Source organism: Emys orbicularis, chromosome 6, assembly GCF_028017835.1.
Source record: "Emys orbicularis isolate rEmyOrb1 chromosome 6, rEmyOrb1.hap1, whole genome shotgun sequence".
NCBI classification, from domain to species: Eukaryota; Metazoa; Chordata; order Testudines; family Emydidae; genus Emys; species Emys orbicularis.
In genome coordinates this window covers 34,093,158-34,237,336 of record NC_088688.1, presented here as the reverse complement: position 1 = coordinate 34,237,336, position 144,179 = coordinate 34,093,158, and the positions used below count along the sequence as shown (strand labels likewise).

The 144,179-nt window shown below is 41.5% G+C and overlaps 1 protein-coding gene across 1 annotated transcript; it reads left to right on the top strand.

The window, feature by feature from the left end:
• The first annotated feature begins 52,725 nt into the window (after positions 1-52,725).
• LOC135880390 (chondroitin sulfate proteoglycan 4-like) lies at positions 52,726-109,255 on the top strand. Its single transcript, XM_065406669.1, has 10 exons — positions 52,726-52,810; positions 72,313-72,476; positions 74,600-78,169; positions 79,216-79,686; positions 81,248-81,424; positions 87,494-87,692; positions 96,359-96,490; positions 102,215-102,387; positions 106,213-106,396; positions 107,202-109,255. The coding sequence occupies exons 1-10, from the start codon at positions 52,726-52,728 to the stop codon at positions 109,253-109,255; spliced, it is 7,209 nt and encodes a 2,402-aa protein (XP_065262741.1).
• The last annotated feature ends 34,924 nt before the right edge of the window (positions 109,256-144,179 follow it).

Here is a 144,179-nt window from a genome sequence, read left to right as displayed (position 1 = left end):
GAGCAATGGACTACATTGAAACACACAATTTTGGGCGGTCAAATTATCAGTCATGGTTCAGAGGCTTGCAGATTCTCTTTGCTCCTGCCATACTCAAGTGACGTAGTCATTCTCATTCATGACAACTTGTGCATTTTTCTCCCAAGAAGTAATCCCTGTTTTGCAGTTACGTGGAATGAGAGGGGTGCCCAGATTTTGCCCAGGTGTGTGTGTGTGTGTGGGGGGGGGAAGCACTGGGAACTTGCCAGGTAAGTTCTCTCAGCAGCGCTCAGCCTTAATGTGAAGTTACAGCAAAGAACTGTTTCAATACAATTGCTCAGTTCAGTGAAGAGCACCCGTGCCAGGACCTGTAAGTAGTGTCAATAATAAAAAGGGAAATGGCCACATTATAAAATTTAGAGGCCACATTTAGTTTACTGGCAACACTTTGGTGGGAAAAAATAGAGAAGGTCAAAAAGATCCATGCAAACCAAAGTTTTACCATCTTCACATTTCCCCATTTTCTATTCCATTTGTGTTTTTAGTTAATTAAGAGGATAGCCTCAATCCTGCTCCCAACAAAGCAAATATCCCATGATTTTGATTGGATCAGCAACAGGCCCTCTACAACAACTGACAATAATAACAATAATGTCAATGGAAGCATGAGGGCTGGGTGAGTGTGAAGTTGTTCAGGAATTTAAATTATGTTTAGAAGTAGTTGGTGCAGGAATTCAGAAATAAGACTGGGTTAGTCAGACTCACAAAAGGTAAATGCCCTTTATTCAGACACTTCTTAGATGTAAGATCTATTTTATGATATGTATCTGGATATTTTTATTATGAATGTTTTTCAGCCATCCTCTTTCTTTGGAATTACGCACCCTTGTTGTGCTGGGAAAAGACTGTTTTTTATTGATTGAAAACGTGTTCTGTATTTAGAAAGAGCACAATATATCCGCATTCTGCGTAAACAATATGACCTTCAGGTGGAACACAGCCAAAGATCTATAAATAGCATCCTTAATGAAGAAGGAGACAGAAGCATTTAGAGTTCAACAGGCTATAGCAAACTAGGCAAAAAGAAAATTAGCTACCTGTAATCCTTGTACTCAAAAAATAATGTTTTTTCCTTATGTAGCACTTTTCATCTTAAAGAAATTATAGGGAGATCTATCTAAGGCACATATATATGGCCCTATCACCATTCTGTGAACACCTCACAATCTTTATCCTCATAACACCCTTGGAAAGTATATTTTACAGATGGAGAATTGAGGGACAGAGAGGCCACGTAACTTGCCCAATGTCACACAGGAAGTCTGTGGAAAAGCAAGGACTTGAACCTGAATCCCGAGTCCTAAGCTAGTACCCTAACCACTGGACAAGCCTTGCTCTCTAAAAGTGCTTTCAGAATTTCTTGACTTACTGCAAAGCCCAACTTTCCCCGCTCCCCATGTGTTTGGTGGGCTTGACAGAGGAAGAGATTATGATGGGAAGACAAGCCCCACACTGGCAAGGAGAGTGTTAATGAGAGTCTGTGGGCCCAATTGGCCCTGCCCCCATACACTTGCAGCAGATGTCAGGCAGGAAGTTGGAGTTTAAAGGAGGAGACCTAGCCTACCTCAGGCCTGACCAGGAAGGAGAGCTGAGGTGAGACAGGCCTGGTTGCACCCCAGAGACTGAGGTAGCTTACTGGTCTGATGAGCCTACTGGTAGAATGGCTGACAAAGACATGCGAGACCAGATGAAATACTTCGTTATTTGAAGACCAGATCTGAACAGAAGGGTGGGATCATGCTGAAGATCCATTGGATGACCCTGTTTTGAATTGTAGTTTTTCCTGATTTCTTTTGGAGCTTAACACTCCAGAAGGGATAGGACTGAAGTATGCCTTGACTGGAAGGCTAAAATGCCATATATTGGACCTTGCATGAGGCAGCATCCTACCAATGGAGACCTCTAGCTGGGTCTTCATGGTCCACATGGGTGCTGCAGAGGCAAATCCCTCACAAGGTGTTATTATTATGGCTGTTATGATTTGATATTTAAGTGGTGTGGCACTTGACTATAATGGAGGATGTGCCCCTATATTGTGAATGTTAATTATATGTAACAAAGCCTGGAGTGTGGGATGGGTGCCTACTGTAGTGTTATATATCAACAATAAATCAAACAATATTCATGAACATTTCCTCTAATTCTGAATGGATGTTCGGTTCCGCCAGATTTCTGCCATTTTTTTTTTTTTTGCTTCTCCATGAACATGCATGTAAACAAATGTTTTAGGAATAATTATTCTTCATGCAAACACATTTATATGTAGGTGAGAATGGGTATTTGAAGGTGAATACAGGAATTTGCTGGATGTGTTTGCCAACTACTGATAAAATTTCCGTCATCCATTAGAGAACAAACACAAAAATCATGGGAGGAATTCTTCAGTCTGTTAGGGTCCCTGTACACCACTGCACCAATAGAGAATTTACAACCAGAAAAGCCTGGCAACACAAGGTAATGATTCCACTGGCGGGTAACATGGGCCTCCTCTGACATGTTTTAATTCAGTTCACAAAGAACCCAGTGCTTGTATAATTCACCAAATGACACCACTGTAGCATTCACAGCAGCCTTCTGGTCTTCTCTTCTCAATAGCTCCTATTTCCCCCCTCAAAACCAAGGTTCTCTCTCTATTTATAAAATAACCAATATAAAATAAAAACAAAAACAAATCCACCAATGGGCTTTATCAAAGTTGTGCATGCAAAAGTTAGGCAAAAATACCAGAAGTGCGGATGTAGATCAGAACATCAAATATTTATTAAAAGAAACTTTCAGATTATTTGTTTCCATTGTGTTGTAGGTATAGCTTACCTATATAATCACATGATCATATTGTCTTCACTCTCATCCTCCTTCTCCACTTCCCTTCAACTGTTTATCATTTTGTCTTGTTTCTAATTAAACAGTCAATACTCTGAGATAAAGGCCACGTCTTCCTGTGTGTTTGTAGAGTGTCAAGCACTGTGAGCCCTGATCATGATGGGGCCATTGCGTACTATTGTTACACATATAATACAAATGCTAAGGTATCTGTAAACAGATGGGCAGTTAAGCATGCAAATATGCACATGACTAAATTTCAAATTTAGTGTATGTATAACTAAGTATATTAATATACTACAGCTGTAGCTCACGTGTAGCATTCTATATTCCGTATTTTGCTGGTATATGCATAGTATGTGCATCTTATGTGTGTTACAGGAAACAAACTTAAATATTGCACCCTTCCGATCTTGGGTTGCTCCAGAGCAACCCCTATTTAACTTAGACAGCCTTGGCAGTCCCGTCTGCTAAGCTATGACAGCCTCCCAGTGCTATAGTACTACCTGAATTCTCTGCAGTGGTGTATGCTGCACCCCTGCGCCCACATGCCCCTTCAGCCCTATCCCTGGGATATTCCTTATGCCAGGGTTTAAAAGCCAATCTTTGGAAGATAGACTTATGGCTGTCTTGCAGGACATCTGCACTGGAGGCCTCAATTCAACCAGGCACTTAAACACGTGGCTTATTTTAAGTAGGAGAATTATCTCATTGATTTCAATGGGCACATTCTGGACTGGGATCCTTGCTGGTTCAGGGCCCTAGTTCTTTATATTTAATTTCCTTGGGAGATTTTTTTTAAAAGCAAAGAAAAACAGTGAGTGACTGTGTGTTGCAAGATTCAGATGAGTGCACATTGATATAATTGTGCCTGGTATAACTCAAGTAAACAGAGGGAAAGAGCTCCCCACAAAAAGAATCAAATTAGTTTACAATGTATCTTTATGGATGGCATGTTATAGTTATAAAGCCCAGAGGCCTTATTTAGTTTCCTCTGCTTGCCTTTCTCTTATTTAAAGATAAATACAGTCTCTCTACCACTAATTTGGTTCTTCCTCCCTGCATTTTTTCTAATTCTTTTTATAAAAAGATCTTCTCATCTCTCCTCTCATCAAAACAGTTTTTTCAAGATGTGGCTGAAATTACTTAAGAAGCCGAAGGCATATCTTATTTGACTGAGTTTATGTAAGCTGGATCCATATATTGTTCTTTACCTTGTTACATTTTACATCCCCTCTCTCTCAGTCACACTCCCAGCAAGGTTTAATTTTCTTAATTACATTTAATTTTTTAACTAATATTACAGTTTTACATTTCCTGTTAAGGGTCCATTTCCTTGTATTATTCAAAACATGAAATAATGCAAAAAGAAAAGGAAACTAGAGATTCTAAAGTAGTGTTTGAAATTGCCCTGCATTTAACCAGTGGTGAAATGACTGTAGCCCCTCCACCAGTGGTAAAAGATTACAACAACTAGCTCTTATATACTGCTTTCATCCATAGATCTCAAGGCATATTACATTATCCCCAATTTAAATGGGGGTGGGGGGAAACTGAGGCACAGGGAGGTGACATGACTAGTTCAAAGTCACCGAGCAGGCCAGTGGTAAAGTAGGGAATCAAATCAGGACTCCTAAATCATGGTCCAATACTCTATCTACTAGGCAACACTGCCTACCTTAATTATAATGAATTATTTGTTAATGAAAGAAACTCAGACACGCATATTTTGCCACAGGGAGGAGGTGGAGGCACCGTCCTCTTGGTAATTTAATATGACTGAACAAAGCATTGCAGAATAGGATTCAGGGAACAATTCCTCATTGATAGAGGCATAGACTAGATGTCTCGATCCAGTAATGTGAACTCAGACATGATCCTGGCGCAGTCATTCATTCGCGACCTGGTTTTAATTGTCATGCTCACTCTTTCCTACAGCTATTCCACTGGTATGTTTCAGTTGTTTACCTTCGTTAAATATCACAGTCCACATTTTCAAAAGTGACTTTGGGTATCCAACTTGAGAGTCCTTAAAGGGGTCTAATTTTCCAAGGACAAGGGTTCAGCATTCTAAAAATCAGACTCCTTTAAGGTACCTCAGGGTGGGCACCTCAAAATGGCACCCAAAATTAGTCATTCAGTCTTGAAAATTTAGGCCTATATATTGATATATTCAGTATTATTCTTCTCAAGGCAAAGTGGGCCTGTACAATGCTTGGCCAATTACATTTCCATGGAAGCCAGTGGGATGTTTGTCCAAGGACTGCAAAACTAGGCCCTCAGGAAGGTTTTGGTGCCAGGTTTCCAAGGAGTAGCTGAAAAGGTCTCCTCATCTTTCTCCACCATCATGCCTTCATGAAAGGTAAATATTTTTCTTTCTGACTTACATACTGTAGGGCTTTGAAATGTTTTCATCAGTCACACACAGGGCCGACCAGAGGATTCAGGGGGCCTGGGGTCTTCAGTGGCAGGGGGCCCCCACCACCAAATTGCTGCCGAAGACCCGGCACTTTGGCGGCGGGTCCCGGGGCGGAAGGACCCCCCGCCGCAGGTCTTCAGGGCACTTTGGCGGCGGGTCTCGGAGCAGAAGGACCCCCCGCCGTGGGTCTTCGGGGCACTTCGGCGGCGGGTCCCAGAGCGGAAGGACCCCCCGCCGTGGGTCTTCAGGGCACTTTGGCGGCGGGTCCCAGAGTGGAAGGACCCCCCGCCGCCGAATTGCCGCTGAAGACCCGGATCAGAAGACGCTCCAGGGGCCCGGGCCCCGCGAGAGTTTTCCGGGGCCCCCGGAGCGAGTGAAGGCCCCGCTCCAGGGGCCCCGAAAAACTCTCGTGGGGCCCCCTGTGGGGCCCGGGCCCTGGGGCAAATTGCCGCACTTGCCCCCCCCCGGGCAGCCCTGGTCACACAGATCTGTCCTCAGGATTGAAATGAGTTACTCAGTTTAAGATTCTATTTGAATAACAGTCTATTAATAATAAAGTACATTTAAAAAACCCTTTTTAAAAACAAAATCAACCAGTGTAAAGCTAACAGTAAACCCGTTCATGTTCACAACCTTTACTTACTGTTGAGTTTATTAAGACAATACATAATTTTCTAAAAAGAACCTTCCTTCTGTCTCACAAGATTTGGCATTAGAAATATAGGTGTTAGGCTGTGGAATATTTTTAGGGTTATTCTCCTCAAGACAAAATGGGCCTGTTCCTACATTTACAAATTATGGAGAGGAGTCTGAGCCATAGAATTCACATTCACGTCCCCACAAGATTTAGGGGGGGAAAGCTAGACCAGCTAATCCCAGCAAACATTTCATTCCTGCCCCTGTCTTGTTTATCAAGGTGAAACTCTGCCTTTCTGGACCTACCTTTGCTCAGCCCTCTCTCTGACTTTTGCACTTACCTGACACCTTCATTCCACAAAGTGCGCCTGCCTGGGTGTCCTTTGTTCCCTTCTTCCACTCCTGACTCCACACTCAGGCAGTAGCAGGTATAGTTCTCCCTAAGCCTATGCCTTAAGCTTGCTCTCTCATTGCTTCCAAAACTCTCCTGAAAACTCACTTCTGGTATCCCATCTTGTGAAAGGTGTGTGTGTGTGTGTATACATTTAAACACGGGGCCAAATTAGGCAGGCTTGTGGGGACTTGGAAACTCACAATTATTTCTTAAATCTGCCATCTTTTGTCTGATGTGAAATGCCAGAACAGACATTTTAATTTAAACAAAAGGACTCCAGCCTTTACAGATGTGAAAATAATCTTCCAAACGTGAATTAGACACAAATCAATACAACAATGTCTGCCTGAGACTGCAGACAGCTGGAAACAAGGAATCGGTGAAGTGTAAACTTCCCCATGTTGATCAAAGTGGGGTGTAAACTCCTAAATCTAGTTACCATAATTTAAATGTCAACATTAACTCAGCGGCGGATTAAGGTCTCCTGGGGCCCTAGGCTGGAGCAAGTATGTGTGGGGGAGGGGGAGCTGGTGCCAGAATTGTGGCCCTGCCCCACCTCTTCCACCTGCAGCCCTACCCTGGTTCTGCCCCTTCCCCCATAGCCCTGCCTCCAGTCTGCCCCTTCCCTCTGTGGCCCTACCCCCATTCCGTACATGGCCTTGCCCCATTCCGCCCCTTCCCCCATGGCCCTGCTTGCTACGTTCTGCCTCTCCCCTCTGCCCCCCGCTGCGGCCCCGAGACTGGAGAAGCTCTGTGTCCCCCCTTCAGCAGGGAGCAAGAGCTTCTCCAGCCCTGGGGCTGCAGCAGGGGGAGATTTTTCTGGGGGCCCCAAATTGGCTGGGACCCCTGGGCACGGGCCCTGTCGGCCCATGCGGTAATCCACCACTGCATTGACTATTTCACTGCTGATCAAAGCAGGCAAGAAAGAAGAGGGCAATCATATTATGAAGATCTACGCTATCTGCTGTGAATGGCATGGGCTGAGTGTAGGGAAATTACTTTCCCCCCCTCTAATATAACTCTGGTTAAACAAAAACAAAAACAAAAGGGGGGGGGGAATAAAGGAATCCTGAATATGTGTATATGCCTGAGTATCACTGTTACCCATGTTCTTCCTCTTTCCTCCTTCTTTTCTGTGCCCCCCCCTCTAGTTATGATGCTCAGTTTGTGTCATGTCCCATTTAGAAGGTACGCTCTGCAGGGCAAGCATTACAGACATGATTTTTCATTCAATTTACCAGTTTTACTCCAGTGTGTTTTGTGAGGTGCTTAGCACATTTTGGGGTGCACCAATCCCAAAGCATCAATAAAGGCAATTGGATACTTGCCTGGTGGAACTCTCAGGTCTGAAACTGCCAGGTGCTGAGCACTTCCTAAGTGCAACTGAACATCTACCAGGAGGTGCTCGGCAACTTGCAGGACTGGGCTCTCAGTGGTGACTGTAATACAAGGAGCCATGTAAATAGATGAAAAAAGCCAAATGCAAAATCCCTCCTCCTGCTAGGAAAATATATTCTTACCTTGGCAGCCATACTATACATACCCAGGCCACCGCTCTAGGCTCAGCTATAGGAGGAGGAACAGCAACAGTGCAGGAACCCTAGGCTACATCCTCAGATTGCTGATGACACAGCATCAGGCAACCAAACACCTGCCTTAAAGAGGTAGCCACATATCCCTACAGATGCAAGGGGTTTAGAATGGTATAGACCTGGCTTTATGCCACCTGCTCTCCCTCGCCTTGCTGTCCCATTTAAGAGGCATGTTGGACGATAGGGAGAAATCTGTTGGAGATAAGAGTGCACGCAGTCTGTCTGATCCTTAGCTGGCACAGCTTTGTAGGGGAGCTGAAAGGTGTCTCCAAGCCACTGTTCTCCACCCCCTCCCAACTGTGTGGAACATAGGATTGACTCAGCTCATTCTTACCAAATATTCAAGGGACAGATGTTTGAACTCTAATAATGACTTTTGTTATCTTGTTGTTTTAAGTACTGGTTGTTATAGTTTGCTATGAAGACAAACTTGTCTGTGTCTGTCGTATGCATCTATGTTAAGAATGATGATGTGTCCCCCGCCAGGGTGTATTTGAAACCCTCCTCCTGGGACTAACAATTTTCATTTATTGGCTTTTATTGGATGAAACCTCAGGAGTCCAGCATGAAAGCAAAGTCAAATAACCCAACAGGGATTGTATGAGAAAGCAACAAACAATGTAGCCTGGCTCCCCACTTTGAACAGCCATAAGGCTATTTTGTGTTAAACACAGTATCCAAGCACCATGGGCCCATTGAAAGTTTGGACTTGGTAGTACGTCCTTCTGAAGATGGCATGCTGGATTCACTCCCCTACATGGAATCCAAAGAGTAACTCATGAAACATTTCTCCCATATGTTTTAGATTAGTTTTAGGTTAACTAGCAACTTTCCACATTAAAATCAAGTTCTGTCAATAAAATCAAGTACTTAGTTAACTTCTAACTACATGCATTAAATATTTTAAAACTTAAACCCATGTAGTGGCATCCGTATAGTTCTCCACTTTCCCCAGAATGTTACACTTGTAACATTCATGAGTGATTTGTGGTTACAATTGGTAACTATTTACTTTTGACAAAATAATAATCAACAGATAAAGGGTTTTCTGTTTCTCTTTTTATTTGTTTGCTTTGTGAGGAGAGGAAAAGTTTAACACATCATACTCTGAGCCAAAATTATTGTAAAATGACATTGGCACCAATGTCTGCAAAATGCTGCAGAAAAACAAAACTCAGAAGAGAGAATAAATATTTGTAGGAGCAACACTAGTGAGTTTTTGCAATGTAAATGATGTTCTATTTATGAGAGACCTAAAAGAGAGACTCACTCCTACCGTAGCTGAGCACCCTAGCCTGATCTAGTGAAGCGCCTAAGCATGTACTTAACTTTAAGCGCATGACTAGTCCTTGAAGTCAATAAGATTTCTCATAGGCTTAAAGTTAAGCACATGAGTACAGCGCTTTACTGGGTCAGATCAGAGTGCTCAGCACCTCGCAGGTTAGAGCCCCAAATCTGCAAGTAATTAATCTCTTCAAACAAATAGCCTTTAAAAAACAACTGAGAACAAGCAAAGAATGTGTTTTCACATGACCACTGTCAGTTAAGTCCCAATCTCCTGTTTGCTATGACTTCTCATTAGCTAAATAGAACAGCCCATGGGTGACACCGCAATGACTGAAGATCCTCCTGCATTTCCATTATAATAGACCTGCATGAACCTTTTACAACTAAAGCTAAAACTATGTGAAATTCAGCTCATTAGGTTCAAATATGGAAATAAAACAGATACCTGCCATGGAAACATTTGTTGGGCCCTGAAACTCCAAGTAAAACAGTTAGCTGTCTCCAGACATGATCCTGTGAAGTGCTGAGTACCTATGACTCCCAGGGACTTCATTTGGAGGGGAAGGTGCTCAGTGTGTTCCAGAATCAGAATCTAAGTTTGGTTGGTTTCAGTTATTTATTTTCCTTTTACAAAGCCCCAAAAGCTTGAAGGCTGGTCAAATGGCAAGTTGACCCTTGAGAATCCACGTGCAGTGCATAGAACCTAAACAAAATGGGCCAATTTTATATTGACGTTCATTTCTGTTGTGTTTGGGTCCAAACAGGTCTGAAGTGAAAAGTCCTGGGAAACCAAGTGAACCAAAAGTGTCCATAATGTTTGCCAATAACCCTGTGAACCAAAACCAGCAAGCTCTGCGCAGCTGTAATTTGGGTGCTTACCCATTGCTTTCAGCTTAAACTTGGCATGCAAGTACTGAAGCCTCCACTTATTTTTAAATCACTTCAGTTTTCATATTAAGTTACTTTTTTTCTATTTGTCTGGAGTGTAAAGAGAGCAGTTGTTTGGAGATAGGGGCATGGCATATATATGTGCGTGCAGGTGTAGTTCCCTGCAGTATGGTATGTTTAATAGGCCCTTCAATAAGATGTTCTTCTCAGGAGTGGCGCCAGGGTTTTTGCCGCCCTAGGTGGCAGCACTCCTCCTCTGAGCATTCAGGGGGCCTGGGGTCTTCGGCAGCGGGGGTCCTTCCGCTCCGGGTCTTTGGGGCACTTCGGCGGCGGGTCCCGGAGCGAGTGAAGGACCCGCCGCCGAATTTCCGCTGAAGTCCTTGAGCGGAAGGACCCCCTGCCGCCGAATTTCTGCCGAGGACGGCAAAATGCCGCCCCCCCAAATCCTGCCGCCCTAGGCGACTGCCTAGGGTCGCCTAGTGGAAGCGCCGGTCCTGGTTCTACTTGTTTGTTCTTTGTTCATGGCAAATCTGGGTTGTATTTGAAAATCTTAAAACAGGCCAAAGTGCGTCTGGACCTGACTCCTTGCTTGTGGTATGAATGCTAATGTATAATAGATCACATTTTTTGGGAATGGACCTTATAACATTGTTCTACAACCTGGTGAAAATCTTTGTGGAAAGATGCATTAAACTACATTGTGTGTATATCAGAACACTCGAGTTCAATGTAAAATACTGTTTTATCAGTATGACAATGCCCAAACCCCAGCAATAAATAAACTGTCAGATCGAAAAGAAGCCAGAAAATCAAATTAAAGCCAGCACTCTGTCTTTACCTGAACCTGCTGTAGCTAAATACTACAGCATTACTCTGGAAGCTTGATTTTAAAAATGCCATCTCTTTGAAGCTAACAGAGGTTTGGAATGTTAGCATAAGCCCCTGAGAGATGATTCAGTGGGCAGAGGGCAGGTGAAATGGTCAAAGGGGCATGATAAATTGCAGCTGTTAATCTAATGAACAAAGAACACAGGAACAAAATAAGAACAAAAAAATTGTAAAATGACTCAAACCATGGAACCTTTCCATTCCTAAATCCAGATGACTGACAACAACATAACCTAAGAATGTCCATACCAGGTCAGACCAATGGTCCATCTAGCCCAGTATCCTGTCTTCCAACAGCCGCCAGTGCCAGATGCTTTAGAGGGAAAGAACAGAACAGGGCAATTATTGAGTGATCCACCCCCTATAGTCCAGTCCCAGCTTCTGGCAGTCAGAGGTTTAGGGACACTCAGAGCATGGGGTTGCATCCCTGACCATCTTGGCTAATAACCATTAATGGACCTATCCTCCATTATTTAATTCTTTTTTGAACTCAGTTATAATTTTGGCTTCACAACATCCCCTGGCAACAAATTCCACAGATTGACTGTGTGATGGGTGAAGAAGTAATTCCTTACGTTTGTTTTAAATGTACTGTCTATTAATTTCATTGGGTGACCCCTGGTTCTTGTGTTATGTGAAGGACCCAATAACACTTCCCTATTCATTTTCTCCACACCATTCATGATTTTATAGGCCTCTATCATATCCCCCATTAGTCGTTTCTTTTCTAAGATGAACAGTCCCAATCTTTTTAATCGCTCCTCATATGGAAGCTGTTGCATACCCATGATCATTTTTGTTGTCATTTTCTGTACTTTTTCCAATTCTAATGTATCTTTCTGGTGATCGTCGACCAGAACTGCACACAGTATTCAAGGTGTGGGCATACCATGGATTTATATAGTGGCAGTATGATATTTTGTCTTATCTACCCCTTTCCTAATGGTTCCTAACATTCTATTAGCTTTTTTGACTGCTACTGCATACTGAAATATGTTTTCAGAGAATTATCCATGATGGATGCAAGATCTTTCTTGACTGGTAACAGCTAATTTAGACCCCATCATTTTGTATGTATAGTTGGGATTATGTTTTCCAATGTGCATTACTTTGCATGTATCAATACTGAATTTTATCTGCCATCTTGTTGTCCAGTCACCCAGTTTTATGAGGCCCCTTTGTAACTCTTTGCAATTAGCTTTGAACTTAACATTCTTGAGTAATTTAGTATCATCTGCAACCGTTGCCACCTCACTGTTCACTCCTTTTTCCAGATAATTTATGAACATGTTGAACAGCACAGGTAACAGTACAGATCCTTGGGGAACCATACTATTTAGCTATCTCCATTGTGACAACTGGTGGGCATGGATCAGCGTTCACATCACACTCCCAGTTAGTACCTAGCCCGGGCCGGGGAAGCTAATGATCTGACCAGCAGACCAAATTCGGTGATGAATCCTGGTCACATGCCACCTGAGGCATGTTGCACAAACGCTAAGAAGAAGATCGTGAAAACTCACCATTTATTTCTACCTTTTGTTTCCTATCTTTTAACCAGTTATTGATCCATGAGAAGACCTTCACTCTTATCTCATGACTGCTTACTTTGCTTAAGAGCCTTTGGTGAAGGACCTTGTCAAAAACTTTCTGAAAGTCCAAGTACAATATATCAACTGGATCACCCTTGTCCACATGCTTGTTGACACCCTGAGAGAATTCTAATAGATTGGTGAGGCATGATTTCCCCTTCCCCAACATATCATATTCATCTATGTGTCTGATAATTCTGTTTTTTATTATAGTTGCAAACAATTTGTCTGGTACTGAAGTTAGGCTTGTAATTGCCAGGATCATCACTGGAGCTTTTTAAAAATAATCGGTGTTACATTATCTGTGGTACGGAGGCTCCTTTAAACAATAGGTTACATTCCACAGTTAGTAGTTCTGCAATTTCATACTTGAGTTAGTTCAGAACTCAGAAGTCCTGGTGACTTATTGCTGTTTAATTTACCAATTTGTTACAAAACCTCCTCTACTGACACCTCAATCTGGGACAGTTCCTCAGATTTGTCACCTAAAAGGAATGGCTCAGGTGTGGCATTCTCCCTCACATACTCTGCAGTGAAGACCAGTGCAAACAATTCATTTAGCTTCTCAGCAATTACCTTGTCTTCTTTGAGTGCTCCTTTAGCACTTTGATTGAATAGTGGTGCCACTGATTGTTTGGCTGTCTTCCTGCTTCTGATGTACTTATAAAAATGTTTGCTGTTAATTTTTGGGTCTTTTGCTAGTTGCTCTTCAAATTATTTTTTGGCCTGCCTCATTATACTTTTACACTTGATATGCCAGAGTTCATGCTCCCTTCTATTTTCCTCAGTAAGATTTGATTTCCAATTTTTAAAGAATGCCTTTTTGACTCTGACTGCTGCTTTTATTCTGCGCTTTAGTCATGGTGGCATTTGGTCCTATTACAATTGTTTTTTTTAATTTGGGGTATACATTTAGTTAGAGCCTCTATTATAGTGTTTTTAAATAGCTTCCTTGCAGCTTGTAGGCATTTAACTCCTGTGACTGTTCCTTTTGATTTCCACTTAACTAGCTTCCTCATTTTTGTGTAGTTTGTCTTTTTGAAGTTCAATGTTACTGTGGTGGATTTCTTTGGTATTTTCCTCCCTAAAAGAATGTTAAATTTAACTACATTATGGTCTCTTTTACTGAGTGGTTCAACTATATTTACCTCCTGGACAAGATCCTGTGCTTCACCTAGGAGTAAATCAAGAATTGCCTCTCCCCTTCTAGGTTCCAGGACTAGCTGTTCCAAGAAGCGATCATTAATGGTGCCTAGAAGTGTTATCTCTGCATCCTGTCCTGAGGTGACATGTACACGGTCAATATGGAGATAGTTGAAATCCCCCATTATTATTGAGTTTTCTATATTTTGTGGCCTCTCTAATCTCCCTGAGCATTTCACAGTCACCATCACCTGGTGAGGTGGTCAGTAGTATATTCCTACTGCTAGGCTCTTATTATTCAAGTATGGAATTTCTATCCACAGAGATTCTATGGTACCGTTTGATTCATTTAAGATTTTTATGATATTTGACTCTGTTTTCTTTCACATATAGTGTCACTCCCCCTACTCAGTCATTCCTATATATTTTGTATTCAATATTACCATGTCCCATTGACTATCATCGTTCCACCAAGTTTCTGTGATGCCTATTATATCAATATTCTCATTTAATACCAGGCAGCAGACGGCAGCAGAACAGATGTGCCTGCCTCATTTTCCCTCCTTAAGAGCCCCTGGTAACACTGTTCAAACTTTCTGGCCTCAATAATACCTCTCCTTGGGGCCAGATGATTACAAAAACATCGTGCAAGCAGTTCATACCAAAAGTCCAAAAATTTACACCATTTATTATCCTAGTGCATGTAGTTCTTAAAAATCACATGACACTTAGTGCCTCAACACCCCATATACCACACTCCAGCATCTTCCACCTCACCTGGGCTTTTTAATGGTCCTCACCTGTCCCTCTGCCAGGACAGCCATCCCAGCCCTTCCAGCTGGAGTGCAACCCCACTCTTCCCAACAGGACCCCCCCCCCCACAGCCTCTCTCTTGGGAGGGGAGCATCCCTCACTCCCCTGGATCCAGCTCTCCAGCATGGAGACATCAGCGGGTAAGCCAACCCATTGCTTTGCTGCCTTTAGCCCTCTCTGGCCCTTGGCTTTGGCCCTGTGGATTAGAAGTCGCAGGTAACTCCTGCTGCTGCTGCTCTCTGGTCTTCAGCCCTGGCTGTCTGGCTTGAAGAGGTGAGCTGTCAACTGCCTTCAGCTTTTCCTCAGGGACCTCCTACAATCTCCTGGCCTCAGGCAGCTCTCCCCTGCCCCTTTTCCTGACTGATCTCCTGTCAGGCAACTCTCACTTGCCCCACCTCCCTCTAGGGTCCAGGTATTTTCTTATAAGCCTAATTGGGGGGTCAGCTGACCAGCCACAGGTGCATTGGCCTCTTCTCTCTTAAAGGGTCAGGTCACCCTGTGACTAAGACAATCAGTTAATTTTGTGTGTGTTTCATTTAATAAAATATCCATGCCCTCCCCCACCCCCCTACCCCCATCCCCACAGGGGGTTTCTCAGGAAAACAAGGCCATTTTTGTTTGTTTTTATTTTTTGTTTATTTAGGCTGTAAAAAATCACAACAATCCTGTTGGGAAAGGGAGATTCCCAGTTTACCAATGGGGCCCAGCCCTTTTTTCTACTCCTGGAAGGCCCCAAGATAAAAAGTCACAACTTTTTAGTCTTTTTTCCTCAGAGATCTCCCATCCAGCAATTAGCCAGACCTCCGCTAGCTAAGCTTACAAATTATGATCAACAAGTATTCACTGGGAACAGCATCAGGCTCTTTATGTGTATGAATATAAAAGTACATTTACATGAACATTTTAATACAACTTGTTATGAAGTTCATATTTTATTAAATTAAAAAAAAAATTACCACTTACCAAGCAATGAACTCCCTCTAACAGATGAAAGAACATAATTAAAACCATATACATCAAGCAACTTTGCACTGAATTTTCCTTACATGATGCCAGATGTGCCTTTTTCATACCTGATATGCCTAGCAACTCTATGTTCACACATTATTAAAAGGGCTACATTTCCAGAGCATAGCAATAAGGACTGAATATACACCAATCTCTAAAAATTAACAGGATGTGGATATGTAGCTTTCATGTTTAGCATTTGGAGAAATTAACTAAGTGTTTTACTTAGATAAGATTACTTAGGGTAGGTCTATACTAGAAACACTACAGCCACACAGCTGCAGCTGTGCCACTGTAGAGCTAAAGTGTAGACACCTCCTACAAAGACGGAAGAGGTTCTTCTGTCACTCTAGTAAATCTACCTCTTTGAGAGGTGGTAGCTAGGTCAATGGAAGAATTCTCAGTCAACCTTGTGGTGTCTACAGAAGGGACAGGTCAGCTTAATTACATTGCATGGGACATGAAATTTTTCACGGCCCTGAGAGATGTAGTTAAGCCAACTTAACTTTGTAGTGTAGACCAGCCCTTAGGTAAAATACTATCTACAGTATAGGAACCAAAACCATTGACCATGGAGATTGTAGTGTTAAGGGTCTGAAACACTACTGTATTACTCTTTTTTACACTAGTGCAACTCCATTAATTTATATGGTGTTTGTGAGGGACATTTTATCCAGGAAATCCAGCAGTCTAGGTTCTTACCACTGTGGTATCTGAGCAAGGGTTGGAAGTCATTTTCCCACATTATTTCTACAGTGACTCATAACAACAATGCCACATCCTCAAACAAAGGTTTGACATTTATAGGTGTCAGGTGCCTCAGAGCAGCTGCTGTTTGCAAAGAAGAGGTGTTATCAAAAGGCAGCTATCTAGGACTGAATCTTGAATCTGTAGTGGCAGAGACAAAAGATGGATAGCCAAACATAGTTTAAAAATTTCTGTGCCATAATTACAGACAGATTTTCTGTCCTGAATTTAATACCACGAAAAAGCCTCATACAACCCAAATGCGTATGTCTGCTTCTACATAACAGGTTTATTATTATCTATCTATTTGATCCATGCACTGTGGAATGATTTGTCTTTAAAGGAAGCTGAGAGTAGTTGTACAACGGTCAATGCATATGAAAAAAGTTCAAGGTTGTCTTGATAAACTTTTGAACTCTTCTTGCTTCCAGAAAGGAACCCAATCACAAAAGAATTTTTAAAATTATTTGAATCATTTTGGGGGGGTGAGAGTGTAAATAATAATAAACAATAACCTGTCATGGTAGTTTGTGAAACATCCAGTCCTAGGCTAGCACTCCACATTTAAAGTATTTGTAAGACTCCCAATATGATAGTCTAGGACTGTGATTAATGTCATGTGCCTGTTTATTTTTCCCCTGAGAACCTGAAAGGGTAAAAAAAAGATCACAACTAAACAAAAGCATATCAATAACAGGAAACTGTTGGTGAGAAATACCCCGATCTTCCTGTATATTCACGTCACCACATTCCCTAGGGACAAAGGTGCATGAACAACATGGTAAATAATTATGATTTAATATGAGGCCTTGCAGTGCTGTTTACAGTTTAACAACAAAAAAGAATTGTTTCTTAAGGCGCAAAATAAGCAAATAATAGAAACACATATCAATCTAATCAGGAAGTGATGATGTTATGTCTGAGTCAGTTGCTGAAAACAGATTTTAATCTATCAGAGTATCAACTCGATATCTACACGCAGACCAAAGAGAGACATCAGTGAGAAGATAATTAACTCTGTTTTGAATGCTAATGGTTTGTATTTGATCAATTTACAAAAGGGTAGGAGACAGAATTGTCCTAGAAGAATCACCATAGCTATTTGTGCTCACTAATGTTTAGGGAAACCGACACCTGTATTTGTAGAAAACATCTGGGAGTGTTTCTTGGGGCATTTCATTTTCCACAACTAAAAATAAGATAGTGGGGAGCAAGTAGTAGCAACAGCTGGATCTTTTCCAGAAGATTATATTGTTGAATCCAGCCATCAAATCAGAAGCAAAAATTAATTGGTGCTACATGCACAAAGATGTACATATATTGTATATTTCAGCGAAGGGTAGTGAAAACTCTTAATATTGTATTAAATATATTTAATAAGAAACAGAAAAGGGATGATGTCACTTTTGTAGCCACAGAATATATATTGTTTCTATTGAGTGTGACACCCACATTTTATTGAACTACCAAAAAGAGAAAAGAAAAAGATAATTAGGTAAAAGCCACCCAGAACAATGCATTCTTTGTGAAGACTACCATTTATAATAGAAGGCTTAAAGTTTTAAATGTGTTTTCAGTCCTTATATACAGAAAATAATTCCAGACTATGGCCTGTCAGATCTTAAAACTAAGCAAGATCAGGTTAGTGCTTGAATGAGAGAACTTTTAAGAAATTGCTAGGTGTGTCTGGAAATAGAGCCAATAATTTAGTAGGTGGCACTTTTCTCTCTCACTCAATAGCGAACCAATGAATTAACACCTTGATTCTATAAAGTACGAGCTTTTGGATGACCTACAAACCTTCATTAAAGCTCATATGAATGAATATTTATAGAACATTGTTTGCATTTACCTAGTTCTGCTATACGATTGTCAAACATAGGAAATACACAGCAAGCAACTGCACTTCAGAAACTTTTCATGCCTCTCCCTGAATTACAGGCTGCAGTTTGTGCTTTTTCTAAATCACACCTCCATCCAATTAGAGTGAACATTCATGTTGTTTGGGGTTAACTTTGGATTGTGTCTGCTTACCACCGCATGAATCAATCCATCTTCAAACTGTAGTCAGTGCAATGCCAAGCATCTTAACAGATGCTAGTGCTTTTATCTGTGCTCTGCATCACATTCCTCAAAGAGAAGGTTGCCAGAAATGAGAACATACAGGTTTCCCAAAACTACTGGTGGGAACAATACACAATAGGAGTTGTTTTTTTAATCTTTGGGGATTTTGCCAAGAACAAAATCCAATTCCAGTTAAATGGAACACATAGGGTTTATCAAGATGTAGGTCAATGGTTTGTAAACTGTGAACGACATCCTGGAGCAGATGCAGCACACACATCTAATTTACAAATACCCTAGGACTGACCAGTTCTTAAACTGATTTCAGTGCTTCCAGAAAAAAAAGCACAAATAAATAATTTAAATTATACTGGGCCAAATACTACTCTCAGCTGCAGAGTTCATTCTAAGCTATAAAAACAACAACACTTTGATAACACCTTTCGTAAGAATGTCTTCAAAATCCTAAGCTAGGACTATAACAGGGTTTAAAGAGAACTAGATAAATTCATGGAGGTTAAGCCCATTAATGGCTATTAGCCAGGATGGGTAAGGAATGGTGTCCCTAGCCTCTGTTTGTCAGAGGGTGGAGATGGATGGCAGGAGAGATATCACTTGATCATTACCTGTTAGGTTCACTCCCTCTGGGACACATGGCATTGATCACTGTCAGTAGACATAACAGGAGTACTTGTGGCACCTTAGAGACTAACAAATTTGTTAGTCTCTAAGGTGCCACAAGTACTCCTGTTATTTTTGCGGATACAGACTAACACGGCTGCTACTCTGAAACCTGTCAGTAGACAGGATACTGGGCTGGATGGACTTTTGGTCTGACCCAGTATGGCCATTCTTATGTTATGTTCTTATGATCCCTTGTGAATTTTAACTAAGTCTGAGAACAACTCTGTGAGTTAGACCAGAATTGTATACAATTGCCATTTTGCATATGGAGAAACCAAGACAAAGAGAGATGACAACAAGCCATTAGAAGAAACGGGAATAAATCACATATGCTCCAATATGGGCTCAGATACTGCAGACATGAACAGCAGTATAAATCCCTAAGATTCCCAGTCCCTTGCCATGACAATTAGGTAACATTCCCTGCTATCTTTAACTTGTTGAAAGCAGCGGCGGCTCCAGGCACCAGCGCTCCAAGCGCATGCCTGGGGCAGCAAGCCGTGGGGGGGCGCCCTGCCGGTCCCTGCGAGGGCGGCAGTCAGGCAACCTTTGGCGGCTTGCCTGCGGGAGGTCCGCCGGTACCACGGATTCGGCGGCAATTTGGCGGCGGGTATGCCGAAGCTGCGGGACCGGCGGACCTCCTGCAGGTACGCCGCTGAAGGCAGCCTGCCTGCCGTGCTTGGGGCGGCAAAAAAGCTAGAGCTGCCCATGGTTGAAAGTGTTATATGCAAATGAATATGACGCAGCTTATCAAGTTGCAAAATTCATATTTCCTCATCGCAACAAAATGCAAATTTGTAAAGGTTAGACACATAATTGAATTGCTTAGGGTTCAGCGAGCTATCACTTATAATATTAACATTAATGAAAAGTGTTAAACTTCTCTGGACAGGGATTATATCTTTTCTCTATGAAAAGTGTCCACTGTGGGTAGTGATTTGGAACTACAAGAAAAAAACATAGTATTACAGCATGTTGTGTCATCTAGAAAGCATATAATTCACTGATGTCTTTCTCCAATTACACTGTGATAACATTAAAATACCAGGCCAAGTCCTTAGCTGGAGTCACAAGTTAGACATTAGGCTTTGTGTTTATAGTGTTTTAACTAATGGAAAATTACTCTCAAGTCTCAAGAAAGTTTTCTCAAACATTATTCTCCACAGTGCAAAGGTTCTCTTAGCCAGTCATTGTTATAGTGGTTGCCATTACAAGGCCAACATTTGCCAATGGTGACTGTGTAGTTTCACGAATGTAGAATGATAATCACTGTATTGAAGGGATTAATGTAGGAAGGAAGAATTTAGTAGTCCAACTACTGTATCTGCTTAATTTGGCCATCCAATATACACACACAATTTGGGTGTACTAACATATGAGGTGCATATGGGATGAAAAACACACTGGCCAAGTGTTACCGTGCCTTCGTGGGTCACAACTGAGAATTCCCAATTCAGGACAAACTGCTGAGAAATAGGGCAGACACACCCCAAAATTGGTGGTTATTCTCCCATAATATATACCAGACCAGCAACAAAAGGAAACTTCTGTTTCACCACACTGGCTAATAAGAAGTTAGAAAAGCAGTCTCGTTAGGCATTCCAGTCCTGGATTAAACACCCAGACACTAGACTTAAAGATGAGTGGTTATTTAAAACCAATTTCATCAAACAAAAGGGTTCTTCTGATCCCAAAGGACCAGCCACATACCCAGGTCAATATATAACTCAGATCTTACCCAATAATCATGCTTTTGCCAATCCTTTAGTATCTAAAAATCTAAAGATGTATTTATAAAAAAGAAAGAAAGAAAGAGAGTTAAAATTGGTTAAAGGAATCAAATACATACAGTAATTGCAAAGTTCTTGGTTCAGGCTTGTAGCAGTGATGGAATAAACTGATGGCTTGTTAAGACTCTGGTTGCTTCCAAATCATTGGAAGGTCCTCAGCCCCTTGGTTAGAATGCTTCCATTAGTATAAATTCGTAGTCCAGAAGTTTGAGCAGGAACGAGGCAAAATGGAGATGTTTCCAGGGCCTTTTATAGCTTCTGCCATGTGGAGGGAAATCCATTGTTTCAAACAAAGCCCTCAGTACAGCTAGTGGAAAATCACAGGGAAAAAGAGGGTGTTTGGAGTCACATGGGCAAGTCACATGTCCATGCGTGATTTCGCTTAGTCATAGCAGAGGCCATTACCTATACTTCAGATGGAACAGGAAAGTCCATTCAGTGTAGATGGGCATTTTCCAAGTGTTCTTTTGATGGGCCACTTAACTTGAATGGTCCCTTCTAGATGTGCAGGCTAAATACCTTGTGGGCATTACCACAGGAGCTAACATATTTGAAATACAGGTATAGAGCCAATGCTTATAACTTCAAATACAAAAATGATACATGCCTACAAATAGCATAATTATATTCAGCAAATCATAACCTTTCCATAGACACCTTACTTGACAACCTATGTACAAGATATGTTGCAATTATATAACAGTGGTAGCAACAATGATCTACATGGTCATATTTTAATCAGATAACGTCACACCAAGATTTCAAAAATAGGTGCCTAAAGCTGGCTCTTAACTTCATACTTAGGCTCCTGTCATGGGAGCTGGCCCTTTCAGGGGAGTCAAGGATCAGACTACCTGTGACAGGCTCCTGTAAGGCAGAATGAGCCAACTGAGGCCCACCTGGAAGTAATTAAATCCCTAGGTGGCTGGTTAGCAGCTAATGAGCCTGATAAAGTGTTACTAGGGGTCAGCTGAGGTGGTTTCTAGAGATAGGAAGCTGCGGAGGAGAATCATAGAATCATAGGAGTGGCACTCAGGTGCAAGGAGAGCTCCCCAGAGCAAGATGCCTAGAAATGTTCCTAGGGACTAGGAACTCCCAAATAATGGCTGGAAGCCCAGCCTATCAGGAACTACATGCTGCCCCAGAGAAAGCTGCAGCTGACAGATCTCGGCAGACCCTGGCTCTGGGGAAGGATTCTTTCCAGGTTGTGGCAAGATGCCTGACTCCAGGGAAGGGACTTGGGGTGAAAGTACCCTACTGGAGGGGAGTGGTGGACCAGGATGGGAATTGATAAACTAAAGCTCGCTCTGTCTCCCATCTATTAGGCCATGTCTACACTATCACTTATAGTCGGCAAAACTTATGTCACTCGGGTGTGGAAAAAAATACCCTCAAATGACATAAGTTTTGCCAGCCTAAGTGGTGGTGGACATAGCTACTGCCGTTCATGAAGGTGGTTTTATTATGTCGACAGGGAGAGCTCTCGCCTGTTGGTATAGAGCGGCTACACAAGCGATCTTACAGTGGCGCAGCTGCATTGGTACAGCTGTGCCGCTGTAAGCTGGATAGTGTAGACATAACCTCCACCCAAGCAAAGGCCTTCTTGTATTTTCATTGGGCCTTTGGTTAATAAAGTAGATTTCTCTGAAGGGGCATTGTTCTGTATGTAAAGCCTCACTTAACTTATTGATAACATTAGGGGAACTGAGGAAGGGAGCACCTACAATGCCACAATTGGCCAGTGGGGGTGCTATAGGTCAGGTCCACCCAGTGAAAACTCCTGATTAACTGCTCTGATTTTCAAAAGTAGAATGTAACCAGAAGCCTCCATCGAAGTTAGTGGGAGCTGCTGGCAGAAGCCTCCATTGAAGTTAGTGGGAGCTGCTGGGTGTTCAACACTCCTGAGAAAAATTTAAGCAGTAGGGAAGTTCTGTCTTACACTGGAAACTTGAGACCCTCAGGAGTGGGTATCCTGTGAGATAATACCTTCAAAGGAGTAAAATTACAGGGTAAGTCACTTTCCCTTTTGTTTCATTTCCCTTTGAGCACTGTTACAGCATTGAGAAGGGGATTATATATAAAGCGAAGGAGTAGCCCAAATATGTCTGTCCCTGAAATCATGCTGCAATTCAACAGTTATGAATGGGTCCAAAGAAAGGCCTGATCCTGCTCACATTGGCAAAACTCACATTGACTACAACAAGTGAAGGATTGGGCCCTAAAAGCCATAATTTATCACCCCAAACATCAGACCCCATCCATTATAAGGGGGTTCTTAAAATATTAGAGAGATGTCCATAATGGTGTGTATCTGTGAAGTCAAATGGCCTTGGGTTACTAGGACCCACCAGGTAGTCCCTTTCTAGTTTTAGTTATTATCATTGGACTATGTGTCTGAAAGCTGCAGTCTATTTTTTTTTAAACTGACACATTTTAATGGAAAAATCGCTATCTGCAACATAACACTATTCAAATGTCAGCTATCAAATGACTAATTTTTCCATAAAACCTCATCCCCACAAATGCTTTTTATAAACACTGTCCTCTTTAAGAATTGCAAAAATATCTTGCTTGGTCTATCAAATGTCACACATCATGAGCATCTGTTTTGCAGTTCACAAGCACAGTCAGGAACGAGTTGGAAAGAATTACATATGCCTGCAAAACACACTATGCAGCCTAGAACTTCAAACACAATGGGATCAGGTCTTCCCTCTGTGCCATCCTTTTCCAGCGGCATACCTCCATTGACTTCAGTGGCTTTATATGAGTGTGACTGAGAGGAGAATCAGGCTCTCCAAGAGCAATCTATCTTTTCTTCTCCTTCAGGGAAAACATACGCAAGCAGTTAGGCATGAGGTCATTTCTAAGGAGCAGACTCAGAACTGGCACTAGCTTCTACCACCAATCATGAAGAAAACAGAACTGCAGAAACTATTTCTAGTTTTAAGTTGTTTGGATAATATCCACCTACAATAGATTCCTCAGGCAGCAAACAAATCAACAGCAAAGAGAAAAGAACCCAAGAATATTGCCAGGTGAAGGTATATACAGGATTCAATTGCCATTCAGTTCTACGTCCTGTGAATATAGAATTTAGCAATGCTCATTGAAAATGCAAACCTATTTTTCCTTCTATTCAGTTAGCTCTATTTATTAGAGCTAAAGAGAGTGACAAGGCCAAAAATAGCCAGATATCAATAAACTAGTCTCAGGAAAAACTCTTTCCTACCGAATCTTATTGCAATACAAAAAAAGAAAAAAGAATTATTTTTTAATGGGTGCAGTCATTAGGTCCCAAGGGACAGCTACATAACCGTCGGCTATCTAGGAGGAGGTGTAGGTAATAATTGTATTACTATAACTTGCCCGGTGACCAATAGAAAGTTCACTGGGTTTTCAATCAGGTTAAATAATTTTCTTTTCTTTTTTTACTCAAAAAAATTATTTTAATCAGGGTTTTAAAGTTCTGCCTGTAAAATAAATATAATCCCTCTAGCTCACACAGGCCTTAGTGAAAATGCTTGTAAGTGTGTGACAGTGTGAAAAGCCTATGGCTGACTCTCCACTCTGTGCACTTTGGAACTGTCCCCACATGGGGTAAACTGACAAGGTAATAGTTTCAGTACTATGGGATTAACTAATTAGCTGGGTGACTCAGCTTGTCAACTGGAAACAGTTAAAAGAGAGGCAGGAAGAGTCAGCCGGGCAGGGAAAGGCTGGAAAGAAGGGCCAGAGATACCCAAGGTCTCAGAGCTTCCTATGCCTTGGTCGTAGGTAAAGACTTGGGGAAAAACCTTATGCTATTGGGAACGAACATATAGAAAGCACGTGGAAAATAAAGCACTGGGTGTTGAAATTGCCACAAGTGTGTGAGGGCTGTTTGCAACAAGGAATTCAGGATGAGGGAACCCTGCTCTGTGACAAGGTGCTAAAATAAATGATTAGGGGACCCATTAGGGGTCTATTGGCTAGTTACCCTTTTCTGATACATATCAAAGTCATGTGTAAATCAATGACAGGTTTCAGAGTAGCAGCCGTGTTAGTCTGTATCCGCACAAAGAACAGGCGTACTTGTGGCACCTTAGAGACTAACAAATTTATTAGAGCATAAGCTTTCGTGGGCTACAGCCCACTTCTTCGGATGCATATACAGTGGAACATATATGTGTGTATATATATCTCCTCAATATATGTTCCACTCTATATGCATCCGAAGAAGTGGGCTGTAGCCCACGAAAGCTTATGCTCTAATAAATTTGTTAGTCTCTAAGGTGCCACAAGTACTCCTGTTCTTTTTGTGTAAATCAATGCCTACCTGAAATGCAAGCATGACACTACATGTAAATGCAATGAACAAACTATTTTCCTTCTCTCTATTCAGTCTTTGTGTTTCCCTTGGACTTGTCTCCCCTAGTTTGTTTTCCTTGCCTCCCCACCTTCTTTTTCTCCTTGCTCTGTATGTCTTCTCTTCCCATAATCCCCTCTTTTCCTTCTTGGTCCCTTGTAAAAGTCAGACCTAACCATTGCTTAGCATCCAGGTTCTCTCTGCCTCAATTAATCTTCTTGAGTTTGGCTCAAGTGATGCTGCAGTGAAGAGCTTTCCACTTTGAAACTGCTTCACAGAGTGGGCCCATCTTCAAAGGATACAGAGCAGCTTGGATACAGTTCAGCAAGCAGTCTTGGAACACAGCATGATTGGCCCTGTCTCCACTTGCTATTAATACTAGATCAGTTACACTGGTGTTATGCTAGGATTCACAGAGGAGAGGGTCTCTAACTGCAACCATTATTTTTAACACAGTATGAGAATTGCTCTGGGCAGGGTACAGAACATGGTGTTCTGAATGCTATTGATAGCTGGACAGCTGTCAACATGTGGAGTATCAATGGTGCGAGCATTGGTAGAGCTGAACCTGTGGGCAACAGTGGAAAAGTGTTAGACACTATCCCTGGTATCAGCAAGACTAAAATCTGCCTATATCCAGGATGTGTTCTTCCAGTAGCGCATGGTGGAGGGAGAGAAAGGCAGAATGTGGCCAGCTGAAGAACAGAAGCATTACAGTGATTTTGAGACCACCACACAAAGAAGGAAGGGAAAGATGTCTCCAATAGTATTTAGATACATATTGTATCGTAAGCATGAGAGACAGTTGCTGTAGAGCAACTATCTTCTGCGACCAGTCATTATCTGGACTCCTATTCCTCTTGTCAATAGCAATCCTCTAGTGAATGTGAGTAGGCTGATGAGGCTATGGCAATGGTCAGGAGAGACACTGGGTGACCATCTAATCCCACAAGACCTACGAACTATGTTATATAGCACAGGGCCAGACAGTAGAATTGGGTGTAATTTACAATTAACTAAATTGCGGAGATCCAGTGATCTTTCACCAGTAATGTCAACATACAAATACTACACAAAACCCTGCTGAAAAAGAAGCCAACAAAAGATATATTCACACATTGATCAACTTCTGATGCAAGTCCACACATAGGTTATGTCTATACTGCAACTAGAGGTGTGATTGCAGCTGGCGTAGGCATCCTCCCCTAGCATTAATCTAGCTAGTGTGGCTATAAATAGCAGTGAAGAGGTGGTGACATACCCCACTGTGGGCAAGGAATGGGAGTATGAACCCAGGGTTCTGGGGAGGGACTTGGACAGCACACACTGAAGCATGTGCCACTAGCTGCACTGCTATTTTTATCCAAGCTAGCTAGATTAAAACCTGCATGAGCTGTAATCACCCTTTTGACTGCACTGTAAACATATCCTCAAACATCCATATTTTTTCATAAGCTGACTTTTTCTAGCAATTATAAGAATTGTATCAAGCTAATTAACAAATATATTTCTACTTAGCTCTTATATAATATTTTTTTCAGCCATAGAACTCAAAATAGTCTACAAATGGAAAGTAAGTACTGTAGAACCTCAGAGTTATGAACACCAGCGTTATGAACTGACCAGTCAACCACAAACCTCATTTGGAACTGGAAGTATGCAATCAGGCAGCAGCAGAGAGGGGAAAAGGGGGAAAAAAGCAAATACAGTACAGTACTGTGTTACACATAAACTACTAAAAAAATAAAGGGAAAGCAGCATTTTTCTTCGGCATAAAGTGTCAAAGCTGTATTAAGTCAATGTTCAGCTGTAAACTTTTGAAAGAACAACCATAATGTTTTGTTCAGAGTTATGAACAACCTCCATTCCCGAGATGTTCATAACTCTGAGGTGCTACTGTATCATTACACCCATTTTATAGATGGGAAAACTGAGGCAAAGCCTTGCCCCAGGTCACATAACAGGTCAGCAGTAGAGCTTGGAATAGAACCCAAATCTCCTCACTCCCACTGCAATGCTCAGCTCTCTGGATCACCATCCCACTTCATGGGGGCAACAGAAACGGAACTGTCTGAAACTCAATAAGTCTGGAGTGTGGTTTGGGATGAAACAACCATGCTGCTACAAAAATGTACTCACAGTGTCAAAATGCAACAGCCCAGAATGGAGTGTTCACACCGGGTGGTAGGACAGTGAAAGCTCTGCCAGATTGTATGAGTCAAGTTCGTGCCTGAAATGTCAAGAGGAAACTCTTAAAATTGATGCCAGGCCTCTCAAGAAAATTAAAGGAATCAAAAGATTAAAAATTATGTTGCTCTTCCATAAATAAATATGCTGGCAGGAAAATTTTGAACCTCAGGAGATGGCAAATTAGCCATGGCCAATAGAGAATAAGAAAGTAAAGTCAGGAAAATCGATTCTCACTAGCCCCTGCCATCTAGCAACAGTATGGCTGCTAAAAATCATTTCCTGCTCACTGCTATGTCCATGTTACCCCGAAGACCTCCACGGCCTTCCCATTTTTCAGTGTATTAAATTCAGACTTCTTGTATTAAAACCTGTCCCCACTCAAGCCAATGGTAAGACTCCCGTTGACTTCAGTGGGGCCAGGATTCTACTCTTGGCTTTGCATTCAAGACCATACGTCACTCAGCTCCAATGGAGTGTCCTCTTACATTCCCTCATCCCCTCTATTTGACTAATGACCCCAGTTTTAATAATCCCTTTGACTCCTCCTCACACAAAATGTCTCAGTGCATTTTTCCTGCCACTCTATGTGCCTGCAATGATCCTTCAGAACCTATTTTCCAAGTCACCATCCCAGCCTCATTCAAATGCCTCCTCAAGATCCGTTTATAGAAAAAGTTAATTAAAAATATTTGAACGTCTCTCTATGGACTCTGTTCTGTAATCCAGACCATCCAACCTCCTCTCTTGATTGTGCTCCCCTCCTTGGTAATGTCATCATGTCTACATTCTAGATGATTAATGCTTTGGGTAGAGGCCTTGTCTAATGATCTATTCAGTGAGGTGCCCAGCATATCCTTGGCACAGCTGGGGAACCAGCAGAGAGTCATCATTAAAAGTATAGCATAGGGTGTCTATGGGAAAAGGTGAAACTGTGTTTAAATTAGCACAGGATAAATGAAGACATCAAAATCTTAACTGCAATACAGAGCACAGCCCTAACAAGAACAGCTGTGCCTTTCCCCAGTCTTGTGGATCCCTGAGTGATGTAAGGCCAACACACTTCCTACTCTGCTGTCCCCCTGCCACAGGAGACATGCAGGGCATGGGGGAGTGTGGCCACAGCGTACTCTACTGCAGCAATCACCAAAAATGTAAACTGCCTTCAGGAGCCCCCAACATGCCAGCACTAGCTAGAGAGAGCCTCAGGACTGGGGGACAGTCACTTTTTCTCACCCCTCCATCACCAGGTCCTGCTGTGGTGAGCAGAGCTCACCTACACTTGAGAATTTGGGCCCCTGAGTAACACACATACAAATACTTCCTCTGAAGTTAACGTGAGAAAGGATGACAGAATCTGTTCTGCAAAGGGCTAAAGAAGGGAAAAAATAGAGGGTGATTGCTCATTGGTGTTAATCTAACCATTTTAATAAATCCAAAGCAGTTAATGTCAGGAAGGCATATAACGACCCACGAAGACGCTCAGAAAGTGCCACAGACACGTCTAGGAACATCTGCCCAAGATCAGCACAGGATAAGAGTGCAAAGCAGTCATCAACGTGCTCAATAACAGTTGCTAGCGATAGCAAGGCTGAATTTACAATAGGAGACGGTTTCTATACAGCAATGGTGAGAAATGATTGCAGCTGCAACTTGATAAGAAACCTCAATTGCAGAGCAGAAAGCAGCTGCCGATTTAATGCTAATGGCAGGAGCCACATGACTTGCAGAAGAACAGTTTCAGAAGCTTCGTTCACTTCTGGAATAATGTTAGAAGCAGGATGTGAAAAAGCAGCATAGGTTCAACCAGAACAGAAGCAATAATAATAAAGGCAATTCTTATAGTCCAAAAGGGCATTTAATTACAGGAAAAGGGTCTGTAACCAGACTCAAAAGGATTTGGATTGTCTGATGGCTGGTCAGCAGATGAGAAATGCAGTTCAATGCAGGGGTGCTGGAACAATTTGTATAGTGCGGGTGCTGAGAGCCATTAAACCAAACTGTTAACCCTGTATATGATGGAAGCCACTTCAAGCCAGGGGGTATGGTAGCACCCCCAACACCCCTAGTTCTAGCATCTATGTTTCAATGTGGACAAATGTACATTAATTAGTTTGAATGTAAGACTCTAAGCCAGGGATTGGCAACCTTTGGCACGCGGCCCGTCAGGGAAATCTGCTGACGGGCCGGGATGGTTTGTTTACCTGCAGCGTCCGCAGGTTCGGCCAATCACAGCTCCCACTGGCCACGGTTTGCCATTCCAGGCCATTGGGGGCTGCGGGAAGTGGCAGCCAGTACATCCCTCGGCCCACACTGCTTCCTGCAGCCTCCATTGGCCTGGAACGGTGAACCGCGGCCAGTGGGAGCTGCGATCGGCCGAACTTGCGGACGCTGCAGGTAAACAAACCATCCCAGCCCATCAGTGGATTTCCCGGACAGGCCACATGCCAAAGGTTCTGATCCCTGCTCTAAGCTAAAAAAGATGAGCTACAAACAGCAATCATCAAACTTCTCCTTCATGACATTGCCCCTACAGATCCCAGGGCCGGCTCTACCATTTTTGCCGCCCCAACTGCCGAAGCAAAAAAAAAAAAAAAAAGCCGCCCGAACTGCCGAAGCAAAAAAAAAAAAGCTGCTTGGACTGTGCCACCCCAAGAATGGACGGAATGCCACCCCTTAGCATGTGTCGCCCCAGGCACGTGCTTCCTCCGCTGGTGCCTGGAGCCAGCCCTGACATCCCCACTCTAAGACCACGTGCCCTGTGACGGAACCCAGTTGACAATAGTTACCAACTGGGCAATGTGCAATTCTCTTCTGCTCCACCACTCTAGAACAAAGGGTCCTTTCAGGGACCCTGCTCCTTTTGGCCTGAGCAGAGATGCAGTTCAAATCCTCTGCCTATAGTTTTAGTTTAAAGTATGTGTCTAGTAACAAGCCAATAGCTTCTTACTTCTGTTGGCCTTTGGCTGCCTGCCAGGTTCTCTCTGCCTTGGCAGATGAGGAAGAAGCCAGGGTCAGGCGTCCTTGCCCTACCAAATTATCTCTAAAAATAGGGGGAATCCTTAGGGACTCAGGCACTGTAGAAGTGCTCTCCTGCAAAAGGTGACCTGGGACTGGGATGTGGTGCTGAGGGGACTTAAGCACATGCTGAACTTGAAGCATGTGAGAGTGCTTTTGAAATCAATGGGACTAATATGAGCTTATGTTAGGTACCTGCTTAAGTACCGTAGAGAAGTGATGCCTGAATAAACAAACTAGAACCAAACAAGCCAACAGTAACAATCCAAGTCTGCTGCATCACAAAATGTAGTTTGCTCATTTATTTTCGTAAGTGTCGTTTCACTTTAATAATACTCCATACCGTACAAGCTCATGTACTTGGTAGTAAAAGCTGTAAAAATAAGGAAGACTTACTAGTATCAGAATACACTTTGCTATTATACTCTTGCTAAGAAATGCGGAGAGGTTGGTGTCAAGATTTTCCAAAATTGGAGCCTAAAGGTAGGCTCATGTTCACATGCCTAAATAATAAGTGGCCTGATTTTCAAAAGTGTGCTGTACCCAACAGCTGTCATAAACTTTCCTTTGATATAGATGCCAGAATATGGATTTAGAAACCTAATTTAGCCATCCATTTTTGAAAACATTGGCCTATAGTTTTATAAGTGTGCTTTAATAATGTTCTACGGCACTAAAATTGATTTCCATGTGAATCACTATGACTAAATTGTGGCTTTGTCACAAGCCCTGAGCAAGGGTCAATGCATAGTTGCATTGCCCCAGGAGCTGCCCAATAACCAAATTTTGACCACAGAGTCACAATCTGGACTCTGGTTCCCTTTTGCTCTAGGTGTGTGGGGAGGAGAAATAATCTGTGCCATGCTGACTCTGCTGGGCTCGTCAGCGCGTTGCAGTGGGGTGAAGAAAAGGCTCTGCTCACAAGCGTGGGATGGGAAATAGCCATCTTGCAGGGACAAAAAAACAAGGAGTCTGAAGAAGTGAGGTTTTTACCCACAAAAGCTTATGCCCAAATAAATCTGTTAGTCTTTAAGGTGCCACCAGACTCCTTGTTGTTTTTGTAGCTACAGACTAACACGGCTACCCCCTGCATCTTGCAGGGGTTGTTCTTCCCACTTTGGGAAGCAGGTGGAGGGGAGCATGGGAGCTATATACACCCCTGTAGCTCCCAGTGTGGGTGTCAGTTCAGGCAACTGCACCTATATTCTCCTATACTGTATACCAAAGGCACCCACTCTCAGGCTGTCAGCTATCGTGGGAGGAGACACATGTCTCATTCCCTCCTGACCAGGGTATTTCCAGGTTGCACAGCTCCCTGCCTTTGCTGTGTTGTTCCCAACAAAAGACAGTCTGCCTAAACAGGCCTGCTTGCTTTCTCTTCAGACTAATAGCAGAGTAATTACCAGCAACTAAGTTACCACACAGCATTTCCTATGCAGGCCTATTTTATTCTTAAAAATACACAGAAAACCTATTACAACAATAGAAGAATCTATACACATGCTAATAAGCTGTAGCAAAGGTTGCAATCTGACCCTAAGGCAGTTAAACTCTTGTCAAAGAATTCCTATTAGCTATAAAACGTTATGAGACAAATCCAGGGGTGGATGTAACCTCCCAGTTCAATGTGTGAACTACACTAAACTCCCCTTGGACATGATTTTGAGCTGTAGTCAAGGGGGGGAACTGACCACCTGCAGCAGCACCCTCCGCCCCAGCACTGCAATCCTAATTCCATCCCAGTGGAGAGCAAGCCCACCCCACACTCAGCCTGCGGTGGTGGCGGCTCCTGTCTTGTGGGGCTTGGCCTGGCTCCGTGCTCTGGATGTTGTGACATGGTGCGTGGAGTTGCAGGGCCACTCACGTTTGACACCCTTGGTTTCATGATTTCTGTGGGTGCAGTTGAACCCAGGAACCCATGTTAGAGCCACCCCTGGATGAAACAAAAGTTTGTGTTTTAAGATACATTAGACTGTAATTATCTACACACTGTGCATTTTTCTCTAATGAAAAGATTAATTAACTAGGACTGAAACATCCTTTTTCACCTGTTCAGGGACCAGCAGCTTCGTTATTCCTGATAAAAATTGGACATGAAATTATACCTAGAAATCAATGTTATGAAAACTTGCAGAATCCACATAATATGATTTCTTAGGCAGCTGCACTGCATTTATGTGCATTTCTGTGAAAAATGTGATTTATTTTGACAGCAAGTACATGAAATAGGATCAAATAAAATATGTCTGTTATAATGTTATAGAATAATTTGAATTAGAGGCAGGAAACAGCGGCTATTGGCTTTGATTTTTTCCCGCCCCCTTAAGACATAAATGAAACAAAAATATCCACTATAGTTTACATTTAAGAGCCCACAAAGTAGAAAGCAGCAACAGATGTAGAAAAAATGATGATCATGGTTACCACATGATTTGGGAATATTAGCTCAGAGAAAGCATGGTATAATATTTACTCTTTTGAAATAAATTACAGTAAAATTCTCCTTAACAGCACAATGAAAAGCTTCTTGAAAGTAATGATTTGAACATGTGAACTATAGATTTTTAGCCCACATTTTCAAATCTAGCTGTCTAAAACCAGGCTGCCAAATCATATTTAGTCACTGCAGCAAGAGGACTGATTTTCAAAGGTACTGACTTCATGGGAGCTATGGTGGCTTAACACCATTGAAACTCAGCCATTTTAATATAGGCACCTAACTCTAAAATGTTAGAATAAAAGTGCTCTGGGCTATCTGCTTCGGCACCAAAAGTGTTGTTCCTAAATGGGCCACTAATAGATTAACCTAATACTTTCCCTTTCCGTTCTTCCTCCTCCCACTCACAGTTGCACATTGTTGCACTTGCACATGAAGTGAAAGGAGGAGAGGTTTGTTATGGTCTTTACTTCCTGTGTGCGTTCATTCCACAGTCTTGGACCAGCCTCTGAGAAAGCGCGGTCTCCTGAGATTTACCCTAATGGTAGACTGATCCATTGTACTAGATGGACTGGAGTTGTCAACCACAGTCTTCGTTCCAGCGCTGTAGATGATCTTTTACATGTGCTGAGCTCAGGCCATTGAGCACCTTGAAGATAAGACTGAGATCTTGAACTTGACTCAATACTCTCTAGGGAGCCGGTGTAGTTTCATTTGAAAGGCGTCACACAGTAGACTGCATGGCACTCAATTATCTGCTTCAACAGGATAATGCATGCTGGGTGGAACCTGTCCCTGTGTTGCTAGGGAGTCCATGGGTGTTCTGCTTCTATCATGCTTTAAACACAAAGTATGTTGAAGAGTTTGTCAAAAATGTGAAAAGCCAGATTGTGTCAGGCCCCTACATCTGTGGGCAAAGAGGTGGGGGCAGAATGCCTTTCCCCCTTCTTATGCCCCTATAGGACCAATTGCTCAGCTGATCACAAAGACACTGTGAAGTTAATACGGTTAATACTACTAGCCACTTAAAAATGTGCAGGGAAAGTGAGAGGGAGACATGGCAATGCACCTACTCCTTGCTCTACACCAGGCAGCAGAGTCGAGTGCATCCTTTGTTAATTAAAAACAGGCCCTGTGCTCCACAAAGCTCTTGGAGAAATTGTATATCCTAAGGTACAATGTGGCTTGGCAGTGCCCTCACGGTCACCCCTATGCAAGGCTGTGTTTAAAAGGCACAGTAGAATCCCAAGATATTTAGGTCAATTGTCAAACTTGGGTGCCTAATGTCAGGCACCTAAATCTATATTTAGGCACCTAGGGTGGGATTTTCAGAAGTGCCTGATTTAGGAGCATAAATTCCATGGACTTTCCATGGAACTTGTGCTCCTAAGTCACTTAGATACTTCTAAAATCCCATGTCAATAAGTAGCCTAATTGTTAGAGCTGCTGAGCACCCACAGCCACCTCTGACTTCAACATGAATTTAGTTGTCCAAGTCTGAAAATTTTTGATGGAATGCATTAGCTTTTAATTTGTTTTAATGGGAGTTGAGGATGCTAAATCTTTGCAGGAGATGCACAGAATTTGCAGGATCGGGCCCTTAGCAGTATTCTAGTTTAACTCAACAAAAGATTTTCTCTACTTCATTCCTGAATGCTGGCTTTAAACAACTGACTTTACTGTAAAAATAGACAAGGCTTCCGTTAACACAGTGTATCCTTTTTCATTTTCTTTGGCTTGTTCATGGAATCTTTGTTAAACTGGGACTTTAGAACTTGTGAATAAAATATTGGTTGATCCCACTTGAACTGAACAATACTACTTTACTGTTTCCTTCAATTTTCTCAGAAGCTGGACATAAGCATGATTTTATTGATAAGAAATTGTTTACTTAAGAAAATGTTACATGATTGTTTCTATTCAGCAACCTAATGGCTCCATCTAGTGGTCTTGGGGCCCAATTTTTTTTTTAAGGATTGGTTTGGGCCCATACAGTTTTTACATTTGTTTTGGTGAGAATATAGATTGTATATGAAAAACTGCCTGTTGCTGGTACCAGAGGTTTCCAGAATTATTGACTCAGTCATAGGTGAGTTACTTTATCTGTCACTTCATTCACAAAATATGAGTACCTTTCCCAGACCTGAAGAAGAGCTCTGTACAGCTCAAAAGCTTGTCTCTCTCACCAACAGAAGTTGGTCCAATAAAAGATATTACCTCATCTACCTTGTCTCTAAAACATAAATAGGACCACTTGCCATCTGATAGCAGAAACAGATAACATGGTATCGAAGCTGTCAAAGGACAAGAAAAACAGAAGCCACATGAAGGGAGGAAGATTAAAAAAGAGCAGTAAGAAATTAATTCCATGCAGTAGTAAGTAGTAAAGATGAAAAACTCATTTAAATGTAATAGGTGCAGTTGCTCTTACATCCCCTATTTCGTAGTGGAGCTGTTAATTTCCTCTTGCCAGTGTAGGAATTTGCATTTATTAGCATAGAATGTTTCCTGATTGCTTGCAGCCATCACTACTTTAATCTTTCCTGGTCAGTTGGTAGTAGTTGGGTCTGTCCCCCTGTATGTTTGCTACATTTCCAGTGCTGGTGTTGCCTGCAGATTTAATCACCATTTATTCTGAACCAAATAAAATCTGACATGAAGCAGATGAACAAGGTGCAGAGAGGTTTTTGGACTTTGGGGTGATCTATAAGCTACAATCCTGGTCCAAGAAGCAATTGCCAGGAAGTCTCACTGCTTGGAAACAGATAGAGAGCATCATCACTGAAGCAGCTCACTGGATCAACAGGAAACACTCCACAGTTCATGGTTTGAGCCTTTGGCAAAATTGGCACATAGTATACGATGTTGCACATGGATCAGTCATAGCACACATTCAACTCTACAAAAACAACAAGGAGTCTGGTGTCACCTTAAAGACTAACAGATTTATTTGGGCATAAGCTTTCGTGGGTAAAAACCTCACTTCTTCGGATGCAACCGAAGAAGTGAGGTTTTTACCCACGAAAGCTTATGCCCAAATAAATCTGTTAGTCTTTAAGGTGACACCAGACTCCTTGTTGTTTTTGTAGATACAGACTAACACGGCTACCCCCTGATACTATTCAACTCTAAATAGTCTTTAAGTGTCTGATGTTATATTTGGTAGCTACCCACAAGCAGATCTCCTACGGTTATGGAAAAGAGTCCACTAATTCCTCTCCCATGGGATCAATGCTTGATCCAGCATAATCACTTTCCCCACACTCTATACCAATATCAGATTCTCGAACATGGGCTGCTAGTGAATGGGAGATATGTAACTGAATGGGGACCAGCACTGTATCAATCAGTGACTTTATTCACATGAGAGCTGCTGTAAATTCTTAAAACCTTTATATCTTTGCATAAGTTTGTTTAGTGCATTGGAGAGGGAATTTAATTTTTTAATAGTATCATCACTGATCACCTTATGTAACACCCAGCAATTCTTAAATAGATGGCGTATTGCTGGGTAGTGCTATAGTAGCTCCTGAGGTAGCAAAAAACAGTCACAGAGAGACAGTAGCAGTGACAGCGTTAATTAAGCTTTGATTTGCCAAATAAGCAGGAGTAGGAACCACAGGAGTTTTCACTATGTTTAAGACAGTTTTTGCCTAAACTACTCATCTATGGTAGTAGGCTCAGACAATGAAATGTCAGTTTTATGTACAACTGCACAAAATGTGTGACAAATTGCAGTGATAAGACTGTTGGTAGCTAGTGATGTATTGGAGTGAATTAAATCCTTGATCAGAAAACACAGAGTATTACATGGTCCTACATCTATCATGATCCCCATAGCTCCCCATAGCTCCTGTGTTGGTCAAGGTGAAATCAAAATTATAATTCTTAATTTTACTTACCTCACAGCTCAGTATTCTCCCCCACCCCCTCAGGACTCTAAGGACTTTGGGCCAGCTTTGTAAAAGTATTTAGGTGCCTAATTCCTATTAAAATCAGACCCTTCCTGCTTTGATGCTCTTCTAACTATCTCTGGGTACGTCTATACTTACCTCCGGGTCCGGCGGTAAGCAATCGATCTTGTGGGATCGATCCCGGAAGTGCTCGCCGTCGATGCCGGTACTCCTGCTCCGCGAGAGGAGTACACGGAGTCGACGGGGGAGCCTGCCTGCCGCGTCTGGACCCGTGGTAAGTTCGAACTAAGATAGTTCGACTTCAGCTAAAGTTGCGTATCTTAGTTCGAAGTGGGGGGTTAGTGTGGACCAGGCCTCTGCTATTCCTCTGCTATTCTGGCCCCTGACATCTTCTCTTCTGCTTCCCATGCCTCTCTTATTGGCCTCATCCTGCAAGTTACTGAGTACCAATGAGAGTTGAAGGCACTCAGGTGCAGATCTTCAAAAGTATCTAGGAGCCTAACTCCCATTAATTTCAGTGGGAGTTTGAGGATCTGGGACTCAGTACCTCTTAGAGTCTTCACCACCTTACAGGAATGCTTCCATCTGCTCTAGCCTCTTCAGTGAATTAATCCAATAAAAATACTAATAAAAATAAATGAAACAGTCAAGATTTATTTTTGCATTTCCTTCTGTCCTAATTTCCTGCGGGGATTTTGTTCCAAAGTCAATGAAAAACAGCCTTTACCATCATCTAAACAGCTTCCCTGCAGTAGCACAGGAGACAAAGTGACACAGACAGTTTGAAGTCTGTATTTGAACCTGTGTTGGAAATATGGATATACTATATTCCTTTTTTGAATTCCCTTTTTATCACTTGTCTTTGCACACCCTTGGACACTAAGAGGTAGGGTTAAAGCATAGATCTAATTTGGATTGTCATTTATGTGATATTTGCATGGTTTTTTCCCCTTTAAAATAAAGACTAGCAATTATGTTCCTCGTAATTTTGAGTGTCTGCTGAATAAACATGGCAGCATGGCAAGATTATGATAAATGTGATATGAGCTTGATCATTAGGTCATTCCTTATTTCATTAAGCAAGTCAATGCTACCTTTGGAATCTGCAGCATTCTGAATACTGCAAGAAGAAATCAGATGTTCATAATTTCCAGATATCTATTCCAGAATGCATAGACTTAACAGGACTCAGAAACAGTCTATTTCATATGTTTTCTTCATATTTGTATCAGTCTCTTTCTATCTGCATTGCTATATTTCTTTTAAGATTATCAGTGCACTAAAAGACTCTGTTTTTAAACATATTAGTCTATTTTGTAATTGCAGTAATGAAACATAGTATCTTGGCTCTAAAGTATTTCTCTCTGAGTTTGTTTATTTTATACATTTAATAGCACTTAGAGAACAGTCATTTTCACTGTTCCCCCTACACTCTCAGTCTGATTATCAGACAGAAAAAGTTTGAATTAATAGTAATATGGTGTTGTAAACCCACTAACCTGTCAGAGGGACTCAGGGCAATGTAGCATCTGACATCACTTGTAACTCATTTTTGTCATTAATTAGATGGGTAATTTATTAGTGCTCACAGAGGTAGTGTGTTGAGAGCAGACTGCTGAGCAAAAGATGGTCTCTGAGCCCATCATATGGCAATATGCCTAAAAGGGCGAGCAAGAACAAAAACCAGAATTTTTTATACTCTGGATTTCTGCCTCACAGACCACACAACAGGAATCTTTGAAGAAACAAGTCCTGCCACCAGTTCAAACCATGAGGGATACTTGGGCACTAAATATGAAAAGAGACCAATTATAAATAGACCTGTCAATTAATTGCAGTTAACTCAAGCGATTAACTCAAAAAAATTGATCGCAATTCAAAAAATTGAATCGCGATTAATAAAATTGAATTGCGATTAATCACAGTTTTAATTGCACTGTTAAATAATAAAATACCATTTGAAATTTATTAAATATTTTTGGATGTTTTTCTACATTTTCAAATATATTGATTTCAATTACAACGCAGACTACAAAGTGTACAGTGATCACTTTATATTATTATTTTTTATTACAAATACACCTCTACCCCGATATAACGCGACCCGATATAACACGAATTCGGATATAATGCGGTAAAGCAGCACTCCGGGGGGGCGGGGCTGCGCGCTCCGGCAGATCAAAGCAAGTTTGATATAACGCGGTTTAACCTATAACGTGGTAAGATTTTTTGGCTCCTGAGGACAGCGTTATATCGGGGTAGAGGTGTATTTGCACTGTAAAAATAACAAACAAAAGAAATAATATTTTTCAATTCACCTTATGCAAGTACTGTAGCGCAATCTCTTTATCATGAAAGTGCAACTTACAAATGTAGATTTTTTTTGTTACATAACTGCACTCAAAAACAAAACAATGTAAACCTTTAGAGCCTACAAGTCTACTCAGTCCTACTTCTTGTTCAGCCAATCACTAAGAGAAACAAGTTTGTTTACATTTACAAGAGATAATGCTGCCCACTTCTTATATACAATGTCACCTGAAAGTGAGAACAGGCGTTTGCATGGCATTGTTGTAGTCAGCATTACAAGGTATTTATGTGCCAGATACGCTAAACATTTGTATGCCCCTTCATGCTTCAGCCACCATTCCAGAGGACATGCTTCCATGTGGATGATGTTTGTTAAAAAAATAATGCATTAATTAAATTTGTGACTGAACTACTTGGGGGAGAATTGTATGTCACTGGCTCTGTTTTACCCGCGTTCTGACATATATTTAGTGTAATGGCAGTCTCGGATCATGACCAAGCACATGTTGTTCAGTGTGGAGCATGCTTTCATAAGTCTGATGTGGAAACTACAGAACCCGAACCACAAAAAAGAAAATCAACCTTCTGTTGATGGCATCTGATTCAGATGATGAAAATGAATGTGCATCAGTCCTTACCGCTTTGGATCACTATCGAGCAGAATCCATCATCAGCATGGACGCATGTCCTCTGGAATGGTGGGCGAAGCATGAAGGGACATATAAATCTTTACCACATTTACATAAACATTTTGTGACACCGGCTACAACAGTGCCATGTGAATGCCTGTTCTCACTTTCAGGTGACATAAACATGAAGAAGGAAGCATTATCTCCCATATATGTAAACAAACTTGTTTGTCTGAGCAATTGGCTGAACAAGTAGGACTGAATGGACTTGCATGCTCTAAAGTTTTATATTGTTTTATTTTTGAATGCAGTTATTTTTTGTACATAATTCTACATTTGTAAGTTCAACTTTCATGATAAAGAGATTGCAGTACAGTACTTATATGAGGTGAATTGAAAAATACTGTTTCTTTTGTTTCTTTTTTACAGTGCAACTATTTGTAATCAAAAATAAATATAAAGTGAGCACTGTACACTTTGTATTCTGTGTTGTAACTGAAATCAATATATTTGAAAATATAGAAAACATCCAAAAATATTTAAATAAATGGTATTCTATTATTGTTTAACTGCCCGATTAATTGTGGTTAATTTTTTTAATCGCTTGACAGCCCTAATTATAAACCTTCAGAGCTGCAGAGACCAGGCTGAAGAGCATGGCAGCTCAGTTACTGAATTTGGATCACTGGGTGACTTTAACTACACAGTGCAGTCCTCAGCTTCTCAAAAATCACAAAATGGTGGCCACAAACCTTATTGCCACAGAAACACAGGCAGAGATGCCCGGAAAATTGGATGCACTCCCAAAAATATTTATGTGATTCTGGAGTGCCACCAGGAGAGAAAGGACAATGAGGATTCTTTAATGGATAAGCTTATTTTGAGTTCTAAGGCCTGTCCCTACATGGATTAAGAAAGACTTAAAAATACCATTGAATCTCTGTGTTGAATCTGATAAAATAGGCACTTTCAGTTTCTAGATTATTGGATGTTCAGAATTCTTGGAACCTTTTGAGGTTTTAAAGTGACCCCCACTCATTAACCCTATATCACGCAGACAAGAGGAGACAGCCGGAGTAACAGACATTTCAGGAGAAAGCCACACTAGCAATCATATTATATTCCATAAAGTATTTAATTCCACAGATGATTAATATTTGTTCTAGGATACAACAGCAGAAATTAAAGATGTAAGCGACCTGCTAGGTTGTGTTATTCCCGGACGTGCTCCCATTCTCTTTTATGGGCTGGACTCCCTGGTTGGGCTACATTCCCACAATGCACTGCTGTCTCCCCCCTCCTTGGTGCATCATGATTTCAGTAGGAGTTAGATACCTAGGTGCTTATGAAAATTCTACTACATGCCTATCTGCCTCTTTAGGTGCCTAAATACCTTTTCAATACTGGCCCTCAAGAACTTAGGAGCCCAAAGTAACATATTTTTAAGTGTCTAAGGCTATGTCTACACTACAGCCTATGTCGGCATAACTTATGTAGCTCAGGGGTATGAATAAATCACCCCCTGAGTGACATAAGTGACACCGGCATAAGCGCTCGCAGAGGTGGGTTTTTTATGCCAATGGGAGAGATCTCTCCAGTTGGCATAGAGCGCCTTCACCAGATGTGCTGCAGCAGCGCAGCTGCATCTGTACAGCTGTGCCACTGCAGTGCTGTATGTGTAGCTATGGCCCCAAGTACAGATATTCAGAGATATTTATGTGCCTAAAGTAAATAGGAGTTAGGCACCTACCTTCGGGACTTTGAAAATCCCACAAACTGCCTATCTGTATCTCTAGGCACCTAAATACCTTTTGTAAATCTGACCCTAGGAGTCTTAGGAGTCCATTTTCAAAAGTTACTTAGGAGCCTAAGTCACACTGAAAATTAATAGGATTTAGGGTCTGAAGTGCCTAAGCCATTTTTGAAAATGAGAAGAAGTAGTGATGTGGAGGATGAACTTGTAGAACTCCCACTTTGCGATGGAGGGATGCACTTCCCCAAGGCACAGTTTTCCCTATGATTCTCCTGAACTGTACAGATCTGCTTTGCCACTTCCTGTGCCTTTCCACCACGTACTAGCCTCGGATGCATTACCCTGCATTATTCCAGGTTAAATTTCATTGTGGTATTTCCTGTCCACATTTGAGATCCCTTTGTGTCATTTCTCTGTCCATGCTGTCTTTCACAAAACCTCCCACTTTAGTGTCACCAGCAAATATAATTAACATGCTGTTTACCTGGTCCGCGCCTTCCAGATCTTTAATTAAGATGTTAAGTAATATCAGGGTGGTTTCCCACCGGATACTCTCTGCCCAAGTCAATACACTGCTATTAAAAACATATAAAAAGGACAAAATCTGCTAAAAAGTTGCTGAAGAAAATCCAGTCTGAATGATGATTTGAAATCTCATAGGGAGAAAAGGAACCAGACAGATGATCTAGAAAACAGATTTACGGTATTGCAACTTTATTTCTACAGTTTTGGATCCTTATTGAGGCTACTTGCTCTACTTAGTCAGTGTCTGATTTCAGTACCCAAGCTCCAGTTCTACCTGTAAGAAAAATAACAAGCAACAAAGCTGCTTGGGACATGTTAAAATACACTTTGCCAGATGATAATATCAGTTAATGTTGTATGACTTCAAATCTACTCTTAGCACAATTGTCGTATGCAACTTTGCAGTGTAGGCCTGAGACCTGATGAACCCCGCACCCCCATATTAAACCTGCCTTGGGTGAAACTCAGGGAGTTCACCACTAAAATTAAAAAAAAAAAAAAAAAAGAATGTTCTGCTGCTCATAAAGCACCCCCAGCTCAGGAATGTCCCTAACGAGAGTTATATCCACCAAGGTTGTAAAGACGCTGGGAAATTAGGGAGGATACAAAAAGAGACTCAATAAATGGTAAGATAAGCTCTGACCAGCGTTCTAATGCTGACCAGCTGCATAAACAAAGAAGGTCACAACTAAATTACAATTTAGGCATGAAAAATAAAATGTAAAAACTTGGGCAGGAAGGAGGACACATAGGTGCCAATGAGTAATTGGTTAAATTTTTGTTATTTAGGAGTGGTATAATGTGATAGGTTTAATAAATTTGAAGGAGGGAGCTAGTTTTACCTATATAATGTAAATGAAAAACAATGTTCTTGACCACTCTGCCTAACCGTGATGTGCGGAGGCATCGCCAGGAATCCCCAGATGAGAAGATCCTGACTGGCCATCGGGTGAAATTTGTCTGTATATTGGGAGTGGTGAGCATAAGGGATTTGCTTGGTATATGTATCTGTGTGTGTTGCTAATAAATAGATGTTTAGAGCACAACTGTTTAAGGCTCTTTCACTGGGAAAAGGTTCCGCAGACCCGTAGAGCCCTGAGCCCCGAGGGAAAGGGCAGGTACTTAAATTGACTAGGTTTCTTCCTGAGTCGTGTGGGTAAGGATAGGTGTCTTACACCCTGAGCCCTTGGAAGGGAAAGGGTGGCGGTGCCCTAAATTGACCAGATCACGCCTTGAGCCCTCAGCAGGGTGTAGGCGGGTGCCTTAGATTTTGCAGGTAAAAGTAGCATATGTTTGCACCTTTGAAAAGACTATGTTGGGCCCTGTGGCCAACTTGTTCCAATGGGTTCTGTTTAACATTTGAATCTTGTTTAGTGCTTTGAAACAATGGACACAAGGGATGAGCAATCACAAGTATGGAACTTCCTCTGGATCTGGCTTGGAGCCTGTGCCAACCATACTCATCTCACTGTTACCTTGTGCATCCTGTCTGTTTTATCCACCTGTCATCATGTATATACGATGCAAACTTCATTATCTTTTCGTTATGTGTATGTAGAGTATCTAGCATATATCGGGGTAGCCGTGTTAGTCTGTATCTACAAAAACAACAAGGAGTCTGGTGGCACCTTAAAGACTAACAGATTTATTTGGGCATAAGCTTTCGTGGGTAAAAACCTCACTTCTTCGGATGCATCCGAAGAAGTGAGGTTTTTACCCACGAAAGCTTATGCCCAAATAAATCTAGCATATAGTTTACTAGTAATAGCAATAATAATGTGATAACGCATGTGGATCCAATTTTTCTTATTTTCAGCTGTTTATGACTATTCCATTGGTTACTATTATTTCCCCTAGTTTTTATACACCTCTTTCCCACCAATCAAGACAAATTTAAGCCTTTATTTTAGTGTCAGACTGATGTTTCCCACCCTAGAGAAAACACAGGCACTAAGTTTAAGATGCCCTTTTTTGCTATGTTCTCCTTAACTGAATACAGGTTAAGCTAGAGTTTACAAAAGTCTCAGAGAACACCCACAACTTTAAAAAAATCAGAGGGCTATGCTGTGTCCTGCACAATAGCCTACTAAATAAGGCTAAGAGACAAAAGGGCCTTTTTGGATTAAAGAGAGTTTAATAAATTACGACTTTATATGTATCTATAAATACTGCTGCAGTCCCTATACAGTCATGCCAAAAAAAAATTATTGTATAGATTTGTCTAATATGTTTTACTGGTAGTTTTCTTTTATAGGACACAGAGTGAATCTAAACATTGATTTAAAAAATGAAATCAAATGTAATTATTAAAATGGAAAGGAATTGTTTGAACTTCAGCCAGAATTTCATACTGTATATTATTGCCATATTTTACTTTAGTATTTATCTACAAAGTTGTCTTTTTGGTTCTTCTTGGTGACTCTTTGGTTAGACTTCCTTAAGAAATATTTTTGGATGAAATAAAATAAACTTACTTTTGTAAAATGCAAGAACACATGACCATTACTAAGTTGATCCATAGCAATGCTTGATAAATCCCGGTTTAGTACACACTGCCCTCAAAACTGCTCCAAATATCAGACACATAGGTTATGTCTACACTGCAAGAAGGGGTATGATTGAAGCAAATGTACACATACCTGATCTAGCTAAATCAAAGCCAGCTTGAGTAACAATAGCAGTGAAGCAGCAGCAGTACAGGTGGCTGCATGGCTAGTCCAGCACACCCAGGACCCTAGGAATGTGCTCCAGTTGCCACTGCCCATGCTGCTGCAGCTTCCTCCTATTGTTACTTGAGCTTGTTTTGATCTACTAGATGAAAGCTAGCTTGGGTATGTCACACTTCCTGATTGCAGATAAGATATACTCATGTTATCAGATATCATGGTTATCAGTCACATACCAGTCACCATATACTTCAGAGTAAGGTGTAAAACCTCACAGAAGTCAGGTGTGGGATAATTTGCCCCTCACATTAGGTCTCCTCCTATCCCAACCCCTAAAAGTTAGAGATTAGTTCAAACCCCAAAATATGAGGTTTTATATCCCTTCCTTAACTTTTTTATTAATAGTATTAGTATTAACGGCACTAACTTTGGATAAGGACCAAATAAACCTAAAACCATCCCTGACCGGTGTTTGTTCAAGCAGTTCTTTAAAACCTCCAATGACAGGGATTCCACAACCTTCCATGGAAGTCTATTCCAGAGCTTAAGTGCCTTTATAGTCAGAAAGTTTTTCCTAATATCTAATGCAAATCTCCCTTGTTGCAGATTAAGCCCATTACTTATTGGCCTACCTCTAGTAGACATGGAGAACAACTGATCACAGTTCTCTCTATAACAGCCCTTAATATATTAGGTCCCTCCTCAGTCTTCTTTTCTCAAGACTAAAGATGCCCATGTTATTTTAACCATTCCTCATAGCTCAGGTTTTCTAAACCTTTTATAATTTTTCTTGCTCTCCTCTAGACTCTCTCTCCAATTTGTCCACACCTTTCCTAAAGTGTGGTGACCAGAGCTGGACACAGTACTCCAACTGAGGCCTCCCCAGTGCCAAGTAGAGTGGGACAATAACATATGACACTCCTATTAATACACCCATCAATGAAATTAGCCTTTTTTTTCAACTACATCACACTGTTGACTCATATTCAATTTGTGATCCACTATAACTCCTAGAACCTTTCCAGCAGTACACCACCTAGCCAGGTATTCCCCATTTTATAGTTGTGCATTTGATCTTTCCTTCCTAAGTGAAATACTTTGTCTTGTGTTTATTGAATTTCATCTTGTTGATTTCAGACCAATTTTCCAATTTGTCGAGGTTATTTTGAATTCTAATCCTGTTGTTCAAAGTACTTGCAACCTTGCCCAGGTTGGTGTCATCCACAAATTTTATAAGCATATTGTCTGCTCTGTTATCAAAGACAATGAAAATATTGAATAGTGCCAGAACACAGGACTAACCCCTGTGGGTCCCCACTGGATAATCCTTCCAGTTTGACAGCACACCATAAATAACCACTACTTTTTGAGTAGTGTCTTTCAACCAGTTGTGCACTCACCTTATAGTCCAATGTCCAAACCTTTTTTGAGTCTTGCTAAATTATTGGGTCCAACAACAACCTGAAACTATAAATTCCACATTTTGCATTGTGTGAAAAAGTGTTTCCCTGTATCAACTTTGAATTTGCCACCTTTTAATTGCACTGAATGTCCCCTTGTTCTTGAGTTATGAGACAGGAAAAACAATTACCTGATATACTTTCTCTGTACCACTTATTATTTTATATATTGTTATCATGCCTCTTCTTATTTGTTTCCTTTCTAAGATAAACAGTCCTGATCTTTTCAATCTCTCTTTTTTTTCTTGCCCCCAATCATTCTCATCACTCTTCTCTGAACCCTCTTTAATTCTGCAATATCCTTTTTGAGATGGAGTGACTAGTACTGCACACAGTATTCCAGATGAGGCTGCACCATTGGTTTATATAATGGCATTATAATATTTTCTGTATTATTCTCTAACCCATTCCTTATGCATCCTAAAATCTTATAGAATCATAGAAATGTAGGGCTGAAATGGAACTCAAGAGGTCCTCTAGTCCATCCCTGAACACTGAGGCAGGTGTTCTAACCTGTTCTTGGAAACCTCTAATGGTGGAGATTCCACAATGTCCCTAGGTAACCTATTCCAGTGCTTAACTCTCCTTAGTAATGTGGAAGTAGCGCAAGAACCGACAGGGATTTGAAGGGGATTTCAATGCATATGACCTATGTATAAACAAAATGCAGCTGTTGCTCATTATTGTATGTAACAAGTACCTCCCCTCCCCCCCCAAATATCTAACCTAAACCTCCCTTGCTGCAAACTAAGCCAATTAATTCTTGTCCGCCCTGAGGTGGACATGGAAAACAATTGATCTCTGTCATCTTTATAACGACACTGTTTTGCAATCTTGTTTGCTTTTTTGACTACAACAGCACATTGAGCAGAGTTTCTCATTGAGCTGTCCACAATGACACCCAGATCCCTTTCCTCAACTGATATAGTTGATTCAGAACCCGGGGTAGTGTGAGAATAATTAAAATGTTCCTCTCTAAAGTACATTGCTTTGCATTTATCAGCATTGACCAATGTCTGCCATCATGTAGCCCTTTCACCTAGCTTGGTCAGGGCCTGCTGAAGCACCTCACAGCCTTCTCTGGCACTGAGTAACTTAAATAATGTGGTTCCATCTGCAAATGTTGCCACCTCATTGCTCATCCTCTTTTCCAGACCATTAATAGATACATTAGGCACACTGGACCCAATACAGAACCTTGAGGCACCCTGCTGTTAAACTTTTGCCATGATGAAACTTGACCATTTCCTACACTTCTCTTTATTTTCTCATAATTTGCTCCATGGCAGAAATAAGGCTTTTTGATCTGTAATTCCCTGTTTCAACCCAGAGCCTTTTAACAACATTCAGCTAAGTGGACCCCTCCACTCCTTCAGAGCCTCTCTGAATTCAGTGGTAGTCCACATGGGCCACAGGAGTCAGCTCACATGGTTGCAGTTACAGTATCAGAGCCTAAGGGGTTTTTGAAGTGACACTAGGTTGCTTAAGGTGAATCCAGCCTGGATAGCCTGTGTGAATTCAGCCCAGTGTGGTAATGACCACAAATTACTTATTAATTGGCCTAGGATTGGCACAGGTATCACTGAGAGCATGATATGAAGGCAATGAAGTGGTACAGCTTAATTGATGGCATGGTATAACCTGCAGAACCATTTTTTACCGGTGAAGATACCCAACTAGAAAAATACCAAACTTGACTATCAGATCCCAGGCTGACATGGCAGGGCTGGCAGTCAGAAAACATTTGTAAAGCATGGGCTGAAAGAAAGGATGTTCCTATGGCTAAAGTACTAGCCTATATAGCTGTGTTCGATTCCTGTTCCATCCCAGACATCCTCTGTGATCTTGGGCAAATCACTTAGGTGCGTTTGAAAAGTTTGCTTTTGAAAATGGAATTTAGGTTTCTAAATCACATAGGCATTTTTGAAAATGTTACACTTATTCTCTGTCTCAGTTCTCCAACTGTAAAATGGGTATAATTACTTCCCTACCTCACAGGGGTATTGTGGGGATAAATATATTAAACATTGTGCATTGCTCAGATGGGGCCATATAAGTACATTAGACAGATTTGATATAGAAATCATTGACATATTTTAGACTGTTTTTGAGTTTTCATACATGTGTAGAATTGCAGCTATAAACTATTAAATAGTATTGGCCACAGTATAATTGCAAAGTAAAAGAAAAACAGTTTTTTCCCTTTACTGTTTCTTTATGATATAGACCAGTGGCTCTCAACCTTTCCAGATTATTGTACCCCTTTCAAGAGTCTGATTTGTCTTATGTACCCCCAAATTTCACCTCACTTAAAAACTTACAAAATCAAACATAAAAATACAAAAGTTTCACAGCACACTATTACTGAAAAATTGCTTACTTTCTCATTTTTACCATATAATTATAAAATAAATCTATGGAATATAAATATTGTACTTACATTTCAATGTATAGTATACAGAGCAGTATAAACAAATCATTGTCTATGAAATTTTAGTTTGTACTGACTTCACTAGTGCTTTTTATGTAGCCTGTTGTAAAACTAGGCAAATATCTAGATGAGTTGATGTATCCCCTGGAAGACCTCTGAGTACACCCCAAGGGTACACATACCCCTGGTTGAAAACTACTGATATAGACAACTTGTTGCTACTGTTTTATTTTTTCAAAAATATTTTTCTACCTTTTTTTTTAATGTTAGCAACATCACTCCATTTCCGTAGTCTTTGCTAAAGGACCTTGGCAAGATTTCATATACCTAAATAGTGATCTCCCGAATCTAGGGCTAGGTCTACACTACCCGCCTGAACCGGCGGGTAGAAATCGACCTCTCGGGGATCGATTTATCGCGTCCCGTCGGGACGCGACAATCGATCCCCGAATCGACGCTCTTACTCCACCAGCGAAGGTGGGAGTAGGCGCCGTCGACAGGAAGCCACAGAGGTCGATTTTGCCACCGTCCATATAGCGGGGTAAGTCGGCTGCGATACGTCGAATTCAGCTACGCTATTCGCGTAGCTGAATTTGCGTATCTTAAATCGACCCCCCCCCTGTAGTGAAGACGTAGCCTAAGACTATCTGCAATGTGGAGTAACATCACAAAGGCAGAAGTGTTTACTGAAAACCTTAGCAGACCCTGGCAAAATGCCGAGATGTGATTTTTTACTTATAACTTTCTTTTTAAAATCCCCCCTCCTGCCTGGAAATATGTTTCCCAGTTACTTGGGCTGAACCATTCCACATTCAAAACAGGATTAAAATTGGTCATATTAAAGCAAGAGAAGTGCTCTCCTAGGGTGGGGGGGGGGGGGTTCAGAGTGGTTAACACGATCCCAAGTTTCCTGACCTTCTAAGACCCATGTAAACTCAGATGATCACTGGTTTACTGGCTTATGTATATTTGGTCAGGGAGGGAGTGACAAGAAGGGGAGCGGTTTGTGCTGGTTATTGTGGACATTTTAACTTAATGGGATACTCCATTTAATCCATGGAATTTTCTTAGGACCAGAACTTAGATAGACATGTGCACATTGAGTAGTCCCATGCAAGTTCTTTTAACATTATTTGTGAGAAGTCCCATTGACTTCAATTGTGCTCTGTATGGGTCTAAGGGCCTGCCCACACAGAGCAGCCTGCAAAATCAGAGATTTAGATCGTGAGCTCTTTCTTAGGGAAGGTTTACACTATGGGGTTAAATTGACCTAAGTTACGCAACTCCAGCTACGTGAATAATGTAGCTGGAGTTGATGTAGCTTCGGTTGACATATTGCGGTGTCTACACTGCGCGGGGTTCTCCTGTTGACTTACCTTTCGCTTCCAGTTCCTGTGGAGTACCAGAGTCAACGGGAAAGCTATTTGCGGTCAATTTAGCGGGTCTTCACTAGACCCGCTAAATCGACCCCCAGTGGATCAATCGCCGCAGCATCGATCCATGGTAAGTGTAGACATACCCTTAGATTACCATCTCTTCTAGGGCAGAGACCATGGGTGAGATCCTGGCCCCACTGAAGTCATTGGAAGTTTTATCGTTGACTTCAATAGGACCAGGATTTCAACTGCTGTTTTCCTGAATGTGCCTAGCACATTATGGGAGCTGCTGGGATATGAATAATTATGTAATCTGCCTGAAAGACGCAGCTATGGATTCATACATAAAATGACCAGTTAATCACAATAATTTCTGAAGGTGTTGTTGAGTTTTTCCTGCAGATGGTACCATAGGTACAGGAGCATTAGTCAGGAATTCTGAGCAGGCCTAGGATTTTGGTAGAGCAACACGCAGGAGAGGAAATTGCTCAGTACTTTTTTGTACCTATCTCTGCTTCTGATCCACAGCTGGCTCCCTCAGGGCCTTAGGTTGGAGATAGGCATGTCCAGAAGCAGAAACTTAGGCATCTCATCGACTTTAAGGTGAGAAGGGACCATCATGATAATCTAGTCTAACCTCCTGCACATTACAGGCCACAGAACCTCACCCATCCATTCCTATATGTGATGCTGTACGGAATATGGGAGAAACTTTATGATACTGTTGATACCAATATTACAAAATTGCAAGGAATCTGACCAGATAGGCCATGTAAGGTATCTATACAAATGTTATAATTTGCCAAGTATGATAATCTTGTTTGTATCACCTTTGTATTGTGGGGTATATCTGTATTTCCAAACTTGTGCTGTGATTCTGGGTGACACCCCCAGACAGATTGACATCAGCACTGCCGCCCTAGCCTGTTTGATGGCCCATAAAGGGTCATCAGCTGTAGAATGAGCCCATTGAAAAGCCAGGGACAACACCTTAATGAGTCAGCAAGACATATAGGGGCATGCTTATGGACAGAACTCTAAGGGTTTTCCATCCATGTACTGTGAAGTTTGTGTTTGGGACAAAGGAAGTACCAACCAGATGGAAAGAAAAGAATATAAAAGGCAGCTGCATCATCTCCATTTTGTCTTCGCTCCTGCTTCTTACCTATGGAGTAACTTTTCTACAAACTGAAGCTCTGAACAAAGGACTGAATGACCCATCCAAGCTGTGGATGTGTTCCAGAGGGACTTTCAAACCAGCAAACTCCCCAATACTGCTAAGAACCTGATATATGGACTTTAAAGTCTCTGTATTGAAGTGCTTTACGATTTAACAACTCTCTTCTTGTTCTTTCTTTCTTTTAAAATAAACCTTTAGTTGTAGGGTACGTCTATACTTACCTCCGGGTCCCGCGGTAAGCAATTGATCTTCTGGGATCGATCCCAGAAGTGCTTGCCGTCGACGCCGGTACTCCTGCTCCGCGAGAGGAGTACGCGGAGTCGACGGGGGAGCCTGCCTGCCGCGTCTGGACCTGCGGTAAGTTCGAACTAAGGTACTTCGACTTCAGCTACATAACGTAGCTGAAGTTGCATATCTTAGTTCGAAGTGGGGGGTTAGTGTGGACCAGGCCTTAGATACTAAAGGATTTGCTGGCAGCATGATATTTTGGGCAAGATTCAAACTAATATTGACCTGGTAACGTGGCTGACCCTTTGGGGTCAGAAGAACATTTTGTGTATACTGAGCAGTTTTTTAGAATAACTTCTCACTGTATAGGACCTAAGTGCTGATTGGGAGCCGGAGAGCTGGAATGCAATAAAGAGGGCTGTGTGATTTCTTTTTTTTCTTCTTGATAACCAGATCAGAAGCACAGTTTGTGATTGGTTGGTGAGTTTAACTTCAGTGTTAACCACCAGTCTTTGGGAGAATTTGTTCTCCCTTTTGCATTGCATGACCTTGGCATTTTCAGTGAGGGCTACTCCAGGCACCCCGAGTCACACTATAATACACCCCTAATTTCTGGTTGAGTTACTGAAGTCCTCAAATCATGGTTTAACAAGTTACAGAGAATCTACCATTCACACATTTAAACTGCAAGTTACCCATGCCCCATAGGAAGGCCACAATCTCTGCCAATCTGATCTGGGGGAAAATTCCTTCCCAGCCCCAAATATGGCACTCAGTTAGACCCTGAGCATGTGGGCAAGACCCACCAGCCAGACACCTGGGAAAGAATTCTTTGTAGTAACTCAGAGCCCTTCCCATCTAGTGTCCCATCTCCAGCCATTGGATCGATTTGCTGCTAGCAGTCGCAGATCAGTTACATGCCATTGTAAGCAGTCTCTGGTCATACCATCCTCTCTATAAATTTATCAAGCTCAGTCTTGAAGCCAATTAGATCCAGTGGATCTGGGCTTAAATGTCCAAGAGACTTAAGCACTTTTAAAAATCCCATCTAAAATGATCCAAACAACTGTTTTTAAATGGGGTTGGGTGATAATGGGGAGAAGCTGGGAAGGCAAGGGGGAATGAATCAGACAGGGCCGAGGGGGCTAGTGGGTGAGAATGGGGTCATAGGGGCTGGTGCAGCGGCTAGGGGGGCCAGCAAGGGGCGCAGGTAGTAGGGAATGGGGGCTGGGAGCTGCCGTGTAGTCTCTTCTCCCCAGGGCCAGGCACCCCGGAGCCCCGCCCCGGGAGCAGCCTGCGCCCCCCCAAGTGTAACTCGACCGGAGCCAGCGCGACAGCTGCTGCTCCGGAGGGGCTGCGCTGCGGCCGGCCGTGCGCCCCGGGGCCGCTGCTGCCTCCTTCGCCGGACCTGGAGCGGGCGGCCCGCGGAGCCGGTGAAGCTGGGAGCGCAGGCGGCATGGCCCCGGGGTGGAGCAGTCCCGGCGGCGGCCTCCCCCGCGCCCTGCTCCTGCTGCTCGCCCTTAGCCTACGGGCTCTCGCAGGTAGGGCTGGAGAGACCCCGGGCCGGGCCTCCCGGAAACTTCTCGTCAGGTTGGGCTGGGCTTCTGCCAGGCGCCGGAGAAACGCTGCCCCGCTCCGGGCGCGCGAGGCCCCCCGGCTGCTCCGCAGTGGGCTCGGCGGGGCCTGGCACCCCCTGCGCGGCCGCCGCGGCTGCGAACACCTGCCCGGCCTGGCCAGCGCTCTACTCCGCCGGGCGTGCGGGACCCTCTGGCTCCGGCCGCCGCGCGGGGCTGGTGCCACTCGCAGCCCGACAGCTGGAGCCGACACATGCGTGGCGGGTTTGGGCTCCGGCGGTCGCTGCACTGTAGCAGAAGGGAAAAGGCCCCGAGCACCAGGCACGTCAGGCCACAACTCCCTGCCGGAGCAAGCGCTTTCCGCTGCTACCAGCTACAGTGATTGCTGGGGCTCAATTCCCTGGGCGCGCTGTACTGCCTACGGGCCTGGGTGTTTGTGTGCAGACCTGCAATCGAAGTCAGACTCATTTGACAGGCACTTCCCTCACTTCGTATCCGTTTTAAGCCAGAGCTAGCCCACCAGGAAGGGTTTTGTGGTCTTGTTCGTAATTAGTGGCCCAATCCTCTGTTCTTTGGAAGGAGAAATGCAGGATCAGGGGTCTGAATTGGGATTTCAGAAATGTCAGGCCTTAAAATAAGTGCTGAACTTTTAGACCTTTTCTTTGTTTATTATTTGCTTACAGTGGATTGAAGATTTATCAGCACATTAAAGTTGTATAGCAGACGACATTGTTTGTTCTATTTCTTTATGGTGCATAACAAAAACCTTAAAAGCTTTTTTCTTTAAGGATTTTTTTTCCTGCTCGTTTTTTTATTTTTATTTTTTTTGGTCACCTGAAATATTAGGCATTGATTTCTGGTTTTGTTTTTATTTTGTTGGTTGGAGGACTGTCTGGAGAGCTAGTGGGACAGTGATACCACAAGAGAGACCCTTTGCATATTCACATAACTTTATTCATGAGAGTAGTGCCAAGAGTGAGGAATTAGGCACATACCTAAGGGCTTGCAGGAGCAAAGCTGAAAATATGAGCTGCAGCTGCCCTGTCCTTCAGTAGAAGGGGAGTTGGTGTTCAGTCCATTTTTTTTTACTACTTTTTGTTAAGACTGGTTTAACTTAAGCTCCTGACAAACAGGATAAAAGCTTTTTGTGAAAGAGTCAACATCTCTTCCCTTTCAAACGCGGGCAAAGAAACGTCCGGCTCAGGTTTTAGTCTATTGTGATGTCTCTATTCCACTGAGGTCTGCAGTCCTCAGGAGGACCCTCCTGGAAAACTTGGCATGTCCCATCTCTGTAATAAAAAAAAATTAAAAAAAAGGCTTCCCTCTCCTTTTAAAAACTGTAAGGGGTCATCCTAAATTACAGAAGATAAATAAAAGACACAAGCAAGACTTCCCCCCCCCCCCTTTTTAGTTCACTTGTAAAATAGTGATCGAAATGTTCAGAAGTAGCCGTTAAATTTGAGACCTCTCATGCCTGAGCACCTGCAACTCTTCTAGACAAAGAACTTTATTATCCAGGCCCTTATGCAATCATTAAAAGTAAGTAGGGTGACCAGATGTCCCGATTTTATAGGGACAGTCCCGATTTTGGGGTCTTTTTCTTATATAGGCTCCTATTACCCCCTACCCCGTCCCGATTTTTTAACATTTGCTGTCTGGTCAGCCTAAGTAACAGTGTAACTAAAATCTCAAATCTTTTACGTCTCCTTATAATAAATAACAGCATCAACGGCTGTAGTTTTTCTTACTACCTATATTCTAACAGTGGATGTAATTTGGCAGTTTGAAATAGCCATTTAGAGAGTGATACATTAAGTAGCTGTAGAAGTGTGCATTGTAGCAGAGCCACAACTTTCTGGAACCCCATAGCCCGTGAGTGAATTGCAGTGGAATTCTCCTTGGAAGTTGAGGGTGCTCATCATTTCAGAAGCCCCATAAGTGTAATATAGATGTCTTAATCATCTGGGATTAAGAGTTAAGAGTTAGTGGGTCTTTGTAAAGACAATACAATTTTCTTTTAAAATAATGTGCAGTACTTCAGATATTTGGTAGTGTTCCCACGAGAACTATTTTCGTGCATTCTGCATTAAATATATGGGGCTCGTATTGCAACATGGTATCTTGACCTGTGGCATGCAGTCCCAGATGGTGTTCTCACAGGTTTTCGTGACAAGAAATCCCAGTTACAGTTGGGGAGTGGTTGTTACTTTTAGGTATAGTTCTATGGTGTGATTTTCAGAAGTGCTCACTTTGGCCCAACTCCTATGGAAGTTTATGGGAGTTTTGCCATTTACTGCAATAGTGGTGGAGTTGGGCCCATACTGAGCACACTTGAAAATCCCTTGAGTCTTGAAGCCTCTCTGTGAAAGTGTGTTCTTTAGAGAAAGCACTGATGTGAAACACATATTTTATACTAAGGCCTTGGCTACACTGGCAATTCACAGCGCTGCACTTGCTGCGCTCAGGGGTGTGAAAAAACACCCCCCCTGAGCGCAGCGAGTGCAGCGCTGTAAAGCGCCAGTGTAATCAGCGCCTGCAGCGCTGCACGCTCCCTCGCAGCGCTGCAAGCTACTCCTCTCGGAGAGGTGGAGTACTTGCAGCGCTGCGAGAGAGCTCTCGCAGCGCTGGCGGCGCGACTACACTCGCGCTTCACGGCAGCGCTGTGAATCCGCGAGTGTAGCCAAGGCCTTAGACACACAGTATAGATGTAAGAAGTCTATAAAGAGCATTGAAACTATATTTAAAAGTTAAGAAGTTTTCAGACTTCTGTGTTAGGAAATTCTTTGATAGTTTTTAAAAAAAAATATGTATTAGCTGCAAAGGATTAGATCTTATATTAGTAAGATCCCAGCAGAAATTGATTTATATTGTATTTTCATCATCATATTAATGACTAAAAATGAAGCACACAAAATGGACTTATCTTCAAAAGATATTTTTGCAATGGGACTGTCTTTATGAGCTAGGTCCTGCAAACCTCTGACATTGACCGGAATTCAACATATTTTGAGGTTGCAGGATTGGGACTCGGGTTTGTCACCGTTTTTTCTTTCTGAATAACATTTTATATTAATGAAGTGTAGTGTATGTATATAGGTTTTAATATGATTTTGGACCCAATCTAAACACGCACACGTGGAATTACACTCACAAGTAGTTTCAGTGACTTCCATGGACCACTTTACGTGAGTAAAGATATACATGTACGGATCTTTCTTCTAAACTGTCATAATAGATGAGTGTTTTAATTGTTTTACTTCCTGGAAAACAAATATACAGTCCAGTAAGTTGCATTTTTAATTAGCTAGATTTTTGTCTATTGACTTATATTTATGAAATATACACGGCAGAAGATCTCACTTCTTTAATGTAGATCCATACGTTCCCACATCATTGTAAACATCATTAAGGAGTTTTGACCTTTTTGGTATCAGCAGTTACTAGTGATAAAATACCAGATTTCCTTTCTTCACCCTCTACCTTTAGGGCAAGTGTGTTGCCCTAACGCATGTTGATGTTAAGAGTATTTAATCTTTAATGGATCATTTGTTCTCATCTGTGGGTACGTCTACACTTACCGGAGGGTCCGGCGGCAGGCAATCGATGTTCTGGGATCGATTTATCGCGTCTGGTTTAGACGCGATAAATCGATCCCGGATCGATCCCGGAAGTGCTCGCCGTCGACGCCGGTACTCCAGCTCGGCGAGAGGAGTACGCGGCATCGACGGGGGAGCCTGCCTGCCGCGTCTGGACCCGCGGTAAGTTCGGACTAAGGTACTTCGAATTCAGCTACGTTATTAACGTAGCTGAATTTGCGTACCTTAGTCCGAAGTGGGGGGGTAGTGGGGACCAGGCCTCAGTGTGCAAGAATTACACGTGAAACTCTCCATTCACCAAGATGATACAAGATCAATTAATTTTAATCTCAGCTCAATAGTTTGAATAAATAGCCTTCTGTATGATTAAAATGCATAGTCACTGTCCCCAAATCCCTTCAGGATTGAATAGGAGTTGAAATTCTGTTTCAAATGAGTCCAGCACTTCTATTTCCCGTATCAAATGCTTTTGCTGTTAAATAGCCTGCTTAATTTAAATGACTCTTAGAGAGTCTCTAAACATAATGGTTATTAAAGATGGCATTGTCTTTCCTTTTACCAGTCCTTAGAGAGGCGACTCTTGTCTTTCGGAGTCTGATAAAGAGCTGCTTATGATTATAACAAGCAAAAATTTTAATAAATATTGTAGTAACTATTTTTACATCAATATTGAGGTCTACTCCCTACAGCTCCATTGTGCTAGGCAGTTTACAAACAACACAATAAGAGACAAGGCCAGGTCAGTGTTAGAAACTTTTGCCAGCAATGTCACTTAGGGGTGTGATTTATTTGTTTATTTTATAACATTTCTATATTGGCAAAAGCCATAGTATAGACACAGTTATACAAGCAAAAAAATGCTTTTGCCGGTATAGCTTATTCACTTGAGGAGCTGGTATAAGCTATACCGACTAAAGCACTCTTGTTCTGGTATAAGCTGTGTCTACACTTGGACAGTTTGCCAGTATAGCTATACTAGAAAAGTTTTTCTAGTGTCATCTAGGCTTGAGAGACAGTTCCTGCCTCCAAAAGCTTAACTGAGATTCAGAGTGGTTAAATGACTTGCCCACATTCTCACAAAGAATATGTAGTAGATCCAGGATTTGAACTGGGCCCTACTAAATGGTAGTCAAGTACCTTAATCACAAGGCCACCTTTCTTCTTGATTTGTAGTAGGCAAAGGATTTACAGATAAAGCATATTTCGTGTATGCTGCACACTCTGCTGGTGAGGGTTATTTGCTTGCAAACTCATTTAATATTTGCTTTTCATTGTACACAAAATAACTAAGTGTTATAGTGGGGAAAGATTGGATAAACAGAAGATTTACTTTGGATTAAAGGTTAGATGTGCTTTAAAATGTCAAAGGCTAATGTAGCAAAACTCCTTCCCACCTTTTGCGCTGGCAGTGTCATTTAGCATCAGTTTGGCACGTAATATTGTTTCTACCATCTCTTTTTCTCCTCCTCCTTCTCCCCTAGTTCCTGCCTCCAAAAGCTTATCTTCTCCCCTAGACTCATGTGCTCCCTCATTTTGGGGCTCTGCTCCTAATTTAGCATTGTATTGCTCTCCTTTTGCTCTTTGTACTAGCAGTCAAGAATAATTTACTAACACTCTGTTGTGAAAAGCCCACACTTCAAAGAGCTTCAAAGAGCCGTAGTTTAGACCCTTACTCTTGACTTGTGTGCACATAGTCAAAGCACAGTAGTGTTGATGGAGAAAGCAGTGCAAGGAGGAATTTGGAATTGTAAAGTGCCACAAAGGACCTGACCTTCTAAAACAGAGACCTAACAACTCAACATCCCACCCTATTAGCTTTTCAACCTTGCCAGTGCTTTTTGAAACTTCTTGTACTCTTTAAAAAAATTTTTTTTTATATAAAATTGCATTTAGGAAAAACAGCTGCTGAAGATGAGTAAAGAAATATCTAGGTACTTACGGCTCCCATCATTGTAAGAACATAAGAACAGCCATACGAGGTCAGACCAATGGTCCATCTAGCCCAGTATCCTGTCTCTGACAGTGGCCAATGCCAGATGCTTCTGAATGAATAAGCAGAACAGGGCAATTTCAAGTGATACATCCTGTCGTTCTATCACAGCTTCTGGCTGTCTAGGGACAATTGGAGCCTGGAATTGCATCCCTGGCCATCTTGGCTAATAACCACTTATGGACCTATCCTCCAGGAACTTATCTAATTTTTTTTGAACAGTTATACTTTTGGCGTTCCCAACATCCCCTGGCAGTGAGTTCCACAGGTTGATGGTGCATTGTGTGGAGAAGTACTTCTTTTTGTTTGTTTTAAACCTGCTGCCTATTAATTTAATCAGGTGACCCCTACTTCTTGCCTTATATAAAGGGGTAGCTAATATTTCCTTATTCATTTTCCCCATACCATTCATGATTTTATAGACCTCTATCATATCGCTGTCTCTTTTTTTAAACTGAACAGTCCCAGTCTTTTTAATCTCTCCTCATATGGAAGCTGTTCCATACCGCTTATTATTTTTGTTCCCCTTCTCTGCACCTTTTCCACTTCTAATATATCTTTTTGTGAAATGAGGCAACCAGAACTGCACACAGTATTTAAGGTGTTGACATACCATGGAATTATGTGATGACATTATTTTCTGTTGTATATATCTATCCCTTTCCTAATGGTTCCTAACATTCTGTTAGTTTTTTGTTTTTGTTTTTTTTAAACTGTAGTTTTGGAGCATCTCACAAATGTTAATGAATTTATCCTCACAACACCTTTGTGATGTAGAGAAGCATTATCCTTGGTTTAGAGATTGAGGACAGTGGAATCTCCATCTTTGGAGATTTTTAAGAGCAGGATAGACGAACACCTGTCAGGGATGATCTAGATAATATTTAGTTCTGCCATGAGTGCAAGGGACTGGACAAGATGACCTCTTGAGATCCCTTCCAGTCCTTTGATTCTGTGACTTGGAGTCAGAGAGATTTCTATGATAGCTGGGAAAGTAGTCTCAATTTTGAGTCCTCATCTAGTGCCTAAACCAAAAATCCAAAATTCCTCCCAGAAAAAAAGTATACAACTGAAAGGAAGGCTTGGTCACTGTTTATGAAAACTGGAAATATCACTGTTAATTATCATACTATATTACTTTTAGTACGTCTACTATAGCAACCAGATATGTGTCTATGCAAAAGAAATTCAATAGGTGTCCTCTGTATTTTTGTTGCATTAATGTGAACTCCGCTATTAAAGTTTTATATCATGTAAGTCAATCATTTCATAGATACCAAGGCCAGAAGGGACCATTGTGATAATCTAGTCTGACCTCCTGTATAACATAGGCCACAAAAATTCCCCAAAATTTACTTTCCCTGTAATTTTTTTAACATGAATTTGGAGTAGTCTTACTTCTCATTGTAAATATCATATCTGAGTCTTCTCTCAGCAACTCCATTGGCTGTTGATTTACACCAGTGTGAGAACAAAATTAGGTTCATTACCTATGCAGTAGATGGAGACCCTGGATCCTATTAATGAGTCCCAGAAACCAAGTTTTTGTTTGTTTGTTTGTTTGGTTATTTGTTTATTAAATAAAAGGAAGCATGGGGATCTCTACAGGAGCACACTTGGGCCCAAATCCTGCTCACCGTACATAGATCTAGCTTTGAATTCAGTGTCAGACCTGATCATACCACATTAAAATCATTTAAAATATGGGGGAAATCTTGGGTTTTTGCTGTTTTCTCTTTTTTAATAAAGAAGAACAAGAAGTTGTTTTGTCTGGATGTAGATCTGGATTTGAATGGAAGCTTATTTTGTTTAATGTAATGGTACATAAAATATTGTTAATGACTTTTCCCCTTGAGGCATTTGTTATTTTCAGGGAATATAGCTCTTGTAGCTTATTCAGTGACTATGACAAGCAAAAACAGAATCTTTTCCTTGCAGTATGTTAAAATGTTTGGCCTAGAGAGCACTCTCCTAGAAAAGAACCTGAAGAAGGGGGCGAAGGAGGAGAAATCTATGAAAAGCCCTCGTGAAATTATCCATAAATAATTCTCATGAGCACCAAAGCCTGCAGGGGCATGTGCTGCTCCCTGGCAGTATGGCTCTATTGTAGCCATGCTGTCAGAGCCTTCCCTGGGTGCAGCTGCCCCAGGCACCTCTTCATCTGGGATACCCCTGCACAGAGGAGGGCTCAGGACAAGATAATGCCGTCCTAGGTTGTGCTATCTTTTTCTGAGGAATCTCTATGAAGGGATGATGATTTCATGGCCCATCCAGCTTTCACCCCTCTTCCCTGCGGAGCCTTCCATAGGATTCCAGGAAGTGGGGGACAATGTTATTAGCCCACTAGCTCCCTCACTCCTATTTCTGCTCAGGACATGGGAGGACTGTCCATGAATCTTATGGGAGGCAGGGAGTGGAAGCCATCTGGGCCTTTATTTCAATTGGTATCACTGCTGATTATGTTTGTCTTACAGAAACTAAACGTGAGAGCTACCAAAACATTTCCCATGTAAAAAAGGTGAAGTCAGGTTAGAAAATAAACAGTTCAGTTATATAAATGTGTGGTATTGGGTGTGCATGTGTATATATAAGTATAAAAGAATAGCACAGGCTAATGACCGGCACATGATGGCCTATATTACATTGGTGGACGTGCAGGTGAATGAACCGGTGATGTTGTGGCTGGTTCATTCACCTGCACGTCCATCAATGTAATATACGCCAGCAATGCCCCTCTGCTATGTACATCAGCCAAACTGGACAATCCCTACGTAAAGGGATAAATGGACACAAGTCAGATATTAGGAATGGCAATATACAAAAACCTGTAGGAGAACACTTCAACCTCCCTGGACACACAATAGCAGATTTAAAGGTAGCCATCCTGCAGCAAAAAAACTTCAGGACCAGACTTCAAAGAGAAACTGCTGAACTTCAGTTCATTTGCAAATTTGACACCATCAGCTCAGGATTAAACAAAGACTGTGAATGGCTAGCTAACTACAAAAGCAGTTTCTGCTCCCTTGGTGTTCACACCTCAACTGCTAGAAGAGGGCCTCATCTTCCCTGATTGAACTAACCTCGTTATCTCTAGACTGATTCTTGCCTGCATATTTATACCTGCCTCTGGAAATTTCCACTACATGCGTCTGACGAAGTGGGTATTCATCCACGAAAGCTTATGCTCCAATACGTCTATAAGGTGCCACAGGACTCTGTCGCTTTTTACATTTGTCAATGTGTACATGTATTTCCCTAAACTTGGAGGAAACAGTTATGTTTCAGATACCACTGTGATAATTTAGTATGTTGACTTTATAACAGCAATTACCTGATTAATGTATATGTAGATAACCACAATATTGAAGTCATAGCAAAGACTTGCTTTAATTCCAGTATCTGTTTCATAGTGTAAAACACTTTCATGTCTCACACTACTGCATCAGGATCAAAGGAACGTCAGGATTTTCCTCTATAAAAAAGATATGGTATTAAGTTTAACCATACAGTAACTGTTGTCATCAAATATCTAGGTATTCCCATCTTCTAATGGAAAATTAATTGCTTTGTTTTAGGAATCTGACACATGCATAGAGGCAAAGTCTCAATTTTATAAGGATGGTGAAGTTCTACTCAGCCCTTTAAAGCCACGTCATGGCAATCTAGTTATAATTTCCAGACTGTAATTTTTACTAATCTGCAAACAAATTGCAATCCAAAAATCTTTCCTACTTCACAAACTTTAGAAAAATAGGTTATTTCTAATCTGATCCTCACAGGGGTTGCTGATCAGTATAATACAGTACTATTACCCAACTCTTGTATAGCATTTCCTAATCATAATGTTACCTGCACACTCTAGAGAAGTGGTGGGCAACCTACGTCCCGCCAGGGTAATCTGCTGGTGGGCCGCAAGACAGTTTGTTTACATAGACCGTCCGCAGGCATGGCTGCGGTTCGCCACTGGGAGCTGCGGGTGGCTGTGCCTGCGGACGGTCAATGTAAAACTGTCTCGCGGGCCGCATGCGTCCCACCACTGCTCTAGGGCATCCCACCTCTACTCTTTTGTGGGCTCAAGGCATAACCCAGTTAATTTAGGCCACCCCCATCTTACCCAGGTTCTAGGGCTTGGGGCAAAAGGCACCTACCCTTACCCAATTCCTAGGGCTCAGGCGTAATCTTCTATGGATTTGCAGGGCATTGTCCTGGTTAAAGAGCCTTACACAGTAATATCCTCAACCTCTATTTATTAACAATCACCAAGCAGAATACACATGCTAAGCATACAGTGCTATGCTCACCAATCCCGATTACACAGGAGGACTTTCCCTGTTGCCCATGCAAGGTCAGTCTCATCTGGGTTCTGGTTGCTGCATGTCACGGTCATGCATACGATTTTAGCAGCTCTGATCTTGGGCTGTGTCTTGGAGGTGAGTTCTTCTTCCAGGTCTTTCCTTCTTCTTCTTTTCTTTTCCTTTCTTTCCCACCTGGTCTCCTTTTTGGACCCCAGTTTATATAGTGAAACGTGAGTCCTGCTTATGTGGCACCGAGACCGCTTAGAGTGAGAGATATAAAATGAGTCTGTTCTACAGCCTTAGCTAACTGCCAGTTGGCTTTTAGCTCATGCAGTACAGGCTCATGCACTAAACTCTAGAGGTCCCAGGTTTGATCCCGTCCACCGACAACTGGGCGCTGTTGGCGTTACAAGTGGGGGCTCGTCCAAGATTTCAGCTGGGAAGTCTCTGAAGTTCGGGATGTGCTTCCTCAGCTAGGGGAAGAATGTAACCCTCATGCCTTCTGGGTGTGGTGTTCTGTCCCACCTAGTGGCACTGAGACTGCTTAGAGAGGGAAATAAAATGAGTCTGCTCTACAGCCTTAGCTAAGAGCCAGTTGGCTTTTAGCTCATGCTGTAGAGGCTCATGCACCAAGCTCCAGAGGTCACCGGTTCGATCCCGTCCGACAATGACTGGGGTCTGTCGGCGTTACACTTAGCTACATCTTGACCAATCATTTTATTAAAGTATTACAAATAATTCTTTGACCAGTCCTAATATATTGCAAAACAATTCTTTAACCAGTCATACCCTGCCACCTCAGTTGATTTAAATCTTGCATAATTAGTTATGCAACAGACAGAAACAATCAAAGAACCAGACAGAGACTATACAGATAAACAATAGAGAAGTAGGGACCATAAAGTCAAGACAATAAAATAGTATAGATTTCACAATCACAACTGTTGTTAAGTGATTCCTTGCCAGACAGAATGCTATCAAAGAAAGTTTTCTTTAAACATCTTAATATCAGTTTTTTTAAATCTGGGGATGGTGGGTACTATTAGAACAGGAGTGCCTTCTTAACAGGCTGATATTTCGTTGTTATAATGTAATTTAGATGGAATGTGAGACTGACTTTCTGCTTTTTAGCTCATGGCTGCTGCTGTCCTAATGTGGCTGCAGAAAAAGGCCTCAGATCTCACAATAGGTCTCAAAGCGCTTTACAAAGGAGGTCAATATCATTATCTCCATTTTAAGCAAGAGGCAAATAAAAGGTTACCTTTAGAAAGTAATTACAAATAAATCCCAATTTTTCCAAACGCTGATTCAAAACTCAAGTTATCTGAAATTTATTCCCTCACTTCTAAAGTCTTACAACATCAACATTAGTTTGTTCAAAACTATATTAGAAGGGTTTTGGAGACCTTCATAAAATCTGGGGTTTACCAGTAGTAAAATGAGCAATAAAGCTGAATTCCACAGTATCTCATATTAAAAAGATTGCATCACATTCTCCAAAAGAGATCTGACCCATTTGTTGCTTTCCATATAAAAGTGGAAGCATATCTCAAATTAGTATTAATCAGCATTGTAAAACAACCTAATCAAGGATTCCCTCCCCCCATGTTCTCACAGTTTACTATGACCCCTTTGAATGTTTAAAGGGCAATCTCTTTACTTTCCAAAATTGTTTTTCCCTCCATTGTACATATACTTAAGTGTATTTGGGTTACTCAAATTCTTGTTTCTGTGACTGGTAATCTTAATATCTAGCACTGTTCAGCATACACAAACCTTTACAAAAGCATCAGCAAAAAAAGTTAACAGCTGCACATGAATATTGCATAAAAACCCAAGTTTATTTCCATAGATGACAGCTTTAACATAGGTTTTCTATATTAATAAGGATACTGCTATAGCCTCTTATGCAGAATTGGAGACTTTTATTTTAGAGGTTTTAGTACAAGTTAGTCACTACCACCAGACTGACACTTGTGTAGTAGACTTAGGGCTAATATTTATCTTTTCAGATTACCTCAAGCATTCTGTATGTACTCTGGAGTTGCTAGGGTTAGATTTAGAGACACTCCTGTTACAGTCTGAATTACTATTTCAGAGAACAAACCTGCATCCACAAGGTAAAGGAAGAAAAAAACAACAACATTTGTAAATAAATCTGTAGGTCATAACATTTTGTTATAAATTAATCTAAAAGAATCACTTTGGTTGAGTTCTGATGAATAGTTCTGGGAGTTTTCCAACAGAGCATTCTATCTGAAGACACATTTTCTCTAAAGAGAAGCACTTCACCTGCAGATAATTATCTGATCATTTCCCTAAGAACAGAAAGGCTGTTTGCTGCCCTATTATATGGGATGCACCTGTTGGTGGCCCAGGGTCCATCCCTGATAGGGATGAGGATATAAAAGAGGTCCTAGGAGTTTACTGTGAGAATGTGTTTATTAGCAGTGAACTGAGTTACTCTAGGTTATAGAAATAAACTTATTTATTGGGGTTTGTAGGAAAGTGGAGTTTTTCATTGTGCTTTATGGGCTGCCTTTCAACAAGTGCTTATAGGACATGTAGTGAGAGTCTGGGATGCTTATGAATTTATAATTAAATTCTTACACTTTTTTGATGTAGTGCTGTTAAGAGCATCTTGAGATTGACAAATAGAAGTGGAACCATTTGTCTCCTACTTTTTCCCTCTTCCTGAGCTGGCACCACAAATTTTGGACAGTCATGAAATGAGTGAAAATGAACCAGGCTTTTAAAAGTTTTTAATGTATCAAAACAAACAATCAACACCCTCAAGAACTAGTTGCATGAAAAGGAAAACCATCTTTATGATTAGAAAATGAATATTTATTTCCCTTACTAAAATCCTAGACTAAGGAAGATTTACATTACCTTTTACTGAAAGGTCTTATATTCTGAAGACTGAGAGCACACAGCTGTGTAGTTTGGATCTATGTAGTTTGCTGTTAGAAACTTCTGATACTTCTCATACTTGATTAATTTTTTTATGAACCTCAAGATAAAAAATAAACATCTTAAAACCATCTAGTCATGCACACATCTGGCCTATGTAAATACATGTTCTTAGTACCTTTTCCTTCATTCTTCAATCCTTGAGGGGGCCATTCAATCCTTAAGGGGGCCACTTAGGGATCTGGGGCAAAATCAGTACTTGGTCCTGCTAGTGAAGGCAGGGGGCTGGACTCAATGACCTTTTGGGGTCCCTTCCAGTTCTATGAGATAGGTATATCTCCAAATATTATTATATTATTCTTCTGCCTCAGTTCCTTTTGATGGTTTTCCACCCACTAGTTATATCTTGTCTTAGTTGGAGTGTAAGCTCTTTGGGGTTGGAGCTGTCTTTTACTGTGTTTGCACAGTCCGGTCACAATATGGCCCTGATGGGGCTTCTCTATTATTCACTAAGCACTTTCAAAAGTTGGGCATCTACAGTTGTGCCATACAGATCCCACAACATCTTTATCTACCACCAATCCACCTGTAAAAAGACATTATAGGACAAATGCCAATGCCAGCAGTGCCAAAACAAAAAGCACTTGACTGTTCCACAGCTGAAAGAAAAAAAAGTTTGTTGGCACGCAGGACGAATTCTTTCACTTCAATTTCTGGATGGTTTCAAATTGTAGTCCCACACAGAGCATATTGCAGCAATCTAATCCCAACATGGAGAAGGCAGGGATAAATTGCAGTGACATCTGCATCCAAAAGCAGAGGTTGCACCCTTCTCAACAAGTCCGGATGGGGAAAAAATTGCTCCTGGGCACAGCTGCTAGCTCAGCATCCATGAGCAGCAGAGAATCTAAAACCAACTCCAAACTGCCAACATGAGTAATAAGTGGTAGGCACACACTCTCATCTGTGGGGTCAATAGTAATCTCCATTATTTATTGTGATTGATTCCCCAATCTGTTCCCATTAGCTATTTTTTTTCTGGAATGAGCCTTTGGTGGTGAGCCTCTTGTGAGTAGCCTTCCTCAAAGCGCCAGTCTTAGCCAGACACTGCATAAATCACTCAGCTAGTGCTTGGGGCACTTAGCCATCAGGACAGAAGAACGCTGTTATGCAATCGCCCACTATTATCCCCAGAAATCTCTTGGAAACAGAGAAACAGAACTTCCTTTCTTGAGCGTATATGCAAGATTGTAAGCTTTTTGGGACAGGGACTGTATTTTTGTTCTGCGTTGGTACAGCACCTAGCACGATGGGGTCCTGGGCGCTACTGTAATAACAATAATTAGCATTGAGAGGTAGCAACTTCAAAACTGATAAAGGGAAATAGTCAGTACATAATTAGACTGTAGAACTCACTGCCACCGGATATCATTGAGGCCAAGAATTTAGTAACATTCAAGAGGCGTTGGACATATATAGAGAACAAGAATATCCAGAGTTATAACAATTAATACAAACAAAGAATTTTGGATGGGATAATAATTCAGGGTTTAAGGCAGTCTCTAACTCTGAGGGATTAGGACCAGACCTTTATGGGGGCAGATTATCCTATAACTGACTACTGTGGGGTTTTTGCACCGTTCTCTGAGGCATCATACTGGCTATATAGACCATGGGTCTGATCCAGGGGTTCTCAAACTTCACTGAACTGAGACCCCGTTATGACAACAAAAATTACTACAGGACCCCAGGAGCCTGAGCCTGCCCGAGCCCCGCCCGAGCCCCGCCCGAGCCCCACCGCATAGGGCGGGGGGTGGGCGGGAGCCAAAGCCCAAGGACTTCAGCCCCGGGTGGGGGGCCTCTAACCTGTGCTCTGCCATCCAGGGCTGAAGCCCTTGGGCTTGGGCTTCGGCCCCGGCGGTGGGATCAGGTTTCAGCCGTGGGCCCCAGTAAGTATAACTCCAGCCCTGATGACCCCATTAAAACAGAGTCACAACCCACTTTGGGGTCCTGACCCACAGTTTGAGAACTGCTGGCTAATCCAATATGGCAATCCTTATGTTCCTAACTTTCAAGAAGTGACTCCTTCCTCTCCCTGCTAGGGACAGCAAATGTGTCACCTCCTGAAGTAGCAATCATGAAATTTAGATACTATAACAATTAAAAAAGATTAGAAACTGTTTGACAAATCCTCTGCCTTTTATGTTTTGACCTTTAATAACTAGATAATTTAGTAGATTGCATGACATTTCACACTATAATAACACAAAGGTTATATCTGGTTGTGTTCTCTAACTGCGTGGAATGTTACCAGGCTACATTAGTGCAATTAATCTGAGCAACAATTGTCCTGTGACCTAATTCTGACATTTCTTTTTTAGTGCCAAAAAAGAAAATCAATAGCTTAGTTAGCATATTTTCGTTTCCACATCAGAAGGGTTCAGCGTTTCTGGAAGTACTTTTAGTGTTAGCTACATTGTTTTTGCTTGCCTACAGCCAAAACATTATTTTATCTTTAAAGAGAAGCACTGATGCCAATATCTGTTAAATACTTTGAAGACCAGAAATGTTCTGCAGCTGTTCTGCCATGTGGGAGCTGAGTCTTGCATTGTGTGGAGGAGTGGGATGCACATTTATTGCTTTAAGAGATGGAATGGTGTAGTTCAATATTTTCATATAAAAAGACTACCAATTTTAAACTCGGAGGGTGAGGGAATTTAGTAAAGTCTCATTCTCTTGTACCTTGCATGGATGTGAGGGACTCTCCTGAATTGCAAATCCAGGCATAGTAGAGAGAACCGGCTTCATGTGGCTGCCATTCCCCCTTGGGAGTGAGTTGGGGACACACAAAGGTATGGAATGGACAGAGCCTTGGCTTCTCCCTCCCCAGTGCACTGGAACTGAGCAGACGGGATGCATGGTGTAAGCTACGCCCTGTAAAGGCCTGCATTAAGTTATTTCCCCCCAAGAGCAAGGGAGGAGTTGTGACTGTGAGTTCACCATTCCCTCCCAGGGTTCCTCCTGCGGCAGTGAAGCTAGATGCCACTCCTTTTGCAGGGCTTAATCTAGCCCAGAGTGAACAATTTTGATAGAACAAATTGTGTTGCTAATTTTAAGTAAAGTCTTTGATCCCAATTTTGTTCTCCGAGATGCATGCACAGCTCCTGGTGACTGCACAAGTGGATTTGGGTGCAAAATTAGGCTTCTTCTGTTTGGTAGTTACATGTTTTGGGTGTTGCTTTTTAAAATTAGGGAAGAAAGAAGTTATTTATTGCTCTGTATTTCAGGTAGAAAAGGACAAGGAAAAATCATTTGAAAAGCAGTTTTCAGTGGGACTGGAGATGCTTGAATAGAAGTGAACTAGGGCTGAAAGTGGACAACAATTTAAATGTGATTTTTGTTATATGGTGACAGTGAAAGCCAGTATGATTATGTTCTGCATACAGAGTCCCCCAAAAGAGCAAGAGTTGCCAGGCTGCCCTAGAACTAAAGCAACCAGCTAATTACATGATATGCAGAAGATTTAAAATGAGAATTCACTCAGTCAGTTTTTTGCATCTATGGAAATATAGAGACAGCTAGTAGCAGTAACTATAGAGTAAGTGAATTTTAATGTCACATACTTACATATTAATATACAAACTTCCCAAGACATATTTAAGAAAATAGAAAATTCTCATTGCTTAAGTGGAGTGAGCTTTTACAGAAGAAGAAGTTATAGATGGTGTCTGAGTTAATGGGACAAAATACCCACCCCCTACTATATCTAAATGATTGACTGAAAAAAGCCCTGTTCTATAAATCTGAGCTCTTTCTCCATATCTGCTCTTGTTTGTTACAGAGACAAGGTGGGTGAGGTAATATCTTTTATTGGACCAACTTCTGTTGGTGTGAGAGACAGCTTTCGAGACACATAGAGCTCTTTTCAGATCTCAGGAAAAGCTCTGTGCGGCTCAAAAGTTTGTCTCTCTCACCAACAGAAGCTGGTCCAATAAAATATATTACTTCACTTACCATGTTTCTCTAATATCCTGGGACTGACATGGCTACAACTATACTGGTTTGTTGTAGTCATTTTGAAGAAAGATGCTCTGACTTTGTCTCAGGACCTTTCCCCTCTTTCTTGGGGCTCAGTTCAGTATTATGGAATGTACTGCCCAGTCCCAGAGAGAATATAAAAAACAAGTTCCTTAAATGATGTGCTAAATTCACATGTTCTAACAGCAAGAGACATTCTAATGTTACTGTCTCGACTCCGTTCATATTCCGTGATGATATGATTGGCAGCTTGATGTAACCAGAGCAAAAACAATTTCTCTTCAAAAGATATGGTCCCAGAGACATTCAGAAGATCACCTCTAATGTGGTTTTAGCCAAAAACCATACTGAAGAGGTTCCTCTAGAGGAACCTGACTGCTACACTATAATAACATGCTTCTTCCACTGGTGAAGAACCCAAACACAGACAATGCCAGGACACTGTAGGTGGTCCTGGCTCGAGTAGTGATTTAGCCATGGATAAATGCCAAGGTTGATAGATCCGTTTGCCGAGTTAGCTGCCCCACCCACAACTATGGAGTCGAAGCGTTGGCTTGTAAAAGGCAAAATTTATAATCCCAAGGATTTTTTTGTCAATTCTTCTGTGATTTCCACTCAGATATTCTCCCCCCCCCCCCCCCCAGTGCTTCACAGAGGCATTTTTGATCCTCTGCTACCTCTATCCTAGTTGTTCTCTTGTTCATCCAGGAAGATCTAGATAAAGGTATAGCTCTGTGCACAATAAAGCTTACCCCAAGGGATGTGGTGGGTTCTCCAAGACTTGGAATCTTTAATCAAGATTGGATGTCTCTCTAAAATATATGTTGTAGTTCTGCCACAGGGTATCAGGCTTGGTGCAGGAATCACTGGGTGAAATTCTATTGCCTGTGTTATGCATCAGGTCAGACTAGATGATCATAATAGTCCCCTTCTGACCTTAAAATTTGTGAAAGGTTCAAACTTCAACTATAGATTTCCTAAGGGAGTTCATTGGTAGGACTCTAGTCAGATCCCATACCATTGCTCCTATTCATTAGGGGTTGTAGGATCTAACGTAGCAATAGAAATATAACTCCTCAGAATCTTAATACAGGGATTGAAAGCCTCTGCATTCCTCCAATTGAACTTCTCGCGGCCCATGATATTATACTGCTTTTCCTAAAATCTAGTGTGGCCATAGTGGAAGGGGTGATTAAGACATGGGAGGGGACTCGAAATAATCTAAGTTCATTTTCCATCTGTGGCATAGACTTCCCATGAGTCTGGGCAAGACACTTAATTTCTCTGTGCAACAGATTGCCATCTGTATAGTGGGGGTGACAGTACCTCTTTTCTCCAGCTCTCTTGTCTGTTAGGTAATAAACTCTTCAGGGTAAGGGCCGTGTTTTACAATGTGTTTGTACAGTGTATAGCACAAAGGGTTCCTGGCCTTGGTTGGTGCCTCTACACACTACCACACTACAACTACTACTACTATTATAGTGATTAAGAACAATTCCTTCATCCGTCCAATTCTCTTGACCCAGTATTTCCTTTGAAAAAGGGAGATGCTTACATTCCTCTGTTATTAGAGCAATAATATTTTATCTGTAGAGAACAAAACAACAAAAAGGTCAGGAAAACTGCTATTGATTTTTCAGGCACATGTTGTATGAGAGACTCTAGTCTAAGGCATCTGAGGTCTATTGTCCATTTACTTGCCTCCTGTCTACAGCGTGTTCATGGGAAGAGGAACTCTTGTCCATTCAACTCCAAAACTTATTTGACTAGATCAATTGTTTTTCAACTCTTTTATTCTGCAGATTATTTCATTAGAGAGAAAGATCCTTTAGTGCAGTAGTTCTCAACCAGTGGTCTGGGGCCCCCTGCAGGCCTCAAACAGGTTTCAGGGGGGGCCTCCAAGCAGGGCCAGCATTAGACTCGCTGGGGCCCAGGGCAGAAAGCTGAAGCCCCACCGCATGGGGCTGAAGCCCAGGTTCCTGAGCCCTGCCACCTGGGGCTGAAGCTGAAGTCTGAACAATGTAGCTTTGTGGGGGCCCCTGTGGCATTGGCCCCCAGGCAATTGCCCTGCTTGCTACCCCCTAATGCTGGCTCTGGCTTTTATATGCAGAAAACCAGTTATTGCGGCACAGGTGGCTGTGGAGTTTTTATAGCATGTTGGGGGAGGCCTCAGAAAGAAAAAGGTTGAGAACCTCTGCTTTAGTGGACCACATAACTTCCTGAACTCCCTCCTTACTACTAGAATCTTCTCTCTTTTCTGGAGATTTTTGGACCATAGATTGAGAACCACAACCCTAGGTTGTCTGCTTTTGCTGTAGAACTAAGTACAGTGATGATATAAAAGTCTTTCCACTGCTTCTCTAAACATTAGATGTAGGGCCAGCAGTGTGTTTAGCTGTTGGCCACAAGGTTCTCAGTAGCATTATTTCTCAGATATAGTATGTATCTACGTAGGGTTCTATTGTGCACTGCACCAGCTGTCTGGATTGGTGTATTCTAGCATGCAAAAATGGAAATTTAATTCTTAGTATTCATTTTCGGATAAAGTAGATACCCAGTGTGTGTATGTGTATGGTAAGGACAAGGAGGCATTTTGCAAAAGTACATATATTGTAAGTCTCTCTTTTTTTCTTTTAGTATCATTTTATGGTGATAGCTACGTGGAGTTGAACATTGCAGAATCATCCACTCGAACATCACTGCAGTTACGATTTCGAACCAGCAAGCCCCATGGATTGCTTTTTCTTGCAGCTGGAAATGAGGATCATTGTTTGGTGGAACTGCACTCGGGATATTTACAGGTGTGATTTTTAATTATGAAAAATAGAGAGCACAGGTACTGGTTTGCATAGTGTTTGTCTTTGGAGTCATAGAGGGACCACCAAGTCATCTAGTCTGACCTTCTGTACATCACAGGTCACTAAGCTCCACGCAGCCACTTCTGCACCTTGCCCAACAATCAGAATTAGACTAAAGCACTACAGCTCTCAGGAGACTAAACCATTGTGTGCTGCAAGCAGAGAAGAGGAGGGACCAAGGTGTTCCAATGCCTGAGGCCCCTGCAGTGGAATTGTTAAAGTAAAGATATACAGTAAAACCTCAGAGTTACGAACACCACAGTTATGAACTGACCGGTCAATCACACACCTCATTTGGAACCGAAAATATGCAATCAGGCAGCAGAGACAAAAAACAAATACTGGACAGTACTGTGTTAAATGTGAACTACTAAAAAAATAGAGGGAAAGTTTAAAAAAGATTTGACAAGGTAAGGAAATTGTTTCTGTGCTTGTTTCATTTAAATTAAGATGATTAAAAGCAGCATTTTTCTTCTACGTAGTAAAATTTCAAAGCTGTATTAAGTCAATGTTCAGCTGTAAACTTTTGAAAGAACCGTAACATTTTGTTCAGAGATACAAACATTATAGAGTTATGAACATCCTCTATTCCCGAGGTGTTCGTAACTCTGAGGTTCTACTGTACCCAGATAATCCTGGCAAGTGAACCACATCCATGCTGCAGAGGAAGGCAAAAACCCTGCAAGGTCTGACCAGGGGGGAAATTCCTTCCCAACCCTGACTATGGCAGTCACTTAGACCCTAACCATGTGAACAGGAACCAGTAAGACAAGCATCTATGAGAGAGAATGCTAGGTGCCACCTCAGAGCCCTGATCCTGCCTATCTAGTGTCCTGTCTCCAGCTACGGCCATCTCTGATGCTTGAGAGGAAGGAGACAATCCCTTCCCCCGGTCCCAGAATATACTGAGGTAAAAATTCCCTTCCTGCCCCACAGGTGTCTAGCTAAAGCATGAGATTTTAGGAACATAAGACATAAAGGGACCCCCAGAACTGTCAAAGGCAACCTGGTTATACAGTCCCATTCATACTTTTATCAAGAACTATCTTAAAACTGATTGCGTTGTTTGCCCCCACTACTTCCAGAATCTCACTCTTCAGATGGTTAGCAACCTTCGTCTAAGTTCCAGCCTAAATTTATTCATGGCCAGTTATTACCCATTTATTCTTATGCCCTGCCAACATTGTTCTTTAGCTTTAATAGCTCTTCTCTATCCCTGATGTTTATTTCCCTAATAAATTTATAGAGAGCAATTAAATCCCTTCTCAGCCTTCTTTTTGCTAGGCTAAACAAGCCAGGCTCTTTTAGTCTCCTGTTATAAGATAGGTTGTCATTCCTCTGATCATCCTAGTAGCCTTTCTCTGCACCTTCTCGAGTCTGAATTCATCTTTCTTCAATTTGGGTGAACACAATTGTACACAATATTCAAAATGAGATCTTACCAGTGCCTTGTCTTATCGCTACTGGAAATATCTCGCCTAACGTGCTAAGACTGCATTTGTCTTTTCCACAGACATATCACATTAGTAGCTCATAGTCATCCTGTGATCGATTTATATATTTGTGTGTCTCTCCTCCTCTTTCACTTTCAACTGTTGAGCTCCCAACTTATAGCATCCGAAGAAGTGGGTTGTAGCCCACGAAAGCTTATGCTCTAATAAATTTGTTAGTCTCTAAGGTGCCACAAGTACTCCTGTTCAACTTAGAGCAGGAATTCATGCATGACCTTGCACTTTATGCTCACCTTGGGCTCTTGTAAATTTTGCTCATAGCAGAACTGGAAATAGTCGCTTCCTGGTTTTCCATCTGACCGAGTCTAAAATTGTGTTGTCAGGTAAACCTTCCCAAAATGTATAATGGGTTTGGATTTGATGTTGTGGTGTTAGCAAATCCATAACAATAATAAATACATTTGTGCTCGTAGTTTGAAAATGCAACGATTGAAACTTAAGTTGAGCAGCTGTCAAAGCATTAAGTATTACTTGTTTCTTTGAGACACACGCAATTAATTTAATTGTCATCCATGCACTCACTGATTTTCATCATAAAAATTTTGTCTCTTACAGCTGAGAATGAACTTTGGAGCAGGGGAACGAGTGCTGCGTTCTCAACGGAGCTCCCGGCTAAATGATTTAGCCTGGCACCTGGTTGAATTACATCAGGAAAATTATAATGTCACATTGGTAATTGATAAACATTATAGAACTAGTACAAAAATGCCTGGGATTCTATATCAATTAAACATTGAACATGGACTCTACATTGGTGGGAGCGGTACCCTTGATGTTCCTTACCTTGATAGAGCACTAACCAATTTCCGAGGATGTATCGATGACGTGTTATTCAACCAGCATGAAATCCTAACATCCCTGAGACCTTATCCTGGGTTCAGAAATGTTCATGAAGTGTCACTGGGATGCAGTGATGAATTCTTTGCAAGTGAAGACGAGCCTATCAGTTTCTTTAGTTCCAAATCCTATGTTTCTTTCCAGCTGTGGAATGTCCAGGGTGAAGGATGCTTGGAGTGTGCAATACAGACCTCAGCTCAGCGAGGCTTGCTGCTTTATCATTCTGGACGAGCAGGAGATTTCATTGCAATGGAAATTGAGAATGGACTAATTAAGGCCCATATTGGAAAGAGTAAAAGTAGAATGCAGCTTTCTTCTCTTAAGTCAGTCAGTGATAATAAGTGGCACTTCATTGAGTTAAAATTTACTGCACAAGATTTGCAGCTGATGATAGATGGAGAAACAGTGAAAACATCACTGCCTTCCCACAGCAAGATACCCCTTCTTAAAGGGCCACTCTTTGTAGGTGGTGTAGATGACAGCACACGGGTAGAAGTGATAAAGTTAGAGCTAACCTCAGTTTCTGGAAAATATGCCAGAGGAGGATCCTTCAAAGGTTGCTTAAGAGACCTGAAAGCCAATTCAGAAAAGAGATCATTAAAGAATGTTCTGGTTACAAAAGATGTTTCAGCTGGATGCAAAACAGAGAATTCTTTTAAGACAAATTCTTCTGTAGTGACAACAGAAAAGACTCCTCTTGTAACAGCAGCCTCCACTTCTGTCAATTTTCCTGACATCTCCAAACCCCAAGGCAAAGAGGATAGTGGCCATTTCTTGGTTCTAAATAACTTGATTGTCCCAGAGGGTGGACAAGCTCCACTTGAATCTAAACATATTAAAGTAAATTTAGAGTTTAAGAAATTAGGGGTTCGTCAGTCACAGATCTTTTTTAAAATAAAGGAGCAGCCCTCTCATGGTTACTTGAGGTTAGGTGTTGAACCAGAGCAGGAGAAGGGCACATTTACGATGTTAGACCTGTGGCAAGGAAGAGTTCTATATGTCCATGATGGTTCTGAGGACACTTACGATAATTTTACTTTTTCCATTTCTGCCAGTAGTAAAAAGGACATACCTCCATATCTGCAAGGATATGAGCAGCATGTTTTTAGGATTACCATCACCCCGACAAATGATGTTCCTGAACTTATGCTCCCTGAGGGAAACTTATTTCTTTTGTTAGAGAACTCAAAGAAACGCTTGACTGCTGACCTAATAAAGGTTTCAGATCAAGACACAGACTCTGCCAATCTCAGTCTTTCAGTACTTGGAAATCTGAATACAGATGCAGGATTTTTAGAAAATTCCAAGAATCCCGGGAGAGCCATTATTACTTTTTCTAATGAGGACTTAAAAGAAGGCAACATTTTCTTTGTCCACACTGGGGTCAAGAACTCGAGGATTGTGCTGCGAGCAAGTGATGGAGAGAAAATGAGCAACACAGTTGTGTTGCGTGTCATGGCTGTTCCTTTGGATTATAAAGTGGTCAATAACACAGGAATAAAAGTGCTACAAGGCAATGCAGCTTTGATCACACTCAGCCACTTGGCAGTTGAAACAAATGCCATCCAGCAAGAGATGGAGATACGATATGAGATCACAGAATCACCCCAATTTGGTGAAATTCAAAGGCAACATTCTAGCAGAGAGTGGAAGCAAGTAAACACTTTTTCTCAGCGCTCCATTGAGCGCAGCCGTGTGAGGTACTATAGTATTTTCAAAGCATTGCAGCTGGAAAATGTTACAGAACACTTTAAGTTTAAGGTTCACATTGGAAACAAAATCAGTGATGAGCTTATGTTTCCAATCACAGTGAAATGGTTGAGGTATAATTTATTGAAACATGTTCCCCTAGAAATTGAAAAAACAAAAAAGAAATGTCTGAATTCAGATAATCTTTTTGCTGTGATGGTGGATATAGAAATACCTGAAAATGAGCTTAATTATAAGTTGTTGTCCTTACCCAAGAAAGGGAAAATGCTCCTTAACAACCACGCCTTGAAAAAAAATTCAACTTTTAGCCAAAAAAGCATTATAGACCATGAAGTAGAATATGAATTAATCAACAGACCCCATGAGAACACTGAGGATTCATTTAGATTCCTAATTTTTACAAAGTATTTGGAGTCAAATGTCTATGTTTTCAAAATCAACATTAAAGCAGATCTCACAAGCATTATTTTGACAAACAATGGCTTGACCATAACTGAAGGTGAAGGAGCGCTAATAACAAAAAGCAGATTGTTTGCACAAACCCCGGATAATAAGGCCTTTCAATATAAAGTTACAAAGAGTCCTCAACATGGGAAATTAAAACTCATTAACTTTTCAGATTCACCAGAGAGTAATGATAACCTCACCGCTTTCAGTAACCAAGATATAATGGGTGAACGCCTTATGTATGTCCATGATGACACTGAGACCATGTATGATGAATTTCTTGTCATAGCATCCACCAAAGAATCAGGAGAATGGGTGAGCTCTGCTGCTGGAACAGAACCTTTATCAGCAGAGATAAGATTTAATATTTCTGTTGAGCTGAAGAATGATGAGAAACCAGTACGTGTGGTTGATAAGGTATTTCATGTAGTTAAGAATGGGCAGCGCTTATTGACCTTGGCAGACCTATGCTACCATGATCCTGATTCTGATTTTGATGATGGGCAGTTGCTGTACACTAGGCGTGGCATTCCTAATGGAGACTTAACTCTAGTGAATGATAACACTCATAGACTCTATCAATTCAAACAAGAAGACCTGGAGCAAAAGCGAGTCCTATTTACACATAGTGGTGCAGATTATGGGCGCTTTGTGTTATTTGTAACTGATGGCAAACACTACACGTCTTCCCTCCTAGAAGTGAGTGCTTCAGATCCCTATGTTAGACTAGCAAACAATACAGGTTTATTGGTCCAAAAAGGAAAAGAGAGTACTATTACAACAACTAACCTTAGTGCCATCACAAACCAAGACATTAGAAGGGATCATGAGATTACTTATGAGATATTCTTATCTCCAAAACATGGAAGAATCTATGTAAATAATCTAGCAACAGATTCCTTTACCCACCTTGACCTAAAAAGGGGACATGTGATTTATAGGCATGATGACAGTAACAACCTGGTTGACACATTTAACTTTACAGTTTATGCTAAGGCTATCCACCAGGATGCTGGAATGCATGTTCGTATGTACTTGGAAAGCCATCAACGTCCACCAAAGATTGTACACAATAACAACCTCTTAGTTGAAGAAGGAAAACCAGTTAAAATCAGTAAGGGGAAATTGCAGGTGAGTTAAAATTTAGCTTTAATCTTCTATCTGTAATGGATTTTCTTCTTTATTCCTGTTTCCCAGGCATAGCAAGCCCTTTTAATGTCTCAGTTCCACAAAACAGTCATCTTTAACATAACTAACTTGAATTATTGTTAGATATTAATTTTGGAGAGTAACTCCAATTATGGTATCCGCACTTGAGAATCTGCTGGCATCAGTGCAGAAAGGGCTATAGACTTCAGGTAGCCCCACACTCTGACACTAGCATTCCTCCATCACTAGAAAGAAAAAAAAATCTATCTGTTAAAATAAGACAGAGACCATCGGCTTTGATTCCCTGAGTACTGATACTTGAAAAAATTAAGCTGCAGAGACACTGTATTTATCAACACTACAAGAAAACCAGACAGTTTTAAATATGTTTATCAGTGTATTTGCAGTTCACATTTCATGGTAGGTGAACCAATAACAAATATTGGGGGAAAACTTAAACTGTATCCAAAGTATTTGCTTAAATACAAAGGGTCTGATTGGAGCTATACCAGTATACACAAGCTGAGGATATGGCTTGGAGTTTTAAAAGCATCAGTTCAGAAGCATTAGCTTTGGCCTATTCTGGTTAATATTTTTCTCTGCACCTACTGGGATCATTTTCATCATTAAAGTAACTACCACAAGGAGGCTCATGTTGCACATTATTGTGCTGATTGTGAAATCACATTCCAAACAGCATTCCACAGTTCTTAGATAATTAACTCATGATGTTTTATGTTTTTGTTTTTTCAGTTGAGAGATCTTATGGGAGATGTTCTGGGTTTTGAAACACTTTCTCATGCAGTATTACCTAACATGCATCTACTTAACATAATACTGGAAATGCATTGTGCTAGGCATTTGCAGATGTTTATAAATGTTTATAAATAGAGAATTCCAGCCAAATGGGTGGATAAATAATCCATGATTTACTGTCCCAGGATTAAAAGTGAGAAATTCAGAATAGAATTAAAGAAGAAATTGGCTTGTTTTTACTTTAATGACTTTTTGTGTGTTGTAAATTTAAGGTTGTACATGAAAACAGTTCTCCATCAGAGATAGTGTTCACATTAAGGGCTCTTCCAGTGCATGGATACATTCGGAAGTTTGCAACAGAAGAAGGTTACCTTGGTGCAGAACAAAAGCCAGTTTTGACCTTTACTCAGCAAGATATTGATGATGGCAACGTTCAGTATGTGCAGACAGTTTCTGACCAGCTACAAGACCATTTTTCGTTGGATGTGACCAATGGCATTCGAGTGGTCAGTGGAATAGAAATCTCTGTAGACATCATCCCTAAGCTGATTCCATTAGAAGTGCAGAACTTTACAGTAATAGAAGGTGGTTCTAAAGCTCTGGTGGAAGACTATCTAAAAATTTCTAATCAGCATTTCACTGGACTCAATTGTGAATTTATTTTAGTTGAGCCACCAAAGAATGGGCATGTTGGAAACTCTCGCTTTCCTGGAGTAAAGTTAACCAAATTTACCAAAAAACAGGTAATGTGATTATGATAAGCTTGATCTAAATGTCAGTCCTTTTTTTGTTTGTGGTTTTTTTAAATGCTGATTATTATTTGTATTGCAGTCACACCTGCAAGTCAGGATTCCTTTGTGCTAGGCACTATACAAGCTCAATAAAGGACAGTCCTTTACCTGAGGAGATTACTGTCTAAGACGAGATGAAATGGGAGTTGGCATTTTCCTGCAGAAGTCATGGTAGAAGTAGCAGGGTTGAGGGGGAGGACATTGTTTTTCAGTCTAGTTCTGAGTGAATGTCAAACTAGTGGCAAGGAAGAGACCTTGGATGTGCTTAGTGGGGAAGTGGACAAATATCGGCGTTGTTGGTGGAGCAGAGAAAGTGGAGATTCCATGATAAGATACAAGTGCAAATAAGTTTTGTGTAGCCTTAAAAGGCTATGAAAAAGGTGAGAAAGCCAGTTGAGGGTCTCAAAATCATCTATTTTTAAGGCCAGAACAGACCATTATAATGTTCTAGTCTGGTCTCCTGCATAACAGTGGGCACATTATTTCGCCAAGTAATTCCTACATCAAGCCCATATTTGTGGTTGTGCTAGAGCATGTTTTTAAGAAAGACATCCAATCTTTAAATAAAGACTTCAAGTGATGGAGAATCCACCCCATCCATTGGCATGGGGCATGAGCAGGAGTTATGGCAAGATGTTTTGTGATTCACTAGTTTCAAATAATAATGGTTTGATACTGCAAAATAAAGTACTGACGGTTTGCAAAGTATTTTCCCCTTTCAAAAATCTACACCAGAGTTATGGGTGTTAGATGCATATAAAAACATATATATTCCTTAATATGCTTACTTGAAAGTAAAGATCCACATTATGCATTATTTTGATATGTCATACTCCAGTGGGATAACTCCTGCCCAAACATGAATATGTATGATTTTATACTACTTTTCAGACTCCTGAATATAGTAAATTGTCTTAAATGGCATGGGATGTATTAAGCCAACAAATCAAAATGAGTAGAAGCCTGACAGGTATCTTACATTGCCAACGTAATTGAGGGTCATTTTACATCTGAATGAAAACTCTCTAATTTGAAGGTTTCAATATTTAACTTGTTTCAAAATGCATAAACTGAAATGTGTTAACCTTTGAAAAATGTTAATGAATATGGATTTTTTAATTTTTATGGCCCAAACCCAGAAATTTGACTTTCAGCTGCAGATAGTGATGTCTTAAGTCATTTTGCCTCTTCTATATAAAAATTAAACACTTAAGAGGGGTAACTTTTGAAAATCAGTTATCTGTGCTTTAGCTATTTTTATATGCGTTCTTTGGGATTTATTGGTTTGTCTGTATGTACCTCACTATATCTGAGGTTATTTCAGAATAACCAAATGCCCATATGCAATCTGATATGCTAGAGATAGAAGAGTGTGCATCAGAGGGAGAAGAATGGGGTCATGAAGGCGGAAAGAGAATTATTGCAGAGCTGGAATGGTTGAATGCTTTTTGTTTAAAATTTCAAAACAGTTTTTGTTTTAATTTCTTTAATTTTCAGTCCATTTATTTTTCAGGTAGAGCAAGAATTAATCTACTATATTCATGATGACAGTGAGGGGGTGAGTGACAATTTTACTGTCATAGCAAATAACACAGAACTGTGGAAACAAAGTTTGCCCCAAACTATATTTGTGACTGTTACGTCGGTAAACGATGAAGCTCCTGTTATAAGTACAAACAAAATACTTAGGGTAAGTTCTTCATACTTTCGTCTTTATAATGTTAAAATCTTCATTTTTAACCTGACATTATTTTATAGGACTATAATAACACAGAGAATAGAGATAGATATGTGTAAACCTGGAAATATATGCTATGTACTAGAAGCCAGTTGTGGTGCTTAGATACCATGGTGATAGGCTCTGTAGATAGATTGGATACTATGACAATTGTTTGTACATATGGCTCTTGCTAAGTTTGTGTTGTGCTGTCCTGGTGGTGCAAAGCAGAACTTAAGCTCACCTAAGAGGCTGACTGATGATTCCTTTTGTCTAAAAGGAATCCCTGAGTGGCCTAGGGCCTTATAGCTGGATCTGTGCCACTACCTCCTCTTGGCCTTGACATGGGACACATGGGGGTGAAAGGCGTATGGGTGGAGCACTGCTGTCTTTTAACATTCCCTGGCAGGAGTAATGGCAACTTGGATGCAGTTACTAGCCAGCATAAATCAGAGCAGTCCTGAGGCATTGGCCTTTGGCAGGCTTCAGGATTGAGGGACCATAAAGGCGGCTTCAGATTATTTTTGCACCATCCCTCGGATTCTGCGCCTCGCACCTCTGAACTATTGCTGAGGATCAGGTCCATTGAGATTAATTCTGCTCTTTGTCATATCTCTGCAGCCCCCGCTGAAGTCAGTGGAGATAGCATAGGTGTAAGAGAACAGAATTTCACCCACTTACTATGCTTTAGGGAATTGACTAAGTATCTGATATTTCTAATAAGAGATATGAAAGTTTCTCTCAGAAAATGTATGCAGATTTTTTAAAAAGTCCTAATAAAAATAATAATATTGTATTATACAATGAGGGTCCAAAATAGAACCACTCCTCACAGTATTACTAGAGAGACTGGAGCTACTACTGTCTGTTACTGTAGGTTTGTTGGGTTGTGGTTGTTAAATATGAATGAAAGATAATATTCTGAAACACCCAAAGCCTGCTTTCTTTGTATAGTTCCCAAAGAACTTATGGAATTGAAGATTGTAGATTTGGTCTATTTTTTTCTCCTGGTAACCATAGATAGCATTTAACCAACCATTCTATCTTGTAAGGAATAAAGGATGGTTTCTTCTCATCCCTATTTCATATTGGTGTGGCTCCATTCGCTTCAGTGGTATAATTCCAGATTTACATAAATGTGAGAGGATTATTATCTATATTACAACAGTGCCTGCAGGCTGGAACCCTCTTGTCCTAGGCACTGTAAAAACATAGGAGACAGTCCTGCCCCGAAGACTAGATGACTGGTGACTAAAACAAACATAAAGGGGTGAGGGGTGGGAGCACAGATAATAAAATGATATTGATCATTTTGAAAAATGGTGGTCACGGCCTATCAGCTGTCTAACAGTAAATGAGCTGCAAGTTTATTGTAGGCATGACACCAGAGAAGAGTTTTTTAAAGGAGGGATTTGAAGGAGGATAATGTTAGATATTTACATAGTGCATCAGCCCTAGTATAGCACAGTGCAATTTACAAATTACAACATTTAAAACATGTTTGCATTTAATCCTGAGTATGAATGGTATTTGAGTATTGTGTAGACAGATTGAGTACTGTAGAGATTACTACATTTTAGCATCATCCATAAACCTTTTCACAGAAGAAAAAAAGAGAAAGGATATAATCAGTTTTAGCAGTGTTGTGCTTCACAGTGATGGCATTTACCCACTGCAGGCATCCATCCACACTGCAGTGCACCATAGATATTAGGCTTTTACACCATGCTGAGTCCTGACAATTTGGCAGTTTTCTCAAAGAAGGAGTCAAGTATTACACAATAAACTCCCGCAGGGGAGGATAATTATCCACTGGTGTGGGTTCTTCAGGCGTCAACACAGTGGGTATTAACTGTAATCTAGTAATACACCCAGGGGAAAGATGTCCACCAAGACTACTTCCTGATTTCTCTTTCCTTGCATATAATTGCTTTGAAGAATTATCCTTTGACAGAATTGAGACCCAGCAGCACAGCACATTGATTTTTTAAAAACGATTGTTAAGACCAGGCTTCATAGGAACACATGAAGTTGATTGGCAGACCCAAAACTTACCTTTATTTTAAAACATAAAAAAATGACACAACTTTTCAATCTAATCCTGAATTATGTCAGTCATCCAGAACATAGATAAAATGCTATCCACTCAACTGGGCAGCCTGCCTACACCAAACCCATGGTTCTTGTATTCATGATTGTGGTTTTGCTTGTCACACTTGACCCTTTACTGTGCTTACATACTCTGTTCTTGTGCACCAGCAGGGTACTGAAATACAGAACTACTTCATTTCTGATAGTTATGTGCACAACAAAGCTGGATAATCTGATTTATTCCAAACAATCACTTTAAACCAAGCTGAATGCCTAAAATAGATGGGTAAAAATGGATTATAAAGTTTTTTCTCAGTACTGACTGACTATTATCATCAGCTGGGAGTTCCAAGGCAGTGCTTACCTAGGGTGAAACTTGCTAAATTCCAGGTTCCAGCCAGGCGGTCCTTGCTCATCCAGGAATCTTGTATTGCTAGCTGTTGAATTTTAACCTGCTTGTAGTAATCCATGTATTTTTAAATACAATAGCCTTGGCTTAATTTATACCTTTTTAGAGATAAGAAGTAAATGTACAAAGTTGAATGAAAATTCCCTGAAAACCACTTTGTTGACCTTGTTGCAAGACCTTGTCTAGAGGATAACCTTTCTTGGAAGATACTTTTGCATTTCATGCAATAGATTTGGTCATGTTGCCTACTACAGAATATGGTCCTGATCCTGCAAACACTTGTTCATGTTATAACTTTACACACTGTTTACCTCAGTAGGACTCCTCACAGTGCATAAAGCTAAGCACATGAGCAAGCTTGCAGGATTGGGGTGTAACAAAGCTCTTAAAAGAACAGCTAAGTCAGTGACAAAGCAGAACAAAAATGTTAAAAGTATCAGATCCCTTTATTAGCAACAGAGGGCCCCTATGGAAGTAAGTATTATACTCTTGGTGGTCTCCAGATGGATACTGAAGTTAAATTTTTAGTCTTGTAATGGGACTTTTTGCCAAACACAACAAACTGTCACACTTACCCACTCAAATATAAAGCGATTCCTTTGACTCCAATTCCCTCACTTCTGAGGCCTCCTCAACATTCTTTCTTTAAACCACAGTGTTTATGATTGGTATCAAGGTGGTGAACAGAGCAGATTCCCCCCCTCCCCCCCTCAGTGTTTGTGTGTAGGCGCTGTTTTGTTTTTAAAGGGATGAAGGCTATTGGATTTTCCTTTTTTTGAACTTCTGTATCATTCTGCAATATTTGCATGAACATCATAGATTTGAAAAGTTTTATTAATATGAGAAACGTTAGTCTTTAATTTCACTCTGTAACTTAAAACCATAAGTATTCTAAACAATTACAAGGGAATTGCTAGGACTTTTAGTCCTGTTGAACAATCAAAATGAGAAACCTTGTCAGAGAATAGCTAACAGAAGAGAGCTCTGATTCAGAAAAGCTCACAAATATGGGCTTAAGTTTGTCCCTATTCATGACAGCTCTTGAGTACATGATAAACATTAGGAACATATTTGAAACCCATTTACTTCATTGTGTCTTAAACAGAAGCTTTTAAAGTTAAGCATTTTTAAAGTAGCATTTTTGAAAAAATCAGGGGGATTCAGGTCGGAGAAAATAAAAATCCTGACTCTGCTGGTCCCCTTTATCTATGCATTTAAGTAAGATTTAGTAGTAGTAAGGTCTGGCTGTACCTCAGTGTAGCCACAAGGTGGCTATATTTTCATATATGTGGAATTTTTCTTTAAAAAAATCTAACAGTTATTATCCTTCTTGTTAATTAATTCTGCTTAACAGGGTATCTCTATCAACGGGGTATTTTTCATTTCTCAGCAAGAAAGGTCGTGAACCTTCCTGCGTACTGTAGTAGTGGAATGTTTTAGGCAAATGCAGAATATTAATGCAAAACTGACATCTCGGAAGTTCTGCATACTTTTTTGGTTCTGTTCTTAAGAAAACCTTGATCTCCACCTTATGTGATGCAAATGGATGTGGGAAATAAGTCACTTGTACTTGTAAAGTATTTGCAGTATTTCAAGTGTTTGCCTCCTTACCATCCATTTCCGCTCATGGATCTCCTTTCATTCCTCATGTATCACATTATACAGCACACAGAGAATCTTAACACATAGTGTGCACACAAAAAGGCATTGTGTGTAAGCATGCTGGGGAGGCATGGAATAAACAATATCTTTATAGCTAAAAAGCTCTATTATTTCTTAAGTTTGAATGAGGAAAATTTGTAAGTCATGCAGAGGTTTAGCATTGGAGTTACACATGGGTACACATTTGCATACTCCTTTGTAAATATTCTCCCTAGTGTTTTACCATTTATATGCAATATATTATATTTTTCTATATACAGGATGATGCGATATTAGTATTATTGGCATGAGTTTGGGGTAGCTACAGATCATCAAACAAGTGGCAATAAAACCTTTACATAGTGGTCATTTTTTAGGAGAAGTGAAATAACTTTTGTCAAGGATATTTTCCCCCCCATTAAACTACTAACATAACCTTACCATCAAATAGCTATTGATAATGAATTAAAGAGCAGGAATTGGGCAGAGGTAAGAAAAGCCAATGGAATCAAATGCAATATGATATTAATACACTAAAAGTCAGAGAGGTACATTATGGTATCTGTTCTGCACTTTAACTAGAACTGTTGATTATCAAAGATTTTATATTATAAATCAGCTCTTCATGGGATGAGCTGGTGTGCATGTGTTGAATATCTATGGACTTGATTTCAGCTTATAATAGATACACCTCTACCCCAATATAACGCTGTCCTCGGGAGCCAAAAAATCTTACCGCGTTTTAGGTGAAACCACGTTATATCAAACTTGCTTTGAACCGGCGGAGTGCGCAGCCCCGCCCCCCGGAGCACTGCTTTACCGCGTTATATCCGAATTCGCGTTATATCAGGTCACGTTATATTGGGGTAGAGGTGTATGTCCTATCCTGAGCTCTAGGCACCTTAACCCATAATTAAAAATGCAAACAGATCAAAAGTAAATCCAACAGTTGCTCTTTACTTTCAAACCAGAAAATAACCACCCAAAATTAAATGAAGCCCACACAATGCTCCCATCCTGGGACATCAGTATTTATAGTGCTTTTGTCTGCCCCCAAACCTGGGTAAACCCAGGGCCTTATCATTGCCTTGAAGACAGAGAGACATGTGTCATGTTTGCACTAGAATTGCTAAAATTAAAGTAGTGGGTTTTATGCTGTGTTCACAAACGCTAGTTTTTTGTCTCAGTTTAAGCCTTGATTCAAAGTGCTGAGCAACTGTCAGAAATGTTGAGTGCCTTCATCTCCCATGCAGTCAGTACCTCCAAGAGCTATTCAGTCCTTTACAGGATTGAGCCCGTGGTGCATATTGTGAGCAGGTGGGAGTTGAAAGAAAATATTTAGTTTAAAAAAGTGTTGCCTTTTTATTAGTAGTTGTATTGTATTTAATCTGTTGTCTTTCTTATGGCCCAAATCTGTGACATCTCCAGTGCCATTTATTGCAGTGGAAGTTGAGGACACTGAGTGTTTTGCCCACAGTAAAGGACATGGCACTAACACTCCATGAAATAAACTGCTGCATTTGTCAGAGACAGAGTACAGACACTGTCAGACATTTGCATTGTCCTCTGAAATACTGATTTATGCAGGAGGTGGTTGATGGACACAGGTCTGGAGGGATCTTCCTGGGTCATCAAGTCCAGTTCCCTGCTGTCGCAGGTAATCACATTATGTAATCCTGTTCATAAACGGGATTTTATAACATATCAAGCTCCATCTTAAAAGTAGTTAGGTTGCTTGATACCTTGAAGTTTTAAATAATTTCAGAATGTTAAACACTACAGTCAATGATCAGAAACCATATTGGATTACAGGGTTACCTGTTTTAGCAACATGAGATGCAGTGAATCAATCCAATCCATGTAATTTTTTCTTCGTCTGTTTTTTGTTTTTGTTTTTTAAGGTTTGGGTGGGCTCAGTTACGGAAATAACAGTTGATGACCTCTGTGCAGAAGATAAAGACTCCTCAGCATCAGAGCTAGTGTACTCTATTACTCCACCTAGCAATGGCCACTTGGCTCTTAAGTCTTCTCCAAACAAAAGCATCCTTAATTTTACCCAGGCTCATATAATGGAAGGACAGCTGGTGTTTGTACACAATGGTAGGTAGTTCTAAAACTACCATGTGGGAATATTCTGTTATGTAATCCTATGGGGATATTCAGAAATGTAATCCCATGGAGATAGTCTTGTAACATGATGTAATTTTAGAAGCACTAATTAAGTGATGTATGATCTCACAAGCAAAATGGAAGGTTTCAGGTCGTTACCTGAGTAGGTAACTTCCAGCAAACACCTAGGTGTTGTAGGAAGTAGTATTGGTAATTCAGTAGATGTATTGATTGATTGATTTGTATTACCATAGCACCTAGCAGCCTCAGTCATGGATCAGGACCTCATTGTGCTACATGCTGTACAAACACAGAACAAAAACCAGGCCTGTCTCGAAACAGCTTACAAATTTAAGTATAAGACAACAGCTGGATACCGGCAGACTGTCGGGGATACAAGGAAACAGAGACACAGTATTGGTCAGCACGATAGGCATTGGTCTCAGCACAGCAGCAGCCAAGCCACTGTCAAGCTTTCTGTAGGCCTCACAGCAAGGGAGGGTTTTGAAGGTGCATAATGAGCTAGTTTTGAGGATTTTAGGAAGCTTCTTCCAGATGTGAAAGGTGGCATGGGTGAAAACATGAAGATGCCTGTTTGAAAATTTAACAAGTGACCAATGCAGGCTGACATCATGGGCTGATTGGAGGTGGAAATCGACATCTCAATATTGAATAAGAGATATGTCAGGTGGAGATAGGTTGTGAAGAGCCCTGAAAGTGAAGTCAAGTTTGATAGAGAAGAGAAGAGCCAGTGAAGGAATGCAAGGAGAGGGGTAACATGATCAAAGTGACAGGCTAGGAAAATGATCTCATAGCAGCATTCTGAATGGATATGAGCGGGACAAGATTTCATTTGTCAAGGCCACAGAAAAGGATGTTGCAGTAATTGAGATGTGAGATGGAAGCCTGATGAGAGTTTTAGCTGTGTGGAGGGATAGGAAAGGCTGTATCATAGTACATGGTTCTTTTCCTTCTGTGTCAGTAGTGAACTGATGCCCACGTATTGTGTTAGGGAACACTGTGATGCTGAAGATGCCATCTTTTGAATGAGATGTAAAACTGAGTTTCTGACCACTTCTTGTTAAGGATCTCAAGGGACTTTTTGTAAGGGAAGGGTTCTTAACTCTAGGGTTTCAGCTAGATGTCAGCTTCTGTATTTACCTACCTTAATTTCCTCGGCAGTTTCAACTGGATATAGCATTCTTTAGTATAGTATAGTGTTCCTTAATGCCTCTTCTAAACTCTTGTGTATGGTTGCTGTGTGCTGTTTGTCAGTTGCTGCATTTCACCCAGAGGTGGCTGCATTTCTGTAGTGGGTGAAATGATTTTTCTGTATTTTTCATATTTCAGTGTGTATTATAAGAAAGGGTATAAAACAAACCTTTGTTAAGCAACTGATTACCTGCATAAGAAGACAAAAATGATATTGGACTGTGATTTGGCTACATAAATTAGAAAATTTGTTGATATTTAGGTTTTCAAAATCAAATTACACAACCACAACACAAAATAATACTTACACACAGTTACTCTATTGTGAAGGAGACTTTGTTTAGATTTTTGACTGATTCCTTCAGGATAGGGCCTCACTTGTGCCAACTGGTTATCAACTCCAGTGTTGCTAAGACAACAGAGGAAAAACAATCCAAAACTGAATCATAAGAACATAAGAATGGCCCTACTGGGTCAGACCGAAGGTCCATCTAGCCCAATGTCCTGTCTTCCGACAGTGGCCAGTGCCAGGTGCTCCAGAGGGAATGAACAGAACAGGTGATCATCAAGTGATCCACCCCCTGTTGCTCATTCCCAGCTTCTGGCAAACAGAGGCTAGGGACACCATTCCTGCCCATCCTGGCTAATAGCCATTGATGGACCCATCCTCCATGAACTTATCTAGTTCTTTTTTGAACCCTGTTATGGTCTTGGCCTTCACAACATCCTCTGGCAAGGAGTTCACAAAACTGTTTGGTCAATTATTATACATGCCAATTCGCCAAGGTCTCCTTCCCAATAAATCTATAGTAGTCAACCCTTTTAACCTATTTCCCAATGGATGATATTAGCCCCAGGCTAATGGGGCTGACTAACAGTCCTATCTACCTAAAATAAACTCCTGCATTTATGACAGATTGTATAGACTGAGTGCAGTACAAGAAGCTCACTCACCTGGTCTCATCTTATGTCTGTATACACCTAGAATTTGAAAGACGGTATGAAACTATTAGCTATGATAGACACAGTTCTACAATCTTAGTTACTAATTGTAACTTGCTCAGTTGTAAAGCTACTTTACAAAAATTTTGGTTGAAACCTGTTCCAAAACAAAGAGACACAATATAACTCTGACAATCTTTAAAACACATACACAAGCATGTACACTTACTTATTAATTAGATACTCAGTTTCAGGAAGTGGTCAATTGACTGATTTGAGTCATTATCCAAGAGAAATTCTATGTGGTACTTATCACCAGATCTATGCTCAGCCATCAGCTTTCAGCTCAGTTATTGTTCACAGCAGGAGTTGACATGCAAACGCTGGTGGAGCAAAGGATGCACATGACTGTAGTCTTTTCCTAATATGCTACCAGGCAACCCAACTTGCTGGAAATTAGTAAAAAGACAGTTAAAGATGCCTATCTAAGATAGGTTCTTGTCACCAGGAAGACTCCCAGGTGGCTGGTCCAGGACCTCAGTCTTCTCCTTTCCAGGTGTCTTTGGCTTTTGGGAAGCAATGTATTGAAGAAGACAGGCCATTTTATTCTATATCTGCTGTGTGGTCCAACTTGATTTCTCTTCTTGGAAATGGTGGCATTGACCAATCAGATCGTGACCCATCTCCTTCCAAAGATTTGAATTGTCCAATCAAAATGAGAATCATCCCCTCAGTCAGGGACAAGACATTAGCTTTAGAGTTCTTGTAACTGGGACTGGAATTTTGCAGTCTCTTTGTGTAACACACCTTATTGCACCAGCTTGTGTAAGAAAAGTTAGGCCATAACTGTTGCAGTCATCCTGGGCCATACCTTGAACACTGACTGGTTTGCTCCAGTCAGCAACTTACTTCTGCATGTTGCTTTCCATGGGCCCCTTTCGGTGCATCCCTTGGCCAGCATTGCAGTTATGCTTGGTCAAGTTGCAGTTTTTCCATCAACACTTGTCTAGCTGCTGAAATGTCCAGTTTAAAATTCATGTAGTTTATACAAAGTTTCTCCATATTCTTTTATGCTCTTTAAATGTAATAGTCCATTATACAATGCAAAGTCAATTCAAGAATTGTTGTTCTCCAGCCAATCAGAATAGCTTTATAAATCTTCCATTTCTGTTCTTCTTTTAACAACAATGGTAGTCTGTAGGGCTCATCTGAGTCTGTGCATTATTACTCAAACAGTTACATTTCTGATTATTCTACTCTGGGCCAAGTATCTTTATAAACACAGTATTTGGTTTCAGTTCCTTTTTTTTACTGCCTCTTTCAGCATGTATTTAACTAACTTGACAGCATAAGCATGTTTGATTGCAAACATTAGCCTTACTTCTTCTCTTTATCACTTAAACTAAAATAAACCAACATGAATGCAATCTCTTTCTTTTCTAACAGAATTGCCCATGAAGTGAACTCTGTCACTAAAGTTTATAATATTTTGCTCAAAGCTGTATTACTTATAGTTGGCTTCCCTTTTGTACACATTTTATTTAATAATATATGGAGATATACCTATCTCATAGAACTGGAAGGGACCCTGAAAGGTCACCAAGTCCAGCCCCCTGCCTTCACTAGCAGGACCAAGTACTGATTTTGCCCCAGATCCCTAAGTGGCCTCCTCAAGGATTGAACCCAGGAAGTTCCCCATTTTGCTACTATATCTGGCACATCATATCATATCCATGTTTATGTCAAACTGTCCTGCAAAGCTCAAGTGTGAGTAGCAACTTCAGGGAAGACTGTTAAGAACCAGGGCTCAAACCCCAAATTGATTGAGTTCTATACTCACCAGCAATTATCAAGTGTCAACCCCTCAAACACTGTAACAGCCTTGCCATTAAGTCATAGACAGTGCCCTTGGGTATTTGGATCTACCTTGCCACCCAGTTAAGCTTACTTTTGTGACAGATGATCTCTTAACCTGAATAGTGCTGTGATTTTTAGTGTATTTCCAGTCCAAAGGACCAGTCACTTAGCCCAGGTCAAATGCATCTTAACAAACCACAAACAACACTTGTAGCCAATCCTGTAATGAACTATCTAAAGATTTATTAACTAGGAAAAGGAAATAAGAGGGTTATTTAAAAGGTTAAAGCAGGTAAACATGTACACACAAATGAGTTCCAATCCTAAGTTTCAAAAAGTCATAGAAGCTTCTATAATAACTCAGGCCAAGCACTGGGGATCTTTTGCTTATGCTTAGTAATCCTTCCCCTCAGAGTCCAAGCCGCATAAAAGATACAGTTCCTCTTTTTAAGGGCTTTTGATTCCATTCCCTTCTGCTTCACATTGCCAATTCAGCTGTTGGGAAGAATTCACTTGAATGTCTCTTTTTCGTTGGGGGGGTGGTGGTGGTAGCAATCAACAAAATCTTTTGTCTCCTGATGTTCCACAATAGTTCATCTGATGTTGCTGGGCCTTCTTTGTTGGGTGGGAGACAACACATCCTGTTGGAAATTAGTTCTTTCGCACTCATTAATGCTTCTCTCCTGTCTGGTGATTTACAGTTACAGAGCAAACACTTAAATATTACCTTATAACATGGGATACAGATATTATAAGTGAGATTAATATGTGCAGCAACTGACAAGCATTTCATAAAGTCTAAACACATTCTTATAACTCTAATACCTGTTTTAACAGTACCAACACACAGGTGAGCCAGACTGGTTTCAGCTATGCATTTATTATCACTTGAGACCCAGGGGCCTTGGCATGAGCTGGCAACTAGTCTGCCTGCATCACAGTTTGATGTTAATGTAATATGATTTTTAATTCATTCATAGACAGGGAAAAGGGGGAAGTTTCTTTAGCTGCACCAGCAGAACACTTCTGTGAAAGGCTGCAACAGCTCTGAGTTTCCTCAAACTGTTGAAGAAATTTAGCCGTTAGACCTTGGGTTTTTATTCTCTCAACACTCTGTTCTAACTTTACTAGCAGTCCTTCATGCCTGGGCAATTCTTAAATAGAAAAAACTCATAATTTTGGGGCCTTAGTTACCACAGTATGTTAAGTGTGTGGGTTCCTCTCTGATGAAAGGTGCTATATGTAGTTCCTAATTTGTGTGCTGCTTAACCACAAACCCCATCTTAAAAGCAGATTTCCAGGAATGCAGTTTAGCGAAGAATAGATCAATGATATTCTATCCCATGCTTCCCATGGGTGACGTCGGGCTTCCTATGAGGCAGTGGAGGACATTCACTTCACCACTCGGCTTGTTCCTGATACTGGATAAAGCCAGAGACGGGGTCATTTTCTCTGCTTGCTCATTCCTGTTACTGCAGAGAGAATGCATGTGCAATGAGAAAGGAGTAGGGGTTGGTCACAGCTCCCCAGGTGGCTGTGGTGAGAAAGTTACAAGAATGAACGTGTCCCATAGCTAACTTCACCCATAAAAGTAGGGTGGGCTTTAATAAAGCTATTACCACCTCTCTTCTCATCCTCCTCCATTCCCATATTACCTCAGTAGCAGAAAGGAGGGGTACTAGGAAGAATACAGAGTAAAGAACTGTGTCTTAGAGATTATCCAGGATGCAGCAAAAATGAGTTAGTAATTTTACCTATAGTGACACTGGGAAGATTTTGACCTTTTGTTAAATCCTTGCAATTGAGATAGAAGGGTGATGTCCTAGGTTTGAGGCACTGAATCCTTCATCACTTGGGTCTGAGAAATGACAAAAGCACATCTGCAGCCATAGGAAATTAACATAGATAAAGATATTTGCACCCATTTAGGCTGTGAAACAGTCTGTAACAGTTCACTTTCCAGTGATCAGTGGTGTGGAATCTATTCTCTGTCTGATCTGTAATGCTGCACAACTCTCCTCTTGAGTCTTCCTCTCAGTTCAGAATCACACCAGTTACCTCAAAGAGAAAAAGGAGCCCTATCTGGCAAATATTTCACCTTTTCTGCTTTCTCCCACTTTGGTTCCGCTTCCGCCTGCATTTTTCTCTCCTTCACCGTGGCCTATGACTTGGAGGTGTTCCTCCTATTCTCAAACTCTAACCTCACAGTCTGACCCTGGAGCCTGTCTACACTTGACCTCCCCTCAATATCTCTCTCACCGCTTTCATCTTCCTCCCTTCCCTTTGCCTTCAGATATTCTGTTCTTGTCCCAGTCTTCAGAGCCCCTTTCTTGGCTATGCTTGCCTTGCCAGATGTCACTTAACTTCTCTCTGTTCCTCATTTCCAGTCATCTACCACTGCTTCTTTGACTTCCTCTCCACCAACCAGCCCCTGCAATCTGTCTTCTGCTTCCTCCATTCCCTGGAGCCTCTCTTACCAAAGGTGACCAATGACCTTTTCCTGGCCAAGGATCCCCTTCTTATTCTCTTCCATCCATTATGCCATTTTTTATACCGTTGATCATTCCATCCTCCTGGAAGTTCATGCATCCCTAGGCACCAGTGACTTTTGTTGTTCTGGCTCTTGGTTAGTTTCTCTGACCACTCTTTCAGTGGCTTATCCTCCCTCTGGCTCTCTTGATGTCCTCCAGGGCTATGCCCTTGGCCCTCTATGCTTTTCCCTTTTCCCTTTGATATCACACAGCTTTGATTAATAACTCTTCGAGCACTGGAATGGGTTACCTAGGGAGGTGGTGGAATCTCCTTCCTTAGAGGTTTTTAAGGTCAGGCTTGACAAAGCCCTGGCTGAGATGATTTAGTTGGGGATTAGGTCCTGCTTTGAGCAGGGGGTTGGACTATATGACCTCCTGAGGTCCCTTCCAACCCTATGATTCTATGATTCTATGAACTCTTATGTTGTGAGTTGTAAGCTACTTCTTCATCCTCACCTTTTCCCTCTCCCTTCAATGTTGCATCATTATCTGTCTCTTTCACATCTCATCCTGGTTGTCCTGTCACCAGCTCAAATTCAGCATAGTAAAAACTGAAATTCTCCTTCTTTCCATATCTGTCTTAGCCCTCTCTTCTCTGTCAGGATCAGCATTCCACCATTCACCCTACCCAGGCTTGCAATCTGTGTCATTTCTTTCTTCCTTTCCCTCCACAGAATCTGCCACTAAATCCTCACATTTTTCCTCTCCAGCATCACTGAAATCAGGTTGTTCCTTTCCATTCTCCCAGCCCAACCCTTTCCCAGGGCCTCATCATCTCTTACTGCAACAATTACAACCTTCTTCTCTCTGGCCGCCTTTCTTTTCACTTCACCTTTTCTTCATTCTGATCAAACTATTCAATGGCCCCTTTAAAATCAGTTATGATAGAAATAACACAATACTAAAAGGGTACGTCCAAGATGCGACATATCGATCCCCGAACGCGCTCCCCGTCGACTCCGGAACTCCACCGGAGCGAGCGGCGGTAGCGGAGTTGACGGGGGAGCCGCGGCCATCGATCCCGTGCCCTGAGGACGGAAGGTAAGTCGGAATAAGATACGTCGACTTCAGCTACGGTATTCCGTCATTAACTATGGTCTCAGACCAACATTAATTCTTCTGATATGTTAATTTATAACTTGTCAAAAAATGCTGATCATTACATGAAAGTGTGTAGTGATCTCTTCTGCTTACAGGATATACATTCATATAACAACATAAAGGAGTTAAATTAAATATAACAGGCAGATACTTATAAATGTTAATAGCTAGTGACAGCAATTAACGTTTTTAATTTTTCATTGACCCTCTTCTTAAAAAATAATCTTAGCGCCCCCTAGTCATCACTTGTTCAGGAGTTTACTGGCGGTGCTGTGAGCCTCGGAATGGTAGAGTGTGGCAGTATAATTTTACAATATTCCAATCCCCGTGCAGTCATTGGGACATATTTTGCTGACAGTCAAGCCAGAGTAAATCCAGGCTCGGAGATTTTAAAGAAGAAATTTATTTCTTTCTAGCACATACTGGCTGCGTAATAGTTTAGTCTGAGGCTGCGGGTCCTCTTAGTGAAGCTATCTAGAAGTGAAATATTTTTAATTGCTGCAGAATATTTTTAATTGCTTAAACTCAGAGCCGATTTATCTCTACAAACATATTCCAGAGTAATGCCATTATAGTTGTTTTGCTGCAAAAACTGCATCTGGGCCAGATTGCTACTTCAATGATAGTGCCACTGCTAAGATAAAAAGAAGGGAAGAATAAAGAGGTTAAGCACCAGATATCCCTTTAGTGTAAATTGGCGTAGTTCCATTGAAGTCAAATGGACTCTGCTGATTAACCCAGTGGAGAATCTGGCCTTAAAAATGCAAACAGAACTCAGTAGTTTTTATTGTTTATAATCTCTTCTGCATTATGCTTTAATTTAACTCTTGGATGTTCAGGTGCAAAAGTACAAATTGGAAGTGACTTCAGTGGTATTACTTTGGTTTTACTGTGGTGTAAGTGAGAACAGAATTTGTCCCAATGTGTATTCCCACCATATTCTGTATAAATAACAAGGGATTTTTAAAATAATATTTGAATTTACAAGAAAGTGATTATTTTTGTTTTCTTTAGGAGCAATGTCTGGAGGCTTCAACTTTCAGGTTACAGATGGTTTGAACTTTGCACCTCGACAAATTTTTAGTATCACAGCTCGCACTCTAGTTATCAGCCTAGAAATTAACAAAGGACTGGGAGTGTTTCCAGGTATGGCTTCGGCTATAAAATTATTTTGATTCAGTTTACTTGAAATAATTGCATAGGAAATAATGTGTACAATTATATGATAGATATCTGCCAGGCTATAAAACAGCTGTAGATGGATACACGTCTATATTTGTTGTATGCAGTGTTGTAGTCTTGTTGGTCCTAGGATATTAGAAAGAAATGGTGGGTAAGGTAATATCTTTTATTGGACCAACTTCTGTTGGTGAGAGAGACAAGCTTTTGAGTTTACACTGAGGGTATGTCTATACTACCCGCCGAATCGGCGGGCAACAATCGATCCAGCGGGGGTCGATTTATCACGTCTAGTCTAGACGCGATAAATCGACCCCCGAGCACTCTCCCGTCGACTCCTGTACTCCACTGCCGCGAGAGGCGCAGGCAGAATCGACGGGGCAGCGGCAGCAGTTGACACACCGCAGAGAAGACACCGCGGTGAATAGATCTAAGTACGTCGACTTCAGCTATGTTATTCATGTAGCTGAAGTGCGTAACTTAGATCGAGCCCCCCCCTCCCCCAGTGTAGACAAGGCCAGAGACCCAAAAAAGAGCTCTGTGTAGAGCGAAAGCTTGTTGCTCTCACCAACAGAAGTTGGTTCAGTAAAAGATATTACCTTACCCACTTTGTTTCTCACATATCCAAATTTGTAATTTTTAAAACCACAGTTGAATTCATTTGTCAAATGTTTAATTTATTGATATGGGTATTGATATATATGCACATTAGTATGACTTGTACTGTTGTTACTTCTAAACACAGGAGATTACTAAACTGAATTAATTCCAAAATTCTTCTATAAGTTCATAGAAGCTAGTGGCGTAAAGTACGTTTTAGAATATTGAGCCTGTCTCAACTCCTCATAAGTTATAGGAACTGAATAAAGTTTAATGCCCTCAGGATTCTGAATAGCAACATTGATACTAACCAGTGGGCTGATTCACTTAGTTGCTCCTTGAGAAAGTTATGAAAAGCAGCAGAGACCTAGGCTAGGTCTACACTACGGGGCGGGGGGGTCGACTTAAGATACGCAACTTCAGCTATGTGAATAGTGTAGCTGAAGTTGCGTATTTTAGGTCGACTTACCTGGCTGTGAGGTCGCTGCCGCTCCGCCGTCGACTCCGCTTCCGCCTCTTGCTGCGGTGGATTTCCGGAGTCGACGGCAGAGCGATCAGGGATTGATTTTATCGCGTCTTCACTAGACGCGATAAGTCGATCCCCAATAGATCGATTGCTACCCGCCGATCCGGCGGGTAGTGAAGACGTGCCCTTACAATTGTCTTTTTGATGACTTGGGAAGACAGAATTGCTTTGGTTCACATTTGAAAGTTTATGCTTGCAACCATAAGAGCCAACATCTTAACTTTTTAAATGAAAGCCTAAATCCTGAAGGAGTTGATGGATTAGGAGCCACACGCATCAGAGATGTTTTGTACTCATCACCGGCAAGTAGACAAGTTTCAAGCTCTGCTGTAGCACAGTTCTGCCCAGAAGTGATTCCTGGATGAGACAGTAGCATAACACGAGACACTGACTTCTGGAAAGGTCCCAGGTTTAACTTTTATAACTGACTCACATCTTGTTACTGGGGCCTAAGAAATAAAGATTTGTCTCTTACCAGCACTTCTGCGTGTTACACCTTTCATACAGATAGTATGTTGCCTGAACTACCTTTGTCTTTCAGATAAGGTTATCCATCAACACAGGGAGGGATTCAGTGTTGGGGAAGTTTGCACTGCAGCTTTTCATCTATATATGATGTGTTAAGCTAGCATGAGAGAAATATTTAAGTTTCTTTACCTTTTAAAACAGAATTCTCATAAATAAAGCCTCATAATACAAGCCACTTAAAGAAACAAAAAAATAGGCTATTGCAGCATGGTCTTGTAATTCAGTCAGTATAAATGTGATTAAAATAAATCCACTTACAAGCCTTATTAATCTGTACCACGCCTGTCTGGTGTTTTTTGGTTTGTAAGGTTGCCTCAGGCACAGGGTTTACAGGAATTTCTACTGTAAGCCAAAGATAATTATAAAAAAAAAATTCCGGACACATTTTCGTAGGAAGAGTCTCTAGACTTTCTGACAGCTTTCCAGCATGGAAAATATATTTCCTTCACCACCTGCTCAGCTTGGTCTATGGTCTTTGCTGAGCTGTTACTTTACTTTGAGTTAGTAAATATATATATGGAGAGAGAGAAATTGTGCTAAGTTTTTTCACATTTTGGTTAACCTTAACTCTTCATTTTTTCCTCATTCTTCCTCTCTCTCTTTTTTGCCACTTGTTCTATAAAAATGAAAAAGCTTGCTCCTAAACATTGAGATTGTCTGTGTAGCGATGTACATTAAACTTGTTTGATTCAGCTTTTCTGAACTGCGGCACTTTGACTATCCTGAAGGGGTTGTGCCTACGGTAATGGCACTGTTTTTTCTTCTTTTTCAGTAGCCTCTCCCACCCACAAATATATAATAGTCACAGTCTGGTTACATTTTATGGGATTGAAGGAAACCTCAATGTTGAAGCAACCTCAGGAATTTTGCTCTATGGGCAGGTGAAGCCTGGACACATTGTAGAGCATGTGTCTGGTCTTCGAAGTTGGGCATAAGCTACTCTACCCATGTTTTATGACTAAAGCTATGTTTATGTCACGGAGGTCATGGAAGTCCCGGAATCCATGACTTCCAGAGACCTCCGTGACATTCTCTGCTTCAGTCCCAGGGGCTGCAGGACTCTGGAGCTGACAGCCAGTGGGGCCCTGGCAGGGTTCCAGCAACAAGTGACAGGGGGCCCCCTGCAAAGTTCCAGCGACAGGTGACAGACTCCTGAGGGAGCCCTCCTCGGGGTTCCAGCGACAGGTGACAGCCTTGTGCGGGCAGAGGAGGATGCCTTGGGCAAGCGGCTGGGGTGTCCCATTTTCTCTTTGGGAAATATGGTCACCCTGCAGCTCCCAGCCACCGTGGGCAGAGGGGGAATCCACAGCCCCCAGTCACCACAGTGGTGGGGGAAAGCATGGAGCCGCAGCAGCAAAAGTCACAGACAGGTCATGGCTTCCATGAATTTTTGTTTATTGCCTGTGACCTGTCCATGACTTTTACTAAAAATAACCATGACAAAATCTTAGCCTTATTTATGACGTATGGTACATATCTACTAGCTCTGGGAACAGGGTTGCTGCAGAGGGAGAAATTTCAAGCCACAGAAAAATGTCTGCACAGAAATATCTGGAATTAAGAGGGTTTCCTCTCAAAAATAAATATTTAGGAGAAACAATGTCCTGAATAATTGAGTGAGCCTGAGTTACTCTATGAGATGAAAACAAGTTTAATATTAGTTATACAGAAAGAGAATTACCTGAGCCAGTCAGTGGTGGGTTGGATCATCCACAACTCTATAGCTATTTTCTGGTCCGCAAATCCCTACTGTTTAAATTGGCTAGGGAGTGGGGGAATGAAGAAGGGGGGAACATTTAAAATACACATAATTTAAAGCACCCTATCTATGGGGGCCTGGCTAATGTTTCCTAAGCAGTGTGGCTCTTGAGAGGCACAGAGGTGATTGGAGGGAGAAGGACGAAAGAGGACAGAACAGGAAGATCTCATTTCAGCATAACAATAACTCAGTTTCAGAGTATATATAGTTTAAGCCAAGATACAGCTATTGCCTTGTAAATAAGGAGAACGCTTAAAGTACCATCTGATTAAAACATTCCCATTCTTCATATATTATTCTGCATTACTCATTTGCAAAGATTATGTTTTACTGGAGACTGGTTGATGATTCAGGCTCCAAGGATATATATTACTAATGTCCAAAATGATCTATGTATACCCATAAATGCTTGTTGTTCAAGGGCAAGCTAAACCTGGAGGGGAAGGAGACGTGGGAAATTCATGAGACCATTCTTTATTGTAATTTATGGTAGACTATTGCACTGTAGGTTTTAAGAAAAAAAATACATTTCCTTTCTAGCATGCTGAAGTGTTAATATTCTTAAATTTACTGAAAATAATTTGCGAAAAGAGGTTTTGTCAAAAGGAAAACATTATAAGGAAGTTTTAATGAATAGATTAGTTGTTTCAGAAGTATTTATTCTAAAGTAGAATAAAATGTCTAACATTGCATGGTAATGTTCAGTGGACAATGCTGCATGCATGGCATTTGAAGATGATGTACTTTTTAGTGTTACGTTCACTCTTTTAGGGAGTCACTAGCTTTGTTCTGTTGTCACAGCTATTGTATACATTGTCTTGGTTTGGCTACATTCCAGGGTGCCTTTTGGTAGCCCCTAATCCAGTGGGCATCGGTTATTATAGTACTATGTATGCAAAGGATTTTTGGCCTCCTCTATATCTATGCATATATTTTAATATTAGTGAAATAAATCATTATGAAGATACATTTTCTATTTCACACCAGTGTGGTGATTGTGTAGTGCTTTTTGGGGGTTTTTTACTTTTTCAATTGATTTGATTTGATTTAACTTCAGTGCTCTACTATCATTGGTATGAATGAAGTGCAGTACGGGCTACTACAAAAATACCTTCTGCCACTTTGTCTGAGTCCTCTGGGCTGCAAAACCTCTGGGTCGGAGGGAGGCCACACCACCTCACTGCATCACTGGGCTCATGGCCTAGTATCGGGAGAATCAGTGGTTAGTGTCCCAACCATTCTAGCGGGTGGAACAAATAAGCAGTCTCTAAGCTTTAGTCCTTAGGCAGGGCGGAGCTGATGAGCGGTCGATAGTTCTAACCCTTAGGCAGGGGAGTGCTGGCCAACAGTCTAGAGCGCTAGTCCTTAGGCAGGGGAGCGCTGGCCAACAGTCTAGAGCGCTGGCCCTTAGGCAGGGGAGCGCTGGCCAACAGTCTAGCACCCCGGCTCTGGCAGGCGACAGACAGACAGACACAGGCTTCGTGGCTTATGGTGGGGAGGATGCCACCCCAGAGGTGGGGTTTCAGGGGAAGGGGGACGCATGCCCACTCAACTCCACTGTGTCCCAGCCCAGGACCCTAACAGTGGCAAACTGTCCTGCCACTGGATCAGCGGGGATCCTCCCGCAACATGCTGACTGGCTGTTAAGCTGCAATACCAACAAACTAAAGTCTGGTTTCCCTGGGCTACTTCCTACCAGAGTTCCGGATCAGGCTACGTGGTCTCAGGCTCCTCTGTTTCATCAGGGTACTCAGCCGCCGGCAGTCCCACCGCTCCTCCCCGGCCTTGGTCCTCTCCAGGTCCATGGTGCTGCCTGGCTTTGCAGATGGGTCAGCAGGCAGCAGCAAGAAGGACACGTCTGTCTCCTTCCCTGGCTTTGTTCCAACTGAGCTAGGGGCTCCGTCTTTTGTACTTCTTGCCTCGCCCCTCAACTTCCGGTGGGAGGGCCAAGCCCAGCCTGACTCGGCCCACTTGGGCAGAGAGCGTGGTTCCTCCCCCTCTGGCTCAGAGGGAGGCTACACCACCTCACTACAGTGTAAATAAAAGCTACTGTATGTGAACTTGCCTAATGACAAAGATCTGCATTTGTTGGGGGACACCCTTATTCTTTGAGTACTGAGATATGAGAATTAGGGAGATAGTCAAACAACTAATTTTATAAAGTGCTATATAAATGAAAATATACTTAGATTATGGGCTGTGTGGTACATATGAAAGTTTTCCTGTGGTGAAATATTTACATTGTTGTAAACTTGTATTATTTTTAATTATTATTTAGGGTCTAGGAAACTTATTTCAGCTCATGATCTGAAAGCTGTAACCAACGATGTGGCCAACACAGGAAACAGACCTATCACTTTTACAATTGTCAGAGCCCCAAAACTTGGAAGACTGATCAGAATAGACACTGACAACACCTCACAGGATATTTCCACTTTTACTCAATCCATGGTAAGCATTCACGTTACAGAAAGTCCAGTGGCAGACTGTTATTGTAAAGTGAATCCTAGTTATTCATTCTTTGCCCAGGCCTTTTACACTTGTTTTAGTGTCAGCCATGTGTCCCATCACAATCATTGCCCAATTTAGCTGTGTCATTCAATATCTGGCAATTTGCAGTGACCACTAGATGAGAAGCCCCTGCTCTCCCTATTGGAAATTGGTGAAGTCTGAATAATTTTCACTCTCTTGTTTTGGTTATAATGGTATTTATTTAACTAAGGTGGACTTTTCCAATGTCCAGTGCTAGTCGGTTGATCCAGTTTCCCTTCCTGATTTCTCACTCCTCACTAGTGCACAGGTTGGAAGTCATTGGTCCTGGGTGAAGAAGTCATCCAAGAAGTCCCTTGGGGTGTTTAACACCAAATGTCATGATCACTTAGGCTGGACCCAGTCCCCCTGAAGTCAGTAGGAGTCTTTCTGTTGACTTTGGTGAACATTAGATTAGGCTCTTAAAGAGCATCCCCCTGAAGGAAATGCTTGGATAGAAGAATCTTAACCAGGATGCAGGACCTTGAATTTGAAGGGTTAAAAAGAGGGAACTTCATTTACCTTCCATGAAGAACGTTATAGGAGTGGCTGCTACTAAAAGAGAATTACTGAGCCTTTGTGTAAAGCATCTGGATATAATTGTGTGTTCCACAAAACAAATTACTCTCAGAGAACATTCCTTACAGCGAGACTTAAGGAGCTCAATCTATGTAGCTTATAGAACAGAAAGTTAAGAAGTGACTTGGTCATGATCTAGAAGTACTTACATAGAAAAGAGATATCTGATAGTAGACAGCTACTTAATCTGCAAACAAGGTCATAACAAGGTCCTGTGGCTGGAAGTTGAAGCTTGACCAATATAAAACTGGAAATAAGGGGGAAATTTTTAACCGCAATTACCAACAACTTACCAAGGAATGTGGTGGATTCTCCATCACTTGAAATCTTTAGATCAAGAGTAGATGTTTCTCTAAAACATATGCTGTAGTTCAACCACAGTTATTGGGCTTGATGCAGGAATTACTGGGTGAAATTCTGTGGTTTGTGTTATGCAGGAAGTCAGCTCAGATAGCCATAATGGTCCCTTCTGGTCTTAAAATCTCTGAATTTATGAACATAAGGTTTAAACAGTTATGTACTCACGTCAGGAAATGCCATAGCTTAGGTTGTAATGTAACTTTTACTCTGTTCTCTTGTGGATATGATACAGTCTCTAAATGTTATTTATAAAATAATACTTCAAAATGCCCTGCAGCTTCTTTCTATAACCTTATATCTTACAAACTCTGGTACAACTCTGTCCTTGGGAGTTTTTGGACCCATAGTCTCCAACAAGTGCAGCTCCATTAGTGGTAGCTGTATTGTAGATAAGGCTCAGGTGTTTTAACCATTGTCCTCTAACCTTATGAAGGGAAATGGGAAAAGAGAAGGAAAATTTTATGTTGGGAAAAATTCTCACCTGGCTTAGCTCAGTGTGTTTTAGCCATATAGGAGCAAGCTAAACAGCAATGAAAAAGGTAGCAAATATGGTTGATAATGTATATTTGGAGCTTAGAATTGTGCAAATATTCAGTAGGAATTTGAGATAAAAAATAGTAAAGTCCATGAAGAATAAGAAATTCAGGTTCTGTTTGTTAATAAAATTCTTGTGAATCAGGTTTGAACTGGAAAGCATTTTGGTTCAATTTAGTTTTTTCAGTTTCTTTGGTCTTATAGTCAGTGTTCAGAAATATATACTTCTCACTGCAAGTGAAACTCATTTATCTTGACTAAAGAAGAAGTGAACTAATCTCCTTCCTTATGTCTGTGTTTCACTGCCTCAAAAAAGCCATAATTATCACCCGCTTTCCATTGAACTTGTCCAAGGCCAGCTGTTTTGCAGCCAGCATAAAAAACTAATTTGTGCATCTTATTTTCCAGGCCTGTTAGATTAATTTTGAATACAGTGGATTGTTTTCTTGGCAATCTTTTCATGATATCTCAACAATCTTTTTTCTCATTCAACTAGCCACTTGCTTCCTCCCCAGACTAAATCCAAATGTGTTTATTTAATTAAACTGAATACAACTCATTCAATTATCTTCTAATTTTGAATCCTATTTGAAACAGTTGCATAAATGAACCAAAAAAATCCATGCCAGTGGCATCCTCTCCTTAGCCCAGAGACTCCTATGTGCGTGCAGTAAAAATACCCTAGATAGATTTTAAAGAAATAGTAAAAATCATAAATTTACTTTGTCCAGCTTTGTCCAGCTTGGAGCTATGCTTACGAGAGTGATCCTGCCCCTGTATCTACATGGACATATGATCTTTTTGCATCATTTTTGGGGATTCTGGCAAACACCAGTCACAAAGGGCAAAGTTTAGCAATAACTATATTTTTGGGGTAACACACATTATGTTATTTTGGACGTTGTTTTGGAAGTTTGGCCCCCAGGGCTCAGTTCTCCCATTAATGTCAGTGGAAACTTTTCCATTGATTTCAGTGGGAGCAGGGTTGGTCCCATTCATAGTTGGAGCTTAGATTCCATAGTGCTAAATGCTTTAGAAACACTAGAAATGCTTTAGATAGATAGAATTAGTCCGTTCAAAAATATGTCATGGAAACCCGTGCTAGAGAAGTCCATGAGATGACCTCAAGCTGTGTAAAGAAGTATTTATGGGTTATAAATTTAGAAAAAATACCATCTCAACAGCGATCTCATTGGCAATCACAAACTAACACAGGTTAAGCCAGGTCAGTTAGTTGAATGAGAGTTCTCCAAGGATTCGGTATGTAACACTCTTCTCTCTGAGTCAGTGAACCAGTGCTTCAGCATGAGGATAAATCTGTTGGATGAGACTTGAAAACAAAGTCCTGACCTCTTGTGCTTACTAGAGATACCACGGCACTTTCACAAGATTATGGGTACTAACCCTGAGATTCTGACCAAATTCCAGTGCAGGTAATTGCTTTTTGTAGACTAGAAATTCAATTGAAAATGTATTCTTCATTTCTTGCCCTGACTGATGCTTAGTGGTCTTGCTATGTGCTATTGAATAGATATGCAGTCCCAGGGACAGATACACTTCAGTGGTGGGAGAAGTGGTGTGTGTGTGTTTGTGTATATATGTATACTTTGTATTATTTGTACAAAAAAAGTGTTGATGTGAAAAGTGGCAGGCAAAGTGTTCTATGTAGATATGTTTATTTCTCTGAAGATATCCTACTGGACTCTCACTCCTGAGTCTTAACTCCTTGTCATGAGACTGGCAGAACTCTATTAACTCTTAAGTTTGTTGATCCTCAAAGGCAGCAATAGCAGGATAGAGTGTGAGGTAGATTCCTTACTGGCTGTTGTGTGCCATTCCCTGCTGAGTATACAAGCTGCCCGCCATGGACTCCAGTCAGCTCCTTATGGACCATAGTTGGTGAAGGAGCTGCCCTATAGAGAGCATGACTTAACAGTCATTGAACCAGCTCCTCCAGCTCCCAGCTCCTAGGTATTTTTTACTGTCTTACCCTTTTGAGGGCCTGCTCACTTATTTCTATGTCACTTCTACTTCTAAAGGGAAGCAAATTTAAGAGCTTGGGAAGTTCTGCCAGTCTGGCGCTAATGACTTGAAGATTGCACAGATTATATATTCAAGGCAGTAGAACTACAAGGTAATTTCCTCACATACATTATGTATACAATCATTAAGTATTGTCATGGACACTTTGTTCTGCTTCAGACTGTTGTGCCTATGATTATTCTCCAGTTGTACCTGTATATTCAAGTGACTGACTCCCTCTACTTTGGACAGGTGGATGAAGGCTTGATCATCTATGAGCACACACATAATGAGGCTGTAGGCTGGAGTGCAGAAGATTCCTTTACATTTACAGTCTCCTCCCCACCAGCAGCTCTGGATCTCCAGGTGTTTCTTGTTGCCATTTCATATGAAATTAACAGACATGATCAGAGTAGTCGCCTGCTTGCAAATACAGGTAAGGTTACTGTGCTCTTTGAGATTCCTAATGTTTATGATCACATGTGGGATCCAATGAGCAAATTAGAAAAACTGCAGGGCAAACTTTTCCTCAATAACAAGTGACCAAAATATTTATAGCATAGATTGCAGTGTAGGTAATATTTTGCAAATGATTTCCAATTGTTTTAGTAAACATTTAAAGGGACACTGATCAAAATGTAGTTTAAGTCCAAAATGTACGTTTTGCAAAAACAGAAAGGTTTTTGAGTTTATTATTAATAGAAAGGTTTTTGTGAATTATTTCTTTTATATGCCTCTTTCTGATGCCTGGCCAGAAGACTAGCCTGGGAAACTAAAGTTCACTAAACCTTTTTATTATTATTTTTTTTTTATTAAAGAGACCTTAAAATATTAAAGCACTTTAGAAATTCAATATATTTATTTGTTCCTCTTTAATGTTGTGGTTGCAATTCTCCTTTTTTGCTGTAATGATGTGGTAGTAATTTCTAGGGAAAATAATAGAGTGTCTTATGTAGCTGTAAGGTATTGCTACATCTTTAATCCAACACCCATCCATCAATATAGGAATTTATCCCCTGACTTTTAAATCTCTACTTTTAAAAAAAATGTGGTAATAAATTTCTAGCTGTGACAGACGGTAATGTGGGATATAACTATACCAGGAGAGCATTTGAAACATTGACTCCACATCCTTCTTCCCTGAGCTCCATTAGTATTGCTACTGCACATGTGCATCTTATTTCTGAAATGTTGCAATGACCAAGTAATAGTTTTTAAATTGCTCTTTTTCTTTCTGCAAGGTGCTATTGTTCAGGAAGGAGGTAAAGTCCTAATCAACAAAACAAATTTAGATGCTTCAAATCTATTGGTTAAGTTACCTGAGGTGCAACGTTCTATATATGAAGTCTGGTATCAAGTTATATTTTTACCTCAGCATGGCATAATTGTGGTTGGAGAAAGAAATATTACCAAAGAAAAACCTAACTTCTCACAGTACATACTTAACAAATTTGGAATCGTTTACATGCATGATAACTCTGAATCACTTGCTGATCATTTCACTTTTGCTGTTTGGTTAAACCTGAAGAGTAAGTCTGCAAGAAAGCCTGATACCGATGTTATGGAAGAGATGTTTAATATCACCATTGTTCCAGTGAATGACCAAGTTCCAGAGTTGAAGACTAAAGGACTGCGTTTGAAAGTTCTGCAAGGAGATACATCTGTGCTAGGACCAGAAAATCTGAAAGTCGAAGACTTAGACAACAGTCCAGGAGAGATCAAATACACCGTCATTAGCAATCCCACCAATGGCTATTTAGCAATGATGAACAATCTCAGTACATCCATACAAGATTTCACTCAAGCTGATGTTGATAGTGGCAGAGTTTGGTTTGTACAAGATGGAAGTTCATCCTCTGGGGTTTTTTACTTTAGTGTGACTGATGGCAAACATCGCCCATTATACAAACTTTTCAACCTTGAAGTCACACCAGTCTCTCTCACCCTAGTCAACCTTACTGATGTGGTACTTCCACAGGGTCAGACCTCTGTCACTATTACTAATGTACAGCTATCAGCTACAACAAATGGAAAAAGTACTGACATTAGTTATGAAATAACAGTGCCCTTCAAATGTGGCCATTTACTGATTGGAAATGAGCAGGTTACTAAGTTTGAGCAGGCAGACTTACACTCAGGAAGACTATCTTATCTTATGACAAATCTCAGTGCATCCCGGGATATATTGGAGTTTATGTTGTTCACCTCAGAAAGTAATCTTACAGGACAGGTACTCAATATCATAGCAGGGCCTTTGGTGAAAGCTGCATCTGACCTGAAAATTCCAAACAGGATGGCTTATAAATTAAGGATCAAGGACCTGGATGCTACAGAATTAGCTAATCTGACAAATAGCAATCCCAAATTTGAAGTGATAGTGCCCCCAGCTCATGGAAGAATTGTAAGAAGAAGGTTGATAAATGATGCTACGTTTGTAGGAATTAATTTGTTCACACAAAATGACATTGACAGAGGTGTTGTGCTGGTTGATGTAGATGCTAATATGACAGGTATTGATATGTTAAATGACTCATTCACATTCATACTCAGGGCTGATGATGTGCAGCCTGCTGTAGGCTATTTTCAATATGTCATAATGCCATATGATCCTTTACTTGTGCAGAGTTTTACAAGTCAAGTGCCTTTCTTAACCCACACTGATACTTTAAAAATTCATACTACTTCCAAGGATGAGCCACCCGTTTCCCAACAGGATGAGGGACATACGGAAGCACTGGGAAAGACTGTACAGATCAGGTGGCAAAACCGAAATCGCTGGGGAAATCAAAATGAGGAAGAGTCATTGCTTAATGGGGAACCAGTCGAGAGCAGATCTGCAAGGACTGAGACCACAGTTAAAGCAAATGCCAAAAGTCCCAGAGTGAAGCCACGTGAAAGCAGCAACCCTTTGTCCATCATTATCCCACTTGTATCAGTGGCTCTTTTACTCATTGTCGCTGTTATTTCCGTGTGTTTTTTTCTAATGTGTCATAAGACAGAAAAGGCAAAATCTCTCATCAAAAATCAAACACAGACTGTTCCCAGCACTCCAGGTCTCAATCCAGAACGGAGCCTGACCGTACCCATGGTCACAGTGACGCCTCTTCCAAAAGGGGCTGAAAACAGAACAGCCACCCCATTTGTGGCAGTCAGATGTAAACAGCTCCTTCCCACACCAGTTGCTTCGGCTGAAAAAAATTCTCTACAAAACAGCTGGTTAAACCTTGATCCTGAAATGCTCCAGCACTGTCGAAAAACAAACCCAACTTTGAAACACAATCAGTATTGGGTGTAGAGTGTGGCCATTTTGGATCATGTGGATTAATATCGTTTAAAAAAATATATATATATAATGTTGACATTTGATCATTCTTTATTATACTTATTTATTATGGATCAAATTCTGCTCTCTTTACTTTGAGCATGATCCAAACCTCAGTGAAGGCAATGCGCTGACTCCTATTGACTTCAGTGGGCTTTGGATCAGACTCTTAGTTATTATATAGACAAAATACCCACTGACTTCAGTGCCTTCTCTATCCTTGTGTATTTTAAATTAACTAATTATTTGCAGTATTTGTTGTTACCCTTGAAAGGGATAAGGCAGCATAAACATTGTGTCATTTACTGTATATTTTTATACACTATTACTTTTAAAAGAATCAAATTTGATACAAATAATTTGTATCTTGTCTGAACCAGCTTACTTTAAAGAAAACGCAACTGTTTTCATAAATAATTGCCAAAATGCTAATCTCAGGAACGTCAGTTAAACCTGAATGCTGTTCAAAGACCAGTGCTACAGCAACAAAGCTGTGATTATTTTGACAAGTATTCATCAAGATCCTTGGGCTGGAAGCCTAGGATTCTTCTCCAAGGATACTACAGCAGTGATAATAGATACGTGATTCTGGTAAAACACTTATTACTAGGAACTTTTTTTGTTCTTTTCGTCATTTATTTTTAAATTCTAGCCTCAAAGGTCTGCTGAATGTCAGAATGCATGTCTGACCTCTAATCCACATGGCAAAAAACTATCAGCCAGCCTGTCTACAGCATTATCTTTAAGCTCTGGGTTTTGTCTGCAGAAACATATCAAATGTCCTACTGCTGTCTAAGGGCTGAATTCTGACCTCAGTAACACAAGTTCTGCTGTGTTTGAAGTCAGTGAGGCCAACCTATGAGACAGCAGAATTTAGTCCTCTACTGTACAATAGAATTTGTTGTTAAACTACTGAGAAAAATAAATCTGCGTGGAGTTGAGAAAATGAATATACTATGGAAGAGTTTCATAACTTATTGTTATCAAGGAACTATGACCATTTGTGCCTTAAACACTATGAAATAAATTACTTACTCCAATTTAGCTACATTGATAAAATGTGCAATAATTTCTCTTTAAAGGGAATATTTTTATTTGTATGAAAGTCCTTGCTAAACAGTGATCTACAATCCAGTTTTAAGGTCCAATCCTGCCTTCAGTGAAGACAATGGCAAAACTTGCATTGACTTCAGAGAGCAGAACTGGACCTTAATAGAAGATTGCTGAGATCTTAACTGGTCCCATTATTTATCGCCTGATCTATTTTAAAAATTTTATTTGGAAAGACCATTTCCCAGCTTCTAAACTAGCTTTTATGATCACGTACCTGGTGTGGACTCACCACAATGCTTTACAGAGCTCATACTAAAATGTCATTGTAATTTGACATCCAAATACTACCATTCTTACTTTAACATCCAGGACTGTAGTTGTATAAACGTTCTCATTGCCATTTCCTTCACAGCATAAGGAACTGTTTAACCATAAATGGTATTCCCCCATTTATTTATTCCATTTAGGTGAAATTCATCCCCGTGCAGGGGGCCTTGCCAAGGCCTTGGTTACCACTATGCCCTGAGGGCCAAATTATGGATGCTTAAGCACAGGAGTGCTGGGGAAGGGAAAGGCACAGGAAGCTTTCCTAATCCCTCACCTCTCCCAGCCATGGACAGCTGTAATTAAGATGCTTTATGATATGTCATATGGTATAGGGATTCCAGAGGGGCCATTTCTACTGGAAAGCCCCACAAGGGTATATAAACACTCAGGGCCAAATCCTCAGCTGGTGAAGTCAGTGGAGCTACGCCAGTTCAGACCAGCTAATGATCTGGTCCATAGGTCAAGTATTCCCAAATTAAAATGTGTTTGATGACTTAGGGCCCAACCCTGCAGTCCTTGTACAGGCACAACTTCCACTGAGTCCATAAGGATAATGTGAGTGTATCCTGAATAAGAATTACAGAATTAAATACTGGTCACTGGTGGACTATTGTTGTGATTTCAGAAACTAACATTTTACAGTCAATGTCCGATGTATTGTTTTTACTTCATCTTATAAGTGTATTTTTGTTTTGTAAAAGTGGGATTTTTTTAAAGGATCCTTTTGTGACGTTGCACTCCATATGTTTTATGGAAATATGCTTATGAGTATGGATACAAAGTAACTGGAATATGCTTTATGCAAAAGATCTCTGTGACTGAACCCATCACAGTGGCGTAGTCGAGCAGGGTCTGTGCACAGCTGATTGCTTTGAGATACTGCTAGTGATTTTAAGTGAGTTTTGAGTGTGGTGGCTGGAGAACAGACAAAGTGGTTACTGGTTTGTTATTTTCTGTTTGCTTATTTCGGGTTAGGGAAATAGGGACAGAAAAGTAAGCAAAATAAGTAAGAGTGAAGCTCAGAAGAAGCTAGAACTGCACAGATTGCAGATTGCCCCAAAAGGCTGTACACTGGGCACTGGGAAAGTCCGTATTAACTAAGAAGCTCCTGAGCTGAGTGGATCTCAGTTTCAGTAAACTGCAGAGAGGTGTGGCCCAACCTCTGGGTCTGTGCTGAAGCTGACTGAAGTGTCTAACTCAACAAGATAGGAGTGGAGGGGCACCTGTTCTGGCAGGAGGGTTGTTCTCAGTGGTATCCCAGCTCATTGAGTGACAGTCTCAAGGAAAGACAAATAGAAATTGATGTGTAATTTGCCTGGGAAAAGGCTGCCATGAAGGTAGAAGCAGCCAGACAAAGGGCTGCACATCAGCAAGCACCGGACTTAAAAGACAAAGAGATTGAAGCACAGAAAGCTGCCCAGGAGGAGAAGGAAAGAGAGAGGCAGCATGCTCAGGAGGAGAAGAAAAGAGAACTGGGTAGCAGATGCCCTGTCCAGAAAAGAGGAATTTTAGACATACTGCCTCCACCATGGACAGTGTCATGGCAGTAAATTCAGGAGGAGGGTGTGATGTTGCACTCCATATGTTTTATGGAAATATGCTTATGAGTGTAAATATGATGTAACTGGAAAAGGTCTCTGTGACCGAACCCATCACAGTGGAGACTGAACCCGTCACACCTTTCATTACCAAATAGATTTCAAAATTGCAACATAAGATTGTGATGAAAAGATTTGTAAGAACAACAAAGAATTCAGTTTTATACATTGCAACATGTTGTTTTTTAAAAAGCTATAAAAAGTTGAGTTATAGAGCAGAAATACATCACTTTATCCTGCTACAAATAAAATCTTGTTTCCCAGTTTCCTAGTGTGTTTTTTTTTTAATGATATATATTTCATTGGAATATAAATAGGCTTTTCCACACAAAATCAGATCACTGGTGCATCATATCTGGTATTCTGCTTCTAACAGTGGTTGGAACTTGATGCTACAAAGACAAATGGGAATTTATTCCACCATGCACCTAGCTGTTCAGAACAATGTAATATCGAGCTATATATAGTAGTTTGCACAAGCTCACAAAGTACTGCATTTGATTTATTTCAACAAGTTTTTCCACATCCAGTTGCTCCATAAACTGGGAAGAAGATATTTAGAATTTTTGATCTTGACTCTTAATGTATTTTTTTTCTAGATGTATTTTGTTATTTAGAAAATATATCTCAAATCCTTTGATCTATCATGTCTGATCTTTTAAAGTGTAAATCATTTTGTGTTTAGTAGCCTGGAAGACATATCTAAAAGTTACTTCATTTAGTTTGCTAGGGATGTCTTAGGCCTGGTCCACACTAACCCCCCACTTCGAACTAAGGTACGCAAATTCAGCTACGTTAATAACGTAGCTGAATTCGAAGTACCTTAGTTCGAACTTACCGCGGGTCCAGACGCGGCAGGCAGGCTCCCCCGTCGATGCCGCGTACTCCTCTCGCTGAGCTGGAGTACCGGCGTCGACGGCAAGTACTTCCGGGATCGATCCGGGATTGATTTATCGCGTCTAGACAAGACGCGATAAATCGATCCCAGAAGATCGATCGCTTACATCCGGACCAGGAAGTAAGTATAGACGTACCCTTACACTAGTTACTTGACAGCATGCTGACAAGCTATGTGTTACATTAAGCAATAGGAGGTAAATCTAGCACCACAGTTAAAAGGCTATTTTGTGAAATGCAAGTACAATAAACCTCTATCCAGCTACCATTCAGCCATTTGAAACTGCGAAGCTGCATTGTTGGGCTGTATTTTTGTATTTGTATTATGACAGTGTCTAGAGACCAAACAAGAATCGGGGCCTGTAGCGGGGTGGTCACCCGCTCCTGCCTGCAAGGGCTTAAAACAGCCGTTTGAGAGGGGTGGGGCAGGGGAAAAGCTGGGCTGATTGGGGGAAAACAGCCCCAGCTGTGGCCATGCCCCAAACAGACCCAGCTGGCCCTATAAAGGCCAGGGAAGCCAGGAGCAAACACTCTCTCTCTGCCTTTAGAGGGAGAAGGGCCTGGCTGCTAGGGAGCGTACCTGGGTACCTAAGGTAGAGTAGGGCTGGGGGAAGGCAAGAGGAGCTGGGGAGCTCCGGCCTGGAAACCTCCCAGGCTGCAGGCCTAGGGTAAGGCCAACTGGCTACTGGGGTTGCAAAGGGGCAGCCCATGGGTAGGCAGAGGCAGCAGGTCCAAACCCCTTTGCCTATGATGAGTGGCTTATACTGCAGTCTGCCCCAGTGAACAGGGGCTAGATGGAGACTGGGCAGTAGCCAAGACTGAGGCAAAGTGGGGATAGTGGGTGGGGGTTCCCCTGGGAGGAGACCCAGGACTGAGAGGTTCTGCAAGGGGGCAGAAACCCAGTGAAGGGGCACCGGATCCTGGGAGGGACACGGGGGCCAGAGTGAGGTAAGGCGGATCACCGGCCTGCAGAGGGCGCTCCGGAGCTGGGACGAGCTAATTCTCACAGACAACCAGCAGGAGGTGTTGCAGGGGTGATTCTCGCCCGCTTACATATGGTGGAGAATGCAGGCACGTATGGTCAGCCCCTGATACAAAGGGCAAGGGCTAGGACAAGGACTGGGACTATTGCCTGGACATTGAGGTGGAGAGACAAGCAGAAACGATGGATCCCGCATACACCGGAGTGTACTATGCGGAGACCCCAGGTGTTGTCCCTGGGTAGGGCCCGGTGTCAGCGCCCCCGTGGAAGGACAAGAAAGGTTCCAGAATTATTGAAGTGAAAGGTTTCGATTGACCCAATCTGATTCCCCCCCCCCCCCAGATTTTCAGGTCATGATTTCCACTTTTCAATACAGGGAGTCCTCGGACTTATGACACAATTCGTTCCTCAGAATTGTGTTGTAAGTTGAAACCGCTTTTCCCATAGGAATCAATGGTATGAAGGGAGGAATGGTTCCTGAACCAAGGCTTGATACACTATTTTCACCACAATAACCCAGTTTTTTGTATTAAAGGAATTATAGATGACTAATGTTGCAACATCAATGTATTTACTGTACACTATTTTGTAAACAGCATTCAAATAAACATAAATTCACATATGCTGCTCAGAATGCTGGCAACACAGGTTTAGAAAGCCAGGGAGAACGGCTCAGATGCTGAGCCTCAACCAATCACTGTCCAAGCTTTCTGATTGGCTGGGGCTGGGAGCCAATCAAAAACAAGCAGCAACCCTACCCGGCAACAAGCTCCACTGCTGCCTCGAAGCCAGTCAGAAGCAACCCCTTCCAGCTCCATACCAGTAAAATGCAACCAGGAAGTGATTTCAAGCAAACTTTATGCAAATTGAGCGTCGTAAGGGCGAAACAAGCATTGTAGGGGCAAAACGGGCAGTCAATTGAAAAACGTCTTAAATGGCGTCCGACGTAAGTCGGGCATTGTAAGTCCAAGGACTCCCTGTATGTGTGATTTCCACTTTTTGTCCCAATTCAGTACAGGAAAAAAAAATTGTCTCAAAAATTTGAATGGGAAAGAAAACTATTTCCTGCCCAGCTCTACTCAGCACTTTGCAGTATTGGGCCCAAAATCAGGACATCAATATCAGTAACACCATTCAGTTCTCCCCTTTTCACATGCACATACTCTTGTTCTTCATTAAGCATCTAAGAATGTAAGGATGTTGTGCTAAAAAATGTGTTTCTTCATGTTTTTTGCTCCCTGTACTTATAAAGCTTTTGCTTCTTCCATCTTGGTAAAATTAATAGAAGCAACATGAAACTGGTCACTCATTTCTGCAGCAAGTTAAAGACGGTATAGCTTCTCTTGCTACGGCCAAACCCAACAGTGAGACTGGTGCAGTGCCCTAAAATGCAAGCTGCCTCCCCACACCCAGCATCTTTTCAAATATATCCTGTTATTGTTTGAGTGTAGTCAATGAATATTTTTAAACATGCTGAAAATAATTGCCCTGGCAAATGCAATGGAAACTCTATTAATTTATCTTAACTTGATTCAAAGTAAAATTAAATGTTCAATTCCTGCCAGAGCTGCATATCTGAAATTCAATCCCAGCAGAAAGTGTTTGTGATGTGTGAAATCCCTGGCTTGAAAGCTGTTCATAGAAAGACTCTGTAATGAAGCCTTTTCTTCAACATGCTCATTTCCCCCATTCTAGACTTGCTTCTGTGTTTCTTGGTACTGCTATGTACCTGCTGAAACCACTACCCACTGATTAAGTTGTTTGTTTGCAGGCTGAGGTTTTAGCTGAGTAACATTTTCTTAACCTCACAGTGAGAGAGGCATTAGATCTCATAGACTGGCTGGAAAAGTAGAGACTGAGCAGATTAAGTATTGAAATCCTGCTGTATTGAATATCTCAGAACTGTTTGGACAGGAAACAAAAAACTAGATCTTCATTAAATGCATAGCATGTGATTGATGATAAAGTCCATATACTGCATTTAATGTACTTTATTTTGCATAGCATCTTTCATGTATGGTGCCAGAAAATACTTCACTGAGTGAAGTAACACAATAACAGAGATCATTAAAAATAATTCGAGGGAGAGAGAAATTGAGATGAGATATTTCAGCTAATAACTGGAATGAGATGGAGAGTCAGGAAGGCAGAGAGATTTTTCCAGCCAACAAAAGATGCAGAAGAGGTTTCTACATCAACAAGTGAGCCCTGTAGAAGAGAGAGAGGCCAATTGTAGACAAGCAGAGGGAATGAGGAGGGCAAGAGAGAGACAAGTTCTATGAGGTAGGCTGGACTTGGCTGGATTCAAGTGCATAGAAGGATTTAAGAACAAGGAGAGCAATTTTGAACTGGATCCTGAAATCAATGACGAGCCGGTAGAGTTTGGATAGCAGAGGTGAAGCAGCAGTGCTTCTGTGTATGTCCAAGAAGCAGGTAGTAGTATTCCACATATACTGGGCCTTGAGAATTGGCCATGTGCCACAGAAAATGGAGTTGCAGAAAAGAATCAAGGTGAAAGGAAGGAGTTTTTCTTGACTGAGTGGCTGGTGAGATGCTGTAGTTAAAAGGTGCGTGTCTCTATGTAACTCTATGCCTGTTGCAGGAGATTGAAAAGGAAGATTCATTTGGCTATAAGACATTCATTTTGAATGTTTTCTCCATTTACATGAGTAGCTGGCACTGTCACAAACCCCATTTCAGGGGACTCCTTGATGAGTGAGTCACTGAAATCTTAACTTATAGGTAGGAATTACTGATTCGTTTTCAGACTAACACTTGTCCAGTCTGACTCAGCTGAGTATCATATAGTGTGATCCAGATGTTGCAACAACATTCTTTAATGAATAAAAAAAACTGTTCGTTTATTGCTTTAAAAATAAATAAAAATAAATCTTGTAAATGTCTCCAGTAGTATAGTAAGGAAAGGTTTAATGTGATTTTGTATGGAGTTTTAACTCCCTCTGCTAAACAGAATTTGAAAGGTTTTCATATTTAAAAATACATGTTTATTTGCAAACATTAAAAGGCATTTATAATTTGGCTCTAGAGGCCCTAATTCTGAGCTGCATCTGCTCAATGTGGCGCAGGATGGGGAGTAGTACAAATCCCTGAAGACTGCTTTAATTTACCCCTTGCTTCCCACAACAACCCCAAAGGGCTGTTCCAGAGACTAAGGAGAGCCAGAGTGCAGAGATGACCACGTTACGATCAACCCAAAGTAGAGCAGGGACCAGAATCTGGCCTAAAATGCCATGCTCTATTCCTGTATCTAAAAACTGGTACCTGTGTGTCTATGGGGATATTTAAGATGTCCAACTAGAAATTGGTACATAAGATAAAAAGGGTGCTAGTCTGTGTGAGTTGTGCAGCACTTCACAAAAGTAAGTGAAGAGGTGGTGGTGCTACAAAGTTTAGGTGGACACATGAAATCATGAGAGTAGTTGTGTGAATAACTTCCATCCCATCATACACCTGTAGACAACTACAATCCATGAAAAATAAGAAAATGAAATTCTCTATAATTTTTAAAGTTGCAGCAGGGCTATCACCCCTATCAGAGTCTCTAGAAGATGGACTTTTACAGGGCTCAGGGGCCTAGATCCCAAGATCAGATCTGGATGCCAATTGATTATATATACTCTGATGGGGAGAGAGATAAAAATCATACAATTTTTAATAGTTTATTTGTGGTCTGGCCTAACTCCCTGGAAACACATAAGTCACCTGTAAAGACAAACATCTCATTTGTTCAAATGGCGCCAATTTAATACTTATCTATGCATTGGATTGATGGCCCTGAAGTCGGCAGTCCTATTGATTCATAAACAAACACCAGTGTGACAAATACTGTCCTACCACAACATTTCATTCCTGGCTTGGGGGAAATCAGCTGTAAGGCTTAGACTAGTGTCTATGCCTATTCCTTCCTCAGGCTCTGCTGAGTTTGCCAATTGGTACCCATTGTGCTGGTGGGATTTTGTCCCCATGGGAACTGGACTAAACACCAATTTATCTTACACAGACCACTCCAAAGCCACCAGACAGTAATAATTTTGTCACTACTGACCTGGATTCAAACCAGCCACCTACTGCCCTGAAAGCAAAAGATGCAATAGAAAATCTCTGGCTCATTACTAAAGCCCGAGATATCCAAACCTTCTATAAGGATCTTTAATCAGAAGGTTCATTACACACAATTTATTGTTGTTACTGTATGGGAACTCATCAGTTTGTTCCCTTTAGATACACAGTACAACTGCAAGTGTAAACCAGGTCATAATTTTAAACTTGCTGTAGTCTGGGTGAAGTTGTGTAGTCTGGATGAAGTTATCAGCTAGTCTTTTCCTAATACAGATAGGCCCCTTTTATAGATTAAGGGCCAGATCCTCAGTGCATTAGGAAGCATTGCACAGCTTCAGACAATGGGGGGGGGGGGCATAGTCTCTCCTGTGTTTTGATCTGCTCAGAGCCAAGAGGGGATGGGGACTGTTGGAAGCTGTGAATTAGTGAAGGGAGCTGTACTCTGTTTCTCCGCATCTCTCATATATCCCGCACACTGAGGGACTGGTGTAGGAGCTGATTCTGCCAGGTTCACACCGTCTGAGAAATAGTGGGGAAATTCTCAGATTTACAGCTGTGGCCAGATCCCAGCTCCTTGGGAAGATACATACACAGCTACCACTTTAACTTCTGGTTTTTTGTAATTTTTTTTTAATCACAGGAAAGGCCCATCACAAAATCTTGACATCAGTATATATAAACTACATATTTGGGTTAGATCTTTAGCTGGTTTAAACTGGCATACCTCTGTTGAAGTCAGTGGACCACACTGATCTATACCAGTTGTGGATCTGGCCTGTCCTCTATAAAATGTTGATTTTCGTAATGCCATTGTACATGAAAGACATATTACATCATGACCTCAATAGTGTATTTTCCACTATTTTGTCACCCACGTAAAGTTAAATTTTCTCCATTAAGGCTTTGATATTGTTTCAACCATTTGGAATGCACTGGAGTTGTGTTAGAGTTCTGTTATCTGATTATTACATGTTTTATTATTAACAAAATCATGAGTACCTATTTCATGGTGTTAACTGGAAGAATTAATTTACCTAGCAATCCACTACACAGATTTTTGGAACAGGATTCTGTAATCATTGTTCCAATGATCTTATAAAAATCATGTGAGACAGGATATCTACTTTTCTGGCAAGATCTCCAGTATTGACTATGCTGAGGTAAACCTGCATCATGTAGTCTGGTTTCCAATAAAATCCGTTCAAATTAATGTGTTCAAGATAATAAGCAAGATATATTTGTTTTTCTGTGATATTGCTTCACAGTCTTCTGACTATATGATACGTAAATCAGTTTCCTAATTATCTTTTATCTCCTGTGTGAAATGGGTGTGAAAAAGAATTAAGCCCTTTGCTTGTATTGTTTGCAGGGCCACCTTCTGTTATCTAACATGAAAAGTCCTTTTCCTTAAAAATGCCAGGCAGCTATGACTCAAACATGCTTTGGGTACAGTGTAAGAGTCATATTGTCAGATAAAGTTAAAGCATATGTTTCAAAGTGCCAAAGATGGGTAAAGTATCTCACAAAAATTCTTTACAGTACGTCACTGACCTCAACCTCTAACCCATTACAGAAAGAGAGAGATGCAAGCGACTAATATCTTCCACAGGAATATATGATTAAGACCAAAGAGGACGCCTGACTCAGTGTCTACAACCTATCTTTGAAGATCCCCTAAAAAAACTATAAACACAGGAAATTGCCTGGTTTCATTTCACTCTCTTTTGGGGGGAGGGGGCAGATAGTGAAGAACTTCAGATGACTCTTTAGGGCGGCTATATCCTTTGGTTGGATCCAACTTGCCTGTGGCAGTTTTTGCCACCTAGACCAAAGAGCTTTGTGTACAGATGAGAGAATGCATCTTTGCAATAAGATTTAACATGAAGTATAAAATCTAGAGCATGAGGTTGCATTACTGCTGTAAGAGAAATGAGCTGTAAAGAGAAATGTTTTTTCCTGTAGCCATTTCTCCCAGTCTGACGTGTTGTAAGAACTCAGATTCTCAGTGACCAAAGCCTTCTGAATGTCCTTCCTCAAGCATCCTACACTTAGAGAAGGATAGCCTGGATTCTTTATCATTGCTTTTTACATGCTCTTCTTGCCAATAAGCAGCACTGGAATCTCACACCTTTACATTGATCAAAGCAATTTTGCCTACACATTATTGTCAAATATTTCACTAATCCTATAGGTGCTGGACAGTGGTGTTATCTCATTGCTTCTGTGACAGTGCTTGCTTTGACTTTAAGCATTAATGAGTTGCACTCTGCTGTGTCCGCTCAGATCTTGAACAAGTTGTTTTCCTGACCCACTTAGGGTTTTTCTAATACCGCTAAGTTGGCTGCAGAGTTGAAGCTACTGTGCTTTCATCAGAGGTGTACAATATAAAATACAAAATCAAATTTACTGGTGCATAGAGTCTTCATTCCTCAGCATTTTGGAATTGAGTAGGCTGGATTCGAGACCTCCCCCCCTTCCACTTTTTTCCAGTCCAACCTACCTTATAAGTATTGTGGGCTCCTGCTTAAAAATCCAGAACTGAGCTTTTACATAACAGTGTTTCCTATCAAGATAATCAGAAATGCTGGTTTTATGAACCTAAAACTAGAAACATCAGGCTGAGATAATTTTGATTTAAAACATCTACAGATTTGACATTATTATCCTTAAGTCAGAGAATTCTACAAGCAGGTAGTGTATTAATCTTGAGATGGCACATGCAAGTGCTGTATGCATATGAATAGGACGAATATTAGGCTCAGTCTGGCTAAGTGCAGAGTAAATAACAGCCCAGATCATATAAGTACAACTATGTAATGAGTTTGCAATTTAATAGGAACAGCTAAGAATCTTTATAGTCAGGCCAAGCATTTCATATACATTAAGCACATCTTTTATTGCACATACGTTGCATTAGCACCATTGTCTGGTAGTGGAGAAAATGTATATTGGAATAAGATGGTACGAAGAGGAATATTAATCTGATACTGTCACCTCTTCAGTGGTTTGAGTTTAATGAGATGCTTTCCTGGTTTCTTCATCTCCTCACAGTGCTGTTTTTCCTTATTATATAATATCTCACTAAAAACCATTGGTGGTTTGATAAATAGAAAATCTCTGACAATGTACCCATAGTCACCTTTGGTTCTTTTCTTGTTTTCTGAAAGCCTGGTTAGACACTGCTTCATGAAAAGGTAGACAAACATATTTGAAAAAGAATGTTAATATTAAAAGAGAGAGAGAGAAATTAAAACTGTTTCAAAAGGAGTTTTCAATGGAACATATCTTAGAAGGACTCAAATAACAACTACATTTATCTGAAGTGGCATAGTATGTTTTGTAGATACACCAGTAGAAAGGGAGATTTTTAAAATTATGTTCAGTGAAAGCCATAGATAAACTTCGTTACCATGCATCTGAGCCAGCCATAGTTAAGAGGATGGACTGAAGGCATTTCCTGTTTACTCAACACATACTTTTTCTCATCATTCTCTTTTCTCTGAAATCTCTCTTTTTTGTCCTCTTTTCCTTTGCTGTCATTTTGTGGCATTTTGAGCCTATGGTCTGGAAGTGTCCATAAAAGTGAAGACTCCTATGGCTGAGAACTAATTGCTGCAGAGGTATTAAAGTAAGGTTATGCTATCACAACTGCTGATTTAACTATTGGAAGAGGGCCTCATGACAGAAAACATTGCCTCATACTAAGGGAGGTGAAAGACAATGCTGTGAAAATCTTCAGTTAAGGTCACAACTAGACACAGGTACACCCAGGTATAAAAAATAATGTCATACTTACAAGATGGGGAAATTTACCCTGGAATGCAAAAAAAAAATAAAAATGAAAAGGACTCAGAGCAACAGCAGATAATCAATGGAACATGAGATCTCAGTGTAATGCTGTAGTAGGAGGTGTACACAGTGTACAGATGTATAAGCAGAGGAATATCAAGTAGGACTAAGAAAGTGGCAGTACCTCTGTATATGGCATAAAGGAGACCATTACTAGAACACTTATAAAAGGATGCTGGAAAACTGGAAAGGGTTCTGGATGATTAGAGGTGAAACATTCAAGGAAATAATTGAGAACATGCCTTATAGTGAGACATTGGGACTGAGACTTGCCTTATGGTGAGACATTTGAGGAAAATGTGTTATATTGAGAGAGTTAAGAAACTGGTTATATTTAGTTTATGGAAGAGAAGGGTCAGAGGTGACTTGATCATGGTCTACAAGTATCTACAGGGGGAATAGATTTAATCTAGCAGACAAAGGTATAATAAGCTCAAATAGTTGGAAGCTGAAGCTAGACAAATTCAGACTAAAAATAAGGTGCACATTTTTAGGAGTGAAGGTACTTAACCATTGGAACAACTTACCTTGGAACATGATAGATTCTCTATCACTTGAAATCTTTAACTCAAGACCAGATGTCTTTCTAAAAGATACGCAGCAGTTATGGTCTTGACTCAGTCAGGGTCTATGGCCTATTATGCAGGAGGTTGGTCTAGATCAGTGTTTTTCAATCTGTGGGTTGGGTCGCAGCATGTAAGGCGCTGGGTTACCTTGCTCTGGTCAGCACCGTTAAAAGTCCCGTCGGCGGTGCTGCCCAGCTAAGGCAGGCTAGTGCCTACCTGTTCCGACACCGTGCTGCGCCCCGGAAGCAGCCAGCAGGGGTCTGGCTTCTAGGCAGGGGGGCCACGGAGCTCCGTGCACTGACCCCGCCCCGAGCACCGGCTCCGCACTCCGAACTGGGGTGGGTGGGTGGTGCCTGCAGGCGAGAGTCATGCGGAGCCGCTTGCATGCCTCTGCCTAGGAGCCAGACCTGCTGCTGGCCGCTTCCGGGGCGCAACACAGTCCATGGTGCACCCCAGCTGGACTGCTGAGCTGCTGGAGGTAAGTCCGTGCCCGTGCCCCAATCCCCTGCCCTAGCGCTGAGTCCCCCCAAACCTGGAGCCCCTCCTGCATGCCAAACCCCCCATCCCAGAGCCCCCTCCCACACCCTGAACCTCTCATTCCCGGCCCCACCCCACAGTCCTCACCCCCGCACCTCAACCCTTTGCCCCAGCCCTGAGCCCCTCCCACACCCCAAACCCCTCATCCCCAGCTCCGTTGGGTTGCGGGCATCAACAATTTCCTTCAACTGGGTCCCCAGAAAGAAAGTTTGAAAACCCCTGGTCCAGATGTTCATAACAGTCCCTTCAGGCCTTAAAATCTATGAATCTATTACCTAAAAAATGAGGCAGATTCTACCTTATTAAGAGTGAGGTGCACTAAAGTTATACTCCAAAAATGTCAATAGAGCTGCTGTATGCTCAGTAGCTTTGAAAATCAGGCCACTATTAACATGTTTAAATATGGATATAGTAGCCTAAATGTAGGCAATCCAGATTTGTAAATCTTGCCCTAGAAGAGGCTCCTTTGCTCCTATGCAATACAGCCCAGAGTTTCTCTTTCAGAGTTTTGTAAGGTTCTGACATGGGATTAATACAGGTAAAAAGTGTTCACTAAGGAATTATGCCAGGGAAATGAGCAGACTCTGGAAGTGCTCTCTTTGTCTGACACTAGTTTTGACTTTGTTAGCTGAAATTTTTAATCTAAAACAGCCAAATAAATCTCTGGTTGGCTCTTGTTGCCTAAGTCAGGTGGATTCTAGTCAATCACAGTGCAATGCTTTGAAAGAACCGACATTCTCTCAACCCCCTACGTGGAACCTTCAGGGGGATTTACCATTTCTAAACAGAAGAAATTAGTTTACATTTTAAAAAGGAACAGATACTGGTGGTTTTTTTAATTGGGTGAAATGATTACATCTTCTTTAAAAAGAAAAATATGATAGACATTTTGTATTACATTTTCATACTGTAATATAGTCAAGGCCCTTCATTTTTGGATTGTATTTTGTTTTAAAATTCCTGGAAATTGATCGGTGTTCCTTATAAAAATAAAAATTGGTGCAAAAAAATTAGCGTAACAGTTTTTTGGGGTTAATGTTGGGGGATGGGAGAACAGATGAAAAGCAACAAATTGAGACAACTAAGCATATCGAAATTAAAAGCAGTTTAATTCTGTGGTTTATTTCACCACTAACAGTATGGGTGTGTGTGTGTGTGTGGATGTATTCACACTGCAAAAAAAACCAACCCACAGCAGCAAGTCTCAGAGCCTGGCTCAACTGACTCGAGCTTGTGTTACAGGGCCAAAAATAGCAATGTAGACATTCCCTCTTGGGCAGGAGACCAGGCTCTGAAACTCTCCCCCCTCACCATGTTTCAGACCCCAGGCTCCAGCCCAAACTGGAATGTCTATGCTGCTATTCTTGGCCCCATAGTGCAAGCCCCAGGAGCCTGAGTCAGTCGACCCGGGTCAGAGACTTGGTGCAGCAAGGTTTTTTGGTTTTGGTTTTGGTTTGGAATGTAGATGTACCCTGTGTATCTTCCACTACACTGCCTTTCTTTAACAGACACCCTTGCATTTACATGTTGACTAATTTATGATTAACATAAGCACTTCTCCCCAATGTAATGTATTGCATTTTCTTAACGTGATCAGTATTTTCATGTATGTGAGTGGTCCAAAATTTGGGTGAAAATCCATTTAAAAAATAGTTTTTGTAAAACTTGGGAAATTTTAGGTAAAAATTGGCAAAATCTGAAAACAAAGGGGCCTTGATACAGTTATGCTGTTGGAAAAAATCCAGAAAAGAAATAAAGTGGGGAGACTGGATGGCTCAAGGAATTGACAATCCTTTTACCTTTCAGTTTCAGGTTCAATTCCACACAGGCTATTAATAATAAAAATTTACAATCTGACTACACTGTAGGGGCCTAAATGAAGTAAGTTTGGTGGTCTAACTGACAGGTGGACATGTGTCCATATCATGAAAAATTATCAAAATAATTGGCAAAAAGGCCCGGTCTTGAATGGGTCACGAAGACTAAACTATCCTCTCACAACCACCAGAGTTCAGGGATGGCAGGTTCATTTATTGTCTTTAAGGGTTGGTTAATTATGGAGCAGAGTGGCAAAAAAATAACTTGAGAAGAGTCCCGAAAATCATGTTGTTATATTTATTACTTTATTATATTATTTATTTTATTTTATATCTGATTGTGTCCATAATGTCAATTGCTGTAAAAACATAAATGAAGGCTCAGTACCTGCCCTGAAGAGATGAGAATGTGGAAAGTCAACCAAATGGCAAAGCATAAGGAAAAGGGGACAAAATACAAATGAAGTCAAGGTAATGACTACTTATGTCTTAATTACTCATTTTTTTAAAAAAATTAGATATACCGACTATCCCCAATTGTCCTTCAACCTTTCTACTTTTAATCAGATAATTTCTTAAAAGGTTGGAGCAGTGATGATGATGAAGATATATGTTACAATGAAATGAAGCTTATGGGTTATAGCTAAGGAGGTTGATCCTTCACTAAGAATAAAAATATATGCTAACTTAGCAAAAATATTAGTAAAATAAATAGTCATTATTTAAAAATCTTTTCAGCATCATAAATCCCCAAATTAACAGTGAGCTCTTAATTTTAGCAAGAATAGATTGATAGTGTTTTTCCATCTGTTTATTTGAGTGTTATTTAAAGCAGATTCAGCAATACGGTATTTTTACACCTCTCAGATACTTTAGTTGGTGCACCAGTCCCTCCAGAAACCCAGAAATTAGAGAGAAAATCAATTCCATATTGAGTACTTCTCCTGAAAGAAACATTTTATGTACATCACTAATGTAAGCACTATGTATTTTAATGTAATATTTTTACCAGTATACATTCTATACTTGTATTTTCTAGCAGATATAAAATGTTTAAGTTTACTAGTGAATTGGAAAACACTTCTGATCTGACCTTTACTTACAAATGTCAAAGATAGATGAGCTCTTCCCCACAATTGCTCAAGAAATAAAGGCGTATTGTGGTACTTCCTGCAAGACTGAGGGCTCTCAGTTGTGAAACTGACACCAGTCACTACCCAGAATTCTGACATAGCAGATGGTCAGTGGCTTTTACAGGAAAACATCAGCTCTAGTTCAGTATTTCCTTCAACAGAATATGATGTTGTGATGGTAATGTTAATTATCTCTTTCACAAGAGAAAGGAAGCATGCATCATTTACTAGGCTCACTAGCGTGAGTTTGTGATTCAAGCCATCAACTCTTTCAGAGCAGCTTAACTGTGCAGGCTTTGAAGGTGAAAGGCACAGGTGTAGTGTATCGGGGGTAGCCATGTTAGTCTGTATCTACAAAAACAACAAGGAGTCTGGTGGCACCTTAAAGACTAACAGATTTATTTGGGCATAAGCTTTCGTGGGTAAAAACCTCACTTCTTCGGATGCAGGTGTAGTGTATACATATCTTTGTAACTTGCCAATACAAAATGAAATCCATAAATCGTGTTCTTTTAGCAACAGTGTTCATGTGTAAAAAGTTAACACCTTCAGTTTTTCTGCAAACACTCACTCTAATAAGGGATAAATGCATGCTGTGAAGTAGTTCCTTTCATAGAGTTTAAGGCCAGAAGAGACCATTAGCTCACCTAGCCTGACCTCCTGTATATCAGAAGCCACTACATTTCACCCAGTTACCCCTATACTGAGCCCAAAGACTTTAGTTAGACCAAGGCATTTCAGTTCTCAGGCGACTAGACAGCATGCCACAGTCAGAGAACAGGAGCAGCCAAGCCACCAGTACTGGAGGTCCCTGTAATGGCAGAGAATTGATTAGGTGAGATATACACAGGTGATCCATATACACTGCTGAGGAAGGCAATCCCCCTTCCCTCCCCCATAAGGTCCTTGCCAATCTGATGGGGGGATGGAAATTCCTTCTTGACCCCCAATCTACTAAGCAGTGTGACCCTGAGCATACAAGCAAGGGGCATCTAGAAAGAGGCTGTTACATTAGAGCAGGGCTCAGGAAGTTAGCAGTCCTAGGTTCTAATCACAGCTGCAACTGATTTACTGTGTGACTTGGGGTAAATTATTTAGGCTAGATTTTTGAAAGGTGGCCCAAACTGAGATATGGTGGGGCCACTTTTCACAGGTTCGCTGGACCTACAACTCCCTTGCCTTCAATTGGAGTTTTGAGGCTCAGCACTTCTTGAAATTAGGCCAAAGTTGGGTCACAAAAACTTAAGTCATCAAAAAACAGTGGTTACTAGAAAACTTTACTTTTCTGGCGTCATCTTCCCCATCTACAGATAATATTTTCCCTCCATTGTAACAAAGCTTTATTTATTCATGTTTTTAAAGGGCTTTTGAGATCTTTGGATGAAAAGTGCAGTGGAATTTACACAGTATTATGTCTTTTGGTGGGAAGGAGACAGACCATAGGAAATAAATTGCCATTAACAGAGGGACATATGGATGGAAATAAAAACTACTGTCTGAAAAAAAAAGCTCCCTAAGGGAGGTCTGGCAACAGTAGTGGAAGTAGATGCATAGGCTACAAACATCTGTGCTTCAGCATATCTGAGGTTAAGGGCCACTCTGACCACACCCAGCCCTCATCAGGGGCTTGATCCTCCTACATGCTGAGTACTCTGGCTCTGATCCAGAGAAGCACATAAGCACCTGCTTAACTTTAAGCATGTAGATAACTCAGTTGGGATCAATAGGACTATTCCCCAAAGTCATGGCTTCCCTTCATTTTCCATCACCAAATCTCTACAAAATCTACCTCTCTGCTCTTATCGCTTTTCATTCCCCTCTTTGTTTTACCCAAGTAATACAACTAACGGCCCCATTCCTATCTTCTGCCTGTTCTTGCCTCTGAGCCTTTCCATATACCCAAATCCCAATCCCTGATCCAATCTGCTGTGCCCCACCCCCCCAACTCTTCCTTCAAGTAAAGTCTGAGTGGAGCCCTTGGGTTAATGGACCTTGTGGAAAGACATGTTAAATTTGCTGTTTGTATTTTTTTTAAATAAAAATAAAAATAAAAAAAATCCTAGAACACAGAGTTCTTGTGGTGAACCATTTCCTCAACCTTTTCCAGCCCCTCCGCCTTAGTCTTGCTTCAGGATCTTTTTACATTCTATTAGAATTGTAATAATTATAGAAATTAGCGACAGAAAATACCTGTTAGGCAGGGCCGGTGCAAGGAAGTTTCGCACCCTAGGTGAAACTTCCACCTTGCGCTCCCCCCCACCTAGCCCCGCCCCCCCCACAGCAGCTAACCCAGCCCCCCACCCGGGGAGCCTGCCACCCCCCTGCAGCAGCTACCCCCCCCCACGAAAGCTAACCCCACCCGGGGAGACCCCCGCCGCAGCAGCTAACCCCGCCTGGGGAGACTCTCCCCCCCCCCCCCGCGGAAGCTAACCCTGCCCAGGGAGCCCCCCCCCCCCCCGCGGAAGCTAACCCCGCCTGGGGAGACCCCCGCCGCAGCAGCTAACCCCGCCTGGGGAGACTCCTCCCCCCCCCCCCCGCAGAAGCTAACCCCGCCCAGGGCCCCCCGCACCCCTGCGGCAGCTAACCCCACCCAGGGAGACCCCCGCCGCAGCAGCTAACCCCGCCCCAGCTCACCTCGGCTCCGCCTCCTCCTCTGAGCAAACCAGCGCCGCTCTAATTCTCCTCCCGTCCCAGGCTTGCGGCGCCGATTGGAGGAGACTTAGAGCAGGGGCTGTGTGCTCAGCGGAGGAGGCAGAGTGGAGGTGATTTGGGGCAGGGAGCGGTTCCCCTGTGTGCCCCCCCCCCGTTACTGCGGGCGGCCCTCCCCGCGCGCCCCGCCCCCCCCGCCCCAGCTCACCTCCACTCCACCTCCTCGCCTGAGCGGGCTTTTAGGCGCCCCCAATCATTAGGCGCCCTAGGCGGCCGCCTAGTTTGCCTAAATGGTTGCACTGGCCCTGCTGTTAGGTCTTTGAATCCTTGCCCATGGCAATTTGCTACAATACATTGTTCCTTACAATAAACCCAATCCCAATTCACAAGCTAACACTGCACTAACAACTGAAAAGCCCCTTTTCACTGAAGTCATGGCATACATAGTATCAATTCATGCACTAGAAAAAAATATCAGGAGCTCATCTTACAGACTCTGTTCACACACACACCAAAAAAACATAGTGAAGATCGTTGGAGTGAGCAAAGTCCGTAGAATCTGTCCTGTAATACATGCAATATGCAGAGTGACTAATGTTCACGCGTCCTTCATTAGCAACTCAATTGTGTAAACATTTCCTGATTGCAATAGTCCTGGATGTCTCTTTCAGTCAGACATGCACAATTGTGCAATTTGACCTCTTCCAGTGTGTTTGGAACTATTATGTTACAGCTTGCTATAAATTACAGAGGAGATGCTCTGTTTTTTAAATTTCTTTCTTTTATTCCCCTGGCGTCTAACTGTTCTTTTTGTATGGTATGATGAAGATACATTTGAAAAGGGATTGAAGGGAAGGGAGTAGCAAATAAAAAAAATAAAGAAAAAGAATAGAAAATGAGCAGAAGATTGCACAAGAGGTTAAGATAAATAAGGCCTTTTCCAAGTATATTAGGAACAAGACACCTCATCCTTATTTAATGCTTTTTTAAACTATTTGTCTATTTCTAACCCTGTTAATTTATATGAATGATGCAATTGCTAAAGAAATAATGTCTAAATTCCACTCCCTTTTTAAACGGCTGAGCAGCAAAATGGAAAAGAACAACTTTTATTAAAAGTGATGAAATTCAGCTATATACAATCAAATGCAGCTCCTGCTTCTATCCGTAACAAAACTCCCATTGACTTCAATGGGAGCAGGAGCAGGCCTTTGTTGACTATTTTATCCTTTGTTCTCTCTCCATCTTGCAGTCTCAGAAATGAATTTTACATTTGTTCCAAGGTCCCCAAAGCACGTTGTCTCTCCGATCTCTTCCACAAATGAGTTCCATAATCATGGGTCAGTTGCCAAGAAAGATGTTTCCTGGAAAGTTAACAATTCCATTGTTCCAGTGTAATGTAGTTACTATGGGCGGTTATGATCACAGGGAGTGAGGTGGTTCCTCAAGTAACTTTAGTCACTTTTATGGAGAACTTTGCAGATTGAGGACTGAAACCTTGAATATGACATCTACTCTGCAAAACAAAACCCCATAGCAGTGAGTCTCAGAGTATAGATCAACTGACTCGGGCTAGTGCTATGGGGCTAAAATCTGATTCTGAAACCAGGCAAGGAGGTTGGGCCTCAGAACCTGGGTTCCAGCCCGAGTGCTGTGGGAATGTCTACACTGCTATTTTTAGCTCCATAGTGTGAGCCCAAGTCAGCTGACCTGGGCTATGACACTCACTGCCTCTGGGGGGCTGAGGTGGGTGGGAGGGGTTCAGTGTAGACGTACTCTCAGTATTCAGTGGGGAGCCAGCCAGTGAAGACAGCAAAGCATCAAGGTAATATGTTCTAGGCAGCATGCACTGTTCAACAGATAACCTGCTGGGCTGTGAACCAGTTGAAGCAATTTTAAGGTACAGAGTGTGGTAACAATAAAATCTAGAGGTTACGAATATGAAGATTGTCATGATAAACTCTGGATTTGATCTCTTCTCTAAGCTTTCTCAAGAACTCCACCTTTAAGAGGATTCTGACTTCAACACACTCAGCTGATGAAACAGATTAAACCCTACAGGTAATATTTTCAAAAGTACCTAAGTGACTGAGGAGCCTAACTCCCATTTTCAAAAGTGACTAGAGTCAAAGTGACTCAAGTGCCCTGGAAAGTATGATTTACTCCAAGTCCCTAAATTGCTTTTGAAAATGGGACTTAGGCACTACATCATTAGAACACCAGTGTGGCTGCAAGCTATTTTACTGCCCTAATAAACATGCCCTAATAAACAATACACCCACTTTTTGATGGTGTGTTAAACCTGAGCCATATTTCTTTATACAAAGTCAGGCTGGAACTCTGTTTATGGCCAAAAAGGGGGAAAGATTTATTCATGTTTGAAATATACACCAACAAAGTTCTTGAGCTGAGCTGCATAAGGTAGAGAAAAATATATTGTCTCCTGGGCTTCCCACTTACAAGTAACTTCTTTTAATTTGTTATACAAGCCACCATTTTACCAAAATATGTAATGCACAGTACCATCTAGCTTCCCTTACAAGGTGCTAAACTACAGGTTTCTGAAGGCAAAATGTCCTAAAAATTAAGCTCTTGCATCTCACAACTGATCAGTGTTGTTTTCATTTCCTATATTTCTGAAGCAATGCTGATCTCCTGAGTAAGGGGGAAAGCTTGAAAAGGCAACCAGTCTGAAGGAAACATGAGAAAAAACACATGATCAGTGCCATGAATTGAAGAACAAGGATGAGCAAAAATGACTCATGCCCTGCCATTCATGAAAAGTGCAATGTCTAAGAAAAGTGTGTCCTGTACAACTAGACATTTTTACAGACAAGCTGCTGACTCACTGAAAATATTAGGAGTACATAAACAGGAAGCTGAGATTGTGACCACAGACAATCAGCATCTGATATAAAGTGCTGAGTAAGCTTTAAACTATTTCTGTGCCAGCAAATAGGAACTCTTCAACTAATCTAATGTCATTGCTTGGATTTATCCTCTAAGTACAATTTTGTAATGTTTGTTTCCCCCCTGGAGCGTTGCAGAAGAGCTAGTTGGCACACTGACAAATAAGGGCCTGAGCCTGCCATCTCCCAAGCACATCGTGGAAAGTACTGAGGGCCCTCGATGCCCATTGAACTCAGGGTTCCTCAGCATCTCCTAAAAGGGCTTCAGTTGGCTCTAGGACACAGTCCTAAATGCCCTTCCCTTGGGAATGGCCAGTTTTGCTCAGGTTTAAAACAATGGAAATGGAGCATGTTCAGACCCTGAATGAAGGGGATTTTTAATCTGCTAGCTACACCCCACTGTTTTTGTATGTTGCATTGTTCTGTAATATCTCAAACTAGATGCAAGAGATGTGACAAAGGGGCCAGCTTGGAAAGCTAACTTGTAGCTTTTTTAAATAAAATGTGTGTTCTGAATGGGTTAAACAGACTTTGCAAACTATTGCGGACTGGACTTGCTTTGAAAAGTAGCTAAACAGCTGGAATCTCTGCTTTGTAATACCATATAGTCTCTAAATTGGGCACCAAGATTTCTGAATGTCAATCACTGCAGAATAGTTCAGCTGCTTCAATGTTTGCAGAAAGAGAAAAAAATGACACCAGCTGTGAGGCTTCCCAGGGTTGTGAGGCACCTTGCTACCACTTGCCCTCGGCATGAGGAAACATCTGTGCCTGCCTGGCATAGGCGCGGACTCTGTGGATTCTCAGGGGCTCAAGCACCCATGGAAAAAAAATAGGCTGGCCAGGGTTGCTGTTCTGGCAACCCTGGGGCTGGCCACCAATCAGCTGTTCAGCGGCTGGCCCTGTGTCCCCATCAGCTCTTCAGCGGCTGCACCACTGATCAGCTGTTGAGTGGGACTGCCCCACCACTCACTCTTCTCTGCCCCCTCCCCCCTCACTGCCCTTAAGGCAGGATTGGGCAGAAAGGAGCCAGCAGAGGGTGGGAGGCGTTCAGGGCAGGCAGTTTTGGGGGAGCAGGGATGGGAAGAGATGGAGTGGGGACGGGGCCCCAGGGGAAGGGGTGGAGCCAGTGTTGGGTACCCACCGGCAAAACCAAAATTCAGTACCTGTGTTGCGTGGAGGCAGCTCTCCAACCACATCAGCCATGGGCAACACAAGCACTCAAGGCCTGCACCTAGCTTGCTGTCTCTCTACAGGCTAGAGATAAGCATACTCCAACCCTCAAGTGCTCGGAGTGTCCCCTGGAGTGTCCAGCCCCAGGCCCACTCACAGAATTCGCCGATCTACTGCTCCCAAAGAAGCAGTACACACCAGCTTACCCTTTTCACCTCAGGATTGCCTCTCCATTTAACATACAGCACTTAGATACGGGTATAGTGAAAACAAGTTTATTTAACAAAGAATAGAGATTAATGAGAGCAAGTAGATATATTGAAAACAAATGGTTACATGTAAAATACAATCATAACATACATTGTAGAAGCTAGTCTTACTGAACTAGTCACTGCCATGTCTTATAGTATTACTCATCATCGTTTTCAGCCAGGCAAGCTGTGATCCATTTCTCATGAAACAAGCCACACTCTCAGCTTGTCTTCTCAGTGAAGGGTCCCGGGTGTATCTTAGTACCTTCAGTTATTACCCCTGGATCAGGAGCAGCGCCAGGGTTTTTGCTGCCCTAGGCGGCAGAGCTCCTCCTCTGAGCATTCGGTGGCGGGGGTCCTTCCGCTCCGCATCTTCGGGGCACTTCGGCGGCGGGTCCCAGAGCGAGTGAAGGACCCGCCACCGAATTTCCGCCGAAGACCCGGAGCAGAAGGACCCCCTGCTGCTGAAGGCGGCAAAATGCCACCCCCCAAATCCTGCCACCCTAGGCGACTGCCTAGGGTCGCCTAGTGGAAGCGCCGGCCCTGCCCTGGATCCATTGTCATTACTCATAAACAGGATGATGCACCTCCTCCTCCCAAACCCGCACCGGCTGTTTCTGTTTTTTCCTGCAGATCTTCTCTCAGGTGAATTCACAATCTCTCTATTAGCCTCAGGCTCAGTAATGCAAATAGGCCTCCATTTTGATACATACACTGCACAATACACACCTGACAAGACAGAAAGAGGTAAGTACCTCCTACCCCCTGCCAGAACAGAATCTGTCCGAGGCCTGTCACCTGCTGGTGACCTGCTTCTAACTTCAAGGTTTGAAGAACATAATTTCCAGTATAGATACATAACTGCTTAACTGTTATCCATACATATCTTTTGCAGTGACTATGATGACCAGTAAGCCAGTGGCTCTCGGTACACACCTTAGATGCCACCCTTTGGTGAATTAGTATGCATGTACTAGACCCAGGGGTAAAATCTCATGCATCTCCTCTGTGCCCTCTGTCACTTGGCATCAAGAGGTCTCTGCTCACACCACCAAAATCTCACCAAAGCAGCTACTGCTGTTAAATTTAACGTAGAGGACTACTTGACATTTGTTTAGATCAGCAGTGCTATGCAAAACGGTATCAGAATTAGCCAGTCATGGTCTGCAGCTTCCATATTCTGGAAAGGAAAGGGAAACAGAGTATCATTGGGAAGGTGATGGGTGGTCTGTTAACGTGAGGTATAAGGAGAGGTGGTACCTACCTGAAGGAAGTTGCAGTATTGGTCAAATACAAACAAAACAGCTCAGCCACAATTTTGACTGGTATAATCGTGTTATAAGCTGAAGGCAGTGCAGCAATCTTGCAGAGGTCATTGTTGCAAGGCTTTGTGGAGAAAGCAAACCCAATTCTTTGTTGCCCTGTACTATATACACTCCCCTACACCGGTATAAAGTTAGTGAAATGTGGGTGTAAAATGCTACCCCACCAGAATGATACATTTTACACCGTCACAAGGTGCAGGGCAATGAAGATGCAGGGCCGGAATATTTTAAGAAGAGATTTGATGCAATAGCCAAAGAGCGGTACACAGGAAGAGGGAGATTGTTCCAAGAGAACGATTCTGTACTTTAAAATAAATCTTAGATAATGTTAAAAAATAGATCATCAAAAATATTTTCATTCAGTTTTTAAAGTGACCTGAGTTCTGGTGACAGGTACTAGAGATTGACAACCCTGCAGCCTGACACTCTAGCCACAGAACAGGGCAGCATGAGCAATGACATTGGAAACTTCCGTATGGTGCCTTGAGAATGTGCTTCACCTTTTTTTTGGCTTGGAAGTGCCACACATGGAGGTGAGTGGGTCGTCCATTTTCCATGCACGTTCATCTTTGGCCACCCTCCTGAGTATGGCAGCAAGGGTGACCATTAGCGTCAAATGTGCCAGGCACTACAGTCTGCTAGGAGATGGCTTGAGATTGCCCACACATTTCACCAAATCTACTAAGTAGCTGTCAAATGGTAATCAAGTTTGCACACTATCTATCTAGTCCAGATTCATACTAGTAACTGCAGGCGTGTTTGAAGGCACCACCGTGAGTGAAATATATCAGCCTCATTTTACAAAAGGTCAAACTGAGACACAGAGGGCCAAATTTGCTCTGATATAACATCTTGGGATCCAATGGAGTTACATCAGGGGTGAATTTGTCCCAGAGAGCTTAAATAACATGTATAAGGTCACTTGGTGAGCCAATAGAGAACCATGCCAACACTAAAACTCAGGAGTTCCCAGCTCCCACTCCCATAGTAAAGTCACTATTCTGCTCCTCAAACAGGAAAAAGGATTTAGAGGTACCATTGAAACATCATGACTACAAGTGCAAATGTTCCTTTTATTTTATTGCTGGATTTCAGAAGTGGGCTGGGTGGGCTGGCACAGGGGATTCAATAAATTGGAAATTATTTAAAGACTTTAATGGAGCTGGCTGAATTATTCATTGTGAATAATTCATCTGACCAATGTGGGATTTTTTTTGGCAAATAAATTATTCATAATTCTTTTTTTATTATTATTCATCCATCTCCAGACTTGAACAAGGCTCAGAATTTGGCTCTGCGTATATTTTGCCTGTCAAAAGGAGTACAAAAGAGCTCTCTTCTTTTATTTCTGGTGCCTGAATTTATTTTTCTTCCTTGTTCAGCTTGTTATGATTTATGAGAGGGTGTGGACAAAAATAACTAAGGCGGCTAAACAGAAAGAAAGCAGTGCAAAAGCAGGAGTGTTCCCTCTCCAGGCTTTAAGTCATGAATGTTCACGCTGCTTCATGCATAAACAGCTAAAACAGGAAAAACTCAATTTCCCTATGCAGTTGCTTATATTGAGTGATGTTTAATGAAACCACAGTTTCTCCTCCTATTTTTCCTCATGCACTTTAGTACTGTATGTATATTCAACTCAATTCCTCAGTCTCTGACCATTTCATGAAGCACAGCGATTGCCCGGAGGGTGGGGGGGGGGGGGGGGGAGAAACAACAGCATTTACTACGCTACCGCACAGTGATACTGAAATATCACAAGTCTTTTCGCTACTTAAAATAGAAAATAAATGCACTGATTTTTTAGTATTGGGAAATGTGTGTTTATTTTAGGTGGCGACTGCTGCCAATTATATCTATTTCACATATAGGAGGCTGTGTCTAATTTAGGTAGGATGGGGAAGAACGTGTGAGACTTGGTTACAACAGCATACCTGTGGTTTAAATTCAGGCACACTAAGCCAATCATCTACTGCATAACACCGGGGAAGGTTGTTTAATTACCCTGTGCCTCAAATAATAACTTGCCTATACAAATAAGTATAAGTGGGACCAAACTGTAAATCATACACTGTATCATTTGCATTAATAGGTGCATATCAAAGAACAAGGTATTTTCAATTATTGGTGGGCTATTCCAACCCACGGATCATTCTCTCTTTGTACATCTGTGCTCTCCTGGGACCATTTTCATTATGTTATGATAGGCTGATTAATCCATTATCTGCACTCAGCCCTTATCAAGATTAAGTGACATACCAATTTCTAAGCATTAGACAAATTGTCAAGGCAGGCAGTACCATTTAGACATAAATATGTGTTGCAGACACATTTGTATCTAAAATTCATGAGGACTTCATCTTCTAGAGATGTTTTTCTAAGCAAATGCAATCATAAGGGATCCTTAGAGCCATGCCAATATGATTTGTTTGAGACTATGGATGCTATGCAAAAATGGATTTTGGCCCATATTAAATCTGAGCCATTAGGAGTCATTTTGCTATATATAAGGGGCACTTTGATGTACACATCCAAAGAAGAGGTAATTCCAGAAGAGCAGAGGCATAGCAATAAATGAGTCTGTGTCAGCTCTGCTTTGTAAGATACATTGGGCCAAGTTGTGCCCTATCCTGAAAACCAGAAGCAGGTAACGCTATCCCCCAGATAGTCTACACCAGGGATCGGCAACCTTTGGCATGCGGCCCATCAGGGTAATCCGCTGGCAGGTCATGAGACATCCAGTAAGAGCTGCAGGAAGCGGCAGCCAGCACATCCCTGTGGCCCGAGCTGCTTCCCGCAGCTCCCATTGGCCAGGAACGGCTAACCGCGGCCACTGGGAGCTGCGGGGGGCCGTGCCTGCGGACGGTTAATGTAAACAAAATGTCTCACGGCCCGCCAGCGGATTACCCTGATGGGCCACATGCCGAAGGTTGCCGACCCCTGGTCTACACCATAAATTAAAGCTACCCTCCTCTTGTGGAACCCCCTCAAGTGCAGCTGCCCCAATGGTGCAGGTGATTTACAAACCATACCTACCTGTGCTGCTTTGTGTGTAAATCTAGACCCAAAGGATTCAGGCTACCAGAGAAAAGTATAACACAAGCCAATGGCTGGAAGTTGAAGGGAAGCTAGACAAATTCAGACTGGAAATAAGGTGTACATTTTAATGGTGAGAGTAATTAACCATTGAAACAACTTATCAAGGGTTGTGGTGGATTCTCCATTGCTGACCATTTTTAAATCAAGATTGGATATTTTTCTAAATTATCTGCTCTGGGAATTATTCTGGGAAGTTCTCTGGCCTGTGTTATACAGGAGGTCAGACTAGATGATCACAACAGTCCTTTCTGGCCTTAAGACCTATGAATCTATACACTTACATTACTAAGTTCTGAATTGTTAAGCTAGTATTAATAGTGATGGAAACTTGTACCATAATCTTTTAAAACTGAGCTCTAATATTAGCAGTAAAACTGCAGCCAGAAGTAAGTCTGAGATAGAAGAATTGTAATTAAAATACAATTGCAGACTACACGTGGCGAGAAATGCTTCTCTCCACAAGTATTTTTCCAATTGCTATGTTAAGGAAAATGATGGCAGTTTTCTTTTAAGCTCAGTGTGGTTTCCAGTTCTTCATCTGTTTGGCTGTGCTGTGCACTTCTGGCATCAGACTGCCACAGATACAAGGAACAACACATCACTGAGACCATACACAAGCAGCCCACTGTAGGACTGATCAATCAGCAAGGAGGATTGGGCACTTGTCTTGTACGGTTGCTTAGAAAGCAGTGATTTATTGCCCCATCTCATATAATGAGGTCTATAATCAAAGTGGGTCTTCTAATTGAATTACCCAACTAACCAGATGTAGGTAATCTTAAAAGGCCAGGCCATATAAAGAAGACAGTATTCCGGAAGCAAATCTGGCTGACATATTGCACATTAACCCACAGGTCTTCCCTATCTATGATCATTGTTACATCTTTATGAGCTTAGCGTCTGTTAAATTTTCCTTGTGGAGAAGGCATACGGTAAACAATTATTGCTACTTAAAGTATTAAGCAGTTAGTGTAGGAAATCCAACTGTTAGTAGTTGGCACTGCTCCTCTTCTAATCGCTTTGCAAACATTGTCCTGCAAAGGGCCTGCCCATGTGAAATCAGTTGCAGTAATTAATGCAATACCTTATGAGCTGGGAAATTATAATGATTGTTCCCACTTCATAGTGAGGAAACTGATGCAGAGAATTTAAGTGACATGTCATTTCATTTCTCTGCTGGTATTGAAGCTCTAGATGTAGACTGTAAGGTTTCATGTGTGCTGAGGACTTTTTTTTGCCATCTATTTTAAGAACAAGACCCTGGGCAACTTTCCCCCCCTCTATTAGCTTCTAAACTTCTTTAGGTGTTCACATTCTTCCTCTTCTCAAAGTCTATACACATGCACCTAAGGTACAGTGCCTCCTGGAGCTCGTCTGGAGTAATGTTACGTATATTTTAAGGCTAGAAGGATCATTATGATCATCTACTCTGACCTACTGCATTAACATAGTGACTTCAGCATTTTACACAGTGATTTCTGCACCAATAATTGGAGCCAAGCGACATCATATCTAACCTTGATTTAAAGAGGTCAACTGATATAAAATTCACCACATCCCCAGGTAAATTGTTCCAGTAGTTAGTTACCCTCGCAGTTAAAAAATTGCACCTTATTTCCAGTTTTAAATTGGTCAGCCTTCAACTTCCAGCCATTAGATTTTGTTATGCTTTTGTCTGTTAGATGAAAGATCCTTTCATATCTGATAGGCTCCCCATGTAGAGTCATTAGAAATGAGAGACAGCTGAAATTTTTATAACTAATTTTTTTAAATAGAAAAATCCTTTATTTTTTCAAAAATGAAAATTGTCACAAAAGATTATCAATGCTGTCAAAATTTTCCATTCTTTGCTAAAAGTGGGTGTGTGTTTGACAATTAAATTGTCAAAAATATTACTGAAAAGATTACCAAAATATTTCTGTAAGGTGGTCGTGGATCTCTCCCTATCCATCAGGGAGGGAGACCACACCCCCTTGCTACAATGCTTCTGGAGTGACTCAGTTCAGGGGGAAATTAGCCAACAGTTAATGGCTCTGGCCTGTAGTCAGGCAGAGCAAAACAGCAGTCTAGGGGGATCAGCTCTCTGGCAGGAAAGACAGCAAAACCACCTGGTGTCTGAGCTCGGGCAGGTGACAGACCAATGCAGGCCTCTTGGCCTAAAGTTGGGGAGGCTGCCACCCCCAGGGATGGTATCCAGCTGCAACACCCTGATAGACTTCAGAGCCAAACCCTATTCAGCTTCCCTGGGCTCCTGCCTACACTCCCAGTCAGGAGGTACCTGGGTTCCGGGGTCGTTGTTCATCTCACTGGGGTAAACGGCTAGTGGCAGCCCCAACAGCTCCTCGGTGTTCCCAGTGCCTGGCAGCTCTGGCAGTCCCTCCGCGTCTCTGGTGCTGTAACAGCCTCCGTCGGTTCTGAGCTCCAGCAGCGTGGGGTGGGATGGGATTAAGTCAGAAATAGACACATGGCCAGATTCTGCTCTGTTACAATTGTGTAAATATGAAAGAACTCCACTGGAATTATTCCAGATTACAATGAGCATGATTTGCCCCCCACATCTATCCTAAAATGAAAATAAATGTCTTTCTTCAGCATGAGCCCAGTCACATGGGAGAAGAAGAACTTCTATTTTACTTAAACTGTAGCTGAAGCTATAGTTCTACTGTATCGTGTCAAGCACAATAGTGCATGAAAGGAAAATTTACCTATTTGGGGCTATTGTTTCCATGGAGAAACTGACTATAATACTGAAAATAGCCAACACAACTGAAACTGAAAAAGGCCTACACTATGGGCAGAATATTGGCTGCATTCTGGCAGCAATCCTCAGGGTCGGCTCCAGGCACCAGCGCAGCAAGCAGGTGCTTGGGGCGGCCAACGGAAAGGGGCGGCCCGTCCAGCTCTTCAGTGGCAATGTGGCGGTGGGTCCCTCAGTCCCTCTTGGAGGGAAGGACCTGCCGCCGAATTGCCACCGAAGAATGAAGCGGCGCAGTAGAGCTGTCGCCGAAGTGCCGCCAATCGCGGCTTTTTTTTTTTTTTCCGCCGCTTGGGGCGGCAGAAACACTGGAGCCGGCCCTGGCTCTCCTCCAACTGAGCTGGAGGGCCTGCCTTTTATATTTCTGGTTCCTGTCCCGCCCCTCTGATTCTGGTGGGGTAGTCGCTGGTGTCCCAGATCTGCCCACCAGGAGGCGGTCATGGCTCTCTCCCCCTCCATCAGGGAGAGAGACCATGCCCACTCACTGTAATTTCATTTATCAAACCCAAGTTTTTTTGTAAATAAAATTTTTCAATAACCATTTCAATTATACTTTGTAAAAGAAAAAAAAAGAATCTGGCTTCAGCTTCCAGCCTTTGGTTGGAATATATGTTGTTTGACTGCAATCTGCTTGTTCCAGATTGTTCTGTGTAAATGTCCTGTCTTCATCATTATTTGCATATATGCAACCATCCAGCCCTAGGACTCCTTGTTGTTTTTGCATAAAAATAAGAGTTTATACATGAAAAAATGTGTGTCAAACTTCTGGTCATTCAGCTGTTGAATATTAATTAAAATTAAAAATAAAATATTGAGCAGTTACTAATTGATTTTTCCACAAACCAAAAGTGACAAATAGATTCATAGATTCATAGATTCTAGGACTGGAAGGGACCTCGAGAGGTCATCGAGTCCAGTCCCCTGCCCGCATGGCAGGACCAAATACTGTCTAGACCATCCCTGATAGACATTTATCTAACCTACTCTTAAATATCTCCAGAGATGGAGATTCCACAACCTCCCTAGGCAATTTATTCCAGTGTTTAACCACCCTAACAGTTAGGAACTTTTTCCTAATGTCCAACCTAGTCCTCCCTTGCTGCAGTTTAAGCCCATTGCTTCTTGTTCTATCCTCAGAGGCTAAGGTGAACAAGTTTTCTCCCTCCTCCTTATGACACCCTTTTAGATACCTGAAAACTGCTATCATGTCCCCTCTCAGTCTTCTCTTTTCCAAACTAAACAAACCCAATTCTTTCAGCCTTCCTTCATAGGTCATGTTCTCAAGACCTTTAATCATTCTTGTTGCTCTTCTCTGGACCCTTTCCAATTTCTCCACATCTTTCTTGAAATGCGGTGCCCAGAACTGGACACAATACTCCAGCTGAGGCCTAACCAGAGCAGAGTAGAGCGGAAGAATGACTTCTCGTGTCTTGCTCACAACACACCTGTTAATACATCCCAGAATCATGTTTGCTTTTTTTGCAACAGCATCACACTGTTGACTCATATTTAGCTTGTGGTCCACTATAACCCCTAGATCCCTTTCTGCCGTACTCCTTCCTAGACAGTCTCTTCCCATTCTGTATGTGTGAAACTGATTTTTTCTTCCTAAGTGGAGCACTTTGCATTTGTCTTTGTTAAACTTCATCCTGTTTAACTCAGACCATTTCTCCAATTTGTCCAGATCATTTTGAATTATGACCCTGTCCTCCAAAGCAGTTGCAATCCCTCCCAGTTTGGTATCATCCGCAAACTTAATAAGTGTACTTTCTATGCCAATATCTAAGTCGTTAATGAAGATATTGAACAGAGCCGGTCCCAAAACAGACCCCTGCGGAACCCCACTCGTTATGCCTTTCCAGCAGGATTGGGAACCATTAATAACAACTCTCTGAGTACGGTTATCCAGCCAGTTATGCACCCACCTTATAGTAGCCCCATCTAAATTGTATTTGCCTAGTTTATCGATAAGAATATCATGCGAGACCGTATCAAATGCCTTACTAAAGTCTAGGTATACCACATCCACAGCTTCTCCCTTATCCACAAGACTCGTTATCCTATCAAAGAAAGCTATCAGATTGGTTTGACATGATTTGTTCTTTACAAATCCATGCTGGCTGTTCCCTATCACCTTACCACCTTACCACCTTCCAAGTGTTTGCAGATGATTTCCTTAATTACTTGCTCCATTATCTTCCCTGGCACAGAAGTTAAACTAACTGGTCTGTAGTTTCCTGGGTTGTTTTTATTTCCCTTTTTATAGATGGGCACTATATTTGCCCTTTTCCAGTCTTCTGGAATCTCTCCCGTCTCCCATGATTTTCCAAAGATAATAGCTAGAGGCTCAGATACCTCCTCTATTAGCTCCTTGAGTATTCTAGGATGCATTTCATCAGGCCCTGGTGACTTGCAGGCATCTAACTTTTCTAAGTGATTTTTAACTTGTTCTTTTTTTATTTTATCTGCTAAACCTACCCCCTTCCCATTAGCATTCACTATGTTAGGCATTCCTTCAGACTTCTCGGTGAAGACCGAAACAAAGAAGTCATTAAGCATCTCTGCCATTTCCAAGTTTCCTGTTACTGTTTCTCCCTCTTCATTAAGCAGTGGGCCTACCCTGTCTTTGGTCTTCCTCTTGCTTCTAATGTATCGATAAAAAGTCTTCTTGTTCCCCTTTATTCCCGTAGCTAGTTTGAGCTCATTTTGTGCCTTTGCCTTTCTAATCTTGCCCCTGCATTCCTGTGTTGTTTGCCTATATTCATCCTTTGTAATCTGTCCTAGTTTCCATTTTTTATATGACTCCTTTTTATTTTTTAGATCATGCAAGATCTCGTGGTTAAGCCAAGGTGGTCTTTTGCCATATTTTCTATCTTTCCTAACCAGCGGAATAGCTTGCTTTTGGGCCCTTAATAGTGTCCCTTTGAAAAACTGCCAACTCTCCTCAGTTGTTTTTCCCCATAGTCTTGATTCCCATGGGACCTTACCTATCAGCTCTCTGAGCTTACCAAAATCCGCCTTCCTGAAATCCATTGTCTCTATTTTGCTGTTCTCCCTTCTACCCTTCCTTAGAATTGCAAACTCTATGATTTCATGATCACTTTCACCCAAGCTGCCTTCTACTTTCAAATTCTCAACGAGTTCCTCCCTATTTGTTAAAATCAAGTCTAGAACAGCTTCCCCCCTAGTAGCTTTTTCAACCTTCTGAAATAAAAAGTTGTCTGCAATGCAGTCCAAGAATTTGTTGGATAGTCTGTGCCCCGCTGTGTTATTTTCCCAACATATATCCGGATAGTTGAAGTCCCCCATCACCACCAAATCTTGGGCTTTGGATGATTTTGTTAGTTGTTTAAAAAAAGCCTCATCCACCTCTTCCACCTGGTTAGGTGGCCTGTAGTAGACTCCTAGCATGACATCACCCTTGTTTTTTACCCCTTTTAGCCTAACCCAGAGACTCTCAACACTTCCATCTCCTATGTCCATCTCTACCTCAGTCCAAGTGTGTACATTTTTAATATATAAGGCAACACCTCCTCCCTTTTCCCCCTGTCTATCCTTCCTGAGCAAGCTGTATCCATCCACACCAACATTCCAATCATGTGTATTATCCCACCAAGTTTCAGTGATGCCAACAATGTCATAGTTGTATTTATTTATTAGCACTTCCAGTTCTTCCTGCTTATTACCCATACTTCTCGCATTTGTATATAGGCATCTAAGATACTGGTTTGATCTTTCCTCCCAGTTTTGTCCTGACCCTCCTTTCTCTCTGCCAATATAGCCCACACTCCCTCTCGTTTCCGACCCATCTCCCAGGTCTCCATGTTCCCCACTTACCTGCGGGCTTTGCTCACCTGTCCCCGTCGAACCTAGTTTAAAGCCCTCCTCACTAGGTTAGCC

Bases quoted from the DNA above. Each gene is read 5' to 3' on its own strand.
- LOC135880390 (XM_065406669.1), top strand. From the start codon at position 52,726: ATGGCCCCGGGGTGGAGCAGTCCCGGCGGCGGCCTCCCCCGCGCCCTG. The intron at 81,425-87,493 runs GTAAGTTCTTCA...TTGTTTTTTAAG, and splicing joins GTACAAACAAAATACTTAGG to GTTTGGGTGGGCTCAGTTAC. The intron at 96,491-102,214 runs GTATGGCTTCGG...ATTATTATTTAG, and splicing joins AGGACTGGGAGTGTTTCCAG to GGTCTAGGAAACTTATTTCA.